The sequence below is a fragment of the Salvelinus namaycush genome, chromosome 8, assembly GCF_016432855.1.
Source record: "Salvelinus namaycush isolate Seneca chromosome 8, SaNama_1.0, whole genome shotgun sequence".
In the NCBI taxonomy this organism is placed as follows: domain Eukaryota; kingdom Metazoa; phylum Chordata; class Actinopteri; order Salmoniformes; family Salmonidae; genus Salvelinus; species Salvelinus namaycush.
This window is the reverse complement of record NC_052314.1, coordinates 40,830,583-40,974,761: the sequence shown is the minus strand read 5'-3', so window position 1 is coordinate 40,974,761 and position 144,179 is coordinate 40,830,583. Positions and strand designations below refer to the sequence as shown.

The following is a 144,179-nucleotide window of genomic DNA, read 5'->3' as shown; positions in this document are numbered from 1 at the left end:
TTTCACTCTAGTGGTAGCATGAGACGGAGTCTACAACCCACACAAGTGGCTCAGGTAGTGCAGCTCATCCAGGATGGCACATCAATGCGAGCTGTGGCAAGAAGGTTTGCTGTGTCTATCAGCGTAGTGTCCAGAGCATGGAAGCGCTACCAGGAGACAGGCCAGTACATCAGGAGACGTGGAGGAGGCCGTAGGAGGGCAACAACCCAGCAGCAGGACCGCTACCTCCGCCTTTGTGCAAGGAGGAGCAGGTGGAGCACTGCCAGAGCCCTGCAAAATGACCTCCAGCAGGCCACAAATGTGCATGTGTCTGCTCAAACGGTCAGAAACAGACTCCATGAGGGTGGTATGAGGGCCCGACGTCCACAGGTGGGGGTTGTGCTTACAGCCCAACACCGTGCAGGACGTTTGGCATTTGCCAGAGAACACCAAGATTGGCAAATTCGCCACTGGCGCCCTGTGCTCTTCACAGATGAAAGCAGGTTCACACTGAGCACATGTGACAGACGTGACAGAGTCTGGAGACGCCGTGGAGAACGTTCTGCTGCCTGCAACATCCTCCAGCATGACCGGTTTGGCGGTGGGTCAGTCATGGTGTGGGGTGGCATTTCTTTGGGGGGCCGCACAGCCCTCCATGTGCTCGCCAGAGGTAGCCTGACTGCCATTAGGTACCGAGATGAGATCCTCAGACCCCTTGTGAGACCATATGCTGGTGCAGTTGGCCCTGGGTTCTTTCTAATGCAAGACAATGCTAGACCTCATGTGGCTGGAGTGTGTCAGCAGTTCCTGCAAGAGGAAGGCATTGAATCTATGGACTGGCCCGCCCGTTCCCCAGACCTGAATCCAATTGAGCACATCTGGGACAACGTGTCTCGCTCCATACACCAATGCCACGTTGCACCACAGACTGTCCAGGAGTTGGCGGATGCTTTAGTCCAGGTCTGGGAGGAGATCCCTCAGGAGACCATCCGCCACCTCATCAGGAGCATGCCCAGGCGTTGTAGGGAGGTCATACAGGCACGTGGAGGCCACACACACTACTGAGCCTCATTTTGACTTGCTTTAAGGACATTACATCAAAGTTGGATCAGCCTGTAGTGTGGTTTTCCACTTTAATTTTGAGTGTGACTCCAAATCCAGACCTCCATGGGTTGATAAATTTGATTTCCATTGATAATTTTTGTGTGATTTTGTTGTCAGCACATTCAACTATGTAAAGAAAAAATTATTTAATAAGAATATTTCATTCATTCAGATCTAGGATGTGTTAATTTAGTGTTCCCTTTATTTTTTTGAGCAGTGTATATTCCAGTCTATCCAAGGTAATAAAAACCCGATGTTCGATGTTATGTGTGTTTGACAAAAAAAAAACTCTGTTTCAGGCACTATGCTGGTGATCGGCAGGCCCGGACCAAGAGTATAGGACACATGACTGGTAAGTGGAGATTCACACTGGCTCTGTCATTTATCACACACACACACACACACACACAATATTCCATTCAGGTTCTGTGACTCTCTCTCACTCTCTCACTCTCTCTCTCACTAAAGGGACTTTTCACCCTCTTTCTATCCTGCTGTTTTTCTCCCTTCCTGTTTGGTCAAACACACCTCTCACTATATTACTCTTTATTTATTAACCCACCCAGACCATACAAGGATATGTTTAGACCATACAGCTGTTATTAAAGACACTTAACAAGTATTGCCTCTGTGAATTACTCTTGAGTACAAAAAAGTGTTAGAATGTGTTTGGATGTGCCCCCCCCCCCCCCCCCCCTTCCTAGTTCCTGTGTGTACATGTTTGGCACAGTGCAGTCGTCAATCATATGGGTGTTATGTCATTTCTCGTAGCCTGGCCTGGCCTGTGTACCAGCAGTTAAACTTTAGGGCCGGGTCCAGGACATCTTCTGTAGCCTAGCCTACACTCTACACAACGCACAGCTCTTTAATAATCTGTAATGAGCTCCTACTGCGATTTTAAAGAACTGTCAGAAGTTTCAGCTCTGCCAATGGTTCTGTGATTAAGCCCCTCGGGACGTAACCCCGCATCTCCCCACTCATTCTATTCCCCCCTCCAAAATCCGCCAAACACCCATTGTCAAGGAACAAAACACACATTATTGTATCCCTGTGTGGTTTTCCTGAGAATGTTCCTGGTATTTAGTCGTTTTAAAGAGAAGTTTGGCATTAGGCCATTTGGAGCATATTCAGCTGTAACGGACCGTACCATGTTGGCTAAGTACTTTTAACAGGGCCCAGGGGTGATACAGTGCATTCAGAAAGTATTCAGACCCCTTGACTTTTTCCATATTTTGGTACGTTACAGACTTATTCTAAAATGTATGAAATTAAACATGTTCCTCATCGATCAACACACAATACCCCATAATGACAAAGCGAAAACAGGTTGAGACATTTTTGTACCGAAAAAAATAAAACACAGAAAAAACGTATTTACATAAGTATTCAGACACTTTGCTATGAGACTCGAAATTGAGCTCCAGGTGCATCTTGTTTCCATTGATCATCCATGAGATGTTTCTACAACTTGATTGGAGTTCAACTGTGTTAAATTCAATTGATTGGACATGGTTTGTAAAAGCACACACTTGTCTATATAAGGTCCCACAGTTGACGGTGCATGTCAGAGCAAAAACCAAGCCATGAGGTCCAAGGAATTGTCCGTAGAGCTCCGAGACAGGATTGTGTCAAGGCATAGATCTGGGGAAGGGTACCAAAACATTTCTAGCAGCATTGAAGGTCCCCAAGAACACAGTGGAAGAAGTTTGGAATCACCAAGACTCTTGCTAGAGCTGGCCGCCTGGCCAAACTTAGCAATCGGGGGAGAAGGGCCTTGGTCAGGGAGGTGACTAAGAACCCGATGGTCACTCTGACAGAGCACCAGAGTTCCTCTGTGGAGATGGAATAACCTTCCAGAAGGACAACCATCTCTGCAGCACTCCACCAATCAGGCCTTTATGGTAGAGGGGCCAGACGAAGGCCGTTCCTCAGTAAAAGGCAGATGACAGCTAGGGCTGTTACTGTGACCGTACTACCGCCGCATGATAATGGTCCATTCTAAATCAAAACTAATTTCACATATATATTATTTGGTGTATGTAAAGACCAGATTAAATAAAGAATAGTCTGATGGGTGACAATATTAGCCTATCACTTGTGAATGATATATTATCACTTGTGAATGATGCCCAGCATAATGCAAGAAACAGTGCATTTTTTTTAATGCAACTTTTTCAAATCATAATTGCACGCCTGATGTAGCCTAGCCCATAGGCCTAAATGTTTTGATGAGGTTTTTATCACAGCTAAAGTGGCCACAACTTCTTTAAATGAAGCATAATGATCCGCTTTACGGAGCGTGTGAGTTTCAAATTTGGGGAAGATAATTTTCACCATTAAAAATGCACCTTTTTTAATAAAAGCATTACATGCATAATCGCATTTGCGTTCACTTTTGAGAATGGTGTTTTCCTGCCGTGTGCGCATTGCGGCGCTTATAATTTGAAAAAATAGCCTAATAGTTTATCAACATTTTAAGCTAAACATTCTGATCTGTTGCGTCAGGCTCATTGCTTAAAACAGTGTTTCTTTATGCTAGTGGTTGTATTAATTTGGGATCTATCGCATCCCACAACTGTCCCAGACTATGTTTGGAATATATTTTTCTTGCACAGAGAGAAAGAAATAGTAGATTGACGTAGGGTAGTGCTTTTGCTGTTCGTTATGCTTACTCATCTTGTTGGCTGACAAAAAGTAAATGTGTCCAATATCTTCAATATGTGCCTCGGAATTGGATAAGGATGCTCGCAGTTGCGTCCTTGATGTGTCTGTCTTCACTTGTAGCCTTCAAGAAAGACCCGATCACGTGACGGAGAGCCATGTGAGTGAGATGTACTTCAGCACGTAGCCGGGAGAAGGGAATTATAATTATTATATTCAGCCCATGGGCACAACGGCCACTAGCTGCAAAAGGTATGGAATTTTTTAGGGGGCGTTACAGCCACACAAAGGGGATGCAGCCAGGAAATTCGAGGCATTATCAAGTGCTTGTCAAATTGTGAATGAGAGACTGATGTAGTGTGTACAGCCTGCGCAAAAAAAAAAAAACAGAGCTCATGCCTTTCATGCAACTTTTTTCAAATCATCATTAGAGTCGCATCATGCAGCCATAGAATGTATTAAAATCAAAACATATAGCCCAACATTTGTATCACAACTAAAATTACATAAATAACTCTAAATTATCTCTAAACAGTACCTGTTTCTTTGTTAACCGCTCAACACCGAATAGTCGCATGTGTGCACTCCCTCAAATCGTTTGGAGAAAATATCCTTTCTATTTTATTCAGCTTTGTTCAATTGTATTCTTCATACTATAAAATAATGACATGGAATTCTAAGCAAATCTTGTCTGCTAAATTAACTAGTGTAACCCACAGCCATATGGCATAGCCAGATCAGGGCCTAACATGCTATTCTGTTCTTCTGAAATAGACTACATTTTATTCATGTTTCTTTAGACCTGTCTAAAATAAGTAATGGATTTATTGTGATGGTGTAGGCTATATTACATGGATTTATTCAACTTTTTAAAATGTACATGTTCTTAATGTGTGGAAGCCAGGAGATGCTAAATGTGTTTATGTTAATTAACAGTCAATTACCGTGAGACCGGTAGTTATTTGCTTGACAATCATCGGCTGACAAAGTCATGACCGCCACAGCCCTAATGACAGCCCGCTTGGAGTTTACCAAAAGGTACCTAAAGGACTCTCAGACCATGAGAAACAAGATTCTCTGGTCTGATGAAACCAAGATTGAACTCTTTGGCCTGAATGCCAAGCATCACGTCTGGAGGAAACCGGGCACCATCCCGCCGGTGATGCAGGGTGATGGCAGCATCATGCTGTGGGGATGTTTTTCAGCGGCAGGTACTGGGAGACTAGTCAGGATCAAGGGAAAGATGAATGGAGGAAAGTATAGAGAGATCCTTGATGAACACCTGCTCCAGAGCGCTCAGGACCTCAGACTGGGGAAAAGGTTCACCTTCCAACAAGACAATGACCCTAAGCACACAGCCAAGACAACGCAGGAGTGGCTTCGGGACATGTCTCTGAATGTCCTTGAGTGACCCAGCCAGAGCCCGGACTTGAACCCAATCGAACATCTCTGGAGAGACCTGAAAATATCTGTGCAGCGACGCTCCCCATCCAACCTGACAGAGCTTGAGAGGATCTGCAGAGAAGAATGGGAGAAACTCCCCAAATACAGGTGTGCCAAGCGTCATACCCAAGAAGACTCAAGGTTCTAATCGCTGCCAAATGTGCTTCAACAAAGTACTGACTAAAGCATCTGAATACTTATGTAAATGTGATATTTCCATTCTTTTTTGTTTTATCAGCAAAAGTTTCTAAAAACTAGTCTTTGCTTTGTCATTATGGGGTATCGTGTGTAGATTGATGAGAAAAAATTGTATTTAATCAATTTCAGAATAAGGCTGTAACGTAACAAAATGTGGAAAAAGTCAAGGGGTCTGAATACTTTCCGAATGCACTGTATCAAACACTAATAGGAATTTAATGAGACAACGTAAGTTCCACACCGTTACTAAGGCCGGGATTCAAGTAATTGCAGATTGTGACTTTTCAGGATAGCTGCAACACACATGCTGTTGTTTTGCAAGTCAATCACACTTCTGCAAAGTGCAAATCAATTCACTTGACCCTGACAACCCTGTTAAGAGGTCTGACTGAGCGATGGCCTGGTGAGAATCCAGAGGTGTTTTTCTTAAAACGAAATATGTTTTTTTTTTTACCTGACAATTATTGCAGCTTTCATGCGTTTCATTTTCTTTTTTCTAGATTTCTTGTGTAATGAGACAGAGAACGGCCCTCCTCCTCCTCTCCAGAGCCACAGCCTCAGACAGTTTGAACAGGTAAGGGCTTGTCTTCCTCTCTCCTGTTCTTATGGTCTGGTACAGTGTGGTAGTCAGTGAAACGAGGTGTTCGGGCCTGTCAAAATTGTTTGATAATGTGTTTTTAGGTGTGTTGGTGATGATTATGTGGTAACTGAACCTCTGACTATGAGTCGAGAAGACTATGGGTAAAAAGATTCCGGTCTCCTGTAGCTTCCCCCAATCCCTATCATTGCTCTCCTCACCTTATCCTTCCTGCATAATGGCCACGTAGACCTGGACTGTAAATAGCCCATACACTCAAGCACACAAGTAGAGAAATCTAAATAAATGATATTGTGTTTGTAATGCAGTGTAGCTCTGGTATACTACTATACAGTAAGTGGTGTTCATGGTTGTGGAGGGAGAAGGTTGGTTTCTCTCCTCTAGTGGTCAGACATTGTAATGGGTTCTGGGCTGAGCGCCAGACTATTACGGTTCTGATATAACTCTAGAAGTGCTTGCTTCAATTACCATAGTCTTGGTGAAGGACTTCAGGGGAGGTAGGAATGGGGAATCTGTGATTTGATATGGGGGTTAGGGGGAAAGGGTGGTAGTGGGGGCTGGATGGTTGAAGTAACGTCAATAGGGAGGGATAATAGTGTAAGGGTGATTTTGTCTGGAGGTTACAGGGTAGTGGTTTGTTTGGGGGTTAATCATTTTGGAACCCAGGAAGCCAGTGGTGTAGTCTAGTCACCCGGTGTAATCCAAGGCTTGCTTTTCCCAACGAAGTCGACCGTGTAGCAGAGTCCCCAAACCAATCTAGTACAACGCATTGAATCCTGGGAAGTGATGTGGGGGCTGACTGATCCAGTGTGTTGGCTTTGGAGGCGATTCCGGCTGCCTTTGAAGTCTGTCTGCAGCCTGCAGCTGGCTGCTTCATAGAGGGGATAGGATTAATCACGCTATGCAGATGCTCGAAAACCAGACCATTGGCAACAGACTCTTAAGCTAGGGCATTTGAAAATTGTGGGAGCAATGCGGACATCTAGAGAGACTACTATATAGATACAGACCCAGTTACTGGGAGGAGAACTATGCTAACTCGGTCTCAGGCTGGACACACACTGGTACTGCATTTGAACTGGAAAAGATAAAAGTGGGGACAAATGTCATTTCCTGAGATAACCTAGTATGCTAATCTTGTACCGTATGCTCTGGGTGGTAACAATGGATTTTGTATGCCAGGGTTTGGGTTGTCAAGACGGTTGCCTCCACCGTTGGGGTTTTGTTTGCATATAATTTCATATGCAAAATATTGCCAACGGAAACCACTGATTCATAAAAACGGCTTCACTATGTCAGTCATAGTAACAGCAGGTTCAATCTGTTAAATACACCTCTTTCTCTAAATATATTTTGTATAGAACTTTCTGTGTCACTGGAAGTGCTATAACAGTGATGGTGATTTAATATAACACAGTATCCCTGTTGAACTGAATGTGTTTTTTTTCACCAAGCTCACAGTAGAGCAACAGAGACTAGTGCTGTTGTCTTAGCGGAGAGATCTGAGTAAATATATTCCAGGTTACAGAACGGCCTGTGTGTGTGTGCGTGTGCTCATGTGTGTCCGTGCGTAAGTTTGTCCTCTTTCCAAATTTGTGTCAGTTTAAAGAGTCAATCTTTCCCCCGCTAGCTCAAAGAAACATGAACCTGCCAGACTAGCATTTGTAACTGTCAAACATCTCTAGACTACAATCCTGAGGTTTCAAGGGAAAAAAGTCAAAGTCAAAATACCCTTTCTCAAATAGCATTTATTAGTCCATTCGAGAAATTGAAGGCATATGCCTGCCTATAAATGTGAATTCAAACCGACCACAGAAACACTTAAATTGATATAAGAGTTGGGTATAATTTAAACCATTAAAACCTCACGACAAATTACAATTGCTAATCTGTTATGTTGCCCTTAGTCTGAATGTGCCGTACTCCAAAACCACATTATATGAAAGGTATTTTAAAGTAGAATTACTGTAGAGTGGAGTGACAGTCGTATACAGTCTGTCTGCCATACACCCAAACAATCCCACCCAGACCCACAGCCCACAGAGTTCAAGGCGGCAGAATTCGGTGCCTATTTTTCATTCTTAATCTCCATAGCTTGTTCTCTCTCTCTCTCACTCTCTCTATGTGTGTCTCTCTCTCTGTCTCTTGCTGTAGTTTTTGTCTGCCTTGTGAAAATAGGTCAGTGTTCTCTGTGACACTAGCTAGCTAGCGCACGGCTCATATCAGCCCCCAAGTTGTCGGATGGGAAGCCATCGCTTCGTGAGCCCGTTTCTCTAGCTGCTCATTATAATGCTGTAGAATTTAGAGAGAGTTAAACACTGCTTGAAAGGTTATTGTTTAGTAGACAATGTTAATCATGAGTGACCTTCATATTTACAGTACACAAAAAAAGGTGTAGGAGAACCCTTTGAATAACCATTTTTGGTTCCAGGTAGAACCCTTTTGGGTTCAATGTAGAGCCCTTCTACATGGAACCCAAAAGGGTTCTACCTGGAACCAAAAATTGTTATTCAATGGCGACGGCCGAAGAATCCTTTTTTTCTCAGCTGATTTATATGATTTTGACAAATGTTTTTATTCTGCTCTTGAATAACACTGGGGGAGAAGATATTCTCAATGTTAGTAGTGTATTCATGTCAGTCTGTCTGTGTCCTGATTGAGCAGACCTGTCTCAAGTCGTCCACATGCTTCCCAGACGAAACAGTTCGGAAGAGTTCGTGCATATATTATGACAACATTTTGGGATGTTTTGGACTTCGGTAAGGTTTTTTTGGGCTGTTTGGGCACATGCCATTTTTTTCTCTCGAGGTAAGCCAAAGTCTGTTTAGCTGAAGTCTACGCCCCTTTGTTCGTGATTGTTCAACAGAATTTTTTTGTTTTATAAAATACTTTGTTTTCATTCAATGAGCGACGACTCCATGGACGACTCCATGGACAAACAGTAATATTTCTGCTTTTTTCTTGTTTTTCAAGCAAAGGTCTTTTAAGGGAGTATGCGAGCACACTCATTTGGTTCGCCTAGCCGAGTTCAACCGGCCGAACTGAAGCATGCTCACTCCTATAGTCTTCCCTCCACTGATTAGTCTAGTAGGCTAGAGTTGTGTTCCCTTGCGCAGGCGAGACGGCGCAACAACCAATGGGTAATTTCAAATGTGCATCTAGGTATACTTAGGTGAGCGAGTCAACTTATTTCAATGACATACTGTAAATAATATGATTTCGTACATGATATTAACAAAGTGTGCTCTATTTGAAGTAGAAATGGACAATATAGTTTATTACGTGAAACAAAACATTTAATCATTTTGAGACTGGTTGACTGCTATGTTAAACAACTGCTGTCATGGTTGATTTGGTTGTCAATAGCCTGCTGGCTATTGTAGTCTTTTGGCTGTAGAAAAACAGGAACCTCCCAGGTCAGACATGTGAGGGAGGAGCAACTGCGACTGCGCAATGAACAGTCTGAGGAGAAGAATGCACACTATGTCTTCATTCACACATCGATATGGATCTCAGACCCGATTGCCCTTGGTGATTGGTGTGCTTACGACAGATGGATCAGGTTTCTGTGGAGCAGCAGCAGCACTCTGGCTGTGTGGCACAGGATCGATACATAGAGCCTAAACATCAGCTCAGCTCACCTTTCCAGCTCACCGTGCTACATCCTCTCTCTAATATGTATGGTTAGCTCTTCTTCCCTTTCTCTCTCTCTCTCTCTCTCTCTCTCTCTCTGTCTCTCTCTCTCTCTCTGTCTCTCTCTGTCTCTCTCTGTCTCTCTCTGTGTCTCTCTGTGTCTCTCTGTGTCTCTCTGTGTCTCTCTGTCTCTCTGTCTCTCTGTCTCTCTGTCTCTCTGTCTCTCTGTCTCTCTGTCTCTCTCTCTGTCTCTCTCTCTGTCTCTCTCTCTGTCTCTTTCTCTGTCTCTTTCTCTCTGTCTCTTTCTCTCTGTCTCTTTCTCTCTGTCTCTTTCTCTCTGTCTCTTTCTCTCTGTCTCTATCTCTCTGTCTCTATCTCTCTGTCTCATATATAAGAGAGAGAGAGGCCTACAGTACAGTAGAGTTTACAGTTTTTCTCAATTGCTAAAACACTAAAACCCATTGGCTGAACAAAGTTCTCAGTTGCCTGGACTCATTTAGCTAATTATGCCGTCTGTTGTCAATACCTTAAACCATTTCACATGGTAAAACACAATTTGCAGATCTCACTTAGACTTTTCAGCAAAACTCTAAACACATTCTCATTCTCAAAACACATTCTGCACTCTAATGCACATGTTATCCATACTGGTAAACACAAGTGGCAACAATCAAATACAAATAGAGAACACATGTCATTGATTGAACACAACCACTCAAAATTGATTTAACCTGTTTCAAATGATGCGACACAACCAATATTAGCCAGTTCAGAGAGCAAACAGGTTGTTGAAGGTGGGAAGGAGAAAGTCTGAGAATGGATAGAAGAAACAATGTGAGAGGACGAGGACGAGTGCGTATGCGAGGTGGGCGACGAGGAGGAGGGCAAGAAAGAGGAAGAGGAAGACAAAGAGTGGAAATATCTGATGAAATTCGAGCAACAGTTATAGACCATGTTCTTGTCCATGGACTGACAATGAGGGAAGCAGGACTTAGAGTGCAACCCAATTTGAGCCGATTTTCTGTGTCCACCATAGTAAGGACATTCAGAGAAGAGAACAGGTACAGTATACTACTGTATTTTTGTAATTGCAAATTTTACTGTACTACACTATATGCAGCTGTTTCAATAGACATTTGTAAAGGTAATCACTGTATGTATTGTACTGCATGAATGTTTTGTAACTGCACAACTACTTTTTGTAGAATTGCAAGGCTGCCACATGCAGGTGGAAGGACAGCTATATTCACTCGTGAGCAAGAGGCCGTTATAGTTGGCATGGTCCTTCAAGATAATGCAATACGACTCAGAGAAATCCAGGAACGAGTGATACAAGACAACACACACTTCCAGGGAATCGACAGTGTGAGCATTTCCACAATTGACCGTGTCCTCCATCGTAACAGGATGCGAATGAAACAAGTATACAGAGTACCTTTTGAGCGCAACTCACCAAGGGTGAAAGAACTGCGAGCTCAGTATGTGCAAGTAAGTGTACATTCAGAAACATTTACTGTAATCCAGATAGTATGTGTTAGTACTGTAGACAATGTGAATGACATTACTCTTCAGAAGAGTAATGTATGTGAATCAGAAGCCTAATTGTACTCTACAGTATAGCACTGTCTCTGTACGACTTACAAAATCCTACATGCAGTATATTGTATTTCTACACAGACAATATTTGACTTGGAATCCTTGGACAGAGCCCATGAGTTCATCTTTGTCGATGAAGTAGGCTTCAATCTAACAAAGAGAAGAAGGAGAGGCCGAAACATGATTGAACAGCGGGCCATTGCTGAAGTCCCTGGTCAACGAGGTGGCAATGTCACAATCTGTGCTGCTATCAGCAACCATGGTGTTCTACATCACCATGTTACACTCGGGCCATATAACACCCAGCACCTTCTAATATTTATTGCCAATCTAAGATATATTTTATTTGAGCAGCAGGTTGAAGAGCAGCAGGTTCAAGAGGTAAATGAGAATCCCATTCCCACCTATGTGATAGTGTGGGACAATGTCAGTTTCCACCGAGCTGCTCAGGTAAGGGAATGGTTTAACATCAATGGGCAGTTTATGAACTTGTACCTCCCTCCATACTTGCCTTTCCTGAATCCGATTGAGGAGTTTTTCTCCTCTTGGAGATGGAAAGTGTATGATAGACAACCCTACACCAGAGTAAATCTGCTGCAACCATGGATTTAGCCTGTGGTGATATAGGTGAGGAATCATGTCAGGGCTGGATACGGCACACAAGAGGCTTCTTCCCCCGTTGCCTCAGGAGGGACAATATTGCTTGTGATGTCGACGAAGTGCTCTGGCCTGACCCAGCCCAAAGACAAGAAGAAGCACATTGATCACATGTTTACTCCTTTGATTTTTGTCCCTTTTAGTATTGTATACTGTAGTACAGTGCATTGTAGGCTGTATACTGTACAATGGACAAATTGTATGGCCCTGAACATTGTGCTTTCCATTTATTAACAGTACTGACTGCTCAATAGATTTTGACTGGTTGCAGGTTCATATCAACAAAGAACAATAATTACAGTATCACAGAGACAAAGGACAAGTTTGTGACATGCAGGGTACAGTACTGTAAAAATAGGGGTACAAGGAGGAGGAAGAACAAAATTGCAAAGAGCAAAGCAGAGTAGTAATTTCTGATCAATTTTGAGCTACTATGATAGAACATGTTTTCGTTCATCAAAAGACAATGACGGAAAAATATGAATATTTTTTTTAGATTAAAAATGTACTTCTCCCTGAGAATTGTATGTTTTGAACAATGTGTTTTCAATTTTTTGGTGTATTGTTTACTGACTGCTTGAGAGTGTATATCATTTTGATCACTTTGTTTATGATTTGAGAGCAGTGTTTGATTTTGAACACAGGTAAAACTGTTTTGAGGCGAATGTTTCATTTTGCGAGAGGAGCCAGAGGTTATGTAAATAGTGCTTGAAGATGAGGTTTTGTGTTTAATGTTTTCAGGAAATGGAGCAATGTTTCAGAAATTGTGTTTTAGCAATTGAGAAAAACTGGAATAGTTCCCAGGCCAGAGCTGTAAGTCGTTGTCCTGTTGGAAGGTGAACCTTTGACCCAGTCTGAGGTCCTGAGTGCTCTGCAGCAGGTTTCATCAATAATCTCTCTGTACTTTGCTCCCTTCATCTTTCCCTCGATCCTGACTTGTCTCCCAGTCCCTGCCGCTGTAAAACATCCCCACAGCAAGATGCTGCCACCACCGTAGGGATGGTGCCAGGATTCCTACAGACGTGACTCTTGGCATTCAGGCCAAAGAGTTCAATCTTGGTTTCATCAGACCAGAGAATCTTGTTTCTCATGGTATGAGAGCCCTTTAGGTGCATTTTGGCAAACTCCAAGCGGGCTATCATGTGTCTTTAACTGAGGAGAGGCTTCTGTCTGGCCACTACCATAAAAGCCTGATTGGAGGAATGCTTCAGAGATGGTTACCCTTATGGAAGGTTCTCCCATCTCCACAGAGGAAGTCTGGAGCTCTGGTAGAGTGACTATTGGGTTCTTGGTCACCTCCCTGACCAAGGTCCTTCTCACCAGTCTTGGTGGTTTGAAATGTATTCCAATTAATAATGGAGGCCACTGTGTTCTTAGGGACCTTCAATGCTGCACACATTATTTGGTACCCTTCCCCAGATCTGTGTCTTGACACAATCCTGTCTCGGAGCTATAAGGACAATTCCTTCGAACTCATGGCTCAGTTTTTGCTAGGAAGAACCCTAAAGAAGGCACAGTGATGCCGAAACGTTGGTGATTTACCCAATAAATTACTGGGAACTTATATATAGTGTGCGACTCTCTTTATTTTTGTAGCTTTTGGTTTTTGCTCTGACATGCACTGTCAACTGTGGGACCTTATAGACAAGTTTGTGCCTTTCCAAATCATGTCCAATCAACTGAATTTACCATAGGTGGACTCCAATCAAGTTGTAGAAACATCTCATGGATGATCAATGGAAACAGGATGCTCCTGAGCTCAATTTCGAGTCTCATAGCAAAGGGTCTGAATACTTATGTAAATAAGGTATATTTGTTTTTATTTATAATACATTTTCAAAACACTTGTTTTCACTTTGTCATTATGGGGTATTGTGTGCAGATTGATGAGGATTTATTTTTTATTTAATCAATTTTAGAATAAGGCTGTAACGTAACAAAATGTGGAAAAAGTCAAGGGGGGGTCTGAATTCTTTCCGAATGCACTGTAACAAGCCACTGCCACGTGACTCACTGTCTGTAGGAGCGAACCATAATAAGACGGTCATCGCAACAGCCATAGCTTATGTGTGTGTTTCTGTGTGTGTGTGTTTTCACACTCCGAGAGAGGATATTTATGTTGTGCATTTCAACATTTATTCATATAGGAATTATTACAAACAAAAATGTAAAGAAAAAAAGTATTTTATAAATCGCTCTGGTACTTAGTGGCTGGCTGGGGCCTGCAATTACTCTACAATAAATTCAACCTTCTTTACCAGGGTCTGAGAGACAGAAAACCAAATAGACTATACAGTCAAGTCAGTTTGGCCAATCAGTATAGCACACTCAATCAATCTGACCTATCAAAACACTACACTCAGTAAATCTGACCAATCATCTTCCAACAACTGATGAAAAACTAGAGTAAGAGTCACATCTGCCGATTTAACGAGACACGGGCTATTGAGTGACCTGTTGATGACACCCGAGTAACAGACGCAATTATGGTAGTTTGTTAGTTAAAACTTCTTAAGGCTAGGGGGCACTATTTTCACATCCGGATGAAAAGTGTGCCCAAAGTAAACTGCCTGCTACTCAGGCCCAGACGCTAGGCTATGTATATAATTGGTAGATTTGGATAGAAAACACTCTAAAGTTTCTAAAACTGTTAAAATTATGTCTGTGTATAACAGAATTTATTTGGCAGGCGAAACCCCGAGGAAAAACCATCCAGGAATTTCTATGTGGATCTAGATTTCTAAGGCACTTGCTTGCAGTTTCTATTGCTTCCACTAGATGTCAACAGTCTTTAGAAATTGGTTGATGTTTTTCCTTAGGAAATGGCTACTTCTTCATTTCTCAATCTGGGTGGATAGCCAAGTGTACTGTTGTGGTTGGGGCGTGCGACCTGAAAGCTCGCTCCACTTTGTTTTCATTCGGTATTGAACACAGTTTATTCCGTCTTAAATTGTATCGATTATTTACATTTAAAAATACCTAAAGTTGGATTAGGAATGTTGTTTGAAATGTTTGGATCAAGTTTACAGGTAACTTATTAGATACTTTGTAGTCATGATGCGCGAGTTGGAACCGGTGTATTTTCTGAATCAAACGTGCCAAAAAATTGATATTTTGAAGATATAACGACGGAATTTATCGAACAAAAGGACCATTTGTGATGTTTAATGGACATATTGGAATGCCAACAGAAGATCTTCAAAGGTAAGGCATGAATTATATTGTTATTTCTGACTTTTGTGTCGCGCCTGGTGGGTTGAAATATGATTTTCATTTCATGTGTTTGTTTGATGGGGTGCTGTCCTCAGATAATAGCATGGTTTGCTTTCGGCGTAAAGCCTTTTTGAAATCTGACACTGTGGCTGGATTAACAAGAAGTTCATCTTTAAACCGATGTATAACACTTGTATGATTCATTAATTATTATTATGAGTATTTCTGTTTATGAATTTGGCGCCCTGCTATTTCACTGGGTGTTGTCAAAGGGATTGGTGCGCGAAGGGGTCACTAAGAAGTTAGAGGAGAAAAACGTCAAGCTTTTGAAATTCTGAAACAGTGCGTATGACTAATTGAATCTTGTGTGTTTGGTATGCCAGCTGTAATATATCACAGACCTCTGAATCAGAGCGTAAGTATAACACAGAGCTGCGAGGGCTGACTGGTGGCCTGGCCAACCAAGCACTGACTTACACTGTGACCTGGATACATTTTGTTTGGACATCTAGATATCAGAAGGCTCTCTATCTAGACTTTATTGGTTAAAGGAGAAGGAAATATCCAATGCAAGATAATACATGGTATTCTGTAGCTATAAGCTCTCTGATGTACTAGAGACATATGTGCTTTTATGTTATTTCAGGGAGGCACACACCCCATGGTTGTGTCGCTAGCAATGTTCCCTGAACGTTGTGATAATTCCGTACAACTTCCAGTCCGCTTTTGCTGTGAACACTGAGGCTGTACCCGCTTTAAGTTACAGTTTTAACAGTGGCCATGTAGGCTACTGTGGCTATTTGATCATAATGTAGGCCTACCAGAGTGACCTACCATTAAAAAAAACAAAGGAGAAAAATGCATCCCATACCATTTTAACATGGAAATAGCTGTTCTATCATTCAAGCTACAGTAGCAGCCAATGTGTGGTGTTCAATGTAGGCCTAAGTTCCACGAGTCTTTTGAAAAGAAAAACATGCAGGGTTTGACATTAACCTGTTTATCCACTTGTCCTTCAGACAAGGAGGTGACTGAAAATGTTGTTGTGTTGTTTGATGCAAGAAACCACTTTACAAAATAAATGCATTATTATTCCCACAATTATTACAGAAAATCAGACAAATTATGCTACCCTCTGCCGATAGGCTTGAATAAGCTAAATAACCAGTCTCAAAATACAACACTGCCCCTTTCAGACAAAAGATGCTCTTTACCTGACTCTCTTTTCAAAGATGTTTAGAAAGGTACGCATTTTGTGCTCTTGTAGGAAGCAATCACTACCCTATTGCTGACTACAAATGATCTATAACTGGGCTAATAACTCACTAACTAGCAAAGGATATTAACAAAATGTGCACACGTGGCTACATGCAGCTCTCGTTTTTATCTCAAAACAAGCACATCTACTCACGACCACTCATGCTGTAAACACAGTCCAGTTCAAAGTAAATGGCACAGATCCATATATGGCAATAGTCTATTTGCATATAGGCCTACTGCGTCTGATTGTTTATGCCGCACTGGTCTGTGTAGAGTACGGGCTGAATAGCGCGTGTCAATGCAATAGAGTCCTACTCCATTCTGCCTACAACAAAATCTCTTGCATAGTTCATTTTGTTTCGGTATGTTGCATTGAAAGTTGCTAGTATTGTGTGAATTAAAAAACGTAAGCCTATGCAACATTAACCAATTAAAACAGTACTGTAGCAATGAGGTTTGTGTAGTAAGCTGTAGGCCCGATACAATATCACCGCATATTGGCTTTGTTTGAATTGCCTTGCCAATGCATTGTTGTTCTGGCCATTTAAAAAAAAAAAAATTTTTTTTTTTTAGGTAGTCCATATGATCACATCAGTAATAGATATGTTGTTGTATTACTTGTGAAGCACAGCTGAGTGAGCATACATTTAAATAATTTACTTTTTATTTATATTTTACTGGGTTTATGGTGCCTGCATCTGATGGTCATTCTCAGCGGAGGGAGAGAGCAGGGTCCGCCTCTCAACATCCCTCCGCTCTCTCTTTCCGACACTCACACTGACCAAAAAGTGACACCGTCTTTCAGATGGCGAAACTCGAGTTGCATCACATTATTTCTGCCTCGTGCACAAATTCATGTTGTCACTACTATGAACAGAGAAAGTGAAATATTCCTTGATATTAAAAAAAGCCAAGCCGCTAATAATAACAACACAGGCCTATAGATAGACTTCCCTGCTCATTCATTACTGCTGCAGTGCTTGTTGTTGGAAGAACTTGCATTTTATAGCATATAAAAGTGTTGAATACAAAGTGTTGACAGTGCTAAGTAAGAGCTTAAAGATGAACACACTCATAAAAACAGCATATCTTTGCTGTATTCGTTGACAATCTCTCTCTAGTCATGGTTTTAAACTTTTAGAAATCTCACTATCAACTTTGCCGTAGCTTTCTTTTATGCCTGCTACGTTATTCCAGACACGGTCATCTGAGCCATTCGATTGGCCAGAGGTAGGCCTATAGTGCACTTGATTTGCTCTCTGGGCCTGCCGGGAATGAAGTGTTTGTACCTTCAGACACATGAAATGGTTCAGAATGGCAACAGTTTGCCTACACGGCGCGCAGGGCAGCTGAATCGGGTGCACCTACTGGCAACAGCCCGAGACAACAACAAAAAAATATGAACACGAGGCTTTATCGTTTTTTTTTTTGCAGAAATGTTTGGCGATTGACTAGGAATGCCCTGAAGATCGACCAGACGATCGCGATGACTGGTTGGTGACCACTGCTGTAGAATGTTGAGTGAAGTTCAATCTGGTGCTTCTCTCTGTGGGCTGATATTTCTGCATGGCAGTCCCGGGGAGCTGCGTGACAGTCTCGGGTCTACTGTGCGCTCGCTCGCAGCTTGGAGGGAACATTGGTCTCTAGTTGGGTTTTAGATCAATATGCGTCTTGTACTAACACGTTACTGATGGACTGTTTGATGCTCTCCATTTGTTATTCCTTTCTATAGCTAGTCTCTCGCTGGGCTGGTAATGACCAGATCTGTCTGTAATCAAAGACAGGTCTGGGATCAGATATATGCTCTGAGTGTTGGGTTACACATGTGCACAACAGGCCTCCGATAGACAGAGAGAGATAAAGAGAGACAGAGGGAGAGAGCTAGCATCAGTGAGAGAAAGACTTAGAGAGAGACCGGGGGAGAGAGACAGAGATGGAGCCCTCTCACGCCTTCGCCAATCCTCCTCACATACCAGAGAAAACCCACACGCTAGCCAGAAAAAAGAACAGAGAGAGAGAGAAAAGAGAGAAATTGAGAGAGTAAGACAAAGAGGGAGAGAAAGGAATTAGAGAGTAAAAGTAAAAACTTGGAACATTGTGCACACCATTTATTCCCAGTGAGAGGTTCCTGAAATATTAGAATGCTGTGGTGTTGAAATAGCGGGGTTGTGCTTGTATGACAGCCCACTGGGCACAGACATCAGTTCAATGAGTTATCAACGAATGTGATTTCAACATGAAGTCAACAAAACATTTCACCATGTTATTGGTTTTAGGTACAAAAAAAGAAGACTAAATTCCCTTATGCTGATGACTTTTTGCAAATCCAATCAGTTTTCTACATTAATTCAGCGTCATCATATAGATTTTTTTGTTGTTGAAATTATGTTGAAACAACGTTAATAAAATATATATATATATATATTTCTTTTGTCGATTTCAACCAGTTTTTGCCCATTTGGGAGGTGCTTCTAGGTAAAGAAAGAATATATGACTGATCTGTTAGGATCCTGCAGTGTAAATTGTGGGGTAGGTTGTAGAGAGAAAGATGAAGACCGGGAGCAGAGCAACACCTGACTCTCATCAACATCTATCTATCCATCAATCCAACTCACTCACTCACTCACTCACTCACTCACTCTTGTTCCTGCTCTCCTCTCTGTTCTCCCCTATCAAGACTCTTTCACAACTACCAGGACTTTGTTTTGAACCAAGAATTCTTGCACGACCAACCAACCATCCAGTAATGTAATTATTTCAGCAGGAAGGAACATTGTGTTCTATTGTTCTTTGTGTGTGCAACCAAAATGGAACCCAGTTCCCTATTTAGTGCACCACTTTTGACAAAGGCCAATAGGGGACCCATTGTTGGGACTTAACTTGTTTCTCCAGACTGTCTGTCTGTCCAGAGTGACTCAGACCCGTACTGCAGTGCTGACTGAGTGAGGTCATAGGTAATGGCCCTACATTTAACTCGCAGGACTTTTTAAATCCTGCATGGGGATACTTAAGTGGCATGAGCTCATGTTTTTCTGCAATCCTTCTCCCCGACCGGGTCTTGTGAGTGAGTGAGTGAAATCACTGGCCTGTGAGTCTCAGAAATGGCAGTAATCCCATTTTAAAACATATTTCGAAGTTGAACTTTTTCTTTAACAACTTTGCTCAAGTAGCCTCCACCCCTGTGAAAATATTTTCACTGCCTATGAAACATTAGAATTGAACCAGCAAACTCCTTGTTAAAGAGGATGCTGAGCCCCTGCTGTGGATGTGCAGGGCAGGGGTGGACTGAATTTCTTATGGGTAGGTACAGAATATAACATATCTGACCCAGTCCAGCCCAGTTCAGCTCAGGGTCGTGTTCTAAAGGCACAAAACGTAAGAAAGCGGTTCGAAACGGAATGAATCGGGGACTTTGCATTTGAACTCATCCAATAAGAAAAGTAAATTGTTGTTTTTGCTACGTGTGCCCTAATGAACACAACCCAGCTCAGCCCAGGTCATGCAGTCAGAATTGGGTAATACTGTTTGTAAATACCAGCCCAATTATCCCTAACGAGGGCCTAATAGGAACCAGATGAATGCTTATTTAATTTGTCAGAAAAAAAGTTAGGGAAGGAGAAAAGGAAGGACCGCTTTCCCCAGAGCTCTGCTCCCGGCAGGAGGAATAAAACACAGGCCCAACTGGGCGCAGACGTCAGTTCAACGTCTAGCTTTGATTTACATTTGGTTGAGTTGTCAACGATTGTGACTTCAACATGAAATCAACAAAAATATCACCATGTCATTGGCTTTTAGGTTAAAGGTTTGGTGAAAAAAAGACCAAATTCCCTCATGTTTCGGACTTTTTTTCAAATTCAATCAGTTTTCCACGTTAATTCAACGTTATCACATAGAATGTTTTGGATGAAATTACGTGGAAACAACCTTGATTCACCAGTTATTGCCCAGTGGAGCATGCCAATTTGTTGCGTAACGTTTACCCTTTTTATACCATATTTACAATATCGACAGGCATTTCACAAAGTAGGGGATGTACAGACCGAATATGTCTTAAATGTTTGACATTTTAATATTCTACAGTAGGCTATTTCTGGAAACATTTTGCGCCAGTGTCCCTTAGTACAAATAATGTGCTACCCAAATGTTTTTCAAACCATAAAATCTCGAACATTCAGTATATTCAAAGCCACTAACTGTTCATTGGACGCAGTGTCCTAAAGTGACCTTACTCCCAGATTGTACTGCTCTTAACTTAACCATATGGTGGCCAGGCAGCAACACACAGAGAGAGTGACTAACTGTTGCTTTGACAGCACAGCAGTGGACCAAAGGTTATAAGATCAGGTTTAAAGAGATTCTCCGGTACTTTTGCATACTTTTTAGCCGGTAGTTATAAAAGTAGCACTCACATCAAAACTATGAAATAACATATGGAATCATGTAGTAACCAAAAAAGTGTTAAACAAATCAAAATATTTTTTGCCTTTTGCCTTGATGACAGCTTTGCACACTCTTGGCATTCTCTCAATCAGCTTCACCTGTAATGCTTTTCCAACAGTCTTGAAGGAGTCCCCACATATGCTGAGCACTTGTTGGCTGCTTTTCCTTCACTCTGCGGTCCAACTCATCCCAAACCATCTCAATTGGGTTGAGGTAGGGTGATTGTGGAGGCCAGGTCATCTGATGCAGCACTCCATCACTCTCATTCTTGGTCAAATAGCCCTTACACAGCCTGGGGGTGTGTTGGGTCATTTTCCTATATAAAAACAAAATTATAGTCCCACTAAATGTAAACCTGATGGGAAGGCGTATTGCTGCAGAATGCTGTAGTAGCCATGCTGGTTAAGTGTGCCTTGAATTCTAAATAAATCACAGACATTGTCACCAGCAAAGCACCCACATACCATCACACCTCCTCCTCCTCCATGCTTCAAAGTGGGATCCACACGTGCAGAGATCATCCATTCACCTACTCTGCGTCTCACGAAGACCATTGCTCGTCCATTGCTCATGTTTCTTGGCCCAAGCAAGCTGTCACGTTCTGACCATAGTTCTTTTGTGTTTTCTTTGTTTTAGTGTTGGTCAGGACGTGAGCTGAGTGGGCATTCTATGTTGTGTGTCGAGTTTTCCCGTTTCCATGTTTGGCCTGATATGGTTCTCAATCAGAGGCAGGTGTTAGTCATTGTCTCTGATTGGGAACCATATTTAGGTAGCCTGTTTTGTGTTGGGTTTTGTGGGTGGTTGTCTTCATGTCTTCGTGTGTCTGCACCAGACAGAACTGTTTCGGTTTTTCACATTTTGTTGTTTTGTATTTTGTAGTGTTCACGTTTATTGGCTTTAATTAAACATGATGAACACTAACCGCGCTGCGCTTTGGTCCGATCCTTCGTCCACAGAAGAAAGCCGTTACAGAACCACCTTCCACAATAGGACCAAGCAGTGTGGTAACGGGCAGCAACAGCAGCGGCCAAAAAACACAAGACTCCTGGACTTGGGAGGAAATACTGGAAGGCAAGGGACCATGGAAACAGGCTGGTGAGTATCGCCGCCCCAAAGCTGAGCTGGAGGCAGCGAAAGCGGAGAGGCGGTGGTATGAGGAGGCTGCACATAAGCGCGGCTGGAAGCCAGAGAGGCAGACCCAAAAATTTCTTGGAGGGGGGGGGGGCACACGGGGAGTGGTGTTAAGCCAGGTAGGAGACCTGAGCCAACTCCCCGTGCTTACCGTGGAGAGAGAGCGACCGGGCAGGCACCGTGTTATGCAGAGATGCGCACGGTGTCCCCGGTGCGTGTGCATAGCCCGGTGCGGTACATTCCAGCACCTCGTATCGGCCGGGCTAGGGTGGGCATCGAGCCAGGTGCCATGAAACCGTCTCTACGCATCTGGTCACCAGTGCGTCTCCTTGGGCCGGGGTACATGGCACCAGCCCTACGTATGGTGTCTCCCATACGTGTACATAGCCCAGTGCGGCTGATTCCACCTCGCCGCACTGGCATGGCCACGGGGAGTATTCAGCCAGGTAGGGTTGGGCAGGCTCGGTGCTCGAGACATGTAGTGCGCCTCCACGGTCCGGTCTATCCGGTGCCTTCTCCACGCACCAGTCCGCCTGTGGCAGCCCCTCGCACCAGCCCAGTACCACCAGTGCCAACACCACGCACCAAGCCTCCTGTGCATCTCCAGAGCCCTGTACGCCCTGTTCCTCCTCCCCGCACTCGCCCAGTGGTGCGTGTCCCCAGTCCGGTACCACCAGTTCCGGCACCACGCACCAGGCCTACTGTGCGCCTCAGCAGGCCAGAGTCTGCCGTCTGCCCAGCGGCGTCTGAGCCGCCCGTCTGCCCAGCGGCGTCTGAGCCGCCCGTCTGCCCAGCGGCGTCTGAGCCGCCCGTCTGCCCAGCGGCGTCTGAGCCGCCCGTCTGCCCAGCGCCGTCTGAACCGCCCGTCTGCCCAGCGCCGTCTGAACCGCCCGTCTGCCCAGCGCCGTCTGAGCCGCCCGTCTGCCCGGAGCCGTCTGAGCCGCCCGTCTGCCCGGAGCCGTCAGAGCCGCCCCTCAGTCAGGAGCCGCCAGAGCCGCCCGTCAGTCAGGAGCCGCCAGAGCCGCCCGTCAGTCAGGAGCCGCCAGAGCCGCCCGTCAGTCAGGAGCCGCCAGAGCCGCCCGTCAGTCAGGAGCCGCCAGAGCCGCCCGTCAGTCAGGAGCCGCCAGAGCCGCCCGTCAGTCAGGAGCCGCCAGAGCCGCCCGCCAGTCAGGAGCCGCCAGAGCCGCCCGCCAGTCAGGAGCCGCCCGCCAGTCAGGAGCCGGCCCGCCAGTCAGGAGCCGGCCCGCCAGTCAGGAGCCGGCCCCTCAGTCAGGAGCCGGCCCCTCAGTCAGGAGCCGGCCCCTCAGTCAGGAGCCGGCCCCTCAGTCAGGAGCCGGCCCCTCAGTCAGGAGCCGGCCCCTCAGTCAGGAGCCGGCCCCTCAGTCTGGAGCCGGCCCCTCAGTCTGGAGCCGGCCCCTCAGTCTGGAGCCGGCCCCTCAGTCTGGAGCCGGCCCCTCAGTCTGGAGCCGGCCCCTCAGTCTGGAGCCGGCCCCTCAGTCTGGAGCCGGCCCCTCAGTCTGGAGCCGGCCCCTCAGTCTGGAGCCGGCCCCTCAGTCTGGAGCCGGCCCCTCAGTCAGGAGCCGGCCCCTCAGTCAGGAGCCGGCCCCTCAGTCAGGAGCCGGCCCCTCAGTCAGGAGCCGGCCCCTCAGTCAGGAGCCGGCCCCTCAGTCAGGAGCCGCCCCTCAGTCCGGAGGAGTTTCCTCAGTCCGGTGGGGCCCTTTTATTAGGGTTCCCAGGCCAGGGTCAAAGGACATCACTGAAGCGGACAAAGACTAGGGTGGAGTGGGGTCCACGTCCAGCGCCAGAGCCGCCACCGCGGACAGATGCCCACCCAGACCCTCCCTTATAGGTTCAGGTTTTGCGGCCGGAGTCCGCACCTTGGGGGGTGGGGGGTACTGTCACGTTCTGACCATAGTTCTTTTGTGTTTTCTTTGTTTTAGTGTTGGTCAGGACGTGAGCTGAGTGGGCATTCTATGTTGTGTGTCTAGTTTTCCCGTTTCTATGTTTGGCCTGATATGGTTCTCAATCAGAGGCAGGTGTTAGTCATTGTCTCTGATTGGGAACCATATTTAGGTAGCCTGTTTTGTGTTGGGTTTTGTGGGTGGTTGTCTTCATGTCTTCATGTGTCTGCACCAGACAGAACTGTTTCGGTTTTTCACATTTTGTTGTTTTGTATTTTGTAGTGTTCACGTTTATTGGCTTTAATTAAACATGATGAACACTAACCACGCTGCGCTTTGGTCCGATCTTTCGTCCACAGAAGAAAGCCGTTACACAAGCCTTTTCTTCGCATTGGTGTCCTTTAGTCGTGGTTTCTTTGCAGAAATTTGACCATGATGCATTTATTTGGGCTGCAATCTGAGCTGCAGCTAACTCTAATGAACTTATCGTCTGCAACAGAGGTAACTCTGGGTCTTCCTTTCATGTGGCGGTCCTCATGAGAGCCAGTTTCATCATAGCGCTTGATGGTTTTTGTGACTGCATTTGAAGAACCTTTCAAAGTTCTTGAGATTTTCCGTACTGACTGACCTTCTTGTCTTAAAGTAATGATGGACTGTCATTTCTCTTTGCTTATTTGAGCTGTTCTTGCCATAATATGGACTTGGTCTTTTACCAAATAGGGCTATCTTCTGTATACCACCCCTACCTTGTCACCACACAACTGATTGGCTCAAACGCATTAAGAAGGAAATATATTCCACAAATGAACTTTTAAGAAGGCCCACCTGTTAATTGAAATGCATTCCAGGTGACTACCTCATGAAGCTGGTTGAGAGAATGCCAAGAGTGTGCAAAGCTGTCATCAAGGCAAAGGGTGGCTACTTTGAAGAATCTAAAAACACTTTTTTGGTTACTACATGATTCCATATGTGTTATTTTATAGTTTTGATGTCTTCACTATTATTCTACAATGTAGAAATTAGTAAACATAAAGAAAAACCCTTGGATGAGTAGGTGTGTCCAAACTTTTGACTGGTATATTTGACTGGTCATTTCTCTCTTCTTTCTCTTTTTTTCTCTTTCTCTCATGTCTTCTGAGCCTTTGGGCCCGTCCTGCAACTTCATTGGATAACGCTGTGCAGGCCTCTTGCTTGCTTTCACTCAAATGCAAGGGGCTGAGGCTCATTGGCTAGAACTCGAATTGCTAGTGGGCTGGCCCATGTGGGGGGAGATGTACAATATGGTGCAATTGCAAACCGCAATTCGGGTCGTTCCTTGATTTCAATAAACGCCCATTGGTGCCTGCCATTGGTCAGTTCCAGTGTTATAAGACTGATGGTTTCTTGACAAAGATGATTTGTTTACATAGCAGGTTAGGATAATTAACATGGCAGATTAGGTGAATTAGTGTGTCAGGTTAGGAGGATGAGGTTAAGGTTAGGACAGGATGTAACCTCTGCTTCTCAACATCAACACAGAGAATGCTGAATTCCTGAGACAACACAGAGGAAATTCTTGGATACAGTTGATAAGAAGTGTCACTTCGGGGGCTGGGCCGCAATACATAACTTGACATCAAGAAATGGCAATATTAGAAAACTCCTCTAAATGTAGAATTGCGGTCTGCAATTACACCCTAATCAAAATGTAGGGAAAATGGCGTGGCACAGCTTCAAGAAAACGGTCACTTTCAAACTAGAGATTTCGTGGCTAATTGAGGTAGCTAAGACAGTAATTCTGCTCATAGATTATGTATGTATGTACTACACATTGACCTATCCACCCCCCCCCCCCCCCCCCCCCAAAAATAAAAAATGAATACTTTCTTAGACGCCAAAGTACCGGAGCATGCCATTAATGTTAGTGAACCGCAGCTCCCAGCAAGACAGACCGAGAGAGGCTTGATGTTAGTGAACACAGCTCAGCGAAAGACACACAGAGGAAGAGATTCCCTCCTCTCTGCCTGCCATGACTGTACACTTCCAGTTACATAAGAGGTCTGAAGAAGAGAAGTGGAAAGCAGCAGTAAGCTGTGTGTCTCTGTTAGAGGAGTTTGGGATGCACCCCAGAACAGGGTTTCTTAACATTTATAGGGTTCGGCAAAGCTTTTATCCTTCCTAATAATAAACTTGAGTCTTTATTGTTTGAATGCTGTGGTTAGGTGTGTGTGTGTGTAGTTCAGTCATTGAGTTCTACAGATGTGCCCTTTATGGAAAATAATGGGAGCAGAGACCGTGCCTCTAAACCTCCCAACCCCCCCTCCCCCCTACTATTCCACCCTCTCCCTCCACTCACCCCAGGCCCCTTTACACAGTAACGTTACAGTCCCATCCTGCCAACTGATGGTTCAGTGCAGTCAATGGGGCCCTCGGGCACAGCTCTGTGTCCCTTTGATTTATTTGCATAGACAACAAAGGAGGGCACACACACACATAGTATACATCAGATAGATACTGGACACGTGTCCATGCATGCATTACTGTAGAGTACTGTAGAATATTATGTGTCACTTCACTTACTGTCCATCCGAAGATGATTACATCACAGCACACGTCATATATTCATTCATCCATCCGTCTATTGATCCATGATGAATCTGACATCTGTGCTTTACTACTAGACCTTTTCATACGGTACATTACATTGCATACTCTGCGCGCACACATGCACAGTATCTTAAACATATGCATACATTCAGCCCCTCCATTTCAGACACCACCGAGGTCAAGTTCAGCCAGGCTCTTCATGGGTTTACATATTTTCTAGTACAACCCTCCTGTCTCGTTACACACAACACAAGCCGCACATTGTTGTCGTGCTAACACGCATGTTGATCAGAGAAGGTGTTTACAGCGTAAATGTGTTTGTTTACCACGCTAATTACAGGGGTAATGCTGTCGTACCCACCATATGCCACCATACAGTACCACCTGTTGCCATCTCCCTCCTGTTGCCATCTCTTGGACCTATTGGGCATTGCACTCTTCAATGAGAAGCACAGTTTCTACTTGGTTTGGGTGTTCAACCACAGTCACACACACATCCACTCGCACGCACGCACGCACACACTTTTTTTTTATGATGCTGCTACTCGCTGTTTATTCACTTTATGTACATATTACCTCAATTACCTCAACTAAAACTGTACCCCTGCACATTGACTTGGTACCGGTACCCACTGTATATATAGCCTCGTTAATGTTATTTTATTGTGTTACTTTAAAAAAATGTTTTTAGTTTATTTAGTAAATATTTTCTTAACTCTTGTTTTTCTTAACTGCATTGTTGGTTAAGGGCTTGTAAGTAAGCATTTCACTGTACTACACCTGTTGTATTCGGCGCATGTGACAAATGTAATTTGATTTGACACACACACACACTATATATACACACACAGGTATATGTTTATGGCCCTGGTAACCCATCCCTATCTGTTCTGTTTGTCAGCTGGGCTTCATTCACAAAACTGTTCCGCCGGCGGCGTTTCCTCCCTCCGATTTCTATTTGGGGCGAAAACACATCACTTTGTTCCATCAGTTTATGTTTGTTTTTTCAAAACTGCTCTCCCCTTTCGGCCGAAATGAATTCAAGCGAAGAGGGAGAAACTCTGGGAAAGATTGGGTTACACGTCTGCGAGAGACAAAAGCGGCCGGTGGGAGGGTTCATGACAGTTGGCAGTGGTTTGGAGAGAACTCGATACCATAATTTAGACCCTCCATAAACACACTGAATCAGAGACAGATTTACTCTGTGAAATATGGCTCTGGGAACAGCGGCACTTTTCCACAAAGCAGACCTTTCCCTGTAACATGAAATGCATGCTTTTATGATTACGTGCAATGTGTTTATGGTTGCTTACACAAACCTATGGAAAGTATTTAGTTGAACGTAACAGCACGGACTGTGTGTAGATGAACTGTCATAAATTAGAAATAAGAGCAGCTATTGACTGTCTAGTCTGAAAGATTGTGATGTAATCAACTCTATTTAGAAATACCATGTTAGAGTTAGTAGGGTAAGGGTGTGTGTTCACCTTGTACTTATATATCCTGTTTCGACCCTCAGACTTGGCAAAAGATGACCTAGCGAAAGAGTAGCTTAGTGGGATTATTTCCTGACGCTCCAGCAGAAATCAAGCCTTTTCCAATCAGACAGCTAATAGTCAGCAAACGGCAGACAGCACAGCACAGCACAGCAGCATGTAACTACAAATGTTTAGCTCATCTCTCTCTCTCTCTCGCTCTCTTTCTTTTTCTCTCACTCACCATATTACCTCATCTTCTCCCTATGTATTTGTCTCTGTCTCTCCCTCCCCACCCTCCACCGCCCTCTCTCTGATCCTGCCTCCCAGTGGAGAGTAAGGGGAGCTGGGGTGAGGTGTGTGGAGGCGGAGGCTCAGGAGGTTCATTTGTGGACTGAGATTCACACAGGAAGCTATTGATTGGAGCAGCAGGAGAGACGGGGGTGGAGGTGAAAGTGTTTCAGCTCCTCTGATTCGTATATGATAGATTACTATGTGTGGGTGTGATGGAGGTTGTCAGAAAGGTTGGACACAGAGGTGGGGGGGGGGGGGGGGTATGTCTGTCTGTTTATTCACCCCTGTATTGATGTGATCGGTGATCTGTCAGGAAAAGAGAGAAGGTGAAAAGAAAGGTTATTGCTACCGCCAAAGTGATGACTGAAAATATCACCTGGATAATTGACCTAAAATGGCTTCCTAATCACTCCCAGTTGCATTGTCTACAGCCAAAATGATTGAGGGAATTCCTCAACTAGGCCATCAGAGAGCCATTGAGGCTCTATTTGTTTTCTTACCTGATTCATTGATGGAGTCACTCTCTCTCCTCTGGAAGCGCATATTGTCCTCCCTACTCACCATTACTACAGACAGATGATGCATGACTATATATGGAGGGGGATGATTCAGTGGAGGAGATGCAGAGATGGAGGAGCTCAATCAGATGTTTCTAGGATTTGAAGATGTGGTCTTTAACTTCTTAAGTACACTGTAGTCATCCTTTTGTTCTGCAAGTGAGTTTATGATGAAGGTAACATATCCCCCCTCGCCGTTTGGCTCCTAGGCCTCAGCTGGTGCAACAAGTCTTAATGGAATGGAGTGGTACTTAGCTTTTTCTTTTTCTTTTACATTTAAGTCATTTAGCAGACGCTCTTATCCAGAGCGACTTACAAATTGGAAAGTTCATACATATTCATCCTGGTCCCCCCGTGGGAATTGAACCCTGGTCCCCCCGTGGGAATTGAACCCACAACCCTGGCGTTGCAAGCGCCATGCTCTACCAACTGAGCCACACGGGACCAATACATGACTGTCTTTTCTCTCTCTCTCTCTCACCTCCCAATCACTATTATTTTCTGCTTTAATCTTAGCATTGATGTTGAGTGCCCCCCTTTTCCTCCCTCCTAGACTTAGGTAATTTCCTGTCTGGCTGACTCACAGCAGTCACACCTCTGAATGGAGGGAGCGTTATGAAAGAGTGGATGGAAGGAGCGGTTAAAAAAAAGGGTGTGGTATGTCAGATCTGTGTCCATACAAGTCCACGTTGGCCTCAGCCTCTATCTCCCTCTCTCTTTTATACACACACACACATACACCACCCTTCCACAGACACACACACATACACCACCCTTCCACAGACACACACGCAGACAAGTATCTCTCTCATCCGCTCGTTGTCCCTTTCGTCTGTCTAATCGTGTGACAATCTTGAAATTCACCGATGCACACAGGCAGGGTCCATTTGCCCAGAACTGAGCTGGCAGAGTTCCTTTCCTGTCTAGTCTCTACCCAGTAGCCGTAGTGTTAGCTACATCAGCTGCCTGAGTCAGGGCACTGCTGCCCTCTCTGGGAGTATCACTCTGCGCTATTGACCAGAGCTCCAGGCTAGGGGCCATCCGTCACAGTCTGCCCAGGGAAAGGCTCACGTCCGGGGGTCGGGTATCACAGACAGCCTGGGTCAGGAAGACCGGCGCTGGAACTTTTGATCCCAGGCCAAAGAATGCTCCATGAGTCCGGATTCGGTTCCAGTTTATTAAGTCACCCGTTCAGTAAATAGTACGGTCTGGGACATCTGAGTTCCACCTGGTGAGAATACGCCATCCAGTACCTAGCAGGGGGTTGATATAAAGCATGAGGTTAATGTGGCGTTGACAGAGAGGTGGACTTCTCCATTCATTGATTACACCCAGTAGGTTAGTATCCAGCTACAGAAGATGTTGTGAGACCATGCTGCCCTGCATTAATTACACTATTTATTACTCTCTTCCCCCCAGAAAATACATGACATCAGCTGTGTGTGTTCTACTCAGAGAGAAGCAGTAATTCTAACAAGTTAGGGCAGCCAATAGCATCTTTAACCTAGCATCAGTCTCTGGTCGTATGAACTACAGCGTACAGATGCCAAGTGTTTGTGTTTTCTGGGTTTGTATAAATCCTGTTTTATTCGTACCTCTTTCCCACTTGGCATTATTAAGCCCAAACAACAAATGTAGAAGTACTGTAAATACCCATGGAAACGCAGCGATGCCTGTAACCAAACACTGCCTGCGGCCGCGATGGCTCCCTAAGCCCTAGCGCGTGACCCGCTCTTTTCCACCACCGCTGGGTTCTGCCCCTGTCTAGGCCCAGTGTGTGTGGGTGTGTGTATGTGTGAGAGCTATAGGTGTTGTGTTGCAGGAGTTGTGGGCAGCAGCATACGGGTTAGTGTTTGATTGGGTCTGTTTTTCTGGTCGTCATTGCGAGCATGGAAGGTGACGTGCCATAGGGGCTCTTTTTGGAGCGCAGTGGGGTTGTCCGGCAGGCTGGAAAGTGTATGTGCCCCTGATGGGAGGCTGGCACAGGGAGAGAGCCCCCCTCCTACTGCCTTTCCCCCCCACCCACCTCTGTTACACTACTTCATCCTCCACTCACATAGCACTGGCACCCTGCTCTGCGTCCTCATCTGGGATGGATTTAACAGAGAAAAGGATGGCGAGAGGGGGGAATAGAGAAGAGATAGGGAGGGGGCATGATGCTTGATGAGAGAGAGGGGGAGAAGTAGAAATTGAAAGATGATATCCACCCCTCACCCTCTCGGTGACTTCCTCGTGTTACCATGGCAACAGACGTCGACTGGCAGATTGAGGCAGTGGAGAAATGGTTAATCTAGCTGGTATCGGATCAATATGTACGTATAGCCCGTAAGGATCTGCACGTATTGCATTGCATTGGGGTTACTGATTCAGAGTGCTGTCACAGGTTCCGTTTTTTTTTTATTGTTGTTCCCTTGGGTTACTGCTGGAGGGCACCCTTGCCTCGTGTTCTAGTTTCCAGGTTACCCTAATTATTACTTATTGGTTTCACCTGGTTTTGATGACCTTCTCTGTTCACCTGGTTGCCTTGCTATTTAGGTTCCTCTGTTGCTTGTGTCTGTGCTTAGGTCTTATGTTTTGTTTAGTGCACTCTTGTGCTGTTGCCTTGTTTTTGTCAAGACTTTAAGTAAAGAGCTGAGTTTACGTTTACCTATGCTTGCCGTGTTTCTCTGCGACTGGGTTCGAGTTCGTACAAGCATCATTGTAACAGGAGACCAGAGCCAACAATGGACCCAGCAGAGATTTCTCAGTCGTCTGAGGAACATGCTGAATTCCACCATTTACGGTCGGCTGTCACCCACCATGGAACTGTGATTGGCCGCCATGAGGTGCGGCTGCAGGCATTGTCGGATGATTTAAGAACTCTTGTGTCCACTCTTCACTCAGCCTTTCTGAACGGACTCAGCGAGGTTCTCAGGGATGAACTGGCTTCCCGGGACAACCCTGACCTCCTAGATGAGCTCATCGTTCTGACCATCTGGATTGACAACCGGCTCCGGGAACGTCATGGTGACAGGACGGAGGGATTCTAAGGAGTCTCCGGTGTTTCGGGTCCCGCTGAGGGACTAGATTCTTCGGGTGTCCCACTGCCCTATGCTGCGCCTGCTTGTTCTGTACCCCATCAGAGTTCTCAATTACGGCTCTGGTTCCCCTTCATATCCTTCAGAAGAGCCGACGCTATTGGGACGCACCAGGTTTCCGCTCTGGAGAGAAGGCGCATGATTAACGAGCAACTCACCCTCCAGGGAGCTACGTAAAAAAAAAAAAAAATGGACTTATGAAACGCGTACAATCTGGTGCGCATCAGACAGGGAGATGAATGGAAGACAGCGTTCAACACCCCTAATGGACATTGAGTACCGTGTCATGCCATTTGGACTTCCAGGCCCTGATTTAATGACGTGCTGTGCGACTTCCTTCACCAGTTCGTCTTTGTATACCTGGATGACATTCTCATCTTCTGCCGGTTTTCTTCTGCACCCATTCTAGTTCATGCGGATCCTTCTCTTCCCTTTGTGGTAGGGGTGGATGCCTCTGACGTTGGCATGGGTGCGGTTCTGTCTCAGTGCTCGGCTAAAGACCAAAAGCTTCAACCCCGTGCCTTCTCCAGACTTCTCACTCCAGCGGAGAGGTACTATGATGTCGGCAATTGGGAGCTGCTTGTGGTCAAACTGGCTTTGGAGGAGTGGCGGCACTGGTTGGCGGGTTCGGAACATCCTTTTATGGTTTGGACGGACCACAAGAACCTGGCCTACATCCAGGAGGCTAAACGCCTCAATCCCCAACCCGGTCGTTGGGCTCTTTTCTTCACTCGGTTCAGATTCACAGTAGCTTACCGCCAGGGTTCTAAGAACGCGAAGCCGGATGCCCTGTCTCGCCAGTTCCCCAGCTCCAGTGAGGATCGGCCACTTGGATCCATCATCGCCAAGTCGCTCATCCTCACGCGGGTGTCCTGGGGTATAGAGACTGTAGTGAGGGAGGCGCAAGGTAGGGAGGCAGTTCTTGACAAGTCGCTGGACTATTGTGTACAATGTTATATACTATTTGTTAATGCTACACTTTAAGTTAATTAGCTCAATTCAAATATTTTATTCTGTCTGTACTGCACCCGTTCAAGCATACACACTCATGTGACCGACCGGCTGGATTCGGTCTTGTGTAGCAAAATTTGAAATGGTATTTTTTACATTGGATAAAAGTAGAGACTCACCTAGAAAATGGTATATCATACACTACAGTTGAGGAACAATGGGAAAGTAATTCTGCTTTGAAAGTTGATAAACTTTTGAGAAAATGACCCTTGAAAGTTTTGGTAAACCTACTGGGAGAGCTCTTCTTTGTCTACACCCATTCAGCATCGTTCACACCCTCTTAAGCCTTAGCTCCACCCATCTCTTTAAGGATTCACATGTGAGGTCATATACTAAACAACCAAAGATTTCAAGACTTAAGGCTGGTTTATATTACATCTATCGACAGTTGTCGCAGTGACATCGTGAACATTCTGTTGTCGTCCGACATAAAACTTCTTGTCATTATGAAAAGTATAAATACAAAAACTACGGGCTGCATGACATCAGCAGCCTGGTGGTCCGAAATAGCATAACTAGTGTATTTCAACACCGATAAACCAACCCATTTAAAAATGAATTTAGTATATGCCAATCTAGCAAACCAGGCAACTAAAAGCACATTTCTAAATGTTTTGGTTAGTTTCTAGCTTGTTAGCTGGCTAGCCAGTTCAAATAATGACCATATCATATAGCTGACAACGTCTTCACTTTATCTCATTTGTCTTAATTACACGAAAATAAACTCGCAACAAGATCATTATTTACAAGTTAATGGTGCTCCAATTACAGAAAATAGCTTACGGCTGTGAGTGGGGACGAAATAAAAGCAGGGCATTCTACCGGAGAATTTTAGAACTTGGACACGTTGGCCTAACGTTATATCCTAATTTGACTTTGGTGCAGGTCATGTTCTTCACATTACCGTCTCTGGTAAACACACACTATATCCAATAAAATAAAATAAAAATTGTCACATGCACAGGATACAGAAGGTGTAGAGAAATGGTTACTTGTATAGTGGAGTCTTTTGTTTAGATATGTAGCTAGCTTGCTAACCAATTAACCATTATCCCAACTCATAACGTTACTACCCTGCATGAATCTGCAAGTACCTAACCAACAAGGTTCAATGTTAGCTAGTTAGCTAACATTAGGCTATAACTAGCAATGCAAATGGCTCTGAGATAGGAATAATATTACTACACAGATCAGTAACTCTGATCACTCTTAGCTATGATGTGGGCGTGCCCCAAGGGTCAATCCTGGGGCCCATCCTGTTCAGCCTGTACATTAATGATCTGCCTTCTGTCTCTACTTGGTCTGAAGTTCAAATGTATGCAGATGATACAGTGATATATGTGCATGCATAGAGCAAACAACAAGCTGCACAAGAACTCACTACTGTAATGGTCCAGGTTACAAAGTGGCTCAGTGACTCGTGTTTGCATCTCAATGTGAACAAAACTGCATGTTCTTCACAAATAGGGCAACAGATGCTACTGAGCCAGATGTCTATGTGTCAGGGAAGAAGCTCCAGGTGGTATCTGATTTTAAGTACCTTGGCATCATACTTGATTCCAACCGCTCTTTTTAAAAAGCATGTGGAAAAAGGTAATTCAAATAACCAAATTCAACCTAGCTAACTTCCGATTTTATACGAAATTGTTTGACTACAGAGGTAGCAAAACTGTACTTCAAATCTATGATACTCCCCCACTTAACATACTGCTTGATTAGTTGGGCCCAAGCTTGCTGTACAACATTTAAAACCTATTCAGTCTGTTTACAAACAGGCTCTCAAAGTGCTTGATAGGTAGCCCAATAGCCATCATCACTGTTACATCCTCAGAAAGCATGAGCTCCTGAGTTGGGAAAATCTTGTGCAATACACCGACGCATGTCTTGTATTCAAGATCCTAAATAGCCTGGCTCTCCCTCCACTCAGTATTTCTGTTAAACAGAAAACCCAAACATATGGCAGCAGATCCACAAGGTCTGCCATGAGAGGTGACTGTATAGTTCCCTTAAGGAAAAGCACCTTTAGTAAATCTGCTTTCTCTGTGAGAGCTTCCCATGTCTGGAATACACTGCCATCAGACATACACAACTGCACCACCTATCACACTTTCACAAAAAGCATGAAGACATGGCTAAAGGTCAATCAGATTTGTAAACATAATCCCTAGCTGTGTATTGCCGCTTTCCATGTCTGTTGTCTGTAGCTTGTGAGGTGTGGAAACACTTTGTTGCTTTTATGGATTTTGTCTTGTTGCTTTTTGTTCTATGTTGCTCTGTCTGTATGCTACGTCTTGCTTGTCCTATGTCGCTCTGCGTGTGCTCACTGCTCAATGACTGTCTATATTGTAATTGTTTTTAATAACCTGCCCAGGGACTGTGGTTGAAAATTAGCCGGCTGGCTAAAACCGGCACTAACTGAAACGTTGATTAATGTGCACTGTCCATGTAAAAAGAAAATAAACTCAAACTAACCAGGAAGCTAACGTTAGCTAGCTAGCTCACAGTACGCTTTAATTTGAAATTAAAATAACTTTCTGACAAGATTAAAAACGTTTAATATCTGAAAATGTAGCTAGCTATACTATCTTACCCATGTACATGGATATACGCTTCTCCCTCTCTGTCGCATATACTGTATGACATGACATTTACATCACAGTAAATAGAGAGCAGATCACCGCCATGCCGCTGAAGTCAGTACGGTTGCCTTGGCATTTGTTTCCCTGAAAAACAGTGAAATTGAACATTTTCTGCTTGATTTATATCCCTTGTAGATAATCTACAAACAGAACAGTGGCATTTATGCTTGTCAGCCCAATTTCTATACGCATAATTATGAGCCTTGCGGTGTAAGATTGGAAAAATTTAAATTAACCGAAGCGGTGTCCCAGATTTTCTTTGAGTATTTTACATGGTTGTTAAACATTGCTTGATATTATTAACTGGTGTTTCTGTTAACAGTGTGAGAACAGTAGCACACATTGCCTTTTGCATATTATTGCAGATATATTGGCAGTTTGGAAAATTCCACATCAGACCGTGTAACTAATTTAATGACGAGGATTTGGAGTGAAAAGTGTTTACCTCAGTATCCTCTCTTCCAGTGCGGTGTGGTCTGACTTTATTTGGTTCATATTCAGGTGGTTGTGTCATTCTACTTTTAGTGTTGGCCCTCCAGAATGACATCTTAGAACTCATTTAATAGGATCTCTATGGTATACACCTTTCCATGGACAAACTCAACTAGCTAGTTTTTATATGGCTCAGTTGGTTGAGCATGATGCTTGCAACACCAACGTTTGTGGGTTTGATTCCTGCTGCGGCCACCTATACGTAAAACGTATGCACGCATAACTGTAAGTCGATTTGGATAAAAGTGTCTGCTAAATCGCATATATATATATATATATTTTATATATATATATATATATATATATATATATATATATATATATATATATATATATATATTAGTGTTTCCGTTCACTCAGGTGAACAGAAAAGGAGAGTGAAGCTATAGCCCCTCACATCACGACTTCACTTCCTCTAAGATCCTTTTCCCTTCACTCTACTTCTCCTTCCTCCCAAGCTCTTCTGTGGTGAGTTCTTGGTCTCTTGTTGCACATTCAGTTTGAAAACAACCTAATTAAAGCACCATGGAAATGCGCAGCACGCAGCTTGGCGAGGGACGTCACCGCTGGAAAATGTTTATGAGCTGTGGCTGGTGTGACGTAGGAACCTTTCACGACCCAGATATTTATCTGCACGTCTTTTAATCCAGTCTGATTGTAATAATGGATGGTTAGATACACCCCAATAATATAAACCAGTGGGGTACAATTTAGACGTTTGGTACGGGAGTCTGGAAAATGTCTGGATGTGCTTCCCCCCCCCCCCCCCCCCCCCCCCCCGACGTGCTAGAGCCACTAGACTATGAGCAGACGTCAGAAAGGGAAAGTACAGTGAGAGAATAGGGATGATTTCATTTCACATGCAGCTCGTTTGGTAATAAATTCAATGATTTCTTCTGAATGAGGCCTAATTGGGTTGTAATCGGTTATGGGTGTACTGTTCTCTCCAGCTCTGCCGTAGCCTATCCAGTATGCTGGAATACTTTGTTTTTGATGTTTTATTTAACCTTTATTTAACTAGGCAAGTGAGTTAAGAACAAATTCTTATTTAAAATGACGGCCTAGGAACAGTGGGTTAACTGCCTTGTTCAGGGACAGAACGACAGATTTTTACCTTGTCGGGGATTATATCTAGCAACCTTTCGGGTTACTGGCCCAACGCTCTAAGCACTAGGCTAGCTGCTACCTGGACTGGACTATGGTTCTCTACCTATTCAGTGTTTCCCAACTCCAGTCCTCTAGTACCCACAACAGTAAACATTTTTACTGTAGCCCTGACAAACACACCTCAATCTACTTGTCAGCTAATCATCAAGCCCTCGATGAGTTGAATGAGGTGTGTTTGTCCAGGGGTAAAACACATGTGTACTGTTGGGGGTACTCCAGGACTGGAGTTGGGAAACATATGATGGAATACAGTGTTACCACTGGTGATGATCATTCTCTGACCTGTTTGTGTCTCAGCTACTCAGTCACTGGCTTGGCCTAGCCATTGCAGTCTTGTTTGGTTAAGGTTTGTGTCTGCTAAATGGCATATATATATATATATAATATATATATAGTACCAGTCAAAAGTTTGGACACACCTACTCATTCAAGGGTTTTTCTTTATTTTTATTTCTTCTACATGGTTGAAAAATAGGGAAGACATCAAAACTATGAAATAACACATATGGAATCATGTAGTAACCAAAAAAGTATTAAACAAATGAAAACATATTTTGGATTTTAAATTCATCAAAGCAGCCACACTGTGCCTTTATGTTAGCTTTGCACACTCTTGGCATTCTCTCAACCAGCTTCATGAGGAATGCTTTTCCAACAGTCTTGAAGGAGTTCCCACAATTGCTGAGCACTTGTTGGCTGCTTTTCCTTCACTCTGCTGTCTAACTCATCCCAAACCATCTCAATTGGGTTGAGGTCCGGTGATTGTGGAGGCCAGGTCATCTGATGCAGCACTCCATCACTCTCCTTCTTGGTCAAATAGCCCTTACACAGCCTGGAGGTGTGTTTTGGGTCATTGTCCTGTTTAAAAACCAGATGGGATGGCATATCACTGCAGAATGCTGTGGTAGCCATGCTGGTTAAGTGTGCCTTGAATTCTAAATAAATCACTGATAGTGTCACCAGCAAAGCACCCCCACATCATCACACCTCCTCCTCCATACTTCACAGTGGGAACCACACATGCGGAGATCATCCGTTCACCTACTCTGCGTCTCACAAAGACACGTCGGTTGGAACCAAAATTCTCAAATTTGGACTCATCAGACCAAAGGACAGATTTACACTGGTCTAATGTCCACTGCTTGTGTTTCTTGGCCCAAGCAAGTCTATTCTTCTTATTGGTGTCCTTTAGTAGTGGTTTCTTTGCAGCAATTCAACCATGAAGGCCTGATTCACAGTCTCCTCTGAACAGTTGATGTTGAGATGTGTCTGTTAGTTGAACTCTGAAGCATTTATTTGATCTGTAATCTGAGGTGCAGTTCATTGCCGATTTCTGAGGCTGGTAACTCTAATGAATTTATCCTCTGCAGCAGAGGTAACTCTGGTTCTTCCTTTCCTGTGGCGGTCCTCATGAGAGCCAGTTTCATCATAGCGCTTGATGTTTTTTTTCTGACTCTACCTGAAGAAACTTTAGAAATGTTCCATGTTCCCCACTTCATGTCTTAAAGTAATGATGGACTGTCGTTTCTCTTTGCTTGTCACAACACAACTGATTGGCTCAAACGCATTAAGAAGGAAAGAAATTCCACAAATCAACTTTTAACAAGGCACACCTGTTAATTGAAATGCATTCCGGGTGACTACCTCATGAAGCTGGTTGAAAGAATGCCAAGAGTGTGCAAAGCTGTCATCAAGGCAAATATAAAATGTATTTTGATTTGTTTAACACTTTTTTTGGTTACTACATGATTCCATATGTGTTATTTCATAGTTTTGATTTCTTCACTATTATTCTACAATGTAGAAAATAATAAAAATAAAGAAAAACCCTTGAATGGGTAGGTGTTTCCAAACTCTTGACTGGTAAGATTTCAATGAAATAATCTCAGAACTACTGTATCTCTGAAGTTAAGCAAGGTCAAAGCTAAATAAGAAATTATATTATAACTAAAATAACAGACACAGGTTGTTTGAAAGATTTTTTTAACTTTGTAAGTATAAAACACTTTTGGAGCAAAATCCAATCAACTCAAACTTTTTCAGAACATGACAAGAACTTCAGCATTTGTTGGTCTATGTACAAAATGTACACGTTTCTTGTCAGAAACCCCCCCAGAACTTCCCTAAACACCCCACCTTTCACCTTTTTAAAACAGTACAAACCAACACATACCTCAGATCAGTGAAATCAGTGTTTCCACTCACTCAGGTGAACAGAGCAGGAGAGTGGAGCTATAGCACCCCCTTATGGTCACAAAGCATGTAGTCACTCCGTAGTTGTCAAGTGTTGATATTCATATCTCATATGCTTCATTAGAGATATACATGCACGCACAGCGCTGTTTCAGTATTTATAGTTCCAGTTCAACTTGTTTAGGTGCTTGGTCTTTTCTGCCTGTATGTCTACTGGGATGAGGTGGAGTGTTGAGGGTTCTTGGAAGCAGCTGTTGTGCCTAGCTCAGTGAGGGTTAACTTTTGGGGGATACAGAGTGGTGGGAGGATAGCAGGGCACTAACCCATCAACTTGTCTCCTAGACAGTATGTGACACAGTATGTGATCTCAAACTAGTTGGCAAACCTATTTATTTCCATTACAGTTCCAGATCAAATTGAAGGTCACTGCCCAAGTGTAGTCGCATACAGTATGTGTTCCCTATCAGCTACAGTAGCAGCACACCACTTGTGTCTGTGGTCTGTCTGTGCCACTCTCCAGCCCATGTCAGATCCTGGGATAACTTCACAGTGTTAAAAAAAAGAAACTCTGACACAACTCTTTATCAACACCCCCCCCCCCCCCCCCCCCCCCCCCCCACACTGCTCATGCCACCCCCCCACAACCCCTCCTCAATGTTGAAAAAACGAGGAGGCAGCTCTCTACTCCGGTTGTGATTGTCATTCACTTCATTCTTGATTGTGTGTTGGACATCAGTGTTGTTGTTCTACAGTTAGACAGCAACTACTATTCTACTGATAGATTTTGAATTATTGATGTTTATGTTATTACGTTTTTATTCAGTGCTGCTTTAGGATGCAGGACTGAATGGGGGGCTTTGTTGCCCCCTGTGGAAAAACCTGGCGCCATGTCTAACAGTTTCCGCGGTTACCGCACTATTTCTCAGCACCTGAAAGACCTGAAGAAGGAGAACTTCAGCCTGAAGCTGCGGATCTACTTCCTTGAGGAGAGGATCCAGCAGAAGTACGAGGACAGCAGTAACGATGTCCACAAGAGGGTGAGTTTCACTGGGGCACCGAGGGACAGAGGGGAGAGGGGGTAGGAGCAGTGGCGATGTCCACAAGAGGTTGAGTCTCACTGGGGCACCGAGGGACAGGGGAGAGGGGGTAGGAGCAGCGATGATGTCCACAAGAGGGTCCTACTGCGACATGGAGGGGAGGGGTGCAGGAGGTGACAGGGGAAACGAATCGGAAAGGTGGCCATTTGTTGCAAGTTTACAATTTCATTGGCTATGTCGCAGTTTCATGTGCTGCTTCTGTTGTGTGTGTGTGTGTGACAGAGAAAGAGGGTGAGAGAGTTTTGGTCTTTGGTCTTTGCTGCATGCTCTAGGTTCATCATACAGTTGAAGTCGGAAGTTTACATACACTTAAGTTGAAGTCATTAAAACTCGTTTTTCAACCACTCCACACATTTCTTGTTAACAAACTATAGTTTTGGCAAGTCGGTTAGGACATCTACTTTGTGCATGACACAAGTCATTTTCCCAACAATTGTTTACAGACAGATTATTTCACTTATAATTCACTGTATCACAATTCCAGTGGGTCAGAAGTTTACATACACTAAGTTGACTGTGCCTTTAAACAGCTTGGAAAATTCCAGAAAATGATGGCATGGCTTTAGAAGCTTCTGATAGGCTAATTGACATCATTTGAGTCAGTTGGAGGTGTACCTGTGGATGTATTTCAAGGCCTACCTTCAAACTCAGTGCCTCTTTGCTTGACATCATGGGGAAATCAGAAATCAGACCTCAGAAAAAAAAATGTGTAGACCTCCACAAGTCTGGTTCATCCTTGGGAGCAATTTCCAAATGCCACGTTCATCTGTACAAACAATAGTACGCAAGTATAAACACCATGGGACCACGTAGCCGTCATACTGCTCAGGAAGGAGACACGTTCTGTCTCCTAGAGATGAACGTACTTTGGTGAGAAAAGTGCAAATCAATCCCAGAACAACAGCAAAGGACCTTGTGAAGATGCTGGAGGAAACAGGTACAAAAGTATCTATATCCACAGTAAAACGAGTCCTATATCAACATAACCTGAAAGGCCGCTCAGCAAGGAAGAAGCCACTGCTCCATAACCGCCATAAAAAGCCAGACTACGGTTTGCAACTGCACATGGGGACAAAGATTGTACTTTTTGGAGAAATGTCCTCTGGTCTGATGAAACAAAAAGAGAACTGCTTGGCCATAATGACCATCGTTATGTTTGGAGGAAAAATGGGGAGGTTTGTAAGCCGAAGAACACCATCCCAACCGTGAAGCATGGCGGTGGCAGCATCATGTTGTGGTGGTGCTTGGCTGCAGGAGGGACTGGTGCACTTCAGAAAATAGATGGCATCATGAGGAAGGAAAACTTTGTGGATATATTGAAGCAACATCTCAAGTCATCAGTCAGGAAGTTAAAGCTTGGTCGCAAATGGGGCTTCCAAATGGACAATGACCCCAAGCATACTTCCAAAGTTGTGGCAAAATGGCTTAAGGACAACAAAGGTATTGGAGTGGCCATCACAAAGCCCTGACCTCAATCCTTTTGAAAATTTGTGGGCAGAACTGAAAAAGCGTGTGCTAGCAAGGAGGCCTACAAACCTGACTCCGTTGCACCAGGTCTGTCAGGAGGAATGGGCCAAAATTCACCCAACTTATTGTGGGAAGCTTCTGGAAGGCTACCCAAAACTTTGACCCAAGTTAAACAATTTAAAGGCAATGCTACCAAATACTAATTGAGTGTATGTAAACTTCTGAGCCACTGGGAATGTGACGAAAGAAATAAAAGCTGAAATAAATCATTCTCTCTACTATTATTCTGACATTTCACATTCTTAAAATAAAGTGGTGATCCTAACTGACCTAAAACAGGAATTTTTTTCTAGGATTAAGTGTCAGTAATTGTGAAAAACCGAGTTTAAATGTATTTGGCTAAGGTGTATGTAAACCTCCGTCTTGAACTGTACATGAAAATGCATAGGCTTTTTAACTCCAGATGATGGGGTCATGCTAGTCACGTTGAATGAATGATGAATCATGGTTCATGATCACGAATCATGGTTGATGAATACTGTAATCATGGTTAACAGTAAAATCTCAGGCCCAAGTATCTCCTATGGTAGTTTACAATACACACTGTAGTTTGTAGCTCTCTTACTGTTGATTGTTTATGCTGCAGGTCCCAGCATAACTACATTTTACAGCAGGTCTCAGACCTGTCTCTGAATGTTAACAGAACCTGTCAATCACACAGCCCTGTCTGTGTGTATATATAAACATAAAACGCTGCTTTTCATTGCTGACCAGCAGATTTCACTAAGGTGCATTGAGTTAAAAGCTCTGAGTAAATAACCGTTTTTTGGCACAATTTGGTGAAAGTCCCAAAGGCTTCAGAAAGCCTCGGTTTCCCATCACTACTTAACGCGCAAGTCAGTCTTCTTCTTCTATGGTATCATGCCGGTCCGCAAACAAACGTTAGAGGAAGGGGAAAAATGACATTAATCCACAAAAACGAAGAAAAAAAATATAATACCAATTATCAACTAAAATCTTTCCACTCCTTCAGTCATTCGATAATTCAAACTTCCCTAATCAGGCTCTGGGGCCTGAGAGGTTGGGACCGCTCGAGACAGTACTCCAAGGAGCTTTTCAGATGTGAAATCTTTTACTCCCAGATATCATTTAGCTGCAGAAACAATGATGTCGATTTTTCTTAGTTTCAACTTGAGCAGTACCATGTACCACCATTGCTATAAAAGAGACAAAAACCACCTTCTTTACATCAAGCATTTCTGGATCCTGTTAGCAGTACTCATGCTGAGTACTCATGTGTAGGCCTACAGGTATTCACTACCATTGGACATTCAGAGATACTCTGAATCTTTCTACCCTTTTGACAGCTTCCACATAGGAGACTCTCTGAACTGCTCTGATTTTGGCAATCTCAGTCTCTTTCACCCTAATCGGGCATTCCAAGGACTTCACTTCATGGTCTCCACTACAGTTACAGCACTTTGCTCCTTCGCCATTTTCTTCTGCTACACATTCGCCTTCATAGTGGTTTTCCCCACATATCCCACACCTTGGCTTCTCACTTCGACAGACAATATATTATGAAGGCCTGTATATAAACACTTTGATAGGGTAGTATACTTATCCCAGCTGCACACTGATAGGGAGAGACTCCACATCAAAAAACACAAGAACAGACAAACTCTTCTTCTTCATGCCTTTTACCACATGATTCATCCTTTGTGCATCGACCACTCCAGCTGTGTTCTTTAATAGAGCAATGGCGACTTCTTTGCGAAACTCCTTAAATGACACCCTTGACAGATGCTTTTCTCCGTAGAGAAATAGGCCAATACCCACGAAATATAAAGGGTTAACAGACACATTATGATCCCAAAACTCATTAATAATCATCAATCCCAAATACAAATACCAAGTACTCACTGACAACATCTAATACTATGTCAGGACCACAGGAGAAACTAAAAGGTGAACTAGGCACTGTTGAGCTCCTATAGTGTACTACCTTAGTTTTGTCTACATTGATATTCAGTTTTGATTGTTCACACCAGTTAAAAAAACTTTTAAAAAATGTATTGAAGCTCATCTTCAGGTTCAGAGATCAATACAATGTCATCTGCATATAAAATAATTGTTTAGACAGACACCTTTTCCCAGCGCTTTGATGACCAGCGTGAGATCATTAATATACATTGAGAACGGAATGGGTGATAAAATGCAACCCTGTTTCATACTAATGTCAACGGGAAATCAGTCAGTTAAGCAGCCATTGACTTGAACACAACATTTCACATCGTCATACATGGAGATAAGCCATTTCAGGATGTTACCATTTAAACCAATTGGCCCCAACTTGTCCCATAACATATTTCTGTCAATGTGGTCAAAGGCTTTAGAGAAATCTATGAAAGAACAGAAAGTGGATTTTTTTTCTTCTTCCCTTGAATCTATGATTGTGGTTAAGGTGGGGATGTGGTCCAGGGAGCTTTGTTTCGTTCTGAAAACATTTTGCTCATCTGTTCTGATATTGTTGGTTTTAGCTCAGTAAGAAATGCAGTTAAAAAGAACACAACAAAATAGTTAATACACAGCAGTTAATTTGGGACCCTTTTGTCTCCTGACTTGGGCGTAGGGTTGATGATGCCGTATTTCCACATGTCCAGAGCAAAGCAATAACCAAAGAGCTTGTACAGTACATTTCTGGCCTGACAATTTTTCAAAACTTCAACAGGTAACCCATCATAGCCGTATGCTTTACCATTCTTAGCCGTATGCTTTACCATTCTTAGCCGTATGCTTTACCATTCTTAGCCGTATGCTTTACCATTCTTAGCAGACTCACTAATTGGCTCATTTAAAGGAGAACCAATGTGCCTTGAGCCACTAACACTGTCCTGGGGCTTTGTTGTACTGTGATGGGTCGTTTGGAACAGACTGGCAAAGTCATTTCTGCGTATGTCTAGTACAGTGTGCTTATGATTGCAAGTTTCCTTTGAGCCCTAGGACTTCCCAGGGGATTAACTGTCGGCGTTCACTAGCCACACCAAGTTTCCTGCCACACCAAGTTTCCTGCCACACCAAGTTTGTTAACATGTTGCCCAAAAAGCCTCTGGGTCAGATGTCTCTAGTTCTTGAATGTTCTCCTGTTGATGCCGCCGGTGGTGCCGTTTCCACAGTAAGGTGAGCTCATCTGACCACCAGGCTTTTTTTATACCTTCCCTCTTATTAGACCTGCCAGACTTAGTCCACAGTCTGCTGATTAGCAACTGTGGCCTCCAGCTGGGCAACACAGTCATTCAATGCTGCTTCACATACATTACTTGTCATAAAATGTTCTGGAATACTGGACAGGTTGAATTTGGTGATGGTAGCACCTTCCACGTCTCATTGGTCAGTGGGATGGGGGGGGGGGGGGGAGTGAATGCTGGAACTGGGAGAGCCATTGAGCATGTGGGACACGAATGGTCCGGGATCACTCTTGATGGATCAATGGCAGACACACAGGCTGCCTGGGGGAAGAGGTCCCTGCTCATAATCACAACAAAGTCACTGAACCAGTCTAAATTCTCATGGGGGACCAGTATATAATCCACAACAGATAGCCCCTTTGATGATACACATGTTAAGTCATTGTTGCTGTAATTCCTTCCATTTAAAATGCAACAGTTTGCACTAATCAGGAACTCTCCGTGAGAGTTGTGTGAGTAATCCACCACGTTCCGTTCTCCAATCAGTCCACTCCCTCAAAATAGCCTCAGCACAGAAAAAGTCGCCCAATATGAGAAAAGGGACAAACTTCTCATACCTGTATAAATGGCATAGTAAACTCTCATACAATTCTGGTGCATCAACTTATTAAAATTTTTAATTTTTTTTTGTAATTTAGCAGACACTTTCACCCAGAGCAATTTACAGGAACAGCTAGGGTTAAGTGCCTTGCACAAGGGCTCATTGACAGGTTTTTCTCCTAGTGGACTCGGGGATTCGGACCAGCGACCTTTCGGTTACTAGCCCAACACTCTTAACCGCTAGGATACCTGACGCCCTGAAGACATGGTTTGACTAGAGATGTTGTTTAGCTGTTAGTTTAACCCATAGGATGCCATCCATTGAGTCATCAATAATCTCACACTGATAATCCAAACGCAGTTTGTCTCTGATGAAAAGGCCTACGCCCCCTGAACTAGTATCCCTGAGATTGGAAGGTTGTGAGGTCAATCCCTGGCCGAGTCATACCAAAGACTTTAAAAATGTCACTTTTTGCGCGACCCGACCAAATTCACATAGAAACGTGAGTTAAAGATCTGTCATTCTCATTGAAAGCATGTCTAAGAAGCTGTAGATCTGTTCTATGTGCGCAATTTCTATGCTTCCCATTCTTAAAGTTTAGTTTCTGTGAAATGTGTCTTTTATATTCAGTTTTGTACACCAGCTTCAAACAGCTGAAAATACAATATTTTTGGTTATGCAAATATATTTCAGTGGTTTAGATGGTACAATGATTCTCTACACTATATTTGCTTGTTTTGTCACATAATCTGAAATAAGGCAAACTATTAGAACTTTAGCAACCAGGAAATGCCGAAGCGATTTCTGCATAGTGCAGCTTTAAGAAGATAAATTGGGGGTAAGGCCCTGCGATAGACTAGCTTCCTGTCCAGGAGGTGTACTTATACATCAAGTTGCCTCACGCTATACAAACAGAAGATAGGCACCTGCCTTTTGAGATGTTCTGGCTTGTGCAAGGCTACTACTATCTTTCCCATCCACAACGCCCTAGCAAGCCACGAGCCTACTACGTGCTCACCAATTATATACTATATATACATTAGATGACTGACAGGGGGCGCTGTCAGTCATTTTGAGAATCGGAGCTGAGAATATCACAGCGAGATTAATTCACAATAGCTGGACTCTTTGGAGGCTAGACTGTCACCGTTCATTTGTCGTCTCTCAAGCAGGGCTCATTCGCTCAGAGGAAGAGGTAATCGATTATTTGTCTGGATAGGCCAGAAAATGTGACACGTCACTCCCTATGCAAATGTGGGGTCTGAAACCTTACACTTCTAGTCAGCTCCAGTTAGAGAGTGGAAAGGAGAGCAGACAGATGGGGCTTTTTGGCATTATAAGGCATGGGACCCTACGGCGTTCACAGAGCGCTTTGTACACCAAAACACTCCAAGCTAGAATCCTTAGTTGCTACATCCATTTTTGGACTCCTAAATTAATAATGATATACTGTATACCCATTGATTCTCAAAGCATACAACTTATAAAGGTCTTTTGAAATACTGTAGAATTCCATTCATTCTTATGGAGGACTGCTCCTTCTGAGGAGTATCAATAAGGCTGACCGGTGGCTTCAAAGCTTTTTATTGACCAATACATAGCATCAGCAAGCTAGCTTATATACATATAATGTATATACATATACATTAGTGCTCACATTGCCCATAGCGGACGGTATTGAAGCCATCTCCCGACATCCTGGGGACCTGGACAAACGTTAAATACTGAAGTCTATCTGATGTGATCTTGCTGAATAATTATAGGCCCACTTCCTACTGACCTAAATGATCATGTTGGCTGGAAGGAACTCCTGCTTCAGGCCCCTTAATATGATCACAACCAACAACCAGGATAGGGGGGGGGGGGGACGTGTGTGTGTGTGTGAGAGAGAGGGAGAACTTGTAAATGTGTGCGTGGCTTTGTGTGTATGTGTTGTGTGTATGTGTAGGTAAGCGTATACACTTTACAGAGTAACAGCTTGGCAATTCAACATGTCTTTGTTACAGTGCATCCAAACACACTCTAGTAAGGCCACATGAGTACGCCCATATTCATCCATTAACTGACTGTTGCTGCCCTGCTCCAGTGCCTAGATTTTATAACTGTCCCTGTTGCTCTGGGCTGGCGCAGTGGAAGGGGGAGAGGCGGTTAGATAGGGGGCTCTGCAGTTAAAATGCATTGGTCACACATATTTAGCAGATGTTATTGCGGGTGTAGTGAAATGCTTGTGCTCCTAGCTCCAACATTTCAGTAGTATCTAACAATTCATAACAATACACACATCTGAAAGTAAAAGAATGGAATTAAGAAATATATAAATATTAGTTTGAGCAATGTCGGAGTGGGCAGCAGCCTCTAAGGTGAAGGGTTGCGTAACTGAGTGGAAGCCGGCTAGTGATGGCTATTTAACAGTCTGATAGCCTTGAGATAGAAGCTGTTTTTCAGTCTCTCGGTCCCAGCTTTGATGCACCTGTACTGACTTCGCCTTCTGGATGATAGCGGGGTGAACAGGCCGTGGCTCGGGTGGTTAATGTCCTTGATTAACTTTTTGGCCTTCCTGTGACATTGGGGGCTGTAGGTGTCCTGGTGGGCAGGTAGTTTGCCCCCGGTGATGCATTGGGCAGACCGCACCACCCTCTGGAGAGCCCTGCGGTTGCGGGCGGTACAGTTTCCGTACCAGACGGTGATACAGCCCGACATGATGCTCTCAATTATGCATCTGTAAAGGTTTGAGGGTTTTAGGTGCCAAGCCAAATTTCTTCAGCCTCCTGAGATTGAAGAGGTGCTGTTGCGCCTTCTTCACCACACTGTCTGTGTGGGTGGACCATTTCAGATCGTCAGTGATGTGTCTGCCGAGGAACTTGAAGCTTTCCACCTTCTCCACTGCGGTCCCGTCGATGTGGATAGGGAGGTGCTCCCTCTGCTGTTTCCTGAAGTCCACGATCAGCTCCTTTGTTTTGTTGACATTGAGTGAGAGGTTATTTTCCTGGCACCACACTCCCAGGGCTCTTACCTCCTCCCTGTAGGCTGTCTCGTCATTGTTGGTAATCAGGCTTACTACTGTTGTGTCGTCTGCAAACTAGATGATTTGAGTTGGAGGCGTGCGTGGCCACGCAGTCATGGGTGAGCAGGGAGTACAGGAGGGGGCTGAGCATGCACCCTTGTGAGGCCCTTGTGCTGAGGATCAGAGAAGTGGAGGTGTTGTTTCCTACCTTCATCACCTGGGGGCGGCCTGTCAGGAAGTCCAGGACCCAGTTGCATAGGACGGGGTTCAGATCCAGGGTCGCGACCTTAATGATGAGCTTGGAGGGTACTATGGTGAACAGCATTCTTACATCCTCTTGTCCAGATGGGATAGGACAGTGTGCAGTGCGATGGCGATTGCTGAAAGGGGTGGATTGGGGGTTGGGGAGAACTAGTGCTCATATCCCTCTCTTCTATTTAGAAACCTGCTTCACTCTCGAATACCACAGATATGGGTCGGCACGTGCACTTGGGGAGACACTCATTTTGTATACTGTATTATGAAGCTTATCTGAGTCGATGCATGCCTCATACACATCATTTACAGTTACATTATTATTATATTGAAATTGAACATACATCTAATGAACATGCACAGTAAAATGTTTCTATGTTACATGTTATTGATCTGTGGTGTGACGTTACCTTCTGTTTTTATGCAGAACATTGAATTGAAGGTAGAGGTGGAGAGCTTGAAGCAGGAGCTCCAGGAGAAATGGGAGATTCTGGACAAGGTCCCGTGAGTACACTACCATGTCTTGTATTGTCACAGTGTCCTTGCACAGACAAATACTAGAATACAGCCTACTCACTTCACAGTTGGTCTCTATATTCAGACTATATTATATCCCCCTGTACTGCCCAGTCTGGTCCTAAGATAGATTCCTGCAGTTCACCCTGCGGACTACAGCTGCCCTCAGGGCATGTGGGTCGTTGTCGCTAAACCTAACACTAACCCTCTCTTTGCTGTGTAAACTCACCTAACACAACAGTTCTAAAGCCCTGTGGAATGCATGGTGGGAGTGGTGGGCTCTTAAGTGCTTTTGAAGAGTATGAAGTGGCTCTGTGGATAGTACAATCTTAGAAATAGGCTTCCAAAAGAGTTCTAAGGCTGTCCCCATAGGAACCCTTTTTGGTTCCAGGTAGAACCCTTTTGGGATCCATGCAGAACCCTATGTGGAAAGGGTTCTACATAGAACCCAAAATGGTTCTTTCTGGACCAAAAGGGTTCTACCTGGAACCAAACGGGGTTCTTTAACGGGTTCTCTTTTGGAGACAGCCGATGAACCCTTGTAGGTTCTAGATATCACCTTTTTTCGAAGAGTGTAGGGACTAAAGATAAAACGATGGGGGAGAGGGAGAGATGGAGTAAGAGGGTAATAGGCAAAGAAGGGGGGAAGCCTCTGGATTGTTTTGCTGAGCCAGGGACTATTTGAGCCACAGCACCTGTCATTAGATAGAGCAGCTGTCTCAGTGTCTCTCAGTGTTAGAGATATGCTGATCTCCTCAGATACAACATGCACCCCCTTTACAGACCTTCTGTACTGTATACCAGGGGGTCGGCAACAGGCCGCAAGTGATTTAAAAAAAAAAAAAAGTTTGTGGTTCAAAAAAAAGACTGTAAAATCAGCAGGAATTCAGATAAAAATGTAATTTAGGTAATCTGTTCCTAAGTTTTCTCACGAATAAAAAAAGAAATGTGATTGTGTCTCAATGTAATCAAGGTACAGATGTAGGATCTTAATTTGATCACTATTTTGTTGCTGAGTATGAAATGCAAACTTTTAGTGTATTCAATGTTTAAAATGCTTCTAATTTCTGATTTGCCCTAACGAAAAATGTATCAACCTTTACAAAAAATGTCCATTAATTATAATCCACATAATATTTAACAGTGCATTCGGAAAGTATTCAGACCACTTGACTTTTTTTGTCGGACCATCCGCTCCGACAAAAATCTGCCCTAGTTGCCTACCCCCTGCTGTATACCCTCTCCAATCAACCCCTCTCCTACATCACACTCTCACCTTAAAGTAGAACTTTCCCACTTGCATCACCTTTCTAGACTTACTCATTGTAAAACAGTCATTCCTTCATTAGTACAGCTTAATGGATGTATTCTTTTACTTGTACTAAACCCCATGGCGCCCCCCTACTAGCACTGACTCTGCTGATAACCACATATCAGTCGTAGTAAGTACATTTTTCCCCAATAAAGTAGTTATCTCACGTAGCTATCTTAAGATGAACTGTAAGTCACTCTGGATAAGAGCAACTGCTAAATGAGTAAGATGTAAAATGTACTAGCCCTTTTGTTTATTGTCCTCAAGAACAATAATGTAACACAACTATCTACAGATGGAGGACCTTAATTTGAGCCCGTTTGCTACAGCATAATCCTACAGCATCAGGAAATGGGAATTATTATGTGGGAATTATAATTAATGGACGTTTTTGTAGGGGTTGATACATTTTTTCGTAAGGGAACACCAAGTCTGAAATTTCAAAGTGGAAATTACAAACTTCGGAAGCATTTTAAACCTCAAATACACTACAAGTTTTACATTTCCTGTATTGCAGGAAGGTTCGCCTGCAACATGGTGATCCAATTAATATCCTACATCTGTACCAATCAGCACCTTATTTGATACATGAATCAGCCTGTGAACAAATAATTCTGTTAATTAATCAGCACTGTATACAGAGAAGTAATTACTTAATAAATCAGCTAAGTGCTTCGTCAAGACACTTTCGCCCTGAAGGAGTATGGGTACAGGGTCAGTCCCTCTAGACCTCCTTAAGTCTAGTTGACCTGTTGTGGTTCAACAAGGGTTCCAGGGCCGAGTGGTGCTCTCCCTGATTCATAAATAAACAGTTAGCTCTGTGATTGTCATTAGAGTTCTAAAAAGACTATGACATATAGAGGGCCACAGTGGACAAGCAGTTAGAGCAACACTCTCTTGAGAGAAGCAGCCCTGGGCTAACTAATGGTACTGTTAGGTGGTGAGTGACGAGCAGTGATGGGCACTCGCTATAATAGTGAGAACTGTCAGAGGACCACGAGAAATTATGATCTTTTGCCTAGTTAGATGTAGAGAGCAGGGACCAAGCCTCAGTCCATGGCTTACTGTTTATCATACATTATCACTCTCCAGGGAGAAAGCTTGTTAGCTTTGAAACGTTGGAATAGTGGATACATAGACTACAGCAAACGACTAACCCCGCAGTACAACAGTTGAAACATGCATCGTGTTTTATTTACGTACGTTTTGCAAATAGAGTTACAGGATGTGATATTCTCATTCTGCACTGTGTCATACTCGAGCCTTTGTCGACGTGGTCATGTGCTCTGATAGGACGACGGCGGAGAGCCTGACCAATCGGAATGAGGAGGAGCTGCAGCGTCACTGTGAGGAGCGGCAGCAGGAGATCAGCCACATTCAGGAGATCCTCGAGACCAAGGTCGAGCTGCTGCAGGAGGTCACGCGCGCGCGCACACACACACACTAATGCAGGAGGTCACACAGTTTTGACAAAAACTAGTATTATTCCAATGTTGATGATTCCAATACACTTTGTTTCTGTGCTCAGTTTCAAATGCTGTGGTTACATTTGGAACATACACTGACACTCCTGATGCATTGTGTTGTCAGGAGGCCCAGTTAGCGCGGGGCAAGGCTGAGAAGTCCCAGTGCTGCCTGGCCCTGGAGAGAGAGATGATGATGAAGATGGAGGAGGAAGAGGAGAAGTGTGAGGGAGGGTCACTGGGATCCAGGCTGCAGCAGGGGGCCCTGGCAGAGAAGGACAGGTTAGCAGGAGGACAAGTGCTGATCGAGGTGTGACTGGCATGTCAGTGTGTTGTTTCTCTCAGAGAATGTGTGAATTTAATGCCAGGTCAGGGTTCCATGGCCGTAGGCAGAACAGCAGATACTGGGTCTGCAGCACGACCAGGTGGACTTGGGACGGGGACAGCCAGGGGTCGTCAGGCCAGGGAGTCCTGAGACATGATCCTAGGGCTCAGGTCCTCTGGGAGGGGAGAGAGACATAGATATGGGAGAATTAGAGGGAGCATATCTAAGATCACACAGGACACCAGATAAGACAGGAGAATTACACCAGATATAACAGACTGACTTTAGCTCCCCGGCACATAGGCTATTGCAGCATAGATACAGGAGACAGACGGGGGATCGCAGGACACTGCGGCACCGTCCAAAGTTACTCCCGGACAGGGACAAAAAGGTAGGATATAACCCCACCCACTTTGGCAAAGCACAGCCTCCACACCACTAAACGGATATCAACAGGCCACTAATTTACTACCCTGAGACAAGGCCGTGTATAGCCCACGAAGATCTTCCCACCGCAGGATTCCGAGGACAGGAAGGAGGGAAGAGAACGAGCAAGCCAGTGACTCAGCCCCCGTAATAGGGTCAGAGGCAGAGAATCACACTGATAAAATTGACAGAGGAACAGTGCCAGAGTCGTGCCATACGTACATACTGTCCTCTACTGAAAGAGTGGTATGGGGTTCACAGATATCAGTCCAAGAGGTGTTGCAGAGCTTGTTTCATTAGGAACTTCTGCCCAACAGTCATAAAACATACAAGCCTTGTTTACCACAGTTTTAGTGGTTCAATTCAGTCAATCCTATACTTTCCTCTCTCTCCTTCTCGCTCTCTCAATTCAATTCAAACGGCTTTATTGACATGTTTACATTGCCAAATGCAAGTGAAATAGATAAAGAAAAGTGAAATAATGAATCAGAAAGGAACAGTAAACATGACACTCACAAAAGTTTTAAAAGAATAGAGACATTTCAAACATTATATTATGGCTATGTACAGCGTAGTAACAATGTGCAAATAGTTGAAGTACAAAAGGAAACAATATATAATATCAATATGGCTTGTATTTACGTTGTTTGTGCTTCACTGTTTGCCCTTTTGTGGCAACAGGTCACAAATCTTGCTGCTGTCTTTTTCTCTGCCTCTCTCACTTTCTTGCTCTCCCTCGCTCTCCCTCAGAGTAATAGATAACCTGACTGAGGAGAGGAGGTTGCTGAGCCACCGGGTCGGAGAGCTGGAGGTCAGAGTTCACGACCTCATGACTTCCCTCCAGAAGAAAGACAGGGATGCAGAGGTAAATGAAAGTCCAGTTTTTTTACATAGCTTATTACAGTGTATAACAACGGTATTGTATATACAACCCCTCAGCCTCTCTCTCTCACAGTTCACTTAACCTTTTCATACGTGAGTTCGGTCGCCCCAGCATGAGTTTTTTTTATGCACATGTCAGAATGCACTCATTGTTCTAAAATGTGATTGTTACGCAACAGGACAGTCAACACACGCTGCCTGTTAATTATCTATAGGCTATGTTTCAACTTGTCAATTTCAAATTATTTTCTAACAGTTTGAATTGAGGTGTGTTCTTCATCAAGTCGCATAGAAGGAGCTCATTTCAGTGTTGCGGACAATTTGTTTGAGGCTTTACTGAGCAGGACAAACTTCTCTCTTCGAGGAGAGCCCACGCACTTCACCAATGTTTCCCGCAGATCCAAGTATGCAGACGTGTGCAGTTTTGCACGAATTGTCACATTCTCTGGCTGGCGCTCGCATGGTCTTCCTTACACATAATAACTTTGGACATGTGTGCATTCCTATCAAAGTAAGTGCCTTATTTTCTGTATACTGTGTTGCGTTTCTACTGGAGCATACAGGATGTATTGTAGCAGGCTCAAGGGGGTGGGGTTTCCATGTCACCAAGTTCAAAAACCAAACATGAACACGAAGCACAACTAGCAAACAAATGGGGAATTTATTAGGGAGATTTGCACACTGTGGGAAATTAAATAAAATTTCAAATAAAATTTTATTAGTCACATGCGCTGAGTAAAACAGGTGTAGACCTTACAGTGAAATGCTTACTTACGATGCCCCTAACCAAAAATATGGATAAGAATAAGAGATAAAAGTAACAAGTAATTAAAGAGCAGTAGTAAAAAAAAAACAGTATATACAGGGGGGTGCCGGTACAGAGTCAATGTGCGGGGGCACCGGTTAGTGGAGGTAGTATGTACATGTAGAGTTATTAAAGTGACTATGCATAGATGACGACAGAGAGTGGCAGTGGTGTGGAGAGGGGGGGGCAATGCAAATAATCTGGGTAGCCATTTGACTAGATGTTCAGGAGTCTTATGGCTTGTTTAGAAGCTGTTTAGAAGCCTCTTGGACCTAGACTTGGCGCTCCGGTACCGCTTGCAGTGCGGTAGCAGAGAGAAAGGGGGGAATTCAGCGACCAGTTCAGTCCACAATCCGTTCTCATTGTCTGGTTTTCCAGGGGTAATCCTAAAACTCGGATCCTCAGCCAAACCGGTTCGGTACACAGTGGGGGTAATCAGACAGTCCAGGTAACAATGGTTAATCACACACAATTCTCTCTCCTCACACATTTTCCTCTCAGTCCTCTTCCCGTTTGTGCAGCCCGCTTCCTCTTTTACCCCCAAGCACTCCATGGCTTAATGATCCACAGGCTTGCCTCGTTGGGGCAGGAAGTCCATATAAGGCTCGGGGGTGGAGCCAACGAGCTGCAAGATATCTCCCTTCAAATCACCACTCCCCTCACCTCTCCATGCCTCCTGCCACACACCCTCCACCCTCATCTCCTACCGGGGGGAGGGGTGGTCCAGCTCCCTAGAGCATTCCTCCTGGAGAGGGCATCGGCATTTCCAAGGGCTGCACCTGATCTGTGGATGACAGAGAAAGCAAAGAGCTGTAAGGATAGGAACCAGCGGGTGACCCGGGCGTTACTGTCCTTATTCCGTGACATCCAAACCAGTGGTGCATGGTCCATTACGAGGGTGAAGTGCCGTCCCAATAAGTAATATTTCAGCGTCTCCAACGCCCACTTGATCGCTAGACATTCTTTCTCCACAGTGGAATATCTTTGTTCCTGCGGCAGCAGCTTCCGACTAATGTACACGACTGGGTGTTCCTCACCTTCTTGTAGCTGTGATAGGACGGCACCCACCCATTTCGGACACATCGGTCTGTACCACCAGTGGTTTGGAAAAGTCCGGGGTCACCAGCATGAGTCCCGAAAAGTGCTCCCTTTAGGTCCTGGAAGGCTTTCTCTGTCTCCTCGGTTCACGTCACCTGGGCGGGCAGATGGCTCCTGGTCAGATCTGTCAGGGGACTGGCTAGGGAGGCAAAGTGGGGAATAAATCTCCGGTAGTAACTAGTCAACCCCACAAACATGCATACCTGCTTCTTGGTGAGGGGGCAGGGCCAGTCCCGAAATTGCCTCCGCTTTCTTCACCTGGCGTTTGACACATCCCCTCCCGATCGTGTACCCCAGGTACTCCGCCTCCCACAGGCAGAGCCAACATTTCCTTGGGTTAGCTGTTAGCCCCGCCCCCTGTAAGGCCTTCAATACCGCGCCCACTTGGTTTAGATGTGTCTCCCACTCGCTCCCATGGATCACAGCATCACCGAAGTAGGCCGCCGGATACTCACGATGGGGGCGGAGAATCCGGTCCATCAACATCTGGAAGGTGGCCAGGACCCCGTGCAACCCAAAGGCCAGCTTATTGTAGTGGAACAGCGCGTCAGGGGTGGCGAAAGCAGTTTTCTCCCGTGCCTCGTGAGCTAAGGGCACCTGCCAATAACCCGTCGAGCATGCTGATAAATCGAGCGGTTCCTAGCCGTTCGATTAGTTCATCAATTCGGGGCATGGGGTAGGCGTCGAACTGACACGCCTGACAGGAAGGGTGCTAGCAGGCACCATTGCTCATGGGGCCATTTCTCCCTAGCCGCCGTCCTCTCGAAGGCTTGGAGGTAAGCCTTGATGTCGTCAGCCTCTGTCAGCATCAGTATAAACCTACTGGGTTTGGGACAAGAGACTGCTGCGCCTGCAGCCACGCCGGCCTGGGTGGCTGTCAGCTGGCTGAGTTCAGCTCGCAGGAGAGCAGTCTGCTGACGCTGTTCCTCCAGCAGCTCCCGATGCATAGCCTGCTGCACTATGTTCGCCTCCACCAGTCTGTTTAGTTATTGAGCTTGGTTTGCTTTGCCCGCTCAAGGGGGTGTGGTTTCTACGTCACCAAGTTCAATAACCAAACACGGCACACGGAGCACAACTAGAATACAAATGGGGAATTTATTAGGGAGATATGCACACTGCGGGAAAGGGGTGAATTCAGCAACCAGTTCACAATCCGTTCTCATTGTCCGTTCCGTTCTCCAGGGGTAGTCCTAAAACGCAGGTCCTCAGCCAAACCTGTTCGGTACACAGTGGGGGTAATCAGACAGTCCAGGTCACAATGGTAATCACACAGATAATTCTCACACTCTCCATAACACACATTTTCCTCTCAGTCCTCTTCCCATTTGTGCAGCCCGCTTCCTCTTTTATCCCAAAGCACTCCATGCCTTAATGATTCCACAGGCTTGCCTCGTTGGTGCAGGAAGTCCATATAAGGCTCTGGGTGGAGCCAGCGGGCTGCAAGATATCTCCCTTCAATCACCACTCCCCTCACCTCTCCCTGCCATCTGCCACAGTATTTATGTATAGTTGAAGTCGGAAGTTTACGTACACCTTAGCCAAATACATTTAAACTCAGTTTTCACAATTCCTGACATTTAGTCCTAGTAAAAATTCCCTATCTTAGGTCAGTTAGGATCACCACTTTATTTTAAGAATGTGAAATGTCAGAATAATAGTAGAGAGAATGATTTATTTCAGTTTTTATTTCTTTCATCACATTCCCAGTGGGTCAGAAGTTTACATACACTCAATTAGTATTTGGTAGCATTGCCTTTAAATTGTTTAATTTGGGTCAAACATTTTGGGTAGCCTTCCACAAGCTTCCCACAATAAGTTGGGTGAATTTGGCCCATTACTCCTGACTTTGTTGTCCTTAAGCCATTTTGCCACAACTTTGGAAGTATGCTTGGGGTCATTGTCGATTTGGAAGACCCATTTGCGACCAAGCTATAACTTCCTGACTGATCTCTTGATGTTGCTTCATTATATCCACATCATTTTCCTACCTCATGATGCCCTCTATTTTGTGAAGTGCACCAGTCCCTCCTGCAGTAAAGCACTCCCATCACATGATGCTGCCAGCCCCGTGCTTCACGGCTGGGATGGTGTTCTTCGGCTTGTAAGCCTCCCCCTTTTTCCTCCAAACATAACGATGGTCATTATGGCCAAGCAGTTCTCTTTTTGTTTCATCAGACCAGAGGACATTTCTCCAAAAAGTACAATCTTTGTCCCCATGTGCAGTTGCAAACCGTAGTCTGGCTTTTTTATGGCAGTTTTGGAGCAGTGGCTTCTTTCTTGCTGAGCGGCCTTTCAGGTTATGTCGATATAGGACTCGTTTTACTGTGGAAATAGATACTTTTGTACCTGTTTCCTCCAGCATCTTCACAATGTCCTTTGCTGTTGTTCTGGGATTGATTTGCAATTTTCGCACCAAAGTACGCTCATCTCTAGGAGACAGAATGCTTCTCCTTCCTGAGCGGTATGACAGTTGCGTGGTCCCATAGTGTTTATACTTGCTTACAGTCGTGGCCAAAAGTTGAGAATGACACAAATATTAATTTCCACAAAGTTAGCTGCTTCAGTGTCTTTAGATATTTTTGTCAGATGTTACTATGGAATACTGAAGTATAATTACAAGCATTTCATAAGTGGCAAAGGCTTTTATTGACAATTACATGAAGTTGATGCAAAGAGTCAATATTTGCAGTGTTGACCCTCTGCAATCTGCCCTGGCATGCTGTCAATTAACTTCTGGGCCACATCCTGACTGATGGCACCCCATTCTTGCATAATCAATGCTTGGAGTTTGTCAGAATTTGTGGGGTTTTGTTTGACCACCCGCCTTTTGAGGACTGACCACAAGTTCTCAATGGGATTAAGGTCTGGGGAGTTTCCTGGCCATGGACCCAAAATATCATGTATTGTTCCCCGAGCCACATAGTAATCACTTTTGCCTTATGGCAAGGTACTCCATCATGCTGGAAAAGGCATTGTTTGTCACCAAACTGTTCCTGGATGGTTGGGAGAAGTTGCTCTCAGAGGATGTGTTGGTACCATTCTTTATTCATGGCTGTGTGTTCTTAGGCAAATTTGTGAGTGAGACAACTCCCTTGGCTGAGAAGCAACCCCACCCATGAATGGTCTCAGGATGCTTTACTGTTTGCATGACACAGGACTGATGGTAGCGCTCACCTTGTCTTCTCCGGACAAGCTTTTTTCCAGATGCCCCAAACAATCGGAAAGGGGATTCATCAGAGAAAATGACTTCACCCCAGTCCTCAGCAGTCCAATCCCTGTACCTTTTGCAGAATATCAGTCTGTCCCTGATGTTTTTCCTGGAGAGAAGTAGCTTATTTGCTGCCCTTCTTGAAACCAGGCCATCCTCCAAAAGTCTTTGCCTCACTGTGCGTGCAGATGCACTCACACCTGCCTGCTGCCATTCCTGAGCAAGCTCTGTACTGGTGGTGCCCTGATCCCGCAGCTGAATCAACTTTAGGAGACGGTCCTGGCGCTTGCTGGACTTTCTTGGGTGCCCTGAAGCCTTCCTCACAACAATTGAACCGCTCTCCTAGAAGTTCTGGATGATCTGATAAATGGTTGATTTCGGTGCAATCTTACTGGCAGCAATATCCTTGCCCGTGAAGCCCTTTTTGAGCAAAGCAATGATGATGGCACGTGTTTCCTTGCAGATAACTATGTTTGACAGAGGAAGAACAATGATTCCAAGCACCACCCTCCTTTTGAAGCTTCCAGTCTTTTATTTGAACTCAATCAGCATGACAGAGTGATCACCAGCCTTGACCTCGTCAACACTCACACCTGTGTTAACGAGAGAATCACTGACATGACGTCAGCTGGTCCTTTTGTGGCAGGGCTGAAATGCAGTGGAAATGTTTTTGGGGGATTCAGTTCATTAGCATGGAAAAGAGGGACTTTGCAAATAATTGCAATTCATCTGATAACTCTTCATAACATTCTGGAGTATATGACTTTGTGAAAATTAATATTTGTGTCATTCTCAAAACTTTTGGCCACGACTGTACTATTGTTTGATGAACGTGGTACCTTCAGGCGTTTGGCAATTGCTCCCAATGATGAACCAGACTTGTGGAGGTCTACAATTTATTTTCTGAGGTCTTGGCTGATTTCTTTTGATTTTCCCATGATGTCAAGCAAAGAGGCACTGAGTTTGAAGGTAGGCCTTGAAATACATCCACAGGTACACCTCCAATTGACTCAAATTATGTCAATTAGCCTATCAGAAGCTTCTAAAGCCATGACATAACTGTTTAAGGCACTGTCAACTTAGTGTAAAAATGACTTGTGTCATGCACAAAGTAGATGTCCTAACCGACTTGAAAAATGTGTTTTAATGACTCCAACCTAAGTGTATGCAATCTTCCGACTGTATGTATGTATGGAGCATAATGTATTTACAGTTTTATTCACGTTTTCAAGTTCTGGCGACCAAATAAATCATTCCGATTATTGCATAGATTGTCATGGACACCTATGATGTGTGTAAAATACTTTTTTGAAGGTTGTACTGATTATAATGAGCTAATGCTAAGCTATTTGCCAGCTATGTGTCGCACCATGTTTGTTGACATAATACAATGCATTCTGTGTGTCACGTAAACGTCTGTCAGACCAAAGATGTTATAATGAGGTGAAGGAATGGTTCACTCATCTTTCGGGTAAACTTCTGGAAGTGAATGAAGGGAAGTGAATGATCGTAGACGACACACCCCCTTCAACATACATACTGCAAACAGACCAAACTCATCGTGTCTCCTCTTATTATCTTTGGTTGATGCTAAAAACAAACATGGCGGTGCTTCATCATCGGATTACTACCCATCACTACCCATCATCGGATTACTTACGATTTCTAGAAAGTGTTTTACTGAATTATTTCAATCAATGTTGAGCTGACCCGTGATGTGATGAATTATAAATAGTAATTGCTATTAGCTAATTCATATTGTGGTTTCTATCAACCAAGAGATATCTAAATATGACCGCTTGTGTTACTTCAATATTTCCTCAGTTAGCGTTAGGACTAACGTAGTTTACATTTTACGGTTTGGATGATTGTGTATGCTGTAGCTACTTCTTCTGTGAAAGTCTGAACATTGCGTCCAAAAATAAACTTGTCACATTCAGGACATAACTTTGTAAGGACTGTGTTTGTGCAAAACGTTTCTGTGAAAAAACAGTGTGGCTTCCTCAAATTCTGACTGTTGCGTCAATCGAAACTGGACATTCTAAATAAGTGTTCTAATCAAACCGGTTTGATCGTACGCTCCAGGGACCACTGTAGAATGATCACACCCGTTCGTTGGTACGTGTGAAAAGGTTCAAGTACTCCTGATTGGCGCAGTGGTCTAAGGCACTGGATCGCAGTTTCTAGCTGTGCCACTAGAGATCCTGGTTTGAGTCCAGGCTCTGTTGCAGCCGGCCGCGACCGGGAGACCCATGGGGCGGCGCACAATTGGTCCAGCGTCGTCCGGGTTAGGGGAGGGTTTGGCCGGTAGGGATGTCTTTGTCCCATCGCGCTCTAGCGACTCCTGTGGCGGGCCGGGCGCGTGCACGCTGACACGGTCGCCAGATGTACGGTGTTTTCTCCGACACATTGGTGTAGCTGGCTTCCGGGTTAAGCGGGCATTGCGTCAAGGAGCAGTGCATCTTGGTTGGTTCGTGTTTTGGAGGACGCATGGCTCTCGACCTTCACCTCTCCCGAGTCTGTACGGGAGTTGCAGCAATGAGACAAGAATGTAACTACCAATTGGATACCACGAAATTGGGGATAAAAAGGGGTAAAAAGTCAAATAAATTAAAGGAAAGGTTAAAGTATATAATAATTACTACAGTCACAAACAGATTCTACACACACCTTCTCACAAATCATAACCTATCCACATATACAGTATGACATCAGGTGACATTTAGTTTTGTGACTAGAGGCCTAGTACTGGTTCTGATATTTGATTGGGCACGCGAGGGCCAACTCTACTGTACTCACAACTAGCTACTGACATATGGGTCAGTCACGCTGTACACAGGTTAGTCATACCTCTCCTGCCCTCTGCACTACCCCTCCCCCCTGTCCCCCTTCCCAAGGGTATGAACAGCTGAACCCAGATTGTCCGGGTGGTTGAGATACCATTACCATATCTGTCCTGTATTTATAAACATGTTGAATGTACAGTAGGTCAGTGGAACCCTGGCACCTGCTCCTATGCTAGGCTAACATACCTCAGAGCCACCGTGATGATGAAAAACACAGATGGCTTTTATGGGTTATATGCAGCAGGTCTCACATGAGTGCCTCCATGTCTATTTTTAATCCAAGAATGTAGTTGGTTCAACGGTACCTCTTAAATGGTAGTGAAATCTATAATATCCTGGCTCAGAAAACGTAGCCATTTTCAAAATATTTCATGCAATCCTGTCATTCATATATTTGTTTTAACAGTTTTCTGAGGAACAAAAGTTTGAGTTTATAATTTGTTTAAATTGTTACTTATTTACCACCCTTATTGTCTTCTGTCCACAGTTGCTGCGGGGTGAGATGGGTCGAGAGAAGAGTTGTATCCAGCCAGAGATGCAGGTATGTGTGGCAGGAGTACTGCCATCCTATAGTATGTCTGTGGTTGTGGGAATCTGATTCCATTGGCTTAACATAAGCTTTTTGACCATGCACATGCACACACAGACAGGAACACTGTAGTGGGGAAGTGGGCTACAATACATTAGTTTGCATGTAAGTGATGATAAGCAAGTTTTCTCTTTGAGAAATTGAATTCAAGGCCTGTAGCCAGCATTGCCTGGAGTAGTGTTTGATAGCGAGGCAATGGTATATGAAAGCCCTCCCAACCCGCTCCATGCTCCCTGGGACAAATGGTCAGAGGTTGCCCTCTGTAGGAACCAAAGGAAAACTGCATGTAAGATAGCTGGACCAGACACACACATTCACAACACCACACACACATTCACACACCAGACAAGCACAAACACACACACACTGACACACACATTGACACACCACACACACACACACACACACATTCACACACCACAAACACACAAACACACACCATACACACACACCACACACATTCACACATGCACACCTACGCAACGCACACTGTACACAAATGAGGATCAAAATACTTGGTGCATTTGGGTCACTCAGATATTTTGTTTAACACTAAAATCTTTCCCTCTAGTACTGAGGATATCTTGCTGGGTTCTATTTCAAATATATAGTTTTGATATCTCACTTAATGGGGATTTGCTCGAGCGGATTCTCTTATCTGAAGTACCAGTCACAGCGTCTGTTGGAGACGGACAGGTCGATTGGTGAATGAGGTGAGCCCCTCTCCTCTTCGTAAGATGCCACTCGCCCTGCCTCTGGTCATACTCAAGCATGCCTCTCTTCAGGGAAAAGCAGTGAGATATCTCACTCATATTATCATAGAACCGGTATCCGTATGTTCTATTTCAAATATATTGTTTCAATATATCACTTAATGGGGATATAGACTACCCCTGTAATGCAGACATGCATGTACTGTGTCTCACTTATATTATCATAGAAACAGTGTTACGGAAGTAGCCTTACGTTTTCAATTCTGGGCAATTGAACTGATTCCAGAGGCTGTTCCAAAACACTGCCGGCGGAAAAGAGGTGGACTTTTAGTCTGACTCAGGAGGCGCGCACACCACCCACCGCTTCCGAGTATACTACTCGCTAATGTTCAGTCTCTGGAAGGAAATCCTCACCCTGATCTCATCAACTTTATTATCCAAAGAGACATCAGGGATTGTAACATACTCAGTTTCACGGAAACATTGCTTTCTCGGGATATACTGTCAGAGTCCGTTCAGCCAGTTGGGCTCTCAGTTCATCGCGCAGACAGGAATAAATATCTCTCCAGGATGAAGGGCGGGGGGTGTATGTTTCATGATTAACTACTCATGGTGTGATTGTGATAACATACAGGAACTCAAGTCCTTTTGTTCACCCGGCCTAGAATACCTCACAATCAAATGCCGACCGTATTACCTCCCAAGAGAATTTTCTTTGGTTAAAGTCACAGCCATGTATATTCCCCCTCAAGCCAATACCACGACGGCCCTCAAAGAACTTCACTGGACTTTACGCAAACTGGAAACCACATATCCTGAGGCTGCATTTATTATAGCTGGGGATTTTAACAAAGCAAATTTGAGGAAAACGTTACCGAAGTTCTATCAACACATTGACATTAGTACTCGCGCTGCTAAAACACTCGATCACTGCTTCTCCAACTTCCGAGATGCCTACAACGCTCTCCCCCACCCTCCCTTCGGCAAATCTGATCACGACTCCATTTTGCTCCTCCCTTCCTATAGAGAGAAACTCAAACAGGAAGTACCCGTGCTAAGGACTATTCAACGCAAGTCTGACCAATCGGAATCCACGCTTCACGATTGTTTTAATCACGTGGACAGGGATATGTTCCGGGTAGCCTCCGAGAACCAAATAGACGAATACACTGATACTGTGACTATTAAAACCTACCCTAAACAGAAACTGTGGATATATGGCAGCATTCGCACAAAACTGAAAGAGCAAACCATCGCATTTAACCATGGTAGACAATCGCATTTAACCAACAGACAATCACGGAACACAAAGGGAAAACCAGCCATGTCACGGACATCGACGTCTTGGTTCCGGACAACCTAAACACCTTTTCACCCGCTTTGAGGATAACACAGTGCCACCGACGCGGCCCGCTTCCAAGGACTGTGGGCTCTCCTTCTCCGTGGCCAACGTGAGTAAGACGTCTAAGCGTGTTAACCCTCGCAAGGCTGCAGGCCCAGACGGCATCCCTAGCCACATCCACAGAGCATGCGCAGACCAGCTGGCTGGAGGGTTTAAGAACATATTCAATCTCTCCCTATATCAGTCTGCTGTCCCCACATGCTTCAAGATGTCCACCATTCATCCTGTACCCAAGAAAGGTAAGGTAACTGAACTAAATGACTATCGCCCCGTAGCACACACTTCTGTCATCATGAAATGCTTTGAGAGACTAGTCGAGGATCATATCACCTCCACCTTACCTGACAACCTAGACCCACTTCAATTTGCTTACCACCCCAGTAGATCCACAGACGATGTAATCGCCATCGCACTGCACACTGCCCTATCCCATTTGGACAAGAGGAATACCTATGTAAGAATGCTGTTCATTGACTATAGCTCAGGATTCAACCCCATAGTTCGGGCTCCCAAGTGGGGTAGCGGTCTAAGGCGCTGCATCTCAGTGCTAGAGGCGTCACTACAGACCCTGGTTCGATTCCAGGCTGTATCACAACCGGCCGTGATTGGGAGTCCAATAGGGCAGCGCACAATTGGCCCAGCGTCATCCGGGTTAGGGCTTGGCTGGGTTAGGCCATCATTGTAAATAAGAATTTGGAAAATTGTGGATATATTGAAGCAACATCTCAAGACATCAGTCAGGAAGTTAAAGCTTGGATCTTCCAAATGGACAATGACCTCAAGCATACTTCCAAAGATGTGGCAAAATGGCTTAAGGACAACAAAGTGGAGTTGCCATCACAAAGCCCTGACCTCAATCCTATAGAACATTTGTAGGGAGAACTGAAAAAGCGTGTGCGAGCAAGGAGGCCTACAAACCTGACTCAGTTACACCAGCTCTGTCAGGAGGAATGGGCCAAAATTCACCCAACTTATTATGGGAAGCTTGTGGAAGGCTACCCAAAACATGTGACCCAAGTTAAACAATTTAAAGGCAACGCTACCAAATACTAATTGAGTGTATGTAAACTTCTGAGCCACTGGGAATGTGACGAAAGAAATAAAAGCTGAAATAAATAATTCTCTCTACTATTATTCTGACATTTCACATTCTTAAAATAAAGTGGTGATCCTAACTGACCTAAGACAGGGAATGTTTTCTACGATTAAATGTCAGGAATTGTGAAAAACTGATTTTAAATGCATTTGACTAAGGTGTATGTAAACTTCCGACTTCTATCCTATTCTTCTGTATATTAGTCTATGCCGCTCTGACATTGCTCGTCCAAATATTTATATATTCTTAATTCCATTCCCTTACTTTAGATTGTGTTTATTGTTAGATTTTACTTGTTAGATATTACTGCACTGTTGGAGCTAGAAACACAAGTATTTCGCTACACCCGCAATAACATCTGCTAAACGTGTGTATGTGACAAATAAAATGTGATTTGATTAATCCACTCTTGCTTAATTGCCATGGCATTGTGGAAAAAGTATGAAATGTTGTCTGTTTTAGCTGTAATGGAACTTGCATCTCGTATTGCAGGTGGTAACTGTAAAAAGTCTATACTTTACCCCAGGATACCCTTTACTGGCGGTAATTAGCTTTATTCACATCAGGGGAATTTAGTGAAAAGTTTCAGCCTATTTGCAACGCACATCCTTGTTATTGGATTTCCATTTCCGTTTTCGTGTGTTCCACTTGCATTCAGCAGCGTCTATGAATCACATGATTATGAAGGCATAAATATATGAAAGTGTGTTTTCTTATTTTACATTTATGTAGTTCTGTCTTTGTGATGTACTTGTCTATTAATGTTATTGTCACGATCGTCATAATAAGCGGACCAAGGCGCAGCGTGAGAGACATACATCTTCTTTTTATTAGACGAAGACGAAACACTCTTACAAAACTAACAAAACAATAAACGACTGTGAAGCTATACACGAAAGTGCACACACACGCTACTAACGTTCAACATAGACAATTACCCACAAACACCTAAAGCCTATGGCTGCCTTAAATATGGCTCCCAATCAGAGACAACAATAAACAGCTGTCTCTGATTGAGAACCAAATCAGGCAACCATAGACTTTCCTAAACACCTACACTGAACACAACCCCATACATACTACAAAACCCCCTAAACAATACACACACCCTAAACTAGACAAAAACACACAAACATCCCATGTCACACCCTGACCTAACTAAACTAATAAAGAAAATCAATATAACAAAGGCCAGAGTGTGACAGTTATGTATTATGTAATGTTTTGAGTCGACCCCAGGAAGAGTAGCTTCTGCTTTAGCAGTAGCTCATGGGGATCCTAATAAAATACTAAATATTGAGATTTAGTCTTCTATTCTATTCTTCAATTTATGTTTGCTTGCATAATGTTTTACAGAGCAAATCAAAGAGAAGAGGTCATGTTTATGTAGATGTCTGACACAACACACACACATTGTTATTCCAAAGGTTAAACTGGGTCTCCTGACTGACTGACGCCAGCTATAATTACAATTAAATCACAGTCTGCCACTTTGGTCTTTTTTTAGCATTTCTTTACTCTCTTTATGCCACTTTTCTTATTTTTCAGTCATTTCCAGATAAATAAACCAGAGAAATAAAAATACTTCTGTGATTTCAACTGATTAGGATTAATACAGTTTTGATTGTGTTGATAATTAGGGTTGATTGCTGTTATGGCATTTCGTCTCCAGGGTTCAGTTATTAGATCTTTTTGGGTGACAAATGTACATTAGAGGTTTGTTCACTGAGTTCCAAAGGTCTACACCCCCTGGAGAAAACAAATCACATATCATCATGTTATATCAACATAAACAGCAGTCATAATGAAAGATAGGGTACTAAGGGTGGGGAAGATTCATGTTTCCACTGCATGGAAAATGCTTGGAGCTTGAGAGGCAGGATTTGGGTTAAACTCTCATCCCTGCACACAGCATCATGTGATTGGAAGGGAGCAGGGACCCTCCTCCCCTTATCCCCCTTGTTTTTAGCTGAAATGAGGGCCTATGTGTGTGAAGGCCAAAAACCTGAGTGATGCTGGGAAATTCCTGCCTCGGGGAAGAGATGAACTCATTCTAACATAGTAGCATATGACTTCAGCACAGTAGACAGAAGAACCTTTCAAGCAAATGAACATGAAATGATGGCCTAATTCTAAGTTTCAAGTACAAACACAGTGATCAGTTCAGAAGTATACGTTCAGATGTTATTTTCTATTAGGCTATGAGTTTATATTTCTATTATGGATTATAATAACAGGACATGCCGATAATGACAGTACCATACTTTTTAGACCTATACATTTCTACCTGCATGACTATCTATAAAATGGGACAGTAAAAACTGAAGGGATAATAATATAAAAGTATTTGGGAGGAAAGTATAAAGGGAACTCTATATGGTTATGTAATGTGATGTTTTTTAGACAGGCAGCCATTATGCTCAGGAGAGGAATAATATATCACCCTGGTTTCGGGGATATGGTACATTCCGGTGTGTCAACAGGCAGGGGAAATGGTACATTCCAGTGTGTCAAAGTCAGGGTTGCCATGTGAGTTGTTTTTTGGAAAATTGGGCTACTTTGAAAATGATGTTGCAGGGGGAAATGTATTGGTCGCGGGTTGCAGGTTTTTGGGTTACTTCTAAGTTGCACCCCGGCTGCCATTGGCATTTCTCATAAAGTAGATATAAATTGAAAAAATATATAAAACGCAACATGTGAAGTGTTGGCCCCATGTTTCATGAGCTGAAATAAATGATCACAGAAATGTTACATATGCACCAAAAGCTTATTTCTCTAAAATTTTGTGCACAAATTTGTTTACAACCCTGTTAGTGAGCATTTCTCATTTGCCAAGATAATCCATCCACCTGACAGGTGTGGCATATCAAGGAGCTGATTAAACAGCATGATCATTACACAGGTGCAACTTGTACTGGGGACAATGTGCAGTTTTGTCACACAACACAATGAGACCGATGTCTCAAGATCTGAGGGAGTGTGCAATTGGCATACTGACTGGAGGAATGTCCACCAGAGCTTTTGCCAGAGGATTGAATGTTAATTTCTCTACCATAAGCCTCCAACGTTGTTTTCGAGAATTTGGCAGTACATCCAACTGGCCTCACAACCGCAGACCACGTGTAACCAAGCCAGCCCAGGACCTCCACATCCGGCTTCTTCACCTGCAGGATCGTTTGAGACCAGCCACCCGGACAGCTGATGAAACTGAGGAGTATTTCTGTCTGTAATAAAGCCCTTTTGTGGGGATGAAGTCATTCTGATTGGCTGGGGCTGGCTCCCAAGTGGGTGGGCCTATGCCCTCCCAGGCCCATCCATGGCTGTCCCTGCCCAGTCATGTAAAATCCTTAAATTAGGGACTAATGAATGTATTTCAATTGACCGATTTCCTTCGATGAACTGTAACTGTCTTTGAAATTGTTGCATATTGCGTTCATATTTTTGTTCAGTGTGTATATGCTGTATATATATATATATATATACAGTTGAAGTGGGAAGTTTACATACACTTAGGTTGGAGTCATTAAAACTCGTTTTTCAACCACAAATTTCTTGTTAACAAACTAGAGTTTTGGCAAGTCAGTTAGGACATCTACTTTGTGCACTTTGTGTCATTTATCCAACAATTGTTTACAGACAGATTATTTCACTTTCACACTGTATCACAATTCCAGTGGGTCAGAAGTTTACATACATTAAGTTGACTGTGCCTTTAAACAGCTTGTAAAATTCCAGAAAATTATGTCATGGCTTTAGAAGCTTCTGATAGGCTCATTTACATAATTTGAGTCAATTGGAGGTGTACATGTGGATGTATTTCAAGGCCTACCTTCAAACTCAGTGCCTCTTTGCTTGACATCATGGGAAAATCAAAAGAAATCAGCCAAGACCTCAGAATTTTTTTCTCTCCAAATGAGCAATTTCCAAACGTCTGAAGGTACCACGTTCATCTGTACAAACAATAGTATGCAAGTATAAACACCATGGGACCATGCAGCCATCATACCGCTCAGGAAGGAGATGCGTTCTGTCTCCTAGAGATGAGCGTACTTTGGTGCGAAAAGTGCAAATCAATCCCAGAACAACAGCAAAGGACCTTGTGAAGATGCTGGAGGAAATCGGTACAAAAGTATCTATACCCACAGTACAACGAGTCCTATATCGACATAACCTGAAAGGCCACTCAGCAAGGAAGAAGCCACTGCTCCAAAAACGCCATAAAAAAGCCAGACTACGGTTTGCAACTGCACATGGGGACAAAGATCGTACTTTTTGGAGAAATGTCCTCTGGTCTGATGAAATGAAAATAGAACTGTTTGGCCATAATGACCATCGTTATGTTTAGAGGAAAAAGGGGGAGGCTTGCAAGCCAAAGAAAACCATCCCATCTGTGAAACACGGGGGTGGCAGCATCATGTTGTGGGGGTGCTTTTGTAACCGATGTGAAATGGCTAGCTAGTTAGCGGTGGTGCGCGCTAATAGTGTTTCAATCGGTGACGTCACTCGCTCTGAGACCTGAAGTAGTTGTTCCCCTTGCTCTGCAAGGGCCGTGGCTTTTGTGGCCTGATGGGTAACGATGCTTCGTGGGTGACTGTTGTCTGTGTGCAGAGGGTCCCTGGTTCGAGCCCGGGTCGGGGCGAGGGGACGGACGAAATATGAACTTTTACACTTTGCTGCAGGAGGGACTGGTGCACTTCACAAAATAGATGGCATCATGAGGGTGGAAAAGTATGTGGATATATTGAAGCAAAATCTCAAGGCATCAGTCAGGAAGTTATAGCTTGGTCGCAAATGGGTCTTCCAAATGGATAATGACCCCAAGTATACTTCCAAAGTTGTGGCAAAATGGCTTAAGGACAACAAAGTCAAGGTATTGGAGTGGCCATCCCAAAGCCCTGACCTCAATCCTATCGAAATTTCTGGGCAGAACTGAAAAAGCGTGTGCTAGCCAGGAGGCCTACAAACCTGACTCAGTTACACCAGCTCTGTCAGGAGGAATGGGCCAAAATTCACCCAACTATTTGTGGGAAGCTTGTGGAAGGCTACCCGAAACGTTTGACCCAAGTTAAACAATTTAAAGGCAATGCTACCAAATACTAATTGAGTGTATGTAAACTTCTGACCCACTGGGAATGTGATGAAAGAAATAAAAGCTGAAATAAATTAAATCAAATGAAATGTATTTATAATGCCCTTCTTACATCAGCTGATATATCAAAGTGCTATACAGAAACCCAGCCTAAAACCCCAAACAGCAAGCAATGCAGGTGTAGAAGCGCAGTGGCTAGGTAAAATAGCCTAGAAAGGCCAGAACCTAGGAAGAAACCTAGAGAGGAACCGGCTATGAGGGGTGGCCAGTCCTCTTCTGGCTGTGCCGGGTGGAGATTATAACAGAACATGGCCAAGATGTTCAATAGTTCATAGATGACCAGCAGGGTCAAATAATAATAATCACAGTGGTTGTCGAGGGTGCAACAAGTCAGCACCTCAGAAGTAAATGTCAGTTGGCTTTTCATAACTGATCAGTCAGAGTATCTCTACCGCTCCTGCTGTCTCCAGAGAGTTGAAAACAGCAGGTCTGGGACAGGTAGCATGTCCAGTGAACAGGTCAGGGTTCCATAGCCGCAGGCAGAACAGTTGAACAGCATGGCCAGGTGGACTGGGGACAGCAAGGAGTCATCAGGCCAGGTAGTCCTGAGGCATGGTCCTAGGGCTCAGGTCCTCCGAGAGAGAGAAAGAAAGAAATAATTAGAGAGAGCATACTTAAATTCACACAGGACACTGGATAAGACAGGAGAAATACTCCAGATATAACAGACTGACCCTAGCCCCTGACACAAACTACTGCAGCATAAATACTGGAGGCTGAGACAGGAGGGGTCGGGAGACACTGTGGCCCCGTCCGACGATACCCCCGGACAGGGCCAAACTGGCAGGATATAACTCCACCCACTTTGCCAAAGCACACCCCCCACACCACTAGAGGGATATCTTCAACCACCAACTTACCATCCTGAGACAAGGCCGAATATAGCCCACAAAGATCTCCGCCATGGCACAACCCAAGGGGGGGCACCAACCCAGACAAGAAGATCACGTCAGTGACTCAACCCATTCAAGTGACGCACCCCTCCTAGGGACGGCATGGAAGAGCACTAGTAAGCCAGTGACTCAGCCCCTGTAATAGGGTTAGAGGAAGAGAATCCCAGTGGAGAGAGGGGAACCGACCAGGCAGAGACAGCAAGGGCAGTTCGTAGCTCCAGTGCCTTTCCATTCACCTTCACACTCCTGGGCCAGACTACACTCAATCATAGGACCTACTGAAGAGATGAGTCTTCAATAAAGACTTAAAAGTTGAGACAGAGTCTGCGTCTCTCACATGGGTAGGCAAACCATTCCATAAAAATTGAGCTCTATAGGAGAAAGCCCTGCCTCCAGCTGTTTGCTTAGAAATTATATGGACAGTTAGGAGGCCTGCGTCTTGTGACCGTAGCGTACGTGTAGGTATGTACGGCAGGACCAAATCGGAAAGATAGGTAGGAGCAAGCCTATGTAATGCTTTGTAGGTTAGCAGTAAACCCTTGAAATCAGCCCTTGCCTTAACAGGAAGCCAGTGTAGAGAAGCTAGCACTGGAGAAATATGATAAAATTGTTGGGTTCTTGTCAAGATTCTAGCAGCCGTGTTTAGCACTAACTGAAGTTTATGCAGTGCTTTATCCGGTAGCCGGAAAGTAGAGCATTGTAGTAGTCTAACCTAGAAGTGACAAAAGCATAGATACATTTTTCTGCATCATTTTTGGACAGAAAGTTTCTGCTTTTTGAAATATTACATAGATGGAAAGAAGCTGTCCTTGAAACAGTCTTGATATCTTCGTCAAAAGAGAGATCAGGGTCCAGAGTAATGCCGAGGTCCTTCACAGTTTTATTGGAGACGACTGTACAACCATCAAGATTAATTGTCAGATTCAACAGAAGATCTCTTTGATTCTTGGGACCTAGAACAAGCGTCTCTGTTTTGTCCAAGTTTAAAAGTAGAACATTTGCTGCCATCCACTTCCTTATGTCTGAAACACAGGCTTCCAGCGAGGGCAATTTTGGGGCTTCACCATGTTTCATCGAAATGTACAGCTGGATGTCATTTGCATTGCAGTGAAAGTGAACATGTTTCCGAATGACATCACCAAGAGGTAAAATACACTGCTCAAAAAAATAAAGGGAACACTTAAACAACACAATGTAACTCCAAGTCAATCACACTTCTGTGAAATCAAACTGGCCACTTAGGAAGCAACACTGATTGACAATAAATTTCACATGCTGTTGTGCAAATGGAATAGACAAAAGGTGGAAATTATAGGCAATTAGCAAGACACCCCCAATAAAGGAGTGGTTCTGCAGGTGGTGACCACAGACCACTTCTCAGTTCCTATGCTTCCTGGCTGATGTTTTGGTCACTTTTGAATGCTGGCGGTGCTTTCACTCTAGTGGTAGCATGAGACGGAGTCTACAACCCACACAAGTGGCTCAGGTAGTGCAGCTCATCCAGGATGGCACATCAATGCGAGCTGTGGCAAGAAGGTTTGCTGTGTCTGTCAGCGTAGTGTCCAGAGCATGGAGGCGCTACCAGGAGACAGGCCAGTACATCAGGAGACGTGGAGGAGGCCGTAGGAGGGCAACAACCCAGCAGCAGGACCGCTACCTCCGCCTTTGTGCAAGGAGGAGCACTGCCAGAGCCCTGCAAAATGACCTCCAGCAGGCCACAAATGTGCATGTGTCAGCATATGGTCTCACAAGGGGTCTGAGGATCTCATCTCGGTACCTAATGGCAGTCAGGCTACCTCTGGCGAGCACATGGAGGGCTGTGCGGCCCCACAAAGAAATGCCACCCCACACCATGACTGACCCACCGCCAAACCGGTCATGCTGGAGGATGTTGCAGGCAGCAGAACGTTCTCCACGGCGTCTCCAGACTCTGTCACGTCTGTCACATGTGCTCATGTGCTCAGTGTGAACCTGCTTTCATCTGTGAAGAGCACAGGGCGCCAGTGGCGAATTTGCCAATCTCTTGGTGTTCTCTGGCAAATGCCAAACGTCCTGCACGGTGTTGGGCTGTAAGCACAACCCCCACCTGTGGACGTCGGGCCCTCATACCACCCTCATGGAGTCTGTTTCTGACCGTTTGAGCAGACACGTGCACATTTGTGGCCTGCTGGAGGTCATTTTGCAGGGCTCTGGCAGTGCTCCTCCTTGCACAAAGGCGGAGGTAGCGGTCCTGCTGCTGGGTTGTTGCCCTCCTACGGCCTCCTCCACGTCTCCTGATGTACTGGCCTGTCTCCTGGTAGAGCCTCCATGCTCTGGACACTACGCTGACAGACACAGCAAACCTTCTTGCCACAGCTCGCATTGATGTGCCATCCTGGATGAGCTGCACTACCTGAGCCACTTGTGTGGGTTGTAGACTCCGTCTCATGCTACCACTAGAGTGAAAGCACCGCCAGCATTCAAAAGTGACCAAAACATCAGCCAGGAAGCATAGGAACTGAAAGTGGTCTGTGGTCACCACCTGCAGAACCACTCCTTTATTGGGGGTGTCTTGCTAATTGCCTATAATTTCCACCTTTTGTCTATTCCATTTGCACAACAGCATGTGAAATTTATTGTCAATCAGTGTTGCTTCCTAAGTGGACAGTTTGATTTCACAGAAGTGTTATTGACTTGGAATTACATTGTGTTGTTTAAGTGTTCCCTTTATTTTTTTGAGCAGTGTATATAGTGAAAACAATAGTGGTCCTAAAAGGAACACAGAAATGTACAGTTGATTTGTCAGAGGACAAACCCTCCACAGAGACAAGCTGATATCTTTCCGACAGATAAGATCTAAACCAGGCCAGAACCTGTCCGTGTAGACCAATTTGGGTTTCCAATCTCTCCAAAAGAATGTGGTGATCGATGGTATCAGCACTAAGGTCTAGGAGCAGGAGGACAGATGCAGAGCCTCGGTCTGACGCCATTAAAATGTAATTTACCACCTTCACGAGTGCAGTCTCAGTGCTATGATGGAGTCTAAAACCAGACTGAAGCATTTCATATACATTGTTTGTCTTCAGGAAGGCAGTGAGTTGCTGCGCAACAGCTTTTTCAAAAATAAATTGAGAGGAATGGGAGATTCGATATAGGCCGATTCGTTTTTTAATATTTTCTGGGTCAAGGTTTGGCTTTTTCAAGAGAGGCTTTATTACTGCCACTTTTAGAGAGTTTGGTACACATCTGGTGGATAGAGAAACGTTTATTATGTTCAACATAGGAGGGCCAAGCACAGGAAACAGCTCTTTCAGTATAGTTCGAATAGGGTCCAGTATGCAGCTTGAAGGTTTAGAGGCCATGATTATTTTCATCATTGTGTCAAGAGATATAGTACTAAAACACTTGAGTGTCTCCCTTGATCCTAGTTCCTGACAGAGTTGTGCAGACTCAGGACAACTGCGCTTTGGAGGAATACGCAGATTTAAAGAGGAGTCCGTAATTTGCTTTCTAATGATCATGATCTTTTCCTCAAAGAAGTTCATGAATTTATCACTGCTGAAGTGAAAGCCATCCTCACTTGGGAAAGCTGCTTTTTAGTTAGCTTTGCGACAGTATCAAAACATTTTTGGGGATTGTTCTTATGTTCCTCAATTATGTTGGAAAAATAGGATGATCGAGCAGCAGTGAGGGCTCTTTGATACTGCACGGTACTGTCTTTCCAAGCTAGTCGAAAGACTTACAGTTTGGTGTGGCGCCATTTCCGTTCCAATTTTCTGGAAGCTTGCTTCAGAGCTCGGGTATTTTCTGTATACCAGGGAGCTAGTTTCTTATGACAAATGTTTTTGGTTTTTAGGGGTGCGACTGCATCTAGGGTATTGCGCAAGGTTAAATTGAGTTCCTCAGTTAGGTGGTATTAAATGTATTTGGCTAAGATGTATGTAAACTTCTGACTTTAACTGTATATATACATGTGAAATGTCAGAATAATAGTAGAGAGAATTATTGATTTCAGCTTGTATTTCTTTCATCACATTCCCAGTGGGTCAGAAGTGTCTATGTCCTGGAAAGTTGGCTGTTGTATACAACGTCATTCTAGTCACATTAGCGCACATTAGCAACAACTGTCCCGGTTTAGGGACACCGATCCCGTAAAGGTAATTCTCTCCTCGATGTTATACTTACAAATAATCCTGTTAGGCATCAGTCTGGTGTTTTCTGTAATGACCTTAGTGATCACTGTTTTACAGCTTGTGTTTGTAAAACAACCTGTCCTGATTTGTCATAGACTCTTGCTAAAAAACTTTAATGAGCAAGCCTTCCTTCCTGAGCTGGCCTCTGTAAAATGGTAATGAATCAGCTTGATCCCCTCTGTCAAAGACGCTTGGACCTTATTTTATTTTATTTTTCGGTGGTATTGTTAACAAACACCCCCCCATATAGAAAATGAGAATTAAAAACAGATTCAGCCCCTGGTTCAACCGTGATCTTGCAGAGTTACTCCACCTCAAGAATTGCATTTGGCGAAAGGCTCGGCACACGCATACTCAGGCTGACTGGCTCTCGTTCAGGCAAATGAGAAATAAGTGCACCCAGGCTATCCGGAAGACCAAAGTTAGTTACTTCAAGGAGCAGTTCTCTCTCTCTGTGGGTCTAACCCCAAGAAGTTCTGGAAAACGGTTAAAGAACTGGAGAATAAACCCTCCTCCTCATAGCTGCCCATGTCCCTTAATGTTGATGATGTGGTTGTTACTGACAAGAAGCACATGGCTGAGCTCTTTAATCACCACTTCATTAAGTCAGGATTCCTATTTGACTCAGCCATGCCTCTTTGCCCATCCAAAATATCCTCATCTCCCACCCCTTCTAATGCTACTATCCCCGATGCTTCTCCCTCTTTTTCCCCTGCCCCGCTACAAAGTTTCTCCCTGCAGGCAGTCACTGAGTCCGAGATGCTAAAGGAGCTCCTGAAACTTGACCCCCAAAAAACATCTGGGTCAGATGGTTTAGACCCTTTTTTCTTTAAGGTTGCTACCCCTATCATCTCCAAACCTATCGCCAACCTTTTTAACCTGTCTCTCCTTTCTGGGGAGGTTCCCATTGCTTGGAAGGCAGCCACGGTTCGTCCTTTATTTAAAAGGGGAGATCAAGTTGATCCTAACTGTTATAGGCCTATTTCTATTTTCCCATGTTTATCAAAAGTGTTGGAAAAACTGGTCAATAATCAACTGACTGGCTTTCTTGATGTCTATTGTATTCTTTCTGGTATGCAATCTGGTTTCCCCTCAGGTTATGGATGTGTCACTGCAACCTTAAAGGTCATCAATGATGTCACCATTGCCCTTGATTCTAAGCAATGTTGTGCTGCTATTGTTATTGACTTGGCCAAAGCTTTTGATACGGTAGACCATTCCATTCTTGTGGGCCGGCTAAGGAGTATTGGTGTCTCTGAGTGGTCTTTGGCCTGGTTTGCTAACTACCTCTCTCAAAGAGTGCAGTGTATAAAATCAGAACATCTGCTGTCTCAGCCACTGCTTGTCACCAGGGGAGTACCCCAAGGCTTGATCCTAGGCCCCACACTCTTCTTAATATACATCAACAACATAGCTCAGGCAGTAGCTCACTGCACTCTATACTCCTCTGTAAACTGGTCATCTCTGTATACCCGTCGCAAGACCCACTGGTTGATGCTTATTTATAAAACCCTCTTAGGCCTCACTCCCACCTATCTGAGATATCTACTGCAGCCCTCATCCTCCACTTACAACACCCGTTCTGCCAGTCACATTATGAAGGTCCCCAAAGCACACACATCCCTGGGTCGCTTCTCTTCAGTTCGCTGCAGCTAGCGACTGGAACGAGCTGCAACAAACACTCAAACTGGACAGTTTTATCTCAATCTCCTCAATCAAAGAGTCAATCATGGACACTCTTACTGACAGTTGTGGCTGCTTTGCATGATGTATTGTTGTCTCTACCTTCTTGCCCTTTGTGCTGTTGTGTGTGGCCAATAATGTTTGTACCATGTTTTGTGCTGCTACCATGTTGTGTTGCTACCATGTTGTTGTCATGTTGTGTTGCTACCATGCTGTGTTGTCATGTGTTGCTGCCTTGCTATGTTGTTTTCTTAGGTCTCGCTTTATGTAGTGTTCTGTTGTCTCTCTTGTCGTGATGTGTGTTTTGTCCTATATTTATATTTAATTTCTTTAATAATCCCAGCCCCCGTCTCCGTAGGAGGCCTTTTGCCTTTTGGTAGGCCGTCATTGTAAATACACATTTTCTCTTAACTGACTTTCCTAGTTAAATAAAGGTTAAATAAAAATACATTATTAATATAAAATTCAGTGATTGAAAGTATGACCCCATCCTCAACAGCCTATTCCAGCAGGCTACTAGGAAACACGAGCACTTCTTACCTCGAAATTGCGAATAAATTAGTCTGTTAATTTGATCTAAACCAGCTGCTAAATCGTTCAGTTTACATCTGGACCACATCTTGCCTAGGCTACTGTAGACTATCTGAAATAAAATGTAGGCCTATCAGGGACTATAGGCTACCTTCACCTATCGAAGCAAACCATGGCAAAGTTGAATTCCAATCATAAACCCAGATTTGAGTCTGTAGCCTATGCCTATCGAAATGACAAGTCAATCTCGCAAATGGGCCATTTGTACCTGTTTGTTGTCTTAACATCTGGCCCATATTAACTGCACAATTGCCAGAACATAGACTAACATTCATTTTTTTCTTCTTCCAAGTGTTTCCTGCTCAGAGATTGAGATCCTCTGTTCAACTTTCATCACTCAAACTCATCTTTCGGATTTAGCTTTAGTTATGCACTTGCGCAAAAGGGATTTATTTACAATTATAAACCCGGGCTTGAGGCCTAATGCTGATAAGCTGAGAGCCATGGTGTATCAGACCTTATACCATGGGTATGACCAAAATTTTTTTTTACTGTTCTAATTACGTTGGTAAACAGTTTATAATAGCTATTAGGCACCATGGGGTTTGTGGTATATGTCCTATATACCATGGCTAACAGCTGTATCCAGGCACTCCTTGTTGTGTCTTGCCTAAAACAGCCCTTAGCTGTGGTATATTAGCCATGTACTGTACCATAACCCCTCATGCCTTTTTGCTTAATCAAAGCAGTCAGTCATCAAGCAGTCAGTTAAATCGACATCCATTGTTGGAAAATTATCTGGGGAGTTTAATAAGGGCAAATTATATTTTATCTTGCAACATATTCAAATGTGTTTATTACCTCATGCAGTGGCCGTTCTAGACCATTTCAGCTGGGGGGGGCCAAGCTGGGGCCAGTTGTACTGTTAGAGGGGCCAGTTACATTAGATGTTATTGTTGTCATCGTTTTCTTCACTGCATTGCAGGCATTAGCAGGCAAAAGACCATGTTCATAATCAACATCGTTGCCACTGTCTATTAACGGATGTAAAAAAAGAAAGATAGCAAAAATTTGTTATGTAAAAAGTATTTCAAAATTGTTGTCACAGGGGCACTGGCCCCACTTGCCCCCCCCCCCCCAGAACTGCCACTGACCTCATGTCATAGTTTGCAATAATTATATTTTGATAATCCGAATTTTGCTTCTAAAGTCGTTACAAGTTACGTCGATATTCCTTCTTTATTGTTTCTTTAACATACTGGAAACATTATTTATTGTATAAATGTGGCAACTCTTTTGCTGTGAAAAAATAGTTAATTTTCAGGCCTTTTGTGCGGGTTTTGTTTGGTCATTGGTTTAGTATATTTTATGGACCTGGCAACCCTGATCAACGTTTCCATCGCGCCCTGTTCTGATACACGTGGAAACCATCGGTTCCATGTTCTCCCTTCCTCGTCACACGGTCCGGTAAACTGCTACCAGGGAGCCGAAAAATAACGGGACACCCACACCTTTTTTCTCCACTACAGTATTTTTCTTTCGGGTGGTGAATTCAGATGAGACAGCGCAACTGTAATTTGTTGTCTTGGATGAGCCGTGTCAGAAAATGCAGTATGAGATGACATCGGCAGTGAAAAGAATAGCGTGATATATTTTGTTTAGATCTGAAATGAGCACTATTGATAATGTGCGATCTGTTTGATGACATTTTGTGAAGAACTGAAAGCGTTTCGACCGATTAGACCCAGTGTTGGGAGACACTTACAACGACAACGACACTGGATTTGGGCGCTTATCACAAATGACAGACGTCTCTTTCTTATTACGCTATATTCCATATATTGACCATGTTTTATTAGACTACAGTCTATATTTTTAGATGATCTTGAATAGATATAATCGCGATTGAATAGAAATCATTGTACACCTTCAAAGCACTGCAAAGAGCATAGGCTACCCCGTTTTTGTGATGGCCTCTCTTCATCAACGATGCAACGATGAGCTTTCATAACGGCAAATCGGCACAATATACTAGTAACTACTAGTCTATTACGCTACTATTTATTTTGAACACATTTTTATAAAACATAGAAGAAAAGTAAATGAACATTGCACAGCTAAATCATTTAAATAAAATCATGGATTATTGATCTCCAAACTGCAGGCACAATACATTTTATTTTATTGCCTGAACAATCTGAACAGACACAATTTCCCTCCAGTAAAACTGAGAGCAGAACTTCTCTGTAATGTTGGACATTAAAATGAAGGAGGCGTGTCGGATCTGCGCCCGCGAGCTCTGTGGTAATCAGCGACGATGGATCTTCCACCCGGCCTCCAAACTCAACCTGCAGGTGCTGCTGTCCCACGCCCTGGGCAGAGAGCTGACCCGTGATGGCCGGGGGGAGTTTGCCTGTTCCAAGTGTGCCTTCATGCTGGACCGCATGTACCGCTTCGACACGGTGATCGCCCGCGTGGAGGCTCTGTCCCTGGAGCGCCTGCACAAGCTGCTGCTGGAGAAGGACCGGTTGAGACAGGGTATAGGAGGCTTGTACTGGAAGAACAACACAGAGGACCAGACCCAGGATCAGACTGGGATGGGAATGGGGATAGGGCTAGGGGGTACTGGGGCTGGAGGGACAGAGAGTGGTGGGCGGTCTGAGGGTGACTCCCCTGTGGTGGACCTCTCAGCCCTGCAGGAGGCCAGGTACAGCTCCCTGCTTCAGGGCGACCTGGCCTATTCTGTGTACGAGTCCTGGGCCGACCACGAGGACCAGCAGAGTCCGGCCCCGGATCACCAGCACCACACCCAGCATCATCACCCTCAATGCTCAGGATCAGAGACTCTGTCTGGGCATTGCTCCAGGCGGTGCAGAGGGTGTGCGGCTCTCCGTGTGGCCGACTCTGACTACGAGGCCGTGTGTAAGGTGCCTCGGCGGTTAGGCAGGAGGAGCACGTCGTGTGAACCCTCCACCCGCTACTCAGGCAGTGCCATGGGGGGTGAGGAGACCTCCACAGGGTCAGAGTCCACGCCTGTCCCCTCCGACTCCCCTCCCATGGGGCCAGAGAGCGACAGGACCCTGTGCGATGGGGACACAGAGAGGATAACCCTCAGCCCGGGCTCATCGATAGAATCTCAGGACACAGCCGTGGACGTGGCTCAGCCCTGCACCGCTCACCAAGTTGGGGAAGAGGAAGAGCAGAGAGAGGGAGGAGAGAAGGACCCAGGGAGGGATCAGAGGAGGGACCCTCGTCTCCAGGGGGATGATGCCCCCAGGGAGGGGTCAGTCTCTGGGTTGACCATGGAGCTGGCTCTAAGTCTAGTGAGGATCTGGGAGTACAGACCTCTAAAATCCCCTCAAGGCAGCAAGCTCCCTATCCTGGTCAAACCCAAACTGGAGACGGGCCTCCCTGGGCTCCCCCTGTCCCTCAGAACCCCAGACTATGACCTCTACTCCCACCCTGGTATCCCAGAGCTGGTGAGCCCCAGCAGTCAGCAGGAGCTGCAGACAGAGCTGTCAGAGATGGAGGAGCAGTGGCTTGATGACTATGTGCAGTGTGGCCCCTTCTGCTTCCAGCAGGTACCTAGCAAGACCACCACCAGCCCCTGGCTCATAGAACAGACACGCTGGAACTAACGAGACCAGATAGAGGGGCTTGAATTGGGGAGGAGATGGGATGGTATCTACTGGCCTGGAAGGGTCGTGATTCTACAGACAATCAAAGCACTTTTCCCCATCGTTGTCCTAGCAACACGTCTGTAGCCATGACGATGGTTGCTATATGAACAACGATGCCCCGTGTTAGGCATGCTCTCCTCTGTTTAATCCACCTCCATAGCTTCCTTTGTCGTGTTAATAATTAGCTATCCTTGACACATGGCTAGGAATGAGCGCACTGATATTCTGAAATAAAGTATGACTCAGGGAGTTTAGTGGGTTGGTTTTTCCACTGAAGGTTGGTTCACTGAACTGATGGAACAGTATGTAATCATTAGAGCCCAGCTGTGCGCCCTGTGTGTGTATTAGTGTGTGTGTTCTACCGGTAATGAGTTTACAGCACATTATGTGGGAGCAGGATTGGTTGATCTTTGAAATTAAATGACAAGGATATTTGAGTTATTTCACTATCCCTGACTGCTAGAGGCTTTACAGACCGAAACAGCCCCTCACAGTCATAAAGATACATTTACATTTACATTTAAGTCATTTAGCAGACGCTCTTATCCAGAGCGACTTACAAATTGGGCAAATTGGGCTCTATAGAGCTGAAAAACAAAAAACAGGAAGTAAATGCCACTCTGCCGTGGAAACAGGGACTACTTTCTCAGGAAGTTATAGTGCAGTGAACTGACCTCATCACTTTCCACGCTCACACAGGGGCAAGGGAAGTGTGTGTGTACGTATACGTGCATTTTTTTACATTTGATAAACCTGAACCTATTTGTGCGTGTTGTGTTGTGTGTTTCAGAGGCTGCTAGATGAACAGCAAGGCCAGCTTCGTCAGTATGAGACTGCTGCAAGTGAGTGTGTTACTGAGCTCCAGACGGCCCAGCTCCAGGTCCACTCTCTACAGGCCAAGATCAGAGAGAGCGAGGCCAGGAACCAGGTACCGCTTCCCCCTCAGACTTTCACCATTCCTCCTTCTGAAGCAGTTCCTATTTTTACTCTACTTGACCGTAGCATACAGTAGACATGCATCCAGGGCGGATTATTTGTTCAATCTTAAGAAAATAAACACTAAATGTAACTATTAATTCAAAGGCCTGCTTATAAACTATTTATTTAAAAAACAAACTACAAGTATTCGATTTTTAGCACTTCTCTGATGTGTCTGTGAATGTGATGTGTAGAAGCTGCAGGTGCGACTCGGGGACATGGAGTGTGAGCTGCGCTTGGTCAGAGAGAAGGCCCAGAGACAGGAACGAAACGTCCTCAACCTCACTGACACTGTCAACAGCAAGGAGACTGAGGTACAGAGGGAGAGAGGGAAGAGGGAGGGAGAGGGAATGAAGGAGAGGCAAAAAGAGTGAGAGTGAGAGACGGACAAACAAAGCGAGAAAATGAGAGACGAGGAGACTCTGGTAGGAGAGAGGGAGGTACACAAGGAAAAGCCGGAACAGCATGCCACTTTACACGGTATTGTGTCCAACCAACGATGAACAATAGGTTACTTTACTCATGTCTTTTTGTGTGTTTCGTGTGTCTCCGTCTCAGGCAGCAGAGTTGTACCGGGTCATAGAGGAGCAGAATAACGTGCTGTGTTCTTTGAAAGAGCTGGCCAACAGAACCCAGCTCCAGACACTACAGGTCAGCCCTCCTCCGAACCGTACGCACACCTCACACACACACACACACACACATACTAAAGTCTTAGACCACTAAAATGCTCTTAAATCTACAGCTGACGTGACGACACCGTCATTTACGGTTTGTGTAGTGTGTTACAATTTTATCAACATGATAATTGAGAGTAATATGAGCTTGGCTTTCTCCATCTCTAATAGACCTTGTATTAATACACAAGCTTAATAGGATCCTTTGTTATGTCCCACAGTGCTAGTACAGAGAAAGCACAGCTGACCCCAGCACACAGCACATAGAGCTATCTGTAAACCGCCTTCACTCTCTGGCTCTCTTCCACCCACACCCTCCTCATCTCCTCTCTCTCTACCCCGTCTCGGGTGCAGGTGTCTGGGGCAGAGTTAGTGCGAGGGCAGGGGGAGGTGCTGGCCCTCCAGGGCTCTCTGTTCCAGGCCCAGCTGGAGCTGCAGGAAGGCCAGAGGGCCCAGCGTCAGGCCACCAGGAGGGAGGAGGACCTCACCAGAGCCCTGCACCGCCTGGAGACAGACCTACAGGGAGTCATGGAGCACAGACACAGTACTGAGAGACACAACCAGGTGTGGGGGGACGGTGTGTGTCTGTGTGCGTGGCTTAGCCTTGCAATGGGGTTATCTTTTCATTTTGTGAGTACGTGCATGCGTTTGCTTGTGTGTAAACATTGTATGAGACTGTGATGCTACCTGTCTGCTCTAGGACTTGCATCTGGTGCTTGAGAAAGCTCGATCAGAGCTGCAGCGGAAAGAGGAACAGCTGAAAGAGAAGAAGGGAGAGAGACGGAGAGAGGAGGAGGAGAGGGAGAAGAGCATCCGAGAGCTGAGGACCTCGCTACAGACCAAAGAGCAGCTGTTGCAGGTTAGAAACAGACACACACTCACACACGCCTGCACACACACCCCATTCACACACCACCTCCCTCATACACAGCCTTCCTAACACACACTGTCCCTGTCTCTCAGGAGTACTCCGAGTTGTTGGACCAACAGCAGGAGCCTAGGGAGAAGAGAGACACTCTCCTCACCAAACTGAAAGATCGCATCAAGGACAGGGACAGAGCACTGGAGGTGAGAGTCACAGTCTACGAGAGTTGATCCTCAACGAAAACATGTTACAGATATAAGAGGCGGGCAATTTTCCATCAAACTCATGATACAGGACTGCGTGGGCTGCATGGACAGCAGTGTCCTGTATGGTGGTGATTGACAGCTACGTTCCATTAGAGATGCATTATATTGTTCTATTTTGTTGTGTTCCCTCCCATCAGCGAGCGGTGGATGAGAAGTTCCGCTGTGTGGAGGAGAAGGAGGGAGAGATGCGTCGGCTACAGCTTCTTCTCAGAGAGAAAGAGAGAGACCTGGAGAGACAACACTGTGTACTGTCCAACAACGAAGAGACCATCACGGTACTGATGAACACGCACGCACGCACGCACGCACGCACGCACGCACGCACGCACGCACGCACGCACGCACGCACGCACGCACGCACGCACACACACACACACACTGGTTACTGAGTTCCTTCTATCTTGTGTGTGTGTTAAAGAGTCTGGAAGTGCTGGTGCGTGGGAAGGGTTTGGAGCTGGAGCAGGTGTGTGAGGCATGGAGGAGTGTACAGCGCCACCATGAGGGCAGGGAGGAGAGACACAGCCGCAGCCTGAGAGAGAGAGACACGCTCATCAGCCAGCTACAGAACGCCCTGAACACACGTACCAATGAGGCTGAGGTGACATGCCCTAATTATACACTTGCCACGGTATACATATACTGTACACCAGCACAAATGCTTCTTGATTCTTCACACTATTTGCAATTTATATTCTTCTCTCTCGCTCTCTCTTTCTCTCCCTCTGTCTCTGTCACTCTCGCACATTATCTCTCGCTCTCTGCATCCCAGGACCTGACCGGAGCCCTGCTAGGTAAGGTGAAGGCAGGTCCCAGTGAGGTGGTGGAGGAGCTGAAGGCTCGCCTCTCTCTGAAGGAGAAACTGTTCCAGGAACTGCTGTCCGACCGCGGCCGCCAGGCCCAGGAGCATCACTCACAGGTCCAGGACCTGCTCAACACCATCGGCACCAGAGACCAGTACATCCAGGTAATAAAACCACACTGGCCTGAGAGCTGTGGTTTGGTATAGTCTGAGGGACTGATTGGGCAGAGAGAATGAGAAGAGAAAGAAAGAGTGAGAGAATGAGAGAGAGAAAGAGACTTCTGCCACAAAGAAGCTGTATTGAGTCAGATCTTTTAATCCCCAAAAACCTCCATCCTTTCCCTCCCTCTCCTCACTCTTCTCCCCCTCCAGGAATCGGCAGGTCGTCTGGGTGAGGTGATGAGTGAGCAGACTGTACGTCTCCAGGAGCTCCGCAGACAGCTAACCTCTTGCTCCCTGGCCTATGGGTCTCAGCTAGACCTCCAGGGTCCAGACTTCCAGGGGACCAGCCAGGACCTCCGGGCCTTGCAGGAGGAACTGCGTCTGGCTCTGAGGAGGGAGAGGGAGGCCCAGGCTGAGCTCACGGGCCTCAGGACCCAGGGCACTGCCAGGCCAGCTGACAGGCAGGCAGAGTTTGAAGGTGGGCATCAGAGGAGCATGGGGCTCTGTCTGTAGTGGCACCTTTTTTGGGGTGATGATGCTAACCATAGTTAAAACTTCACAATGTTATTTATATATCAGCTAATAGATTTTTTAATATGATTTTATCTTTTTTTGTAAAGCTTTGTGCAATTCTACATTTGTATGTTTTAATTGTGTAATGCATTAGATTATGTTTACGGCAGCTTAGGTATCAAATGCTTCTTTTAATGTATAACCAGGAGGCAAAGAAACAGAGGGAAGATATGACTTCTGTTTACATACAATACAAGGGATTTTGAACTTTGTATGATCGTGTCGATAGCATCCTATGTTTTATGTTATGACTTCTACTCTTTATACTAATGTGTGTGCCCTCGCATGTTCAACTGCATGATTCATGGTGGTTATATACCATGTCATGGTATTGCGTGTTGATATAGCAGTCTCTGCTATTTGTATAGAATATCTAATAACGACTGCTGTCTGAAATGTGCGCTTCAAGTTGATTAGAAGTGATGTTTTGCTTTAGCCAGAGTACGGCACATTTCAACAACCATGAATTATTATTATTCCTTTTAGCTCATTGTGTGGGTAATATCTATAAACCGTTGTCTGAGTGCCACGGTATGTAATAATAAAACGTTGTTTTCTGACCTTGGGAATCGCCCTCTCTTCGACTAGAGGTTTGTCAAATAGGAATCCTTTCTCCCAGAGACATTACCCAGCACGCGTGTCTGAATGAGAAACCGTTTGATCTGATAACATGGCAGAAAGCTGCTTTGCTACGGTCTCTACCGTCTGAGTCGCAGGTACTGTGACATCATCATCAATGGAGCACAAACCTTGTGTTGAGCTGAATAAACAAACCGTGTGTTATGTTGTTGGGTGTATATGGTGTTCGTGGTGGCCTCGGCTCCACTGTCCCTCTCTCCCACCCTTACTTCCTGCATGAACATGGTCTACATGAGTTGTACACTGGTCATAAACGTATCTATATGCAGTTACGTTCAGATCAATCTCTGTTAATACGTCTGATTCTCTCCACTTTCCAACCTGTCACAGTTGCTTCTACTTAGAGTCGTAGGTAGTATCAGTTGAGCTAATGTGTGGATAAACGGTAAGAAACCCACCTAGACATACAGTGTGGATGCATGACTGCATGAGCGTGTGTGAGTATATAACCGTATACACAACCCCCCCCCCCGATATCAACACTAAAATGCTCCAATTGCATCAGTCTATTTGATTGTTTGAAGGGCCATGCACATTACATAGAAACAAGGGTCGACTTTCCTAGTTGCATGTTTTGCATGTCAATCAGATTCACCCGAATCACATTTAAAGGGAACACCTTAATCCCCAGCGCCCTGTTAGACCCAATGAGCAGAGACATGCCTCCTGCCGGCCACACCTCTTCTTAAAGTCTGTGTCACTGGTCTCTGGTTGCACAAGCTGTGTCTCCAAAGTACAGCGTCTGTGAGAAGAGAATATTGTATCGCTTAAGTCTCTATCGCTCACTCGGCTGTCTGACCGCACAAGATTACAGCCAGCTAGTGCTTAGACATGCTTTTGAATGAGTTTCTATTTGAATCGAGCATTTTCCTGAAGTCCAACACCAAACAGATTACATAGAGGTCGAGACAAAATGATGGACTATTACATTAGCCCGAAGAGGCCTTATCCTTTTTAGAATGTGCATTCTGCACTGTTTGATGCATTTTAATACTCTGCCCTGGCCAATTGCATTTCATATCACATCTACTATTACCTAGTTATACGTCATAAACCTGTAGATTTGATCAATGAAACATTTTGATGATATTAGTTTAAAAACTTTGAGTGTTATGTGACCTCCTTACAGTACATTTGAGCTATCTTCTAGTCCCAGGCTATTATTGTCTCATTTTATTTTACTGTAAAATGACTAATATATATGTACAACTACTCCAATAGCCTTACAGTAAACATTTTAAATCCTCTCCTCCTAGCCCTCTAGTCTGCGATACCTTAGCATGTTACGCCACAGAGCTGTGTCTGTAGGTTTGCATTTACTGTAAGCAGTTAAAGTATCTGCTCTTACTGTATACTTACGGTATATCTTACAGTTTACCTTACTGTATATCTGCCCGTACAGTAGTATATCCCAGTACAGAGAGAGTAGATTCCCTCAGAGGAAAATAATGTGTTTTATGTTTGAAGCTTCTCTTCCTGTCATTGCTGAGAGGGGAGAGGTTTAAAGGGTGACCACCACCATTACTGAATGTAGGAAGCATCGTTTGTCGATGCGTTCACATCAGTTTGCTTTTTGGTGGAAAGACTTTGACATACAGAAAGGCCAGAATTGGGGTAGGCTATGTGTGGTATGAAAATGTACAGTATTAAAATGGTTGTTGAATTGTACTCTGGCAAAAGTAAGAAGTGTCAAGGATTTGTATGTTTTAATCGATCTGTTGCCACAAATGCAAAAGAGTAGTACTCTATGTCAGTGTGACATTTTCTTTTCAGGCTTTTCTTTTCAGGAACTTGTGTGTATGTATGTGTCCATGTTTATGCTTATGTTTCAACTAAGAACTGCATTCTGTGGTCTCGGTTCTCTTTCTAGAATTCAGCTCGGAGGACAGTGATAATGTTGAGGTCAACAGTAACTATGCAGAGAGCATGGAGGAAGAGGACTCCAAACTGACAGCTCGAACCCTAGCCACCATGCAGGTAGGCCATGTACTGTACCTATAAAATTGAAATAGTGGTAGATTATTTTGTCTTAATCATGTCACATTGAATCTTTCCTAACCACCACTCGTATTTTAGTTATCAACCTGGGTGACCCAAACACACTGTGGCGATTTTACACACTCAGCGCTCTCTCGCTCTCGTTTTCTCCACTCTCCTCCAATCAGAACTCTGGAGGACCTGGGAAGGGGAAGCTATCCCAGGAGGCAGTGGGAGAGGCCCAGGGGCTGGTGAAGCAGCTGGTGCAACAGAAGAGGGTGGTGGAGAGAGAGCTGCAGGAGCTCAAGGCTCAGCTGGAGAAGGCTGGCTTCTCCCTGTCCAGGATGAGGTAACACACGCTGACTGCATACATGTTATTATGAAACGTGATATAGATACAGTATACACTGAGTGTACAAAACATCAAGGACACCTTCCTAATATTGAGTTGCACCCCCCTTTTGTCCTAAGAACAGCCTCATTTCATTGGGGCATAGACGCTACAAGGTGTCAAAAGCGTTCCACAGGGATGCTGGCCCATGTTGACTCCATTGCTTCCTACAGTTGTGTCAAGTTGGCTCGATGTCCTTTGGGTGTTGGACCATTCTTGATACACACAGGCAACTGTTGAGCGTGGAATAACCCAGCAGCGTTGCAGTTCTTGACATAAACTGATGCGCCTGGCACCTACTACCATACCTCGTTCAAAGGGACTTAAATCTTTTGTCTTGCCCATTCACCCTCTGAATGGTACACATACACAATCCGTGTCTCAATTGTCTCAAGGCTTAAAAATCCTTCTTTAACCTGTCTCCCCTTCTTTTACACTGATTGAAGTAGACATTAAATTTTTTTTTAAAAGCCTTTTAACCCTTTTTCTCTGCAATTTCATGATATCAAATTGGTAGTTACAGTCTTGTCCCATCGCTGCAACTTCCGTACGGACTCGGGAGAGGCGAAGGTCAAGAGCCATGCGATTGAAATGGATTTAACAAGTCAAGTCAAATCAAATCAAATTTATTTATATAGCCCTTCGTACATCAGCTGATATCTCAAAGTGCTGTACAGAAACCCAGCCTAAAACCCCAAACAGCAAGCAATGCAGGTGTAGAAGCACGGTGGCTAGGAAAAACTCCCTAGAAAGGCCAAAACCTAGGAAGAAACCTAGAGAGGAACCAGGCTATGAGGGGTGGCCAGTCCTCTTCTGGCTGTGCCGGGTGGAGATTATAACAGAACATGGCCAAGATGTTCAAATGTTCATAAATGACCAGCATGGTCAAATAATAATAATCACAGTAGTTGTGCAGCAAGTCAGCACCTCAGGAGTAAATGTCAGTTGGCTTTTCATAGCCGATCATTAAGAGTATCTCTACTGCTCCTGCGGTCTATAGAGAGTTGAAAACAGCACGTCTGGGACAGGTAGCACGTCCGTTGAACAGGTCAGGGTTCCATAGCCGCAGGCAGAACAGTTGAAACTGGAGCAGCAGCACGGCCAGGTGGACTGGGGACAGCAAGGAGTCATCATGCCAGGTAGTCCTGAAGCATGGTCCTAGGGCTCAGGTCCTCCGAGAGAAAGAAAGAGAGAAAGAGAGAATTAGAGAGAGCATACTTAAATTCACACAGGATACCGGATAAGAAAGGAGAAGTACTCCAGATATAACAAACTGACCCTAGCCCCCCGACACATAAACTACTTTCACACTTAAATACCGGAGGCTGAGACAGGAGGGGTCAGGAGACACTGTGGCCCCATCCGATGATATCCCCGGAAATGGCCAAACAGGAAGGATATAACCCCACCCACTTTGCCAAAGCACAGCCCCCACACCACTAGAGCGATATCTTCAACCACCAACTTACCATCCTGAGACATAGCCGAGTATAGCCCACAAAGTGACATCAATAAGGGATCATAGCTTTCACCTGGATTCATCTGGTCAGTCTATGTCATGGAAGGAGCAGGTGTCCTTAATGTTTTGGTCACTCAGTGTATATATGAATGAAAGTGAATGAGAATAAATGAAGTGAACAAGATGAAAATAATGAAAATATATCCTTGTTCATACAACTTTTTTTGTATTTTTTGACAATTACAGTGGTGTACATACGAAGGTCCAGCTTATAGATTCACAAACGCCTGTGGTTTTCACCCTGGTTCGAGCAGTGGATATGAGAGGTGCTAGTTGAGATGTGTCTGTGTTCTCTCTCACACAGGAAATCCCTCTTCAGCCTACGCATGGAGAACACGGAGTTGAGGTCTCACCAGACAGAGAGACAGTCAGAGACAGACCCCAGGGATGAACAGAGATTCCTGGAAGAAGAGCAACTGTGTGGGGTTGATCGATCTGATGGCTGGGAGGATGAGCGTCTGTCCCAGGGGAAGCACTGTGCCCCCAGGCCCACCTTGAGAGACCCTGGCCTGGGGAAGAGACACTGCACTAGGCCTGTCTCTCTGGACCTGGGAGCCCTGCTGTCCCACTCCACACAGGAAGGGGAAGACATCACACCAAATTATACTCTAATAACGCGTGCTACTGTATGTACGGTAGGTCAACTGTGAGAGGCCCATCGACTGGTTACCTCAAGAAAGGAATATCATTCTAAATATTTAAACAAGCCTGAATCTATATGGACACAACACTGACGTCACTCTGGTCCTGTGTTGCAGGAGGATGATGAGGAGGAGGAGGCAGGAGGAGGAGAAGCTGGAGACAGGAAGCAGAGCCCCACGGAAACTGTGATGGTTGAGAATGCGGTGCGGCTCCGGCTGGAGAGCAAGGAGCTGCAGGAGAGACTCATGGTTTCTGAGGCCACTGTGGAGGCTCAGGCTGAACAGCTCAAAGACTACAGAGATCTCCTGAGTGAGTCAATACACCCTCACCACACATATGCACACATGCACATATGCACACATGCACATATGCACACGTGCTGTTTGTCGATCACACAAACGGTAATATGCTACATGCGTTAATTATTCTAATGTATCATTCTCTCTCTCTCTAGTGGAGACGTCTGTGCAGCAGGACAGTAAGCAGGTCCAGGTGGATCTACAGGACATGGGCTATGAGACGTGTGGTCGCAGTGAGAACGAGGCTGAGAGGGAAGAGACCAGCAGCCCAGGTACTTACTATTACTATTGACGCTACAAATACCAGCAGGTCATTTTTTTTACACTGAAGTATTGCTGTACTCTGCAATACTTGAGGGTTATTGGGAGATTTAAACAATCTACTATGGTTTAGTAAAGCCACAAGAGGGCAGTACTGTACTTCAGTTGTCCAATCCCCTTCCTTTCTGTTCCCCGCAGAGTTTGACGATCTGGAGATGTGCACGTCTCTGGAATGCGGCGGCTCCCAGTGGTGGTCAGGCGTTGTGCATCCTGGGAAGGCCAGTCCTCCAACATCAACCTCCGAGGCTGATGACTTGACATCTCTCCAGCGATTGGTGGAGGACCTGCGCTCGCAACTCTCCCGCTCCCAGATGGTGATCCGGAGCCTCCAGGGCCGCCTGCGCTCCCTCTCCACCTCCAGTGACCCCTTTGGCCCCTCCAACGGCCCCTCCACCCCCCGCAAGGTCAATTGGGCCATCCAGTTCCAGTCCTCGCCCTCCCAGAGCGGCCTGGATGAGGACGAGGGCTGGGAGTCGTCTGGTGGGGGTCTAGGGCCCTCCTCACATCACCCCAAACCCGACAAGGATCTCCAGGAGCTGGTGTTTCGCGTGGGAGCCCTGGAGGACCAGCTGAGGAAGGGCAAAGGGACCCAAGCAGGGACTCCAGGGCTCCCTGCAGAGGGAAAGGCTTCCATCTGGCCTGGGCCTGGGTAGGTAGCACCACCACTAACCCTGGTCCACATGTTAGAACGTATGCCGTATACAGCAGATTCATTTACAGTAAACACAGTATATGTGACCCATGTTGGAATGGAATCCACAATCCTCTTGTTGCTAGAAAATCCACTGACCCGTGGGAACCAGTTTGTTTCAGATTGACGCTTCCTTCTTCATCCGTCTCATGTTGACTCTTCTTTCTCCCTATGTCTGTCTCATAATGACTCTTCCTTCCACCTCTGTCTCCCTGCAGGAAGTTTGATACCCTAATACAGGCGCAGGCCCGTGAGCTGTCGCACCTGCGCCAGAGGATGCGAGAGGGGAGTGGCGTGTGCCACATCCTGACCCAGCACCTGGGCGACACCACCAAGGCCTTTGAGGAGCTGCTGCGTGCCAATGACATTGACTACTACATGGGCCAGAGCTTCAGAGAGCAGCTGGCGCAGAGCAGCGCCCTGGCAGAGAGAGTCAGCACCAAGATCAGCGGACGTGAGTGGAGAGGTGAACACACATGTAGACACATAAGATATGCACCGTTGCACACAAATAGCACTTACTGGACACAAAAACACAGAAATCGTTCACAATTTACATATAGCGCTGGAAAAATTATCGTAACCTATAATTATGGACAATAACCTTGATTTGATTTGACCATGAACAAAAAATGTGTTGCGTCAAAATTGTCTTAATACATTTATTTTAGGAGAATGGGGGGGTTTTAACTTCATCTGCAAGTCGATGTAGTTTTCCCAATAGCAGTTTTACATTTTTACATGAAGTGGGTAAAGTTTGTAATCATTTTATGAGCAGAACGGCACGGTCGGAATGAGGAACTTGATTTCCAAAAGTTGCACGTGGTCAAATCCATTTGTTTTTGAGACAGGGGTGTCACTAAAGCTATATTTTATTCATTAGGTATGTTGTATTTAATTTTCAAAGATGCATTACAAGCTCAAATTTTTTGGGGGGCAAAAATGACAATTATATCAATAAACGTGGCCATTTGCGTGACATTTAATCCTTACCCAAAATGACATAATCGTTACAGCCCTAATTACACGATACTCATGAGATAACGGGTAGCTAACATACTCAATCGTCAACATCTTTTAACTTTACAACAGACATTTGCAAACACAATTTCTCAGTCATGTCCAGTCATGCCCAACAAGACATAGCATGAGTGTGTGTGATCTTGTATGTGTATTATCCTTATATAAAGTGCTAATGTCTCTCTTCAGGGGATCATCCAGAGATTCATGATGACAAGACTGGCACAGAGCTGCTCGCCATACGGTATGCGTCTGCCAATTTGCTTTCTGTGTGCGTATGTGTGTGTTTGCAACAGTGTGACATTGTCACGTCCTGACCATAGTTCTTATGTGTTTTGCTTGTTTTAGTGTTGGTCAGGACGTGAGCTGGGTGGGCATTCTATGTTGTGTGTCTAGTTTGTCGGTTTCTGTGTTCGGCCTAATATGGTTCTCAATCAGAGGCAGCTGTCAATCGTTGTCCCTGATTGGGAATCATATATAGGTGGCTTGTTTTGTGTTGGGGATTTGTGGGTGGTTGTTTCCTGTCTTTGTGTTTTGTCTGCACCAGAAAGGACTGTATCGGTTTGCCACATTTGTTATTTTGTTTTGTAAGTGTTCACGTTTATTTGTCGTATTAAAGATGTTGAGCACTGGCTACGCTGCGTGTTGGTCCGATCCTTGCTACACCTTCTCTTCTCGTGAAGAGGAGGAAGGCTGCCGTTACAGACATGAATGCAACAGTATTTCATCAGTATCAGTGTCATCTCTACTGTATTGTTTAACTCTTCTGTACAGCAGTAGATTTTGGCAGTTGGAAAACATTGATTGTTGGGGGCATGTGTGTCCTCCACTGGGGTTCTCTCTCTCGGGTTTGTCACTTGATCAGTGATCCACACAGAAAATCCATTAGTCTGATTAACTCACTGGTAGACCAGCAGACTGGACAGTTGGCTGTGACGATCATCAGAGATTGAGATCAATCAGTTGCTCATGTCGCTGACGACATCGGATCTCAATCCGATACACCACTGTGACTGTTATTGTTGGGGTGTAATCTCTTTGAAAACTACTGAGAGACAGATCTCTCCATTTCCCTCTTTTCCTTTCCTAAGTCTATCCACTATATTTCTCTGCCTGCCTTTTTTCGCTCAATCATCTTTGCCCTCTCTCTTTCTCAGTCTCTCTAGTCCCTTCACCCTCATGCTGGTAGGGTGGCTGGTTTTATAGCGTTAGCAACATTAGTGTTAAGGCAAACATGTTGAGTCAGGGCCATGTGATGTCACCACTGCTAACCAGCCCCATGGTGACAGTCATTGGAGAGGAGCGTTGTGATTGGATGAACCCACTGCCCTCCCTCCGCCTCCCTCTGATCGTTGTGGCAGCAGCCTCAGACTGCCACGGGGGGATTTGGTTGCTGAGAAGGCATCATTTTTTCTTTCCATCGTGTGTCTGTCTGTGTGTGTGTGTGTGTGTGTGTGTGTGTGTGTGTGTGTGTGTGTGTGTGTGTGTGTGTGTGTGTGTGTGTGTGTGTGTGTGTTTGAGAGAGAGAGAGTGAGAATCAGCCCGTCAGCCAGGCTACAGTGTTGTGGGCACGCGGACAAGACTCACGCTGTCTTGTGTTTGGTTCAGACTCGAAGACGGAGGAGTGTGTGAGTATGAGAGAGGGAGAGAGACAAAAGCACAATGAACAGAACCTGACAAACATTGTATTCTTGTGTCAGTTTGTACGGTACTGTATCTTTTTTTATCTCTTCATCCCTGAGCTGTGCTCACCGCGTGACGTGGTCCTCGTAGAGTCGACTGGTGCTGAATAACCTCTGAATAACGACTGTCCTGGTTTGTGGGGTCATACTGTGCGGCCAGGGGCCTGTCGGGGCAGCCTGTCTGCTGGATGGCCCTGGTATCTGGGTGCATCTAAGTGTCCCAGCCAGTTAGAGGGGCAGGCAGTTACAGACAGGGACAGGCGGACAGAGACTTACGGACCACAGCAGAACATTAGAACACGGCAATCTGCTAACTATCTCTGGTCCAGGCTAATGCTGAAAGAACAGTCTCTGTTTCCCTCTTCTGAAGTAGTGGCACAGGCTGCATCTGAGATGACACTATGTCCTATTCCCTATACTGCACTACTTTTGACTCACATGCGCTACATACACTACTTAATTAGTATTTGGTAGCATTGCCTTTAAATTGTTTAACTTGGGTCAAACATTTTGGGTAGCCTTCCACAAGCTTCCCACAATAAGTTGGGTTAATTTTGGCCCATTCCTCCTGACAGAGCTGGTGTAACTGAGTCAGGTTTGTAGGCCTCCTTGCTTGCACACGCTTTTTCAGTTCTGCCCACACATTTTCTATAGGATTGAGGTAAGGGCTTTGTGATGGCCACTCCAATACCTTGACTTTGTTGTCCTTAAGCCATTTTGCCACAACTTTGGAAGTATGCTTGGGGTCATTGTCCACTTGGAAGATGCATTTGTGACCAAGCTTTAACTTCCTGACTGATGTCTTGAGATGTTGCTTTAATATATCCACATCATTTTCCTACCTCATGATGCCATCTATTTTGTGAAGTGCACCAGTCCCTCCTGCAGTAAAGCACCCCCATCACATGATGCTGCCACCCCTGTGTTTCATTGTTGGGATGGTGTTCTTCGTCTTGCAAGCATCCCCCCCTTTTCCTCCAAACATAACGATAGTCATTATGGCCAAACAGTTATATTTTTGTTTCATCAGACCAGAGGACATTTCTCCAAAAAGTACGATCTTTGTCCCCATGTGCAGTTGCAAACCGTAGTCTGGCTTTTTCATGGCGGTTTTGGAGCAGTGGCTTCTTCTTTGCTGAGCGGCCTTTTAGGTTATGTCGATATAGGACTCGTTTTACTGTGGATATAGATAATGTTGTGCCTGTTTCCTCCAGCATCTTCACAAGGTCCTTTGCTGTTGTTAAGGGATTGATTTTCACTTTTCACACAGTGAATTATAATAATAATAATAATCTGTCTGTAAACAGTTGTTGGAAAAATGACTTGTGTCATGCACAAAGTAGATGTCCTAAACGACTTGCCAAAACTATAGTTTGTTAACAAGAAATTTGTGGAGTGGTTGAAAAACCAGTTTTAATGACTCCAACCTAAGTGTATGTAAACTTCCGACTTCAACTGTAAGTGCACTATAGAGAATAGGATGTCATTTCATGTCAGATGATGTCACACCCTGGCCTCTGTTATATTGATTTTCTTTATTAGTTTAGTTAGGTCAGGGTGTGACATGGGATGTTTGTGTGTTTTGTCTAGTTTAGGGTGTGTGTATTGTTTAGGGGGTTTTGTATAGTGTATGGGATTGTGTTAAGTAGAGAGGTTTAGGAAAGTCTATGGTTGCCTGGTTTGGTTCTCAATCAGAGACAGCTGTTTATTGTTGTCTCTGATTGGGAGCCATATTTAAGGCAGCCATAGGCTTTAGGTGATTGTGGGGAATTGTCTATGTCTAACGTTAGTAGCTGTGTGTGCACTTTCGTTTGTAGCTTCACGTTCGTGGTTTATTGTTTTTTTTGTATTAGTTTGTATATTGTTCGTTTCGTCTTCGTCTATAATAAAAGAAGATGTATTCGTATCACTCTGCGTATTGGTCCGATCCATGCACCTCCTCAGACGAGGAGGAGAACGAACGTGACAGAATTCCCCACCAAACCAGGACCAAGCAGCGTGAAAGGAGGGAACAGCGCTTAGTGGAGGAATGGACCCGGGAAAAGGATGAGTGGAGAACAACCTGGGAAGAGATAGACAGGTGGGCGTGCGATCCAGAGAAAGTGCCGGAGCCTGCCTGGGATTCGCTGGAGCAGTGCGAGGAGGGTTACAGGATTATGGAGTTGGAGAAAGGAGCACGAAGGCGCGGTAGGAAGCCATCGAGGAAACGCCAAAAATTTCTTGGGGAGGGGCTCATGGGGAGTGTGGCGAGTTCAGATTGGAGATCTTTGTCAACTTCCCGTGCTACCCGTGAGGACCCTAAGAAAGAACCTGAGCCAGTCGGGCTGATATTGGAGGTGAGCAATGGGAATGATACAGAGACTGTTAAGGATTTATTGGGAAGTTTGGAGGAGAGTGAAATGAGGGAGCTGCTGTGTTGGTGCGTGAGGCACAAAATCCACCCGACAGAGCGTGTGCGGGAAGTGATGTTACCTGAGTCAGCTCTCCATGCTCGTCCTGAGGTGCGTGCTAACCGTCTGGGAATGACAGTCCCACGAACCAGGCCTCCTGTACGCCTTCCTAGTCCTGCACCTCCTGTAGCAGCTCCACATACTAGCTCTCATGTGGCAGCCCCTCGTACCAGTCTTCCAGTTCCGGCACCACGCACCAAGCCTCCTGTGCGTCCTGTTCCTGCTCCCCGCACTAGCCCTGAGATGCGTGTCCCCAGCCCGGTACCACCAGTTCCGGCACCACGCACTAGGCCTAATGTGCGTCTCCAGGGTCCAGTATGCCCTGTTCCTCCTCCCCGCACTAGCCCTGAGATGTGTGTCCCCAGCCCGGTACCACCAGTTCCGGCACCACGCACTAGGCCTAATGTGTGTCTCCAGGGTCCAGTATGCCCTGTTCCTCCTCCTCGCACTAGCCCTGAGATGCGTGTCCCCAGCCCGGTACCACCAGTTCCGGCACCACGCACTAGGCCTAATGTGCGTCTCCAGGGTCCAGTATGCCCTGTTCCTCCTCCCCGCACTAGCCCTGAGATGCGTGTCCCCAGCCCGGTACCACCAGTTCCGGCACCACGCACTAGGCCTAATGTGCGTCTCCAGGGTCCAGTATGCCCTGTTCCTCCTCCCCGCACTAGCCCTGAGATGCGTGTCCCCAGCCCGGTACCACCAGTTCCGGCACCACGCACTAGGCCTAATGTGCGTTTCCAGGGTCCAGTATGCCCTGTTCCTTCTCCCCGCACTAGCCCTGAGATGCGTGTCCCCAGCCCGGTACCACCAGTTCCGGCACCACGCACCAGGCCTACAGTGCGCCTCAGCCGGCCAGAGTCTACCGTCTGCCCAGCGGCGCCTGAACTGCCCGTCTGCCCAACGCCGTCTGAGCTGTCCGTCTGCCAAGCGCCGCCTGAACTGCCCGTCTGTCCTGAGCCTTCAAAGCCGCCTGTCTGTCCTGAGCCTTCAAAACTGCCCGTCTGCCCAACGCCGTCTGAGATGTCCGTCTGCCAAGCGCCGCCTGAACTGCCCGTCTGTCCTGAGCCTTCAAAGCCGCCCGTCTGTCCTGAGCCTTCAAAGCCGCCCGTCTGTCCTGAGCCTTCAAAACTGCCCGTCTGCCCAACGCCGTCTGAGATGTCCGTCTGCCAAGCGCCGCCTGAACTGCCCGTCTGTCCTGAGCCTTCAAAGCCGCCCGTCTGTCCTGAGCCTTCAAAGCCGCCCGTCTGTCCTGAGACTTCAAAGCCGCCCGTCTGTACTGAGCCTTCAAAGCCGCCCGTCTGTCCTGAGCCTTCAGAGCCGTCCGCCAGACAGGAGCCGCCAGAGCCTTCCGCCAGACAGGAGCCGCCAGAGCCTTCCGCCAGACAGGAGCCGCCAGAGCCTTCCGCCAGACAGGAGCCGCCAGAGCCTTCCGCCAGACAGGAGCAGCCAGAGCCTTCCGCCAGCCATGAGCAGCCAGAGTCGCCAGCCAGCCATGAGCAGCCAGAGTCGCCAGCCAGCCATGAGCAGCCAGAGTCGCCAGCCAGCCATGAGCAGCCAGAGTCGCCAGCCAGCCATGAGCAGCCAGAGTCGCCAGCCAGCCATGAGCAGCCAGAGTCGCCAGCCAGCCATGAGCAGCCAGAGTCGCCAGCCAGCCATGAGCAGCCAGAGTCGCCAGCCAGCCATGAGCAGCCAGAGTCGCCAGCCAGCCATGAGCAGCCAGAGTCGCCAGCCAGCCATGAGCAGCCAGAGTCGCCAGCCAGCCATGAGCAGCCAGAGTCGCCAGCCAGCCATGAGCAGCCAGAGTCGCCAGCCAGCCATGAGCAGCCAGAGTCGCCAGCCAGCCATGAGCAGCCAGAGTCGCCAGCCAGCCATGAGCAGCCAGAGTCGCCAGCCAGCCATGAGCAGCCAGAGTCGCCCGCCAGCCATGAGCAGCCAGAGTCGCCCGCCAGCCATGAGCAGCCAGAGTCGCCCGCCAGCCATGAGCAGCCAGAGTCGCCCGCCAGCCATGAGCAGCCAGAGTCGCCCGCCAGCCATGAGCAGCCAGAGTCGCCCGCCAGCCATGAGCAGCCAGAGTCGCCCGCCAGCCATGAGCAGCCAGAGTCGCCCGCCAGCCATGAGCAGCCAGAGTCGCCCGCCAGCCATGAGCAGCCAGAGTCGCCCGCCAGCCATGAGCAGCCAGAGTCGCCCGCCAGCCATGAGCAGCCAGAGTCGCCCGCCAGCCATGAGCAGCCAGAGTCGCCCGCCAGCCATGAGCAGCCAGAGTCGCCCGCCAGCCATGAGCAGCCAGAGTCGCCCGCCAGCCATGAGCAGCCAGAGTCGCCCGCCAGCCATGAGCAGCCAGAGTCGCCCGCCAGCCATGAGCAGCCAGAGTCGCCCGCCAGCCATGAGCAGCCAGAGTCGCCCGCCAGCCATGAGCAGCCAGAGTCGCCCGCCAGCCATGAGCAGCCAGAGTCGCCCGCCAGCCATGAGCAGCCAGAGTCGCCCGCCAGCCATGAGCAGCCAGAGTCGCCCGCCAGCCATGAGCAGCCAGAGTCGCCCGCCAGCCATGAGCAGCCAGAGTCGCCCGCCAGCCATGAGCAGCCAGAGTCGCCCGCCAGCCATGAGCAGCCAGAGTCGCCCGCCAGCCATGAGCAGCCAGAGTCGCCCGCCAGCCATGAGCAGCCAGAGTCGCCCGCCAGCCATGAGCAGCCAGAGTCGCCCGCCAGCCATGAGCAGCCAGAGTCGCCCGCCAGCCATGAGCAGCCAGAGTCGCCCGCCAGCCATGAGCAGCCAGAGTCGCCCGCCAGCCATGAGCAGCCAGAGTCGCCCGCCAGCCATGAGCAGCCAGAGTCGCCCGCCAGCCATGAGCAGCCAGAGTCGCCCGCCAGCCATGAGCAGCCAGAGTCGCCCGCCAGCCATGAGCAGCCAGAGTCGCCCGCCAGCCATGAGCAGCCAGAGTCGCCCGCCAGCCATGAGCAGCCAGAGTCGCCCGCCAGCCATGAGCAGCCAGAGTCGCCCGCCAGCCATGAGCAGCCAGAGTCGCCCGCCAGCCATGAGCAGCCAGAGTCGCCCGCCAGCCATGAGCAGCCAGAGTCGCCCGCCAGCCATGAGCAGCCAGAGTCGCCCGCCAGCCATGAGCAGCCAGAGTCGCCCGCCAGCCATGAGCAGCCAGAGTCGCCCGCCAGCCATGAGCAGCCAGAGTCGCCCGCCAGCCATGAGCAGCCAGAGTCGCCCGCCAGCCATGAGCAGCCAGAGTCGCCCGCCAGCCATGAGCAGCCAGAGTCGCCCGCCAGCCATGAGCAGCCAGAGTCGCCCGCCAGCCATGAGCAGCCAGAGTCGCCCGCCAGCCATGAGCAGCCAGAGTCGCCCGCCAGCCATGAGCAGCCAGAGTCGCCCGCCAGCCATGAGCAGCCAGAGTCGCCCGCCAGCCATGAGCAGCCAGAGTCGCCCGCCAGCCATGAGCAGCCAGAGTCGCCCGCCAGCCATGAGCAGCCAGAGTCGCCCGCCAGCCATGAGCAGCCAGAGTCGCCCGCCAGCCATGAGCAGCCAGAGTCGCCCGCCAGCCATGAGCAGCCAGAGTCGCCCGCCAGCCATGAGCAGCCAGAGTCGCCCGCCAGCCATGAGCAGCCAGAGTCGCCCGCCAGCCATGAGCAGCCAGAGTCGCCCGCCAGCCATGAGCAGCCAGAGTCGCCCGCCAGCCATGAGCAGCCAGAGTCGCCCGCCAGCCATGAGCAGCCAGAGTCGCCCGCCAGCCATGAGCAGCCAGAGTCGCCCGCCAGCCATGAGCAGCCAGAGTCGCCCGCCAGCCATGAGCAGCCAGAGTCGCCCGCCAGCCATGAGCAGCCAGAGTCGCCCGCCAGCCATGAGCAGCCAGAGTCGCCCGCCAGCCATGAGCAGCCAGAGTCGCCCGCCAGCCATGAGCAGCCAGAGTCGCCCGCCAGCCATGAGCAGCCAGAGTCGCCCGCCAGCCATGAGCAGCCAGAGTCGCCCGCCAGCCATGAGCAGCCAGAGTCGCCCGCCAGCCATGAGCAGCCAGAGTCGCCCGCCAGCCATGAGCAGCCAGAGTCGCCCGCCAGCCATGAGCAGCCAGAGTCGCCCGCCAGCCATGAGCAGCCAGAGTCGCCCGCCAGCCATGAGCAGCCAGAGTCGCCCGCCAGCCATGAGCAGCCAGAGTCGCCCGCCAGCCATGAGCAGCCAGAGTCGCCCGCCAGCCAGAGTCGCCCGCCAGCCATGAGCAGCCAGAGTCGCCCGCCAGCCATGAGCAGCCAGAGTCGCCCGCCCAGCCATGAGCAGCCAGAGTCGCCCGCCCAGCCATGAGCAGCCAGAGTCGCCCGCCAGCCATGAGCAGCCAGAGTCGCCCGCCAGCCATGAGCAGCCAGAGTCGCCCGCCAGCCATGAGCAGCCAGAGTCGCCCGCCAGCCATGAGCAGCCAGAGTCGCCCGCCAGCCATGAGCAGCCAGAGTCGCCCGCCAGCCATGAGCAGCCAGAGTCGCCCGCCAGCCATGAGCAGCCAGAGTCGCCCGCCAGCCATGAGCAGCCAGAGTCGCCCGCCAGCCATGAGCAGCCAGAGTCGCCCGCCAGCCATGAGCAGCCAGAGCCGCCCGCCAGCCAGGATCCGCCAGAGCCAGCCAGCCAGGATCCGCCCCTCAGTCCGGAGCTGCCCCTCAGTCCGGAGCTGCCCCTCAGTCCAGTGGCGCCCTCTGGGATGGTATTCAGTCCGGGACTCGCCGTTCCAGAGGCGCCACCAAAGCGGGTAGTGACCCGAGCCCGAGCCGCCGCCATAGGAAGGCCCACCCGGACCCTCCCCTTCTGTGTCAGGTTTTGCGGCCGGAGTCCGCACCTTTGGGGGGGGGTACTGTCACACCCTGGCCTCTGTTATATTGATTTTCTTTATTAGTTTAGTTAGGTCAGGGTGTGACATGGGATGTTTGTGTGTTTTGTCTAGTTTAGGGTGTGTGTATTGTTTAGGGGGTTTTGTATAGTGTATGGGATTGTGTTAAGTAGAGAGGTTTAGGAAAGTCTATGGTTGCCTGGTTTGGTTCTCAATCAGAGACAGCTGTTTATTGTTGTCTCTGATTGGGAGCCATATTTAAGGCAGCCATAGGCTTTAGGTGATTGTGGGGAATTGTCTATGTCTAACGTTAGTAGCTGTGTGTGCACTTTCGTTTGTAGCTTCACGTTCGTGGTTTATTGTTTTTTTTGTATTAGTTTGTATATTGTTCGTTTCATCTTCGTCTATAATAAAAGAAGATGTATTCGTATCACTCTGCGTATTGGTCCGATCCATGCACCTCCTCAGATGAGGAGGAGAACGAACGTGACAGATGAAGCCATGTCCGAATAGCTCCCAGGCCCAGACCACAGCTTCAAAGTCAGCATAGAAACCCACCTCTGTGCCTTGCAACGATGTTGGGGGAGTATACAATAAACACAGAGTAGCAGTACCTGTGTCCCAGCTCTCCTCTGTTTCTGCCCCTTTGCTCGGCTAGAGTTCTTCTCTCATTCAAAGCATCAATGGGGAGATTCTGATTTTGGAGGACTACTTTCCCCCAGAGTTCATGTGTCCTTACAGGGTTGAGAGCAGGGTCAGCTATTGCATTTTGGGTATTTAGAGGTGCCTCTCCCTCTCGCTGTCTCATAAAAGAGAGAGGATGGAGAGAGAGAGAGAGAGTAGGATGGAGAGAAAGATAAGCAGAGCCAGGGGATATATCCCTGCCATACTGCCACACAGATGGTCAACCAGATGCAAAGGACTTAAATGTGTTTTATTGCCATTTGACTCATTTAGGACAAGCCCTTAATTGAGCGAGTATGAAGAGGGGATTTGTATTGATTTGATTCCCTCGCATGTGCCTTCTCGCGAGAGTGAACTGAAATAGGTCAGGAGCATCTAAATCTACAGAGAGAGGGAGACGCAGAGTGAAACAGAGAGAGGGAGCGCGCGAGAGCATCACTTTGCCCCACAAATAGCAAGAGAAGAGCAAAGCCTAGTGTAGAGCATGTTCCAGCACAGGCTCAGCTTGTCCATTTCTAAAACTACAGGAGCACTACGGAGAATCAGGGCTCTATTACATGTGCAATGGTGGATTCTCTGAATACTGCATTTGATTCATACTAAGCCCTGGGACTTTTTAAAAGGGGATGCATTGACTACAGTACCTGGACTTCTATTTTGGACCTTAATCTTGTGCTTTTAGTGGATTTGAGACAAATGTTTTGTTCCTTTTTTGAAGTATACAACCTCTTCAAAAATCCAGTTTGAGGTCAAATGTAATAAACAAAACAATGTTGGGGGGAGGAACAGATGTTCCCCTCACACTGCAGAACCTGCAGACAGAGGGGCTTAGAAGAACAACATTTGACAAAGGGCCGGATGGGGGCAGGTTCTTTAGGCCAGCGCTGCAGTGTGGGTTGTAAAACACACTGAAGGCTGACTAGGGTTATCTGACTCTTTGTGTTTGACCATTCAGCGCCGGATACACCGGCCTAGTATCCCGCTCTGCTCTCTCCGTCTCTGGAAAAACACCACTCTCTCCGGTCGCTCTGTTTTGTGTTTGGCTGCTGGTGGGAAAAGAGGGAAGAGACAGCGGTTTCCTTGAATGCAGGATCGGATGCTCTCTCTTCTTCCCAGAGGGACACAGAGAGAAAGAGGGAGACAGAGCTACTGAGACAGAGCCACTGCTCTCCTCAATGTGAATACCTGTCCTCCATGCTGTACCAAAACACCAGTGCTTCTTTAAAGCAAATATAACTGGCATCATTGTGCTCGCTTAGCATAAATCGCTCTACCTCACCAACAGGATCCAATTCAATAGAACCATTGGCAAAATTTCAAGCTAGTTCTTATCACAAAAACAGAGGAAACTGTATTTGAAAGACCTCTTGTTAAAAGAGGGGGAAACTCCACCTGATCTAAGTTACTGCACAGCAGATTTGGGATTTGTGGGACATTGTTGAGCTTGTCTGTACTGTACCGGCCTGGGTAAGGTGTTGCTTACGAGACTGCACTAGTCATAGTCACAGCCCACACACACACATTTGCGCATCCGTATCCTCATTCCGTGTGTGTGATGTGTGGCGGCGGTGGAGACAGCCAGCAGATCGGCCTACTCCCCTGGACGTCTCTGTCACCAGGCCTAATCTGAGGATTTACTCTGCTTTTCACCTGATTGCTTACGACCGGTCATCCCTCTATCCCTGTCTCCATCCCTTCCTCTGGCCCGTTCCCCCCTTTCCGAACCTAACTAACACTCCAGGGATCACGTCCTTGGCAGTAAGCTAATGAGCACTCCTCGTTTACTGTGGGGACCCAGCTGAGAGGCGTTGCCACGGCAACGACCCCTCACGACGAGGACAACTACTGGAGGAGGAGGAGCAGAGAGGCCAGGATAGCGGCTCTCTGGCCCAGGGAGGAGGGCCTTTGGTGGGGCAGGCTGGCCAGGTGAGCAGGGGGCCCGAGCCCATGGCTCCACTCTGGAAGGCCATGCTGTCTAAGAGCAGCCCTCTGTACAGAGACTCTCTGTTCTCCTTCTCTCTGTGGGAGAGCCGGGCCCAGGAGAGAGAACTGGCCCTGTACAGAAAACACACTGAAAGAGAGAGAAGGGCCCTGCACAGGCAGCTGGAGAAGTAAGAATCTTACATTAATAGTAGTAACGTGAGAGTAATAGTGATCGTTAGCTGTGTACTATACAGTAAGTCCTTCAGATGAGAAGCCAGTGCTGGACTGCAAACGGATACACAAGTCCGCTGTGTGTTTGTGTGTGTGAAGAGGGATCAGCCTGGCACTGGTTTAGATTGGTGAGATGAGGTGACCGTCACCCTGCAATCTAGATGCGGCTATCAATGAATTAATTCTGCTGAGGGGGGAAAGCCTGTGTGTTTGCATGCGTGCATGTGTGTCTTCCATTTTTTAACCCACTGTGAATATTTCTAATTTTTCAATATTTTATGAATTTGTACCTTTTAATTCATATTGTATTTATTTTGTGTTCTTTTGTTTTGTCCTGTTCACTGTTGCAATGTTGTGCCTCTTGGCCAGGTCGTTATTGCAAATGAGAATTGGTTCTCAACTGACTTATCCAGTTAAATGAAGGTGAAATCAAAATGAAAGAAATAAGACCTTAAGTGAGCTGATGCGCCAGTCTGTCTGTATCAGCCTGGTCATTGGTCACCTCTGTGCCTGTGTCCCTGTTGATCCCTGTGTGTCTCTCTGTGGTCGGCAAGAAGATTCAGCTTCAGGAAGGGTAGGATCATCAAGCATCTTTCTTTGCCTGTACGGCGAGGACAGTCGGGTGACTAGGCCAGGACAGAACAGCGAATGGCTTAATCATGCTTTGATTGTCCCTCTGTCACTAGAGAGCAGATGTATGGCCATATGTGGGCAAGGACAAGATCACTGAGTGTATCCCTGTATGTTTGTGTGTGTGTTTACAGGCTGAGTAAGGAACTCCAACAGAAGGATAAGGTCATTGAGTCTCTCCAAGGCAAACTCAACCAGCGCCAGCCTCGTTCTGACACACCCTGCAGTAGCCGTGCCCTCTCCGACACCACCGACCAATCAGACCGCATCTCATTTGTGTCTGATGATCAGGGCTCCACTAATGAGGAGCTGGAGCTGTGCTCGGACGTAGACGCAGCCAGCGAGTATGGCCAGGAGGACAGACGCGCCTCCCCTAGAGCTAGTACAGGTACAGTAAACAATAGAGACACACACACGCACACGGACACACAAATGACTGCCCATCCATATTTCGAATGCATGCCCAGTAGTGCACAACTGAACGGTCTTCTTTTCATTCATCATCTCTCAGATTCTCACTGTAACAGTGTACCCATGTCACGCCACCCCTCCACCCCTCCGTCCAACACTTCATCCCACGGACACCAGTCCTCCATCAGCTGTCTCAGCAGGCAGCCGTCAGGGGACACACAGACACAGACAGGTAGGCAGACAGACAGGGAGAGAGAGGAGGAGTGGAAGTGACTGCATTATTCAACACATTGTGATCATTGTCATTGTATCCACATGCTGTACTTTATCATGTCCAGACATTGTGAAGTGTTTTCTTCCCTCATTCCTCATACCTCTCCCGGTCCCACCCCTCTTTCTGTATCCCTGTCGTCTTTTCATCTCTATTTTCACCTGTATTTCTCCTCCGTACCTCCAGGCCTCTACAGTGGGCCAGTGTCCCGTTCCCTCCCCACCCCTCCCCCCCCCCAACCCCAGCCTCTCTACCACCCAGACCTCTCCTCTCAGAGAGCCCCTCTGCCCTTTGACCCCTACACGGGCACCCTGCGACCCCATTACCATGGCAGCGGGCCCGTGGGCTTCTCCCTGGCAGAGGTTCGCCGGGAGCTGCAGATGTTACAGAGACAGCTGGGAGATACTGAGCGTGCGTCACTCTGCTTGCACCGTGTGTGTGTGTGTGTGTGTGTGTGTGCCTGTGTGCCTGTGTATGTGTGTGTGTAGGATGGAGTGGCTACATTTGTCATGCTTTAAGCACATCATCTTTAAAATGTACTTTTTAAGTTTTGTATTACAGTTATAGTGTAATTTGGCATGGGGATAGTACTATTAGTATAACTGATAAAGTTGAAGTACAGTAAGTGAGTTTCACATTCAAAGCTCTGAACTATCCCTCATGGTAGTAATGTCAGACAGGACTGCAGGTGTATTGTCCTGTTGAGATTCCAGACTAGCAAGATGAATTGTGCGTGCTAACCCACCACCTATTAGGCTTTTCCTCTGAATGGGGTAGGACGTGTGACATTGGTCTCTCCAGGCCAAGTGTAATTGAGCAAGTTGATGTGCTGTATTAATGTGCTGTATGGCTTTGAGCTAATTCATACCCGCCTAACCCCACCCCATACAACGTCACTCTCCACCATGCTAACATCCCAACACTGGAGGTTCTGATAGTGTTTGGACTCTCTCTGAGTTATCTATCTCACAACAAGCTGCCTGGCCAACCTGTTTATTCATGCTTGGGATTTTCTCTCTTTCTTACTGCAGGGTTTTCAGTTCCTTCAGCCAAGCCGTTTGTTGGCTTCCAGATGTCGGCAGATCCCTCCAGTTACCTGCCCCAGCCTCTGTCCTACCATACCTTCCACCCGTCTCCTCACAGTGGCCCCATGAAGGCAGGAACCAGCCTCCTGGAGAGCAGTGCAATGTGGGACATGGCTTACGGCGCTCAGCCAATTAGAATTGGCGCTGCTGATTTGTCATCAGGGTCGTCAGGATACCAGTCTGGCACCAGCCATACAGGTGTGTGTTTATCTGAGTTTTAATGTAAACGTGTGTGTGTTTGCTTGTTTTCCTACATTCTCAGGACCCCAATGGTCAGACAATTCACTAGAATGTCCTGAAAGAGTCGGAAAACAATACCTTTTTTGAAAAGTCGGGATGTTTTTTGGGTCCTGAATTAGTTCAAATGCTATTTTAAGCTTAAGGTTTAGGATATTGGGGTTAAAGTTAGGGTTAGGTTTAGGATATTGGGGTTAAGGTTAGGGTTAGGTTAAAGGGTTAAGGAAAATAGGATTTTTAATGGTCAAATTTTCTACACTCCATAAAGTCCTGAAATGTCACAAAAACAAAGCTGTGTGTGTGTGTGTTCATGTATATGTTTTTTGGATGCCCTTTTATTAAAGAAATAATTGTGTTATATATTCTATACACATTTTTTAGGTTGTGAAATGTAACCAGTATTTTGATGTGTGGTTTGGTGCAGGTTCTGACCTATTGAAGGAGCAGCTGAGGGAGATCAGGAGTCTACGTCAACGCCTGGAGGATTCCATCCAGACCAATGACCGCCTCCGACAGCAGCTGGAGGAGAGACTGGTCAACCAAGCCAGAGACAAAGGTACTAGACCACCAACCCAACGTTACTCAGACCATGTCCATATATTTTAGACATCCAACTTTGCAGTCACTAGTGAAATGTACTGTCTGTCCTCATCCAGTCCTCTTCTTCTTCCTCCTCAGGTGCCCCCACCAACATCTACATCCAGGGCTTGGACTCTGTCAGCCAGCTTTCCAGTGAGATCAGAGCTCTGAAAGAGGAGAACCTCAGCCTGCAGGCCCGACTCCAAAAGGCCAGCAGAGGTAACTAACCGCCCGGCTCCTAGTACTCTCATTACTCCCTAATATACTCCTTATACACAAAATACTCTCAATACTCTTACACAGTGAGGGAGTTCGATTAAGCTGACGTGGGCAGGAAAAAGCGGCGAGGGAGGAGCGCCCTTTTCAAATCGAACAGTAATCTGCGCCGCTCGTTCATGTTGCCAACAAGGCAGCATGATGCATCGTTCAGAAACATACAACATATCTTTTCCATAAAATATACACTACCCCACTAAGTTTGGGGTCACTTAGAAATGTCCTTGTTTTTGAAAGAAAAGCCATTTTTTTGTCCATTAAAATAACATCAAATTTATCAGAAATACGGTGTAAACATTGTTAATGTTGTAAATGACTATTGTAAACGGCTGATTTTTAATGGAACATCTACATAGGCGTACAGAGGCCCATTATCAGCAACCATCACTCCTGTGTTCCAATGGCATGTTGTGTTAGCTAATCCAAGTTTAGCATTTTAAAAGGCTAATTGTTCATTAGAAAACCCTTTTGCAAATATCTTAGCACAGCTGAAAACTGTTGTTCTGATTAAAGAAACAATAAAACTGGCCTTCTTTAGACTAGTTGAGTATCTGGAGCATCAGCATTTGTGGGTTCGATTACAGGCTCAAAATGGCCAGAAACAAAGCACTTTCTTCTGAAACTCGTCAGTCTATTCTTGTTCTGAGAAATGAAGGCTATTCCATGCGAGGAATTGCTAAGAAACTGAAGATCTCGACCAACGCTGTATTCTACTTCCTTCACCGAACAGCGCTAACTGTCTCTAACCAGAATAGAAAGAGGAGTGGGAGGCCCCGGTGCACAACTGAGCAAGAGGACAAGTCCATTAGTGTCTAGTTTGAGAAACAGACGCCTCACAAATCCTCAACTGGCAGCTTCATTAAATAGTACCCGCAAAACACCAGTCTGTGTTTTGCGGGTACTATTTAATGAATAGTTTTTATTAATAATACTATTAATAGACCACCTTTACCCCACAAACAGAGACGCATACAAAGCTTTCCCTCGCCCTCCATTTGGCAAATCTGACCATAATTCTAACCTCCTGATTCCTGCTTACAAGCAAAAACTAAAGCAGGAAATACCAGTGACTTGCTCAATATGGAAGTGGTCAGATGACGCAGATGCTACGCTACAGGACTGTTTTGCTAGCACAAAGTGGAATATGTTCCGGGATTCATCCAATGGTATTGAGGAGTATACCATCTCAGTCACCGGCTTCATCAACAAGTGCATCGACGACTTCGTCCCCACAGTGACCGTACGTACATATCCCAACTAGAAGCCATGGATTACAGGCAACGTCCGCACCGAGCTAAAGGCTTGAGCTTTTAAGAAATCCCGCTATGCTCTCAGACGAACCATTACACAGGCAAAGCGTCAATACAGGACTAATATTGAATCCTACAACACCGGCTCTGACGCTTGTCGGTTGTGTTAGGGCTTGTACGCCATTATGGACTACAAAGGGAAACCCAGCTGCGAACTGCCCAGTGACGCGAGCCTACCAGATGAGCTAAATGCCTTTCATGCTCGCTTCGAGGCAAGCAACACTGAAGTATGCATGAGAGCACCAGCTGTTCCGGACAACTGTGTGATCACGCTCACCATAGCCGATGTGAGGAAGACCTTTAAACAGGTGAGCATTCACAAGGCCGCGGGGCAAGACGGATTCCCAGGACATGTACTCAGAGCATGCGAGGGCCAACTAGCAAGTCTCTTCACTGACATTTTCAACCTCTCGCTGACCAAGTCTGTAATACATGTTTCAAGCAGACCACCATAGTCCCTGTGCCCAAGAAAGTGAAGTGACCTGCCTAAATGACTACCGGCCAGTAACACTGACGTCGACAGCCATGACGTGCTTTGAAAGGCTGGTCATGGCTCACATCAACACCATCATCCTGGAAACCCTAGACCCACTCCAATTCGCATGACGCAATCTCAATCGCACTCCACACTGCCCTTTCCCACCTGGACAAAAGGAACACCTACAGTTGAAGACGGAAGTTTACATACACCTTAGCCAAATACATTTTAAACTCAGTTTTTCACAATTCCTGACATTTAAACCTATTAAAAATCCCATGTCTTAGGTCAGTTAGGATCACCACTTTATTTTAGGAATGTGAAATGTCAGAATAATAGTAGAGAGAAGGATTTATTTCAGCTTTTATTTCTTTCATCACATTCCCAGTGAGTCAGAAGTTTACATACACTCAATTAGTATTTGTTAGCATTGCCTTTAAATTGTTTAACTTGGGTCAAACGTTTTGGGTAGCCTTCCACAAGCTTCCCATAATAAGTTGGGTGAATTTTGGCCCATTCCTCCTGACAGAGCTGGTGTAACTGAGTCAGGTTTGCAGGCCTCCTTGCTCGCGCGCACTTTTTCAGTTCTGCCCACAAATGTTATATAGGATTGAGGTCAGGGCTTTGTAATTGCCACTCCCAATACCTTGACTTTGTTTTCCTTGAGCCATTCTGCCACATCTTTGGAAGTATGCTTGGGGTCAATTTCCATTTGGAAGACCCATTTGCGACCAAGCTTTGACTTCCTGACTGATGTCTTGAGATGTTGCTTCAATATATCCACATAATTTTCCTTCCTCGTAATGCCAACTATTTTAAAGTGCACCAGTCCCTCCTGCAGCAAAGCACCCCCACAACATGACTCTGCCACCCCCGTGCTTTACGGTTGGGATGGTGTTCTTCGGCTTGCAAGCTTCCCCCTTTTTGCTCCAAACATAATGATGGTCATTATGGCCAAGCAGTTCTATTTCTGTTTCATCAGACCAGAGGACATTTCTCCAAAAAGTATGATCTTTGTCCCCATGTGCAGTTGCAAACCATTGTCTGGCTTTTTTATGGTGGTTTTGGAGCAGTGGCTTCTTTCTTACTGAGCGGCCTTTCAGGTTATGTCGATATAGGACTCATTTTACTGTGGATATAGATACTTTTGTACCCGTTTCCTCCAGCATCTTCACAAGGTCCTTTGCTGTTGTTCTGGGATTGATTTGCGCTTTTCGCATCAAAGTACGTTCCTCTCTAGTCTCTAGGAGACAGAACACGTCCCCTTCCTGAGCGGTATGACGGCTGCGTGGTCCCATGGTGTTTATACTTGCCTACTATTGTTTGTACAGATGAACGTGGTACCTTCAGGCATTTGGAAATTGCTCCCAAGGATGAACCAGACTTGTTGAGGTCTACAAATGTATTTTCTGAGGTCTTGGCTGATTTCTTTTGTTTTCCCACGAGTGTCAAGCAAAGAGGCACTGAGTTGGAAGGTAGGCCTTGAAATACATCCACAGGTACACCTCCAATTTACACAAATTATGTTAATTCGCCTATCAGAAGCTTTTAAAGCCATGACATCATCTTCTGGAATTTTCCAAGCTGTTTAAAGGCACAGTCAACTTAGTGTGTGTAAACTTCTGACCCACTGGAATTGTGATACAGTGAATTATAAGTGAAATAATCTGTCTGTAAACAATTGTTGTAAAAATGACTTGTGTCATGCACAAAGTAGATGTCCTAACCGACTTGCCAAACCTATAGTTTGTTAACAAGAAATTTGTGGAGTGGTTGAAAAATGAGTTTTAATGAGTCCAACCAAAGTGTATGTAAACTTCCGACTTCAACTGTTTAATATTAGGTGGTGTCAGAAGAAGGCCCAAAAGACTCCAGTCACCCAAGTCATAGAGTGTTCTCTCTGCTATCACATAGCAAGTGGTACCGGAATGCCAAGTCTAGGTCCAAAAGGCTCATTAACAGTTTCTATCTCCATGCCATAAGACTGCTGAACAATTAATCAAATGGCCACCTGGATTATTTACATTGACCCCCCTCCCCTTTGTTCTTACACTGCTGCTACTTGCTGTTTGTTATCTATGCGTAGTCACTTTACCCCTACCTACATGTACAAATTACCTTGACTAACCTGTACCCCCGCACATTGACTCGGTACCGGTACCACCTGTATATAGCTTCGTTCTTGTTATTTTATTGTATAACTTTTACATTTTTTTTTACTTTAGTTTATTTAGTAAATGTTTTCTTAACTCTATTTCTTGAACTGCATTGTTTCATTTCACTGGCTCGTGACAAATAAAATTTGATTGGATTTGAGTGTACCTTAGGATACAAAATAGTACAATTAGAAATGTGTACATTTTGAAAAGGTACACATTTGCCTGTTTAGGGTACTTTTAGTCTTGTAGACTTCACCAAGTGAGAGCCTAAGTTTTATCACTGAAATTAAAGTCTTTATGACAATATATTATATATATACTGTATATCATAAGGCCTTTGACAGCCTATGTTTATCCCAACACAGTGTGGTCTGGAACTCCTGGTTTGCAGGCCACATTGGCCAAGTCACATTATGATGGCTTGCCACATATTTAATTCCTATTGGAATCCAGCCAGTTAGAAGAATTGGAACTTTAAATCATCTGTAACCTGTATTTAGAATGACTGACAAGGTAGGGGGAAAAATTATAAACTCAGCAAAAAAAGAAACATCCTCTCACTGTCAACTGCATTTATTTTCAGCAAATTTAACATGTGTAAATATTTGTATGAACATAAGATTCAACAACTGAGACATAAACTGAACAGGTTCCACAGACATGTGACTAACAGAAACGGAATAATGTGTCCCTGAACAAAGGGGGGTCAAAATCAAAAGTAACAGTCACCAGCTGCATTAAGTACTGCAGTGCATCTCCTCATGGACTGTACCAGATTTGCCAGTTCTTGCTGTGAGATGTTACCCCACTCTTCCACCAAGGCACAAGTTCCTGGACATTTCTGGGGGGAATGGCCCTAGCCCTCACCCTCCGATCCAACAGGTCCCAGACGTGCTCAATGGGATTGAGATCCGGGCTCAACACTGACATTCCTGTCTTGCAGGAAATCATGCACAGAACGAGCAGTATGGCTGGTGGCATTGTCATGCTGGAGGTTCATGTCAGGATGAGCCTGCAGGAAGGGTACCACATAAGGGAGGAGGATGTCTTCCCTGTAACGCACAGCTTTGAGATTGCCTGCAATGACAACAAGCTCAGTCCAATGATGCTGTGACACACTGCCCCAGACCATGACGGACCCTCCACCTCCAAATCGATCCCGCTCCAGAGTACAGGCCTCAAGTGTAACGCTCATTCCTTCGACGATAAACGCGAATCCGACCATCACCCCCGGTGAGACAAAACCATGACTCTTCAGTGAAGAGCACTTTTTGCCAGTCCTGTCTGGTCCAGCGACGGTGGGTTTGTGCCCATAGGCGTTGTTGTTGCCGGGGATGTCTGGTGAGGACCTACCTTAGAACAGGCCTACAAGCCCTCAGTCCAGTCTCTCTCAGCCTATTGCGGACAGTCTGAGCACTGATGGAGGGATTGTGCAATCCTGGTGTAACTCGGGCAGTTGTTGTTGCCATCCTGTACCTGTCCCGCAGTTGTGATGTTCGGATGTACCAATCCTGTGCAGGTGTTGTTACACGTGGTCTGCCACTGCGAGGATGATCAGCTGATCAGTAACGGGTGCAATAAGTCCATCTACTAACACATTGGATTCGTTTAGAAATGTTTATTTATCTTTGTGTAGCATAACATCAATCAATCAATCAATCAATCAATCAATATGCATGCGAAACACACAAACAAACAATTTTTAAATCAACCTGCAATAGAGCATGCTGGGAAATAGGATAATGATGGCATGGTTTTCAGAGCGTGATGATTGTACCTTTATATTCAAAATATGTACCGTTATACTATATTTCCAGTATCTGCACATGTACCCTAAAAGGTAACGGACAGTACCATGTGAGATTATACATTATGTCTACCTCTGAAGGTACATTATGTGTATTTTATGAGAGTGTGATTCACGAATGCAGTCAATGCTAACCCAGTTCAACCGGGGCATTAATCGAGTCCCCAGGTTCCGGCGGCCACAGCCTGACAGCGCTGCGGCGCCTAGGGGAGGGATCTCCTCTGGGCCCCGACGGATGCGGCTGTAATTGATTCGGAGGAGCAAGAGGAGGCGAGTTTGATAAGGACTCACCCCGTTCCCGTACAAAGGACCAAAGACAGCCTTTTAACAAAGTGACTTTTTAACATGTTTTCATGTCTTAAAAATGTCTACCTTGTTAAATCATTTGTACACATTTTAAATGGATTTTACAGAATTGGATGTTTTCACAAGATAAAGTACTTTTATTCATGGTTGTTTCTATTGTTTTTAAATAAGCAACATGTACTTTTTAACAAATTTAAATGTAATATTCAAATGCTGTGTTTTATGCTTTTATGCCGTTTTTATGTGTATAAAATTACGTACAAAAAAAGAGCAGTTTTTAAAGGAAATGCAACAATAAAACTTTTCAAATAAAAAATGTATCGAGTCCCCTCAATGAGAGAAGAATGATAACCATTGAGTGTTATGCCTCATTAGACCATATTATTACTTGTAATTTCTGTCTTAGTATCTGAGTTCCTCTGTACCCTCCCCCTAGACAGCAGTAAGGAGGCGGAACAGCTGCGGGAGGCGTTGCTGTTGGGGCGTGCCCGTGTGAAGGAGGCAGAGTTAGAGACCGAGCGGTGGGCGGAGCAGGGCAGGAAGCTGCAGAAGCAGACACAGGCTCAGACCCTGGAGATCACCCAGCTGAAACAGGACAGGCAGAACGACCAGGAGGCCATCAAAAGGTAGGAGGGGTGTGTGTGTGTGTGTGTGTGTGTGTGTGTGTATATAACTGTGCTATGTGTGCGTCCCCAGGTTGCAGCACGAGGTGAATGTCTTTGAGCAGCAGGTGTGTGAGAGCCGTGGCCTTATCCACTCTCTACAGTATAAGCTCCAGATGTACCACAGAGTGTGTGGCGTCCCCAAGAATACACATACAGGTGAGGGGTCACACTCAGGGGAGTCTGCGCCCATTGACCCCAGGGACCTGCATGTTCCGCTGGGGCAGCAGTTGACCTCTGCGACATGCCCTCCTGGAGCGAGGAGACAGCTCTTCCACGGTGAGAGCGAGGGAGTGCTACGCTGCATGCATTCTGGGACACGGTTACCATTGTTACCACATATTCTACCACATTTATTGGCACTTAACTAAGTGTACGAAATTGCACCCTATTCCCGCCTATATAATGCACTACCTTTGCCCAGAGCCTAAGTAGTAGTGCACTAAATAAGGAATAGGGCACCATGCCATTTGAGATTTACCCCAACTAACACTGATTCTCCACTCTTCCTCTCCTCCTCACAGACCCGGCTCTCTCTCCCCCTGTCCGAGAGACTGGACTCTTGAGCCCTGCTTCCCATCTCTCCCCCACACTGGAACCCCAGGAGGCTGACTCTTCTCTGGAGGGCCAAGCCCCAGACGGCTCTTTTACAAACCGTAATGGCCGCTACGCTGTGGGGCATGTTGATGACTTCCATGCCCTACAGCAGCAGATCCTGGAGGGACACGTCCTCATCGGCAACATGGAGACTGCCCTCCAGGCCACTGCCAACCATGCCCTGCTGGAGCTCAGCCTGGATAAGGTGAGAGGTCAGGGGTCATTTAGAGGTTAGAGGAGCAGCAGACATTTTACAGAGGAGTTAATGATCCCGAGAGTAACTTTTAGATCATTGGTTTAAATTCAATAAACTCATGCGTCATCTCAGTATTACTGTATACTGTATAGCTAGTTGAACTGAAAATATATCACACTTTTGTATTGTTATCCTGTGTTTTAGTTAGATTTGTTTAGTCAAACTGTCTCTGTGCATGTATCTTTCTCTGTGTGTCAGGCTGCGCATCCTGGCTTGGCGAGTAGACTGCTGACTAGCACTAAGACCCTGCGGCAGATCCTTGAGGAAGCCAACTCCTTGCTCAGAATGTTCTGGAGGGCAGCCCTGCCCAGTTGTGAGGGGTACTCTCAGAGCACCAAGGTCAGAAACACATACTCTTTATAAAGTATTCATAAAGCATTCATAATGCCTTCATATGCATGACATACAGAGACAATGTTCACTCTTTATGTTTGTTTGTAAGGGTTACGTTAAGGGGATTTGCTTTCGCTGTTAGCGTGTTATGTGTGTGAAGTTACTGATCATTGATTAGAGTTTGTGTGCTTTAGTGGTGACTTTGTTAATACATTTGTCCTGTCACTCCAGGTGGAATCAGTGTAACCTCACTGCTCTTTACAGGTGTTTGTAGATGTTTGATATGTGACGGTGTGTTTTTTTACTATCTCTGTGTGTCTAGGAGCTGTTTCTAAAGGATGAGGTCCACATGCTCCGTCAGCGGGTCTCACAGCAGGAGGAGGCTCTAAGGGACGCCATGGAGACACTGAAGAGCTCCAACCGCACCAAAGACAGCATGGAACACTTCATCGTCAGCCAACGTAAGTGACTCTCACTACTCTCGTCTCAGTTACACGTGTTCTCTCTTCCCCCACTATTCACCACTTTACCTCTCCCCTCCCCTCTGTTTTCTTCTCTCTCCCCCTTTCCTGTCTTATCCTATTCCTTTCATATTGCCCGCCTCATTTGCACAGTCATGTATCTTCCTGTTTGTTCATTCCTTTGTCCCTCATTTCTCGCTCTCTCTCACACACACTTTTTTTCCCTCCTCCTTTCTCTTCCACTGCCTTCTCCCTCTGTCGTGAACCGACTCATCTCTCTCTAACTCTTTCTTTCTCTCTCTGTCTCTTCATAATTGAATGTCCTTCACCATCCTCTGCCCCCCTCAGCGCAGACTCTGTAATGGCTCAGTGATATGACAGTGTGGCGTTTGTGTTTGCATGTGTATGTGCTGGGTGACAGTCACAGATGAATCATAACTGTTTTGTTTCTGGTTGTTTACAGTGTCGACAACAAAGGATGTCTTGAAGAAGGCACGGACAAATTTAGAGGTGAGCTCACTTTTTTTTTTACAGGGTCTGGCTTATTTCTTTCTTCTCATACCCTCTATAAGGCTGTTATTTTACTTATTTCTATCTTATGCAGTCTTTAGAAAAATCACTGTTAGGTATTCCATCTGCTCTCTTTTTCTATCTCACCCGCCCTCCTCTCTCACCTCACCTGCACTCTATCTACCTCTGTCTCGCTCCCTCTTGCTCTACCTTGAGTTATTCCAGGAGAACAAGCAGAGAATGTCCTCCCTTGGCCTCACTTCTCCCCCCCTTCCTGCTCCTCTTCGTCCTCTTCCTCCTGTCCCTGGGTTGGTAAAGGTACTGCTTCCTGGCTTTCCGTGCCTGTCAGTGTGCCTGTACCAGCTTCCTGTAATCCACCCTGCCTATAACCACCATCTAGAGGTCTTCATGGATCCACCTGTACCCGAATACCCGAGACCTGATCTGGGACCCAAGCGGGTCCAGATCCAGAATTCTAAATAATGTCACGGGTCGGGGTCGGATTTGTTATGATTGTCACGGGTCTCGGGTATGGGTAATTTTAACTGACTTGTCCGGAATGAGCCATAGAGATCTGAACTCGACTGCTGCAGTAGAGAGAGAGAGAGAGATTTTTTTTATTTATGCTGCTGCTCTTGCTTTTGATGAGAGTGGAGCGTGTAGCTTGTTGTTGGCCAATCATGAGTCATCAAAGCGGCAATAGGCTACAGTCATAGAGCTCACTCCGTGTGTGGCAAAAGTTAGGAGATATATAATCAATGGAAGATGGAATTACAATGACAGAATTTAAAGTTAAAGGAGAAGGATGGGCTACAATGACCAAGAGCCAACAGGTAGGGTCTACTTAATATTCTGAATGGAGCTGTTGTTATTTGTAACTGTACGATTAGAAAGTGCGTGCACTGCAGCCTGTTAGCCCAGCTAGCTAACGTTAGCTAGTTTAACTAGCTTCTCGCGGTTTGGTGTAGTCAAAACAGGTACTACGTAATCATATTTTATGATAAATAACCTACCTATGGCAATTATTAGTCTACTATAGCGTAAGTCGGCTTGGTTGGTTGCTGTCTCGCATCTCTCGCTCCCTCCTCTCCGTGTCACTCGCTCACAGTACAGCCCCTCCCTGCCTGCTAGAGCGGCCCCTCTCTCCCTCCTGTTGCGCATTATCAGTTCTGGTTAGTAAAGTAATCCTACTTCCCTCACTCGGATCAGATCGAGTCTGGATCCGACCAGATCTATATACGAAACGGGTGTAGTTGTCCTCGGGTCCGTTTGGAACGGGTCTCTATATTTAAAAAAACTAAAAACATTGACGAGTCCGGGTGGGAAAGCCCCAGGTCCATTTCGGAACCCGCGAAGACCTCTACCACCATCCTTTAACAGTAGAGTAGAACGCCCCCTAATGGCATTAAACAGCAGTACATGATCCTCTCTGACACTTTCACTTAGTTTTGTAATACCATTGTACATAAAAGATCTTCTAACACCTCCTTATTGGATCATACTTGTTGTAGGCCTACCATCAGCAGATTTAAGTGACCCTACTTTAATTTGCTAGTGTCTAAGTATGAGTGTATTAATATTACACTGGTTAGGAAATAAATAAGTATGTGAATTATTTTGGTAATTTTAGTGAAAAATCTTTAATGGAGGGTTTTCATTGTCTTATTTCAGATAGCGCAATGACTCAGGATAACATAAGTCATGACATTACATAGTAACATGAAATATAAGTATGCTGACCCTTCCTCCTTTTGTCTCTTCCTCCCACTCAGGTGAAATCCCAAGAGGCTTCTGCGAGCTCACCCATTCTGCTGGTTCGGGTGTTGTGAAGCAACAGATAAAGGCTCCATCACCCAGAACTCCTACCGTGGCCCAGTAATACCCAGGGTCTGACCCAGGGGGTTAACAGACTGCACCCTCCACAGCCAGCCTCTTTGTGATGCACCAGCTTCAGCCTCCTCCTAATACTGGGAGACAGGACAGGACTCTTCCTGTTTAAAAGGAAACAAAGTACATAACAGGTCTCTGCTTAAATAGGGGGGACACTACAGTTGAGGGGAGACGGTCTGATAGTCAGTAGAGGTTCAACCAGGTACTCTCTGTGATGTCGACGACTGCCTATCTCAGGTGTTATGTATAGCTTTTGTAGGTGCTACGAAGGTTTCTCAACTGAAGTGTATCCCCTATTTTACCTGATATACAGTACCAGTCAAAAGTTTGGACACACCTACTCCTTCAAAGGTTTTCTTTATTTTTACCATTTTCTACATTTGAGATAATAGTGAAGACATCAAAACTATGAAATAACACATATGGAATAATGTAGTAACCCAAAAAAGTGTTAAACAAATCAAAATAAATTTTATATTTGAAATTCTTCAAAGTAGCCACCTTGCCTTGACAGCTTTGCACACTCTTGGCATTCTCTCAACCAGCTTCATGACGTAGTCACCTGGAATGCAATTCAATTAACAGGTGTGCCTTGTTAAAAGGTATTTTTTTGAATTTCTTTCCTTCCCAATGCGTTTGAGCCAATCAGTTGTGTTGTGACAAGGTAGGGGTGGTATACAGAAGATAGCTCTATTTGGTATAAGACCAAGTCCATATTATGGCAAGAACAGCTCAAATAAGCAAAGAGAAATGACAGTCCAGTCCATTCCATTTTTTTTTATGAAAATGCGTTTTTTTGGCAGAAATGCTTTCTCGAACATGTGAACTTTCATGTGCCTTAGTAACAAACTTGTATGCCATCAGTAAATATGAATAAACTTGTTAAATTAAGAGCCTTGTTGGTTAAGCCACAGAAAAAGTCAGCAACCTTCCCACTAGCCATGATTGGCTGAGAAAATGAGTGGGCTGGACATGTCGAGAGATGAGTTCGCATTGGTCTGCCATATAGAAGGCTTTTTTCTGTCTATTTGAGCTCGTCAGTCTGTGTTGGTAATCCTGTCGAACACAGCTTTTTTTAATGCATTGTGTAGTGGAGCTGCATAATTGTTGCTCTCCACTTTCTGGAGGATCAAGTTTTGAAATAAGTGGAATTAGAGTATGATAGCTACATCTTCAAACTAAGGGCAACCGTTGTATGGCAATTCCTGACAGGGAGATGCGTCCATCATGCATGGATACCCCCACTCTCAACTTAAACTGGTGACTGAACTAAGATTTGTTTAAGGCAATGGTATTGCTGTTGTGATTAATTGTGTAGTTTTGGGTACCGGTAGTTAGGAGTATGGCAAACACTTTATTTATTTTCTAGGAGACAGACTGAGTCAGTGAGGGTGGTGAAAGGGAAAGAGCCAGGAAGAGAAACTTCAGAGGACAGTGTCACATCCACGGCAGGACCAGGTGTCAACCTTGTTGCCAGCAGCATCAGTATAGGGGACAGTGGCACAGCATTGTCCAGTTACCTCAGTGATGGCACAAAACCAAATCAGCCACACCCACAATTTATAGAACCGCAAACTCTTGCCAACAGAGGGTTGACGTTTCAAGAGAGATGGTTTCGCGATTTCCCCTGGCTACATTATAATCCATCAATAAAAGGAGTGTTGTGTTTTCACTGTAGCCAAGAGTTTAAGCCAGCCATCTTTTGGCCAAAGAGCAGATGCTGCCTTCATTAGTGCAGGATTTAGGAAGTGGAGAAAAGCCATTGAAAAATTCACAGCACATCAAAACTGCCAAACCCACCTCCACTTTGTAACTGTAACAGCACACCAGCTAAATCCAATCAGTGCCCAGTTATCCAGCGCGTGGGGTAAACAGCAGGAGGACGCAAGGCATTGCTTGATGAAAATTGTTAGTTCGGTGCGGCATGTATTAAGACAGGGACACGCCTTTAGAGGCCACACGGATGACAGTGCGAATTTATACCAGCTTTTGAAAGTTAGGGCAGAAGAGGATGATCCCATTTTACTGAAGTGGTTTACAGAGCGTACCACAATGTACACAAGCCCCAAAGCGCAGAATGAAATTCTGAACATTATGGCCAATACAGTCATTCAAGGCATTGCAGCTGAGATTAGGTCTCTTCCAAATGTACAAATTTCAGTAATTGTTGATGGTACTCAAGATGTCTCTGGTGCTGAACAGGAGAGTATCTGCCTGCGTTATGTTGACCACGACCTTGTCCCTCACGAGGAGTTTATTGGGCTTTTCAGAGTGTCGGAGACAACAGGCGAGGGCATTGCGAAAGTGGCAACTGATGTGTTGTTGAGGCTCAATTTGCCCATGTCTGGCTTAAGTGGGCAGAGTTACGATGGTGCCGCAAACATGGCAGGAAATACACAGTTGCACAGGCAATTGTGAGGAGGCAGCAGCCATTAGCCCTCTATGTGCATTGTGGAGCACACTGTGTGAATCTGATTACACAGGCTGGCTGCTCAGCCTCCCCACTGATCCGGGATTCCCTTTCTTGGGTCCATCAGTTAGGTGTCCTCTATGGCCAGTCAGGAAAGTTCAAGAGCATGTTTGAATCAATTGCCACGTCCGGAGATACACGTCTGATCACCCTGAAACCCCTATGTCCAACAAGGTGGGCTGTGCAGAATACTGCTATTAGACCTGTGCTAGGGCAGTATGAGTAGGTACTAAGCAGCCTAGAGGAGATGTCAAAAACTGAATCCAAAACAGCTTCAACTGCCAGTGGCTTATTTGAGCACTTCAGCAAAGGCAAGCCTGTGTTGGGCCTCACACTTGCCTCTGCTGTTCTTGGAGAGCTTGAATGCCTAAACATTTCACTGCAGAAGAAAACCCAGACTGTCTCTGGTATGCAGGCTGCAGTCGAGTGTGTGCGGTCATCTCTTAGGGGCAAGAGAAATGATGAAAGCTACCTTTGACTGTATGAGAAAGCAACAACATTGATTGACTCCATTGAATCCATTGAGACACACTCAAGACAATTTGCTGGCAAAGCAGTGGTTCACTATAGGGCACCAAGTGTTGGATGGTGTGGAGGTTCAGTTTGGTGACTGTTTTGACCAGGACAGACGTCCTGCAAAAGTTGGAAAGAGCGCTTCTCACGAGGGAGTTGGATGAGTCTCTAGATCAGTACCCTGAGATGAACATAGATTCTCTTTCAGTGCAGTTGCCTCTTTCGCAACAAATACCCCTGTAGCAGCAGTGGAGAGGCAGCAGAGGTCCCCAGGAGACTTCCAGTGGAGGTGCAGGGGTTGTTTGACCAAGTTGAGTTGCTGATCAGAATTCTGATTGTGGTGCCAGTGTCTTCATGTGAGGCTGAGAGGAGTTTCAGTGCACTCCGCAGGTTAAAGACTTGGCTACGGGCTAGCATGGGCCAAGAGAGACTGAACGGCGCAGTTGTCTGTAATGTACATAAAGACAGGCTGGACAGTCTCAAGAGCGAAAATATCTGCCAGCAATTTGTTGGATCCATTGAAACACGCATATGTTTGGTTCTTTTGTTCAGTAGTGTGTATAGCAGTGGTTCTCAACCTTTTTTGGGTACTGGAACCCCTGCATATTTTGAGGCAAGGCGGGCAAGGTTTTGAGCGGTCCTCAGGGACCTCCACCCCCTCCATATTATATGTAAAGTTACTGGAATCCTTGTGGTGCTGAATACGTTCATTACACTTTTTTATTTCACGGACCCCTTCCAATTACACCAGGGACCCCTAGGGGTCCACGTACCCCTGTTTGAGAACCCCTGGTGTATAGTATGATATTTTTGTTCAGTAGTTTTCAGTTTTTAGTACATGACAGTACACTTACTAATTATTTATTTTATGTTATTTAATTTAAAATGACATACTTTGTGTGACATACTTCTCCATAGCTGCTGTTTGAAGAGTTGAGACACTGACTGAACAATAAATAAGTATTTTTGAAGAATATTTTGGTTGATTTATTTGGGTTATTCATTGAAGTAGATTCGCTTTTAGAACTGTACTTATTTTGAGCTTTTTGTTCTTGTAAAGCTATTGTAGTACATGCAGGCCAGTGGCACATATTTAATGACTATATAAATGTATCAGAAAAAGTCAAATAAAAAGGTCAATTCAATACGGAGACCAACTTTGCGATGGTTCTCAATGGAGATTATTTTAGATGAGATTTCACCATGTTCATTGTATTTATGAAAACTGCACCCATACAGTGTACAGTACCATTGCCACCTACTGGCCTTTCTTGGTGTTGCTGGTTGTAAATACAAATACCTGCATACATACTGGACTGATAAGGAACACTGCTATAACTATTATTATTAGTATTATAATGATTTAAACATTTGAACAAGTTGGGACAACCCTTCAGTTAACTACCTATCAATTATCCAGCAGTAGTAATTATGGTTCCTCAATATACATTTAACATATTACAACGTAGGCTATGTGTTACAGCACTACTTTTGGTGTCCCCCTCAGGAATTGATCTTGAGAAAATGTCATGTAATTGTCCCCTCCAAAGTTGATATCAGATTTTCGCCCCTGCCTCCGACGCTGTACGTTAAATTGTGACGTGTCACGACGTAACGTATAGCACGCATAGAGCAACTCATTCTGTGACATACAGCCTCGCTCCACCAGGTGTAGCGCTTCTCGCAGTTTAAAAATAAGAAAGGGACAGGGACAGGGTGAGGGGGGATACCTAGTCAATTGCCCAACTGAATGCATTCATTTTTTGCGTCATCGCTGCAAGCCATCATGACTCTCAAAAGCCGCGACAGCCGCTGTTTACTTCTGAAGAAGTAAATAGTTACTTCTGTTTACTTCGCCCTAAAAAGCCGATTTAAAATTCGACACAAACTGTCAAATAGGTAATGACACATTATATAAGCTCTTTATAATGTTTTATTTACATTTTAGAGGTGATAAGTTGGACAGATCGGGGGGAAAAAAACGTTTCCCCACACAGCTCATCTCCCCCTTTCCCTATCACGCAGTAGGTTTCACTTCCCCACCCGTAATTTTTAAAAGGCCCAACGGAGCTCATTGCCTTCTTTAATCATGGAGAGACGGGCAGCATGAAGGTCTCATTGATTTTACTGTAAAGGGGAGAAATTGTGCTTTTCAATGGTATTCATATTACAGTTGACCTGAAAGTATTACGTTTTTTGGGTGCTAAAATATGGTCAATTGTACGTTACAGCGCGATGTACAGAAGTGCGTTAGCTTACAGTACATTTTCAGATATTGACAGAAAGTGGTTTCATTTCAAGCTAAAGTGTACTGTTATCTAACTAGCTAATGTTAGCTGGCTGGCTCCCTAGCTGACGTTATTATTTGTATCCCAGAGCCATATTCATGCAGGGTAGTAACGACATGATTTGGCACTGTGTTCATTGTTTAACTAGCTAACGTTAGCTGGCTGGCTCGTTAGCTAACGTTACGTAACGTGTGTACAACACCCATTGAAAATGGCCAGTGTCAGTAAACGTCTGCAAAAAAGCTAAATGAAATTGTTGCCAGCAGAGCTGGTTAGGCTGTTTATATGTTATCCATAGGTAAACAAATCATCGGCCAAAGTGTCAATTGTGCGCGCCGAGAGCTTAAGAGGGTGCGAACGATGCTGAGTGGGTGTAGACAAAGAAAAGCTCTTCACTGGATACCAAAACATTCAAAGGCCATTTTCTCAAAAGTGAGTTAACAAGTTGATCAACTTTCAAAGCAGAATTACTTTCTATTGAGCCTATTGAGTCCGCTGAGGCATGGCAGCCTGTCGAGCCCGCTGAGGCATGGTAACCCGACAAACCGGTCACTTAGAAATGTCCTTGTTTTTGAAATATCATCAAATTGATCAGAAATACAGTGTAGACATTGTTAATGTTGTAAATGACTATTGTGGCTGGAAACTGCAGATTTTTTATGGAATATCTAGCGTACAGAGGCCCATTATCAGCAACCTGTGTTCCAATGGCACGTTGTGTTAGCTAATCCAAGTCTATAATTTTTAAAGGCTAATTGATCATTAGAAAACCCTTTTGCAATTATGTTAGCACAGCTGGAAACTGTTGTTCTGAGTAAAGAAGCAATAAAACTGTCCTTCTTTAGACTAGTTGAGTATCTGGAGCATCAGCATTTGTGGGTTCGATTACAGGCTCAAAATGGCCAGAAACAAAGTACTTTCTTCTGAAACTCGTCAGTCTATTCTTGTTCTAAGAAATGAAGGCTATTCCATGCGAGAAATTGCCAAGAAACTGAAGATCTCGTACAACGCTGTGTACTACTCTCTTCACAGAACAGCGCAAACTGTCTCTAACCAGAATAGAAAGAGGAGTGGGAGGCCCTGGTGCACAACTGAGCAAGAGGACAAGTACATTAGAGTATCTAGTTTGAGAAACAGACGCCTCACAAGTCCTCAACTGCCAGCTTCGTTAGCCGCAAAACACCATTCTCAACGTCAACAGTGAAGAGGCGGCTCCGGGATGCTGACCTTCTAGGCAGAGTTCCAAAGAAAAAGGCTTATCTCAGACTAGCCAAAAAAAATAAAAGATTAAGATGGGCAAAATAACACAGACACTGGACGGAGGAAGATTGGAAAAAAGTGTTATGGACAGACAAATCTAAGTTTGAGGTGTTCGGATCACAAAGAAGAGCATTTCGTGAGATGCAGCAAAAATTAAAAGATGCTAGAGGAGTGCTTGACGCCATCTGTCAAGCATGGTGGAGGCAATGTGATAGTCTGGGGTTGCTTTGGTGGTGGTAAAGTGGGGATATGTACAAGGAAAAAGGGATCTTGAAGAAGGAAGGCTATCGCTCCATTTTGCAACGCCATGCCATACCCTGTGGACAGCGCTTAATTGGGGCCAATTTCCTCCTACAACAGGACAATGACCCAAAGCACAGCTCCAAACTATGTAAGAACTATTTAGGGAAGAAGCAGTCAGCTGGTATTCTGTCTATAATGGAGTGGCCAGCACAGTCACTGGATCTCAACCCTATTGATCTGTTGTGGTAGCAGCTTAACTGTATGGTATGTAAGAAGTGCCCATCAAGCCAATCCAATTTGTGGGAGGTGATTCAGGAAGCATGGGGTGAAATCTCTTCAGATTACCTCAACAAATTGACAACTAGAAATCCAAAGGTCTGCAAGGCTGTAATTGCTGCAAATTGAGGATTCTTTGATTAAGCAAAGTTTGAAGGACACAATTATTATTTAAATTTAAAATCTTCATTTATAACCTTGTCAACATCTTGACTATATTTCCTATTCATTTTGCAACTCATTTCATATATGTTTCCATGGAAAACAAGGACATTTCTAAGTGACTCCATACTTTTGAACGGTAGTGTACATATGAGATGAGTAATGCCAGATATGTAAACATTATTAAAGTTACTAGTGTTCCATTCCTTAAAGTGGCCAGTGATTTCTAGTCTATGCCTATAGGCAGCAGCCTCTAATGTGCTAGTGATGGCTGTTTATCAGTCCCTTGGTCCCAGCTTTGATGCACCTGTACTGACCTCGCCTTCTGGATGATAGCGGTTTGAACAGGCAGTGGCTCGGGTGGTTGATGTCCTTGATTATCTTTTTGGCCTTCCTATTACATCGGGTGCTGTAGGTGTCCTGGAGGGCAGGTAGTTTGCCCCCGGTGATGCATTGGGCAGACCACACCACCCTCTGGAGAGCCTTGCGGTTGCGGGCGGAGCAGTTGCCATACCAGGCGGTGATACAGCCTGACAGGATGCTTTCAATTGTGCATCTGTAAAAGTTTGAGGGTTTTAGGTGACAAGCCAAATTTCTTTATCCTCCTGAAGTTGAAGAGGCTCTGTTGCACCTTCTTCACCACGCTGTCTGTGTGGGTGGTCCATTTCAGTTTGTCAGTGATGTGTACGCCAAGGAACTTGAAGCTTTCCACCTTCTCCGCTGCGGCCCCATCGATGTAGATAGGGGGGTGCACCCCCCTGTTTCCTGATGTCATTTTAAATAGGCACATCTGTTAATTGAAATGCATTCCAGGTGACTACCTCATGACGCTGGTTGAGAAAATGCCAAGAGTGTGCAAAGCTGTCATCAAGGCAAAGGGTGGCTACTTTGAAGAATCTCAAATATGAAATATACACTGCTCAAAAAAATAAAGGGAACACTAAAATAACACATCCTAGATCTGAATGAATGAAATATTCTTATTAAATACTTTTTTCTTTACATAGTTGAATGTGCTGACAACAAAATCACACAAAAATTATCAATGGAAATCAAATTTATCAACCCATGGAGGTCTGGATTTGGAGTCACACTCAAAATTAAAGTTGAAAACCACACTACAGGCTGATCCAACTTTGATGTAATGTCCTTAAAACAAGTCAAAATGAGGCTCAGTAGTGTGTGTGGCCTCCATGTGCCTGTATGACCTCCCTACAACGCCTGGGCATGCTCCTGATGAGGTGGTGGATGGTCTCCTGAGGCATCTCCTCCCAGACCTGGACTAAAGCATCCGCCAACTCCTGGACAGTCTGTGGTGCAACGTGGCGCTGGTGGATGGAGCGAGACATGATGTCCCAGATGTGCTCAATTGGATTCAGGTCTGGGGAACGGGCTTGCCAGTCCATAGCATCAATGCCTTCCTCTTGCAGGAACTGCTGACACTGTAAGCTTGGGCTGTAAGCACAACCCCCACCTGTGGACGTCGGGCCCTCATACCACCCTCATGGAGTCTGTTTCTGACCGTTTGAGCAGACACATGCACATTTGTGGCCTGCTGGAGGTCATTTTGCAGGGCTCTGGCAGTGCTCCTCCTGCTCAAAGGCGGAGGTAGCGGTCCTGCTGCTGGGTTGTTTCCCTCCTACGGCCTCCTCCACGTCTCCTGATGTACTGGCCTGTCTCCTGGTAGCACCTCCATGCTCTGGACACTACGCTGACAGACACAGCAAACCTTCTTGCCACAGCTCGCATTGATGTGCCATCCTGGATGAGCTGCACTACCTGAGCCACTTGTGTGGGTTGTAGACTCCGTCTCATGCTACCACTAGAGTGAAAGCACCGCCAGCATTCAAAAGTGACCAAAACATCAGCCAGGAAGCATAGGAACTGAGAAGTGGTCTGTGGTCACCACCTGCAGAACCACTCCTTTATTGGGGGTGTCTTGCTAATTGCCTATAATTTCCACCTGTTGTCTATTCCATTTGCACAACAGCATGTGACATTTATTGTCAATCAGTGTTGCTTCCTAAGTGGCCAGTTTGATTTCACAGAAGTGTGATTGACTTGGAGTTACATTGTGTTGTTTAAGTGTTCCCTTTATTTTTTTGAGCAGTGTATATTGATGTGTTTAACACTTTTTTGGTTAGTACATGATTCCATGTTATTTCATAGTTTTGATGTCTTCACTATTATTCTACAATGTAGAAAATAGTAAAAATAAAGAAAATTACTGGAATCAGTAGGTGTGTCCAAACTGTTGACTGGTACTTTGTTATTTATTTTTATTTATTTATTTTCCCCCATTTTGTTATTGAATGTTTAAAACATACAATATACCTGCAGTGAAGCCGCTCAACAACTACATCATATTGTTAGATGACTAGACTCCCATCCAGAGCGACACACAGAAGCAAGTAGGGTGAACTCCCTGATCAAGGGCACGTCGACAGATCTCCCGCAAGGTCAAAAAACTGGGACTCAAACCAGGTATCGATCAGCCACCCGCCCAACCGCCAGCCCTCCAAGACCCCCCCACCACAGTTCCCCAAGAGCTGCCCCTCAACCATCCGAGACCCCCCCACACCCCCCCCGAATTTTTTATTTTTGTATTAATAGTACTTTTTAAAAAAAGAATTACATTCCCCATCCCCAAAACCAATGCACCAACAACCAATCAAATTAACAAAAGAGAAAACATTGAAAGACAAAGGCAAACAACAATGCAAAGACATCAAGGACAACAAAAATCATAACAGCAAGGTCAACTGAATATGTTTGAGTGTATGTATGGCACTATTTACCTGTGTGTGTGTCCGTCTATGTGCACATGTGTGCATTTTAATGAGACTGTGTGTGTATATGCATGTGTACAAACACCTGCACAGCATCAGCCTCAGGAAAACTGTCATTAGCTGTAAAAACACTACCACACAGTGTCATTTAAATTTACTTTTTGTCATGTTTTATTTTGACTTTTGAAAATATTTTTTATACTTTTATCTTTGACCGTCATTCTATCTCCCGCCCAGCAACTCCACACCGACTTGTCTCCAATTCCACATCCCAACCATCAGCTTCCCTCAGCCCTTCCCACCTACAGTGCCCTGCAAAAGTATTCATCCCCCTTGGTGTTTTTCCTATTTTGTTGCATTACAAACTGTAATATAAATAGATTTTTATTTGGATTTCATGTATATGGACATACACAAAATAGTCCAAATTGGTGAAGTGAAATGAAAAAAAATAACTTAAATAAAGTCCACCTGTGTGCAATCTAAGTGTCACATGATCTGTCACATGATCTCAGTATATATACACACTTGTTCTGGAAGGCCCCAGAGTCTGCAACACCACTAAGCAAGGGGCACCACCAAGCAAGCGGCACCATGAAGACCAAGGAGTTCTCCAAACAGGTCAGGGACAAAGTTGTGGAGAAGTACAGATCACAGTTGGGTTATGAAAAAAAAATCGGAAACTTTGAACATCCCACGGAGCATCACTAAATCCATTATTAAAAATGGAAAGAATATGGCACCGCAACAAACCTGCCAAGAGAGGGCCTCCAACCAAAACTCACGGACCAGGCAAGGAGGGCATTAATCAGAGAGGCAACAAAGAGACCAAAGATAACCCTGAAGGAGCTGGAAAGCTCCACAGCAGAGATTGGAGTATCTGTTCGTAGAACCACTTTAAGACATACATTCCACAGAGCTGGGCTTTATGGAAGAGTGGCCAGAAAAAAAGCCATTGCTTAAAGAAAAAAATAAGCAAACCCGTTTGGTGTTCTCCAAAAAGAATGTGAGATACTCCCCAAACATTTGGAAGAAGGTACTCTGGTCAGAAGAGACTTTTAGAAATTTAGCTTTTGGGCCATCAAGGAAAACACTATGTCTGGTGCAAACCCAACACCTCTCATCACCCTGAGAATACCATCTGGGAAACTGGTCAGAATTGAAGGAATGATGGATGGCGCTAAATACAAGGAAATTCTTGAGGGAAACCTGTTTCAGTCTTCCAGAGATTTGAGACTGGGACGGAGGTTCACCTTCCAGCAGGACAATGACCTTAAGCATACTGCTAAAGCAACACGAGTGGTTTAAAGGGAAACATTTAAATGTCTTGGAATGGCCTAATCAAATCCCAGGCCTCAATCCAATTGAGCATCTGTGGTATGACTTAAAGATTGCTGTACACCAGCGGAACCCATCCAACTTGAAGGAGCTGGAGCAGTTTTGCTTTGAAGAATGGGCAAAAATGCCAGTGGCTAGATGTGCCAAGTTTATAGAGACATATCCCTAGAGATTTGCAGCTGTAATTGCTGCAAAAGTTGGCTCTACAAAGTTTTGACTTTGAGGGGGTGAATAGTTATGCACGCTCAAGTTCTGTTTTTTGTCTTATTTCTTGTTTGTTTCACAATAAAACATATTTTGCATCTTCAAAGTGGTAGGCATGTTGTGTAAATCAAATGATACAAACCCCCCAAATATCTATTTGAATTCCAGGTTGTAAGGCAACAAAATAGGAAAAATTGCAAGGGGTGAATACTTTGGCAAGCCACTGTATCTCTGCTGGCCACCCTCTTCAGATTTCTACGCACATGTCTTTCAGCGTGTGATCTAATCAAATAGAATCCACAGATTGCGAGTTGAAGATAAAAACTTTTACTAAGAGTATTAGAAAAGTATTAATTGACTGACCTGGTCTCTGCAGATCTCCCAACAGTACTATTTCTAGGGTCAATTTTAGATCAATGTTTTGCATTTTCAGCCATTCTTGATCCTGAGACCAGAAACTAGCGACCTGAGGGCAATACCAAAATAAATGGTCTATTGATTCTGCATATTCACATCAAAATCTGAAGAGCTTCGATGATTGAATTCCCCCAAATATTCAAAAAAAAAATGGTGGTAAGAATTGTTGACTGGTACTGACATATGACGTTTTTGAGACCTCTTCATGGCTCGTAGGACAATCAACCTTGAGCTAGCCAGACAAGACTAAAGTGCCTCCTTTAAGCTTCTAACGAGGCTAGTTTGTAAGTGTTTGTATGTGTAAAGTGGTTGCATGTTGTTTGAGGGGACAAAAGCTATATTTATACAAGTTAGACACCCTGTTTGTTTCCTGTTTCTGATGGTACTTCTTCTGCCATTGAAATTGTCTGTTACTGATGTCACAAAATGTAAACAACGTCCAGATTTTAAAGATCCTATGGATGTGTTGACTAGAACTGTCTTCCTGCTGAAATGTCAGAACCTGTTACCATACTAAAGATGTAAAGATTATTCCCAGCTTTATGGCAAACCAGTCTCTATGAGCACAATGCCACAGTTTTAAGAAGTTTTCTAAGTCTCTGGATCTGAGGCCTAAAGCCAGGCATACTGATGCCAGTGGAACTTGCGGATTTATTACTACGCTGTATTTAAGTGACAGTAGCATTTGGTGCTAGGTCCAAAATGAGTTAGAATATTTGTTATCCTTTTATTTTAAACAAATGCTTTAGACGCGAATGGACCACCGCACGGTGTTTATTGCTTTCCAAATGGGATCATGGTTTAACATTTTAATTATGTTGGGATAGAGTTTCAACCCCTCAAACAATTTTGCTACTGTATTATCTTCATTAGATTTTTGATCTCTTACACTGGCGTATGCAAATCTGTCTGTATTAGATGTTTATTTTGCTTTGCATTTCTTTACAGTACATTACATTTTCTGCATGGTTTGTGGATGTATCTGTTTAGACAGACTCTGTTGTAGTTTTAAATTAATAGGTTCATATTTTTTTATTAATCCTTTTCTGACCTATGCCTATAACTGGCATTTACAGTGCCTTCGGAAAGTATTCAGACCCTTTATCTTTTTCCACATTTTGTTACGTTACAGCCTTATTATAAAATGGATTGATTTTTAAAAATCCTCAGAAATCTCCATAATGATAAAGTGAAAACAGGTTTTTCCAAAAACAGAAATACCTTATTTACATAAGTATTCAGACCTTTTGCTATGATACTAGAAAGTTAGCTCAGGTGCATCCTGTTAACATTGATCATCCTTGCAATGTTTCAACAACTTGATTGGAGTCCACCTGTGGTAAATTCAATTGATTGGACATCATTTGGAAAGGCACACACCTGTCTATATAAGTTCCCACAATTGACAGTGCATGTCAGAGCAAAAACCAAGCCATGAGGTTGAAGGAATTGTCCGTAGAACTCCGAGACAGGATTGTGTCGAGGCACAGATCTGGGGAAGGGTACCAAAACATTTCTGCAGCATTCAAGGTCCCCAAGAACACAGTGGTCTCCATCATTTTTAAATGTAAGAAGTTTGGAACCACCAAGACTGTTCCTAGAGTTGGCCGCTCAGCCATACTGAGCAATCGGGAGAGAAAGGGCCTTGGTCAGGGAGGTGACCAAGAACCTGATGGTCACTCTGACAGAGTTCCTCTGTGGAGATGGGAGAACCTTCCAGAAGGACAATCATCTCTGCAGCACTCCACCAATCAGGCCTTTATGGTAGAGTTGCAGATGGAAGCCACTCTTCAGTAAAAGGCACATGACAACCAGCTTGGTGTTTGCCAAAAGGCACCTAAAGACTCAGACCATGAGAAACAAGATTCTCTAGTCTGATGAAACCAAGATTGAACTCTTTGGCCTGAATGCCGAGCATCACGTCTGGAGGAAACCTGGCGCCATCCCTACGGTGAAGCATGGTGGTGGCATCATCACGCCGTGGGGATGTTTTTCAGCATCAGGGACTGGGAGACTAGTCAGGATCACGGGAAAGATGAACGGAGCAAAGTACAGAAAGATCCTTGATGAAAACCTGCTCCAGAGCTCTCAGGACCTCAGACTGGGGCAAAGGTTCACCTTTGAACAGGACAACAACCCTAAGCACACAGCCAAGACAACGCAGGAGTGGCTTCGGGACAAGTCTCTGAATGTGCTTGAGTGGCCCAGCCAAAGCACGGACTTGAACCCGATCTAACATCACTGGAGAGACCTGAAAATAGCTGTGCAGCAACGCTCCCCATCCAACCTGACAGTGCTTGAGAGGATCTGCAGAAAAGAATGGGAGAAACTCCCAAAATACAGGTGCCAAGCTTTTAGTGTCATACCCAAGAAGACTTGATTCTGTAATCGCTATCAAAGGTGCTTCAACAAAGTACTGAGTAAAGGGTCTGAATACTTATGTAAATGTGATATTTCAGTTAATTTTTTTATAAATTAGCAAAAAATTCCACAACCCTGTTTTTGCTTTGTCATTATGGGGTATTGTGTGTAGATTGATGAGGGGGGAAAACAATTTAATACATTTTAGAGTAAGGCTGAAACATAACAAAATGTGGGAAAAGTCAAGGGGTCTGAATACTTTCCGAATGCACTGTATTTCCAATAAAATGGTAGATATACACTCAGCAGCCAGTTTATTAGGTACACCACTACAGAAAGTGAGTCACGTGGCTGTGGCTCGCTACAGTATATAAAGCAGGCAGACAGGCATCGATGCATTCAGTTACTGTTCGATTGAACGTTACAATGGGCAAAACGAGTGACCCAAAACGAATGATCGTTGGTGCCAGGTGCGCCGGATCCAGTACCTCAGAAACAGCCACTCTTCTGGGCTTTTCAAGCACAACGATGTCCAGGGTTAATCGAGAATGGTGCAAAAAAAAAAAATGGGCGAAAACAGCTAGTTGATGAGAGGTCGAAAGAGAATGGCAAGCTAACAGGTGGGCCACAAACAGACAAATAATGGCACAGTTCAACAGTGAGAATAGTTTGACAAACAACGGCATCTCGGAATGCACAACTCATAGATCCTTGTCCTGGATGGGCTATTGCAGCAGACGACAACACCGGGTTCCACTCCTATCAGCTAAAACAAGAAGGAGCAGGTCCAGTGGGCACGCGATCACAAACACGGGACAATTGAGGCGTGGAAAAACATTGCCTGGAACATGACAGTGAGTTCAGTTTACTTAAGTGGCCTGGACAGTCCCCAGACCTCAACCCAATGGAACATCTTTGGGATGAGATGGAACGGGCTGTTGGCAGCATGAATGTACCGTTGTCCAATCTGCAGCAACTGCGTGATGCCAAAGCGTCAGCATGGACCAACCTCCCTCTGGAACGTTTCCGTCACCTTGTGGAATGCCCCGAAGAATTCAGGCTGTTCTGTAGGCAAAGGAGTGTTCGACCCGGTACTAGATGGGTGTACCTAATGAACTATGTAGATGTAAGGCATTGAAGCCATCACTCGGCCACCTACTGTAGCTGGTCAGCTATAGTGATTACTTTATTAGGAGAGATTGCTAGTATTCATAGGATTCTTGTTTTGTTTCTAAATTACGACACACAAAACCAATGTGAATAACACTTTAGAAATATTCGTATATACTTCATCATTGTTAAAACAACAAAAACAAAATGATGGTCTGTTTTTTTTCTGTGTCTGGTTTAGAAGGAACCACATCAGAATGGCAGGAGTGTACATTAAAACAGTACATAGCAGGAAGTCTGGGTCTGGTGTCAAGGGCAGAAACTCAAAAAAAAAAATGTTGCATGTGTTTTACAAAATAAGATGTTTTAGGGAGAAGCCTTTCAATAAAAAGGAATAAAATAAAGTTTTCTATAAATGTTGTCCAACACTATTAAAATAAACTTCAAGAACTGAACAATTATATAAAGTGGTCGATGGGGAGAATTATACGTGGAAAATGTGACATGTAAAAAAATGAAAAGTAATGTGCTTGGCAGCTGGTTAGATCTTTACCTATTTAAAACATGAGATGGCAGCAGATACCAACACATTCGCTATTCTTGCCTGGGGTCTAACGCCAAGAGCTGCATGTTTGTATTCATTGCGCACAATGTCTACATATGAAAAGCTGGTAGATCAGATCTGAATTACTTTAGTATGTGTTAAATACAACTTGAAGACATATGCTGAACCTAGACCAGTGGTCTATGATACTATGAGCGGGAGGTAATGCGGTTGAAACGTGAGAGGAGATTCAGCATGAAGCGAATCGTGACTGCAAATTGTGCACACAGATCACCAACCACCGGCGAGGATGGAAGATTGACAATTTAAAAGAATAGGGAGGACAACCGAAAGAGACATGCATCAACTGTCAAGACAAAATGACAAGTGTGACAATAACAACGTCAGAACGTGTATTTTGCAGGTAGCCAGCAACGATGCTAGCATAGCTTGCTATCTATCTGTCTGGGGACTGACAGCGAGGTCACAGGGCTGCGGAGAGCTCGGAAAATGTTTATCGTTTTTTGGTGTAATTTTCCTGTAATTTTTCGACCTCGCCTTTCATTTTTGCTCGCTAGATAAAATGTAGCTAGCAATGTTCTCTCAGTAGCAAGCGATCTAGCAGTTGTGCGTAAAATACTGTATATAGACAGGAAAATACAACCACCTCAGCTAGAGTCGAGTGGTTTGTAACTACAGCAGTGACTGACAGCCTGTCAAAAGCTTTGACGTTAGTGCAGATGTTTGTGCCAGTAAGGTATTTGAACGGGGATGCATTTTTACGGTCAGATTTGGTCCAGTTAGACTCTATTTAATACAACGTCAGCAGCTATAAATTTCAAGACGCCAATAAAGTTGGCTAGCTAGAAGCAGATCTAACGTTAGCTAGCTACAGTAACTGTGAAACACATTTCATTGGTTACTTTTCCACGTGAGAAAATGAAGAGAACCGAAAATAAAAACAAAAGAAAACTAATTCCGGACCAGCAAGGACAAACCGGAACAGCAGAGAAAGATGTGAGTTGTCATAGTTACAGTAGCTAAAGACAGCCACGTTTGGGTCCCACGAATGTAACATAACTTGTTACCTGTATAAATGCAGAAAACAAGAATCTTCTTTCTACTTCTTTTTTGTCTTTTAGCAGACGCTCAGAGCATTTTACAATTAGTACAACGTTTCCTAAACTCTGCACGTTTTGGTTGATCCCTTTACACTACACAGCTGATTCTTATTGATCAAAGTTTGATAATTAGTTGAATCAGCTGTGTAGTGTTAGGGCAAAAAGCAAACCGTGCACCCATTGGGGTCCCGAGGACCAAGTTAGTACATTCATTCTAAAATATCTATTAGTAGCTAGGTGGGACAATAACATATCACATTCATATTCTCAGTTAACTCACCAGGTTAAAAAAAATGAATAAATACAAATAAAATGGCTAGAACATTGTTGGCGTGCTGAACTTTTGACCGGTAGTGTGTGTGTGTGTATATATATATATATATATTTTGTTTTTACACAAAAAATGCAAAAAAACAAACAAATTATAGTCCCACTAAGCGCAAACCAAATGGGATAGTGTATCACTGCAGAATGATGTGGTAGAAATGCTGGTTATATATACAGTACCAGTCAAAGGTTTGGACACACCTACTTTTTCTACATTGTAGAATAATAGTGAAGACATCAAAACTATGAAATAACACATGGAATAATGTAGTAAAAAAGTGTTAAACAAATCAAAAGATATGTTATATTTGAGATACTACAAAGTAGCCACCCTTTTCCTTGATGACAGCTTTGTACACTCTTGGTATTCTCTCAACCAGATTCACCTGGAATGCTTTCCATCAGTCTTGAAGGAGTTCCCATATATACTGAGCACTTGTTGACTGCTTTTCCTTCACTCTGCGGTCCAACTCATCCCAAACCATCTCAATTGGGTTGAGGTTTGTTGATTGTGGAGGCCAGGTTATCTGATGCAGCACTCCATCACTCTCCTTCTTGGTCAAATAGCCCTTACACAGCCTGGAGGTGTGTTGGGTCATTGTCCTGTTAAAAACCAATGATAGTCCCACTAAGCACAAACCAGATGGGATGGCGTATCGCTGCAGAAGGCTGTGGTAGCCATGCTGATTAAATGTGCCTTGAATTCAAAATAAATCACTGACAGTGTCACTAGCAAAGCACCTTCACACCTCCTCCATGCTTCATGGTTGGAACCACACATGCAGAGATCATCCATTCACCTACTCTGCGTCTCACAAAGACACAGTGGTTGGAACCAAAATTCTCACATTTTGACTCATCAGACCAAGGGACTGATTTCCATCGTTCTAATGTCCATTGATTGTGTTTCTTGGCCCAAGCAAGTCTCTTCTTATTGGTGTCCTTTAGTAGTGGTTTCTTTGCAGCAATTTCACCATGAAGGCCTGATTCACGCAGTCTCCTCTGAACAGTTGACATTGATGTCTGTTACTTGAACTCTGTGAAGCATTTATTTTGTCTGCAATTTCTGACGTGCAGTCAACTCAAATTAACTTATCCTCTGCAGCAGTGGTAACTCTGGGTCTTCCTTTCCTGTGGCAGGCCTCATGAGAGCCAGTTTCATCATAGCGCTTGATTGTTTTTGCGACTGCACTTGTAGAAACTTTCCGCATTGACTGACCTTCATGTCTTAAAGTAATGATGGACTGTTGTTTCTCATTGGTTATTTGAGCTGTTCTTGCCATAATATGTACTTGGTCTTTTACCAAATTGGGCCATCTTGTCACAACACAACTGATTGGCTCAAACACATTAAGAAGGAAAGACATTCCACAAATGAACTTTTAACAAGGCACACCTGTTAATTGAAACTTCTTCTGAGTGCCAAAGCCATAAAACATGTCTACTGGGTTTTGGGATGTCTATTAGGGATATATGAGGATTGGGGACTCACTGCCAAGTAGATCTCCTGGCTGTCTCTTTCTCATTAAGCGTGGAACATGATGTATGCTGCTTAGTACTGGTCCAGGGCCAGTTGGATTTTTCCTCCTGATGGTTTACATGGAATTGGGTCAGGGAAATCTGACTTGAAAATATCTGACCAGTTAAGTATTGTTTTTGAATTGGCCTGTGTCCTACTGTTACATGGCACATCTCTGGGTGCGTTTGTACGTCTAGTTAGATATACGATCTATGAGTCACATGAGGTGAGTACTGTGTTTTGACTGTGTGTTTAGTGTGTGTGTGTGTGTGTGTGTGTTTGTCTGCCACTCCTCAGCCTGATTGGGGCTCTAAACCACTGGGCAGCATCCGTCTAGGAGCTTCCATTCCAGTACCGACCAACTGTAAAAAAAAAAAACATCCTGCGTCCCTTTTGTTATTGGACACAAGGCCTTTAGTTTCCAACTGGGCACAGTCCAGACCCCCTAATCACAGGTAACCTGCTAACGACTTCCCAACAGCTAGGCTAAGATATGAAGGAATTCTTCATTTAACTACCCACACACTTCCTCCTCCTATGCAGCCTATCAAGAGGACTGCAGAGAGAGTTACTGTGGCAGTAGGGTTGTTAAGTGTCTCACTTTAATTTGCAGGCACTTAATTTGGAGATTGCTCTGCTCTCCATCTTCTTCATTGTGTTAACACGGACCACAATTTCACATCTTGAATTAATATTGAGTAAACCCCCATCAGTAGCCGTAGGGTTTGTGTGTGTTTGTTCATGTGTGTGAGCTTCTGGTGGCTGATAAGCTCTTAAGGCGTCCGCATGCTTCCCAGCCGGAACAGTTCAGAAGAGTTTGTGCATGTGTTATGTCATTTTGAGACGTTTGTTTTGGACTTTGTTTTTTTTGGGGGGGGGGGCTGTTCGGGTACACAATACTTTTTTCTGGAGGCAAGCCGAAGTCTGTAGCCAAAGTCACATTTTTGCGTGACTAAAATCTCCTTTCCAAAATGTGTTATTTTAGATTCATTTGGACTATTTTGAGGAAGTGTATACTGGCTACGGCGTCTCCATGACAAACAGTACAATTGCTGCTTTTTTCCTAATTTTTCAAGCGAAGGTCTTTTTAAGGGAGTATGCAAACACACTCGTTCGGTTCGAACTAGTCTAGGCGCCATCCGAACTGAATCATGCTGACCTCTTTTAAAGCATTCTTTGAGACTGAGTAGACTGGGAGCAGGGTTGAGTAGTAAAGGATTACATGTAACAGTAGTTACGTAATATGATTACAAAAATGTAAACTTTAATCAACCCGGATTACTTAAAAAAAGATAAAAAATAAGTGTATTCAGGATTAGTTATATATTTAAAAAAAATAGCTGATTTACATTTAGGATTACTTAATCTAATATCAATAGGAAATGTTGATAACATTGTCAGTCTTGCTGTTATTTTGCTCACCGTCAAGACTTCTCACATGCTCTCATGCTCTCAACTCAGCAAGATTCTATTGTCCAGCTGATCGATTACCCATCAAGTGTAGATGGCTTCTTTTGTATTCCAGTTGATTGAATGAATAGGTAAGGTTTCCAAATCATTCACACCTGGTCCACTGGTCAATCAGACATTTGTAGCATATTTACAGTCCACTTGAACTCTGTCTCTGAGTAGGGGGAGAGATGATGCTTTCTGATTGCTGGACGCTCTGGCCGAGGAGTAGGGTTGATCCGAGCGTTCTGACCTCAACGGCAGTCAAGCACCCAAGCGAACTGGCTAAAGTTGGCTGGCTTGCTAGCTACTTCCAGACACAAATAAGAACACCTCTCTCTGACTATTTTTCTAACCCTAGCAGAGTTGGTTAGGCAGTTTTCATGTTACCTAGAGCGTTGGTGACTGTCACTGTGCTGCTGGCAACAATTTAATTACATTGTTTTGCCAACATTTACTGACACTGTTCATATTCAACAGTTGTTGAGCTTTTGTAAATTAATCAGTTATTCTGCGCTCTGGCACACAGACGAGAGTGCTCTAAAATCAGAGTAACGTAAACTCACTCACTTTTGTACATCGCCTTGGTCCGTACAATTGACCTTATTTTAGCGCCCTAAAAACGTAATACTTCCAGATCAACTGTAATGTCAATACCATTGTAAAGCACAATTTCTCCCCTTTTCAACATAATCAATTACATGACCCCCACGCTGCCCGTTTCCGCATGATTCAAGAAGGCAATGAGCCTCGTCGGGTCTTTTTAAAAATGGCAGCGAAACTAATGCGTGATAGTGAGAAGGAGAGATGTTGTGTGGGAAAATTGCGTTTTTTACTCGATCTGTCCAACTTATCACCTTATCGCCTCTAAAATGTAAATAAAACACTATAAAGAGTTTATATAATGTGTCATTACATACATATTTGAAGGTTTGTGTCGAATTTTAATTGGGTTTTTAGGGCGATGCTAAAGTGATCTCAGAAGTAAACAGTGGCTTTGAGAATGATGATCGCATGCAATGATGACGCAAAAAATGACTAGGTATCCCCCCTTACCCCCACTGTCCATTTCTTGTTTTTAAACGATGAGAGAAGTGCTACACCTGGTGGAGAGAGATTTTAAGACAGAAATAGTTGCTTTATGCTGCTGTACGTTACGGCATGACACGTCACGATGTAACGGAGGGTCAGTTTTTTCAACTTTTCTCCAGTACTATAGAGCCATTACCATGTCGATCAACGCTTGAATAGAAACGTAGTTCACACCCCCGATTTTGTAGTCAACACAGTCGCTACAGTCCCATTCATTTTCTTTGTAGCCTCGTTTGAATGTTGCGGTTGCGCACATTTGTACGGAATGGGGTGAGTTTACGTTAGATAACCAGAGTGAATTTACGAACAATTTGTAAACTGGAAATTGATCGCCCGAAAAGATATAATATTTCGCTAAAACATTATAATTTCAAACCTTAACATATCTCTCTATTATGCATGGGAATACTTTGGAACAGATTTCCTAATGTAAAATAATTTGGAGCTGATTTGCTGGTGTTTTTATACAGAATTTTATGTCCCAAAAATAAAATGTGATATATATATATATATATACACTGCTCAAAAAAATAAAGGGAACACTTAAACAACACAATGTAACTCCAAGTCAATCACACTTCTGTGAAATCAAACTGTCCACTTAGGAAGCAACACTGATTGACAATACATTTCACATGCTGTTGTGCAAATGGAATAGACAAAAGGTGGAAATTATAGGCAATTAGCAAGACACCCCCAATAAAGGAGTGATTCTGCAGGTGGTGACCACAGACCACTTCTCAGTTCCTATGCTTCCTGGCTGATGTTTTGGTCACTTTTGAATGCTGGCGGTGCTCTCACTCTAGTGGTAGCATGAGACTGAGTCTACAACCCACACAAGTGGCTCAGGTAGTGCAGCTCATCCAGGATGGCACATCAATGCGAGCTGTGGCAAGAAGGTTTGCTGTGTCTGTCAGCGTAGTGTCCAGAGCATGGAGGCGCTACCAGGAGACAGGCCAGTACATCAGGAGACGTGGAGGAGGCCGTAGGAGGGCAACAACCCAGCAGCAGGACCGCTACCTCCACCTTTGTGCAAGGAGGTGCACTGCCAGAGCCCTGCAAAATGACCTCCAGCAGGCCACAAATGCTGAGTTGCATTCTTACGAAGCCACTCCTTCATTGCCCGGGCGGTGTGTTTGGGATCATTGTCATGCTGAAAGACCCAGCCACGTTTCATCTTCAATGCCCTTGCTGATGGAAGGAGGTTTTCACTCAAAATCTCACGATACATGGCCCCATTCATTCATTCAGGGCCAGAGAGTGCACATCTATGTGGATCTCTGCTGAGATGGTGAAAAAGAGGGCATCGTTCAACGAAGTACGTACGCACCTGTATTGTGATGTCCCTGGCAATTCCAAGCCCTATTGCTTTACCTACTTGTTTGTTTATAGGGATGGCATTGTTTGTGTTGGCTTGACGGTATAACTGGCTTCCAAAAACATGACCCTGTGGTTAAACTGGTGTTTGTCTTGCAGCCAATGGTGACGATATCTTACTGTAACCCATAGCTAGTAACTCCCTCGTGAGTGGTGTTTTGTTCTGTAGTGGAAAACTAACAGTAAACATGAAAGTACCCAAAACAAACCAACTGGTGTTGCAATACTATATTCCCTTCATCTCTGAGGCCTTTACAACAGTCAAGAATCTGGTATTGCGTGAAATAGCCACATACCACTACACCAGGGGTCTCCAACAGGTGGATCGCGAGCTACCAATAGCTCGCAGCCCACCTATGAGTAGGTTGCCAAACAATTCTGAAAGTACATGCAATTTTCACGTGTTCCACCTCAAACTGTCACAAATTAATCTCACAAGTTGAGGACACTGCAAGCTCCCAGCTACTATCTAATCAAAGCAACATTGACATTATCCCACCCCTGGTTAGCCCCTATTGGCTTAAAAAGCCAAACCTACCACAATATCTGGCAATATTGCCCCTGTCTGTCAGTGTGGTGCACGCGTTTGTTTATCATTCCGTGTGTAATCAGTTGATGTGATAGCCGTCTTGTGTGTTGACAAATACTTTCTCCAAAACCGTCTCAATTAAATGTTAACTGCAGAGTAGGCTTACCTGGCAGAGGTATATAATGAGTAAGTATATCATTTGTATCTATTATTTATTTGCAAACTTTGCAATGAAATGATCAGCAGCAGCAGTACAGAACCATCACTAGAATGGCACATTAGAAAGCACATTTCTGCTAGATGCACAATTAAAACGGGAATTACACTCTTCCAGACCTAAACACTTTTTTTCTGCCGTTATTTAAGCATTGCCATGGACTCAGAATCACAGATTTTATATGACCCCCCTTAGAGTTGTTTATTTAAGCAATACGGCCAGAGGAGTTGTGGTATATGGCCTATATACCACGGCTAAGGGCTGTTCTTATGCACGACGCAACGCGGAGTGCCTGGAGACAGCCCTTAGTTGTGGTATATTGGCCATTTATCACAAACCCCCCAAGGTGCCTTATTGCTATTATAAACTGGTTACCAATGTAATTAGAGAAGTAAAATAAATGTTTTTTCATACCCGTGGTATGTGGTTTGATATACCATGGCTGTCAGCCAATCAGCATTGAGGGCTCAAATCCCCCAGTTTATTATAACCATTATTTAACAGGTATATTGACAGTGCACTACTTTCTCTTGTACACTAAGGACCCAGGGGAGAATAGAAGAATGTGCCTATTTGAAATCTAGAAAAATGTGTCGCTTGTGACATGTTACATTTTTTATAAAGGAACTCTCATGCTAGAAAAGGTTGGAGACCCCTGCACTACACAGTACCCACGTATCCCAAGGACTCAGGTGGCTTGACATTGGGATTGGCAGCCCCCAGAGGGACTGAATGACTGACGCAGGAGGGCATTGTTTTGCCGTGTGTGTGTTTGGAAAACTATTTTGTTTAGTACAGAACAGGAAGCTGTAGCTTTGCTCTGGGAACTGTCTCCTGTGTGTCATCTCCTAGCCAGGATACAACACCACTTTCTCATTGTGTGTTTGTTTTGAGCCTGAACACTGTGTGTGTGTGTGTGTGTGTGTGCCTCTATTGATCAAGCCTGTCTCGGCAGATCTGTGCTGCGTGTCAGTGAGCCTGCTCTGTCTGTGCTGCTGACAGCTAGCTAC

The 144,179-nt window shown here is 45.2% G+C and overlaps 2 protein-coding genes and 1 long non-coding RNA gene across 3 annotated transcripts in view; all 3 read left to right on the top strand.

Moving 5' to 3' along the window:
• The window catches only part of LOC120051913, an 8,494-nt gene extending 2,325 nt beyond the window's left edge, over positions 1-6,169 (top strand). The window contains exons 2-3 of the long non-coding RNA XR_005477334.1: positions 1,383-1,435; positions 5,886-6,169. This is a non-coding gene — a long non-coding RNA (uncharacterized LOC120051913). The remainder of the gene's footprint in view (positions 1-1,382; positions 1,436-5,885) is intronic.
• Positions 6,170-10,139: 3,970 nt separating this feature from the next.
• Positions 10,140-12,044, top strand: LOC120051912. The gene is made up of 3 exons (XM_038998798.1): positions 10,140-10,677; positions 10,822-11,104; positions 11,294-12,044. Exons 1-3 carry the CDS (start codon positions 10,433-10,435, stop codon positions 11,822-11,824), a joined length of 1,059 nt encoding a protein of 352 aa, XP_038854726.1. The 5' UTR covers positions 10,140-10,432; the 3' UTR covers positions 11,825-12,044.
• A 67,434-nt stretch (positions 12,045-79,478) lies between these two features.
• LOC120052673 (myomegalin-like) lies at positions 79,479-119,956 on the top strand. Its single transcript, XM_038999722.1, has 31 exons — positions 79,479-81,607; positions 82,497-82,634; positions 82,879-82,998; positions 83,243-83,335; positions 83,716-83,925; positions 84,062-84,220; positions 84,325-84,429; positions 84,630-84,767; positions 84,911-85,090; positions 85,262-85,456; positions 85,664-85,931; positions 88,536-88,642; positions 88,831-88,991; positions 90,857-91,187; positions 91,311-91,503; positions 91,649-91,765; positions 91,953-92,463; positions 92,724-92,959; positions 93,715-93,769; positions 106,070-106,323; positions 106,447-106,578; positions 107,649-107,900; positions 108,364-108,495; positions 108,618-108,737; positions 115,291-115,480; positions 115,551-115,795; positions 116,041-116,318; positions 116,568-116,708; positions 117,025-117,163; positions 117,627-117,673; positions 119,446-119,956. Exons 1-31 carry the CDS (start codon positions 80,276-80,278, stop codon positions 119,500-119,502), a joined length of 6,636 nt encoding a protein of 2,211 aa, XP_038855650.1. The 5' UTR covers positions 79,479-80,275; the 3' UTR covers positions 119,503-119,956.
• The last annotated feature ends 24,223 nt before the right edge of the window (positions 119,957-144,179 follow it).

Excerpts from the sequence above, each read along its gene's own strand:
- LOC120051912 (XM_038998798.1), top strand. The coding sequence starts at position 10,433 with ATGGATAGAAGAAACAATGTGAGAGGACGAGGACGAGTGCGTATGCGA. Across the intron at positions 10,678-10,821 it reads ACATTCAGAGAAGAGAACAG|AATTGCAAGGCTGCCACATG; the intron begins GTACAGTATACT and ends TACTTTTTGTAG. Across the intron at positions 11,105-11,293 it reads TGCGAGCTCAGTATGTGCAA|ACAATATTTGACTTGGAATC; the intron begins GTAAGTGTACAT and ends ATTTCTACACAG.
- LOC120052673 (XM_038999722.1), top strand. The coding sequence starts at position 80,276 with ATGTTGGACATTAAAATGAAGGAGGCGTGTCGGATCTGCGCCCGCGAG. Across the intron at positions 84,768-84,910 it reads ACAACGAAGAGACCATCACG|AGTCTGGAAGTGCTGGTGCG; the intron begins GTACTGATGAAC and ends TGTGTGTTAAAG. Across the intron at positions 85,932-88,535 it reads CAGGCAGGCAGAGTTTGAAG|AATTCAGCTCGGAGGACAGT; the intron begins GTGGGCATCAGA and ends TTCTCTTTCTAG.